Source organism: Vidua macroura, chromosome Z (assembly GCF_024509145.1).
Source record: "Vidua macroura isolate BioBank_ID:100142 chromosome Z, ASM2450914v1, whole genome shotgun sequence".
In the NCBI taxonomy this organism is placed as follows: Eukaryota; Metazoa; Chordata; class Aves; order Passeriformes; family Viduidae; genus Vidua; species Vidua macroura.
This window is the reverse complement of record NC_071611.1, coordinates 50230149-50374327: the sequence shown is the minus strand read 5'-3', so window position 1 is coordinate 50374327 and position 144179 is coordinate 50230149. Positions and strand designations below refer to the sequence as shown.

Sequence of the window (144179 nt, the reverse complement as noted above, 5' to 3'; positions counted from 1 at the left end):
TGCGGGGTGTTCTGGCTGATGTAATTGCCATCTGGGTGGTCGGTAATCTAATAACTCAGACATACAAAAAGAAAATAAGACCAAGGTCCCTTCAAATCCCCATCCTCCCCCGTTTAAATTAACATTGAAACAGAAAAATGTGGGGTCAGGTGTGAGGGTAAGGGGGGTGAGGAAAGTGGTAGGACGGGAAAGGGTAAGGAATGGTTGGGGATGGGGTCAGGGGGTAAACTGTCCAAGCCGGTGGGAAGTATTGATTAGTTATCAGAGTCCTTGTGGCGGCATCGATGGGTCTGCTTCCCTTCCTTTTCCTCCGACTCCAGGCGACGGTGGTATCGGCCGGAGCTGACGTCTCGGGGGAGTGGTCCGGGGGGTGGCTTTCCTTCACGATGTCTTCCCGGTATGGTTTAATGAATTTGCCGGGGATCCACCTGGGGCCCTGTTCTGTGGAGACACAGCCATACCCTCTCCCCCGCGTTATCAGCGGGTATGGACCTTTGATGTTCCTGGACTCAGGGTCTTTAATGACTCAGTGGTCTTTCTTTCAACTGCGCCCTGGTGTTATTATGAAAGTGGCGTAGTATCAGGGGGTTTGGCTCGCAGTCCGAACAGTTCATGAAATTGAGAACATATAGGGCTTTACACAACCTCTCTACAGGGCTCGTGGTGAAGGCTGAATCGTTTTGCTGCTCTAGCAGTTTTTTAATTTCTTGATGTTTTCTTTCCACAATTGATTGTCCTGTAGGGTTGTGTGGGATACCTGTGATGTGATCAATGCCCCATTGTTGCACGAATTCCATGAATTGTTTGGACACAAACCCTGGTCCATTGTCTGTTTTAATCGTTTTAGGGACACCCAAAGTGGAGAAAGCCATGTATAAGTGTTTGATGATATCCTTTGTTTTTTCCCCCGTGTGGGTGGAGGCAAACACTGCCCCCGAGAACGTGTCTACAGACACATGGATGTACTTCCACCGCCCAAAGGAGGGAAAGTGTGTTATGTCTGTTTGCCAGGTTTCCAATGCCCCCAATTCCCGGGGGTTAACCCCCGTTGCTAAGGATGGTAAGGCGTGGGATTGGCAATTGGGGCATGTGGCTAAGATGGCCCGCGCCTGCTCCTTGGAGATTTTAAACTGACGGCAAAGCACCGGAGCATTCTGGTGGAAAAAGGCGTGGCTCATCTTAGCCTGCATGTGGACATCTGGCAAGGTGGGTCTTAGAACTGTAGGGTTTACAGAGGTGGAGGTGGCCAACATCGCCAGGGCATCTGCTCTCCGGTTGCCCTCAGTGATGTCACCTGGCAGGTCTGTGTGTGACCTAACATGCAACCTAACCGGTTGCTCCCGGTGGGAGATAAGCCAAATGAGTTTTGAGAGCAAGCTGTACAATGCTTTGTTGTGAATTTCTTTGAGCAGGGCGTGTTCAACCCTTTCTGCTATCCCGGCCACATAAGCTGAATCAGTGACGAGATTAAAAGGTTGTTGAAATATTTTGAAGGCTCTCACGACCGCTGCAAGGTCAGCGATCTGGGGGGAACCATGAACTATTTGGACGTCAGACTCCCACTTCTGACTGTCCGGGTCCTTCCAGGTGATCACCGACTTGTGGGATCTACCTGACCCATTGGTGAACACCGTGAGAGCACCTTTCAATGGAATCTTACTTTTGAAAGATTTTGGGGCCAAATACAAGGTGTCTTTAAAAAGTTTGTGTTTGGGATAATGTATTAAAAATTGACCAGGATAGCTGTCTACCGAAATCTGTAAATTTTCATTTGTTTGTAAGAGGAAATCCAATTGGTCCAAATTTAATGGTAAGTAAATGCATGCTGGGTCACACCCTGCGAGGGTCCGGAGGCGCTGGCGGGCCTTAATAATAAGTTTTGCCATCAATTCAGGAAAAGGTGTCACTGTTTTTGCGGGCTGGTGTGGGAGGAACAACCACTCTATTTTTAAGAGTGAGTCCCTCTGGCTGTCGTCCCACTGGAATAAGAGGGCATGTAAGTTCGGGGACTTACCTAAGATGGCACAGTTGATGGGGAGGGACCGCGCAACCCAATGTGCCTGGCGGGACTTGATGGCAGCTGTGACTCTCTCCAGGGCCTCACGGGCATCCGGGGTGAGATGGCATGGGGATGCCAGGTCGCCGTCGCCTTTCAGCAGTTGGAACAGCGGTGACAGCTCCTCTGTGGTGAGTCTTAGGAGAGGTCGGATCCAAGTGATGGTGCCGCAGAGCTGCTGCAAGTCCCGCAGGGTTTGAGGGTTGTCCTTGATGGTGAGGGACTGGGGCGCGACAGTCCTTCCTGTGATTAGGAAGCCCAAATATTTCCAGGGGGATGACAGCTGGATCTTTTCTTCCGCAATTTGGAATCCTGAGTCCCTGATGGTCTTTATTGTCTTTTCCAATGCTGCTCACAGGTATTTCGCATCAGCAGCGCAAATTAAAATGTCGTCCATGTAGTGCAAAAAGATTGCCTCGGGAAAGAGGCGACGGACTGGGGAAAGGACCTGAGCCACAAAAGTTTGACAGAGAACAGGGGAATTTTTCATCCCCTGGGGCAGAGTGGTCCACTGATAGCGTTTATATGGCTCTCCTCGGTTGATGGAGGGAACCGAGAAGGCAAATCTGGGAGCATCTCCGGGATACAAAGGGATGTTAAAGAAGCAATCCTTGATGTCAAGGATTGCCAGCTGCCAATCCCGGGGCAGCATGGAGGGAGAGGGAAGGCCTGGTTGCAAGGGGCCCATATTCAATGACATCATTAACCCTGCGCAGGTCTTGGAGCAGGCGCCACCTGTCTTTGCCGGGTTTCTTAATCACAAAGACAGGTGTGTTCCAGGGGCTGGTGGAAGGTATTAAATGCCCCAGGCGCACCTGCTCCTCCACAAGTTCATTGAGCGCCTTTAATTTTTCAGATGGTAAGGGCCACTGGTCCACCCACACCGGTGTGTCTGTTTTCCAATTGAGCGGTGGGGAGGTGCACTCTGCAGTGGCCCAGACTAAAAATCCCACGCAGAACTAGGGATGTCAAGTCGGGCACCCCATTGGGACAAAACGTCCCTACCTAACAATTTGATATTGGAAGCTACCACAGAAGGCCTAATCGTGGCAACCTGACCCTCCGGCCCCTCCACACATACCAGATGTTTGCTCCGGCGGGAATTGACAGCACCTCCCACGCCAGAGATTGTGCCACAAGGGGACACCAGCTCCCAGTCGCGAGGTCACTCTGCCTGGGGAATGATGGTAACATCCGCGCCAGTGTCTGCCATCAGGTCGAATGAGATGGACTTTCTCTGTAAAACAAAAGAAGTCTTAATAATAGGTCTCTGTCTGTTTTGCACGAAAAAGGCTGAAGAGTCCAAATCTGAAGAAAGATCTGTTGAAAGGTCCATGCCAGTGTCTTCTGTGTGGACATGCAAGATGTAGCAAAGGGCTAAAGGAGACCCCTTAGGCAATGAGAACGGAGGCTGGTAACATACCACGGAGACGGTGAGCTCTGTCCCTGGCTCGAAGTAGACGACCTCTGGGATGATGGTGAGGTCGTCCAACGTGCTGGCGGTGTCTCCTAACAGCAAAACAGTGGTGGGATAGTCACAGTAGGGCGGTGGCAGGAATCCCGCCGGGACGCGAATCAAGTCCTCATCTGGAAACATGACATGAAGGCTGGTCCGGAGGACTTGGCGACGGGCGCAGGTCAGTTGCCTGGTTCTTCTGAGGAGCCGGAGCCCATCCTCCTGGCTGCAGACGTCCAGAGAAACGTACCGCTGGGGCCGTGGTTCTCCGGGAGAGATGGCAGCCCCGGGTGCTGGGACGGGCCATTTGGTGTCATGGCACGGCCCTTCCTCGCGCTCTGCCTGCCGTTTCCCGGCTAATGGAAGCGGGGATTCCTGTATGTTGGTCTCGGGGAGGGGTTGTAAGGGTGGTAAGACCTACCTGGCGGCCAGCGTGGGCAGTTTGCTTGGATGTGGCCCAACTGGCCACAGCCGAAACAGCGAGTGTTCATCAGGTCTACCATCACCTCCCCCACCCCTTTGCTCACCACAAATGCCACTGTTTGCTCCATCGAAGTCGCCTTGGTGCACGCCTCTACCATCTTAGCGATGGTAGGCTCCAGATCCTGGGGAAGAGCTCTCAGGATCTTCTTGGTCTCCGGGTTGGCATTGGTCAGGGCCATCTTTCTCAGAAGTTCTTCTTGGGCCTCGACGTTCTCAATTTGCCTGTAGATGGCCTCCTTTAACCTGTCCACAAACTTGATAAAAGTTTCATCAGGGCCCTGAAAAACTGATGAAAAGTTTTGGAGGGGGGTGGTACCATCGGGGATTTTCAGCAGTGCCTCCTTCTCAGCGTCCCTTATGTCACTTAACATATTCTCAGGAAGGAGGATTTGGTCCTCAGGTCTGCTGAATTCCCCTTCCCCTGCCAGAGCTTCAAGTCCCTCTGCAGCGTCTCCTAACACCTCCCTGAGATCATACTTTGTTAGGAGAGACTTAATCAATTTTTTCCAATGTATCTCCCACAGAAGGAATTCTGTGGGAGACAGCAGGGCCTTCGCTATATAGCGAAGGTCGTGTTGTACGAGAGAATGTCCCGAAAAGGTAAGGTCTAAAACATTTTTAAAGAAGGGAGAATTTCTCCCATAATCTTTTGCGGCTCTCCTCAACTCCTTTACTTCAGCGTATGGTAACTGTTCCCACCTCGGCTCTTTTCCCCTCTTATGCACAATTGGTGCCGCAAATGGACCTAGATCCCTTGCGAGATCTAGGTCCCCATCCTTGATGGCCTCAGCCCGGATCCAGGCCCAGCCCTCCCCTGGCTTGGTTGTTTGCCGGGGGTTGTGTCGCCTTCTGATGAGAAGGCGGGCGACCTGGTTTCAAGACACAGCATGGCGACCCGGCCTCGCCCAGGTCACTCGGGCCACAGACATGCACAGACACCAATGTGGTGGATGGTCAAATGGCGTTTATTATCTCATCTCGTGGGGTTAAATAGTCAAGGGGGCTTCACTACGTCAAAAGGGGATGGTGGGTCTGGCTAGGGTTAGTAAGGAGTGGAAAACTACTGAGGTTAGGAGGGGCTGCATGCTTTAGGGGTGATTGATTATCTATAGCAGGAAGAAGGGGGGAAGGGTCTAGCTTTCCGTCTCATCCCAAGATTTTCCGTTCGCCTGTCTCTATCTACCACATCTCCCCCCCACTTTTTTACTAATGAATGAGGTAGTTATAAATATAGGCACTAAGGTGAGGTACAAAGTTATAATTTGATAAGGGAAAAGGGGTTTTTGGTAAACCTGAGTAATCTTCGCAAGGGAAGTTTAGAGAACCTCTGCGACTGGCAGTGTCCTCTGTTTTTGGTTCACAGCATTTGTTGCTGGCCTATAAACAGGATGTTGGCCCGTTCTAGGCGAGCTTGAACAAATGAGACCAGCCTGTTTAGCAGGCATGGTCCGAATGTGAAGGTTAAAAGCAGTATCGCTAGCGGACCTACTAGGGTGGAAATTAGAGTGGTGAGCCATGGCGATTGATTGAATCAGGACTCGAACCAGCTCTGTTGGGTTTCCCTGTCTTTCTTTCTTTGAGCCAGTCTACCTCAGAGTTCTGCCATGGAGTCTTTAACGACTCCTGTGTGGTCCGCGTAGAAGCAGCATTCCTCCTTCAAGGCGGCATACAGACCTCCTTGCTGCATGAACAAGAGGTCCAGTCCTCGCCTGTTTTGTAAGACCACTTCCAAAAGCGAGGAGACTGATTTCTCTAGAAAGGAGATGGATTTCTCGATCCTCTGCAGGTCCTCATCAATGGTCATTTGCAGCTGAGCAAGCCCTCGGTGTTGGGTTGCGAGGGCCGAGACACCTGTGGCTGTGCCAGCTGCTCCCAGACCGAGCAGCATTGTGATAGTCACTCCCGTTATTATTTCTCTTTTGTGAAGTCGGCCGGGCTCCTCAAAGATGTGGTATACCTCCTCGTCTGAGTGGTACAGGACCCTAGGAACAATCAGAACTTGGACACAGAAATCGGTAGCGTCATTGAACTTGGCAAGGAACACGCAAGGACTCACCCCAGATCTCTGACAAACTCACATCCCAGATGCGGATGGGACCGCCCACTTGTTGACCTTTCTGTTGGGCTTGACGACTCCGGTGCAGAAGTTGCCTTTCTGCTTCGCCAAGGCTGCATTGCCAAAGCATTTGCCCCGGCCTGTGACTTGACTCAGGGTGATTCCTCTACGGGGAGTGTCCCATCTGCACTGGTGAGGGGCTTCGGCTGTGGAGTAACTGAAGGGGGTGTCTAGAGCGACTCCTTCGTAGAAAGGAGGTTTAACATCGTAGCAAAGCCAGCAGGAATTGGTTAGGTTCGGGTTGGATTCGTTCAAGGATAGAAAGGTAGCCTCTAGCATGCGGAAGATTGGGTCTGAGTCCAACTCGGCTAAGCGGCCTATTTGGAAGGCATCTACATGGCCGGTCGGGATATCAGTGGCCTTTGTGGGTAGTGGTTTGGGATGGGTTATGTTTCTCCCTTTCAGCACATCCTTAATGACCTTATTGGGTCCTACCGGTCGGGGTGCCGGTGGTTGGAGCCTGATAATTCGCACGTTCACCCACTCTTTTGGCTCCTTGAGGACTACCGTCCATGTTCTGCCTGTGGCCCAACTAGGGTGTTCTGGCTGCAGAACCGTCATGTTATAGTCTGTGCACTTCCGATGTTTGGGTTGTGTATGATAGTTGCTATAGACCCCTCCCTTGAAGGCGGGCTTTTTACAGCCGGTAGGTGCCCAGGTGAAATGCAAGAATCTATCGGGCTCTTGCGGTTCCCACCCTTCCCCTGATGGTCTGGCATCTGTGACAATGGTTTCACAGCCCCAGTGTCCGCAATATCCCCACCCCGGGTAGTTACAGTACTTCTTCCCAGGGTTGGAGGCTGGACACCAGTAGGACAGGTACATGTGCATGATGTGTGGGTGCTGGGGCCGTAGTTTTGGTCGTCCTGGAAACAGGTCGGCGATATGGAACACGAAGGATGGGGTGCCTGCTGTGGTGATTTCTTTGAACACCTTGTCACTTGAAAGATGCTGCATGACCCACCTGAATGGCTGATGGGGGTGATAGTCTGGGTTGGCTCGCCCCTCGGCGATGAGCCCTAATATTAAGATCACACAATGCCACCGTTGCTGTCTGGGTCTCACCGGTGTAGGACTCTTGGGTGCTGTCCGGCGTTTTGGTGGTTCGTCGCTTTCCTCCGGAACCGGGATGTACGCGTTACAGTGACGACCCACGAGCATGTCCTGTAAACAGAAACTCGCAATTCTCGTTAGTCTCATTCTGAAGGTCTGGCTTGATTGACTTAAGTGGGCACCACTTGATCTTGCCCTCTTTTTTAACCACCGCATACCCCCATCCTGTGAGCACCAGTCTCCAGCCCCGTTCCCACTCGCCCAGCTCGTTTTTGATTACGACCTGTGGGCCCTCCTCTAGGGCTCGAGTGGCCCAGTGCTTTCGAACAGGACTGTCTGCCTCATCTCCTCTAGGGAACTGATTCAGTGCCAGCAAAGCTGTTGCCAGTATACGCGCTTGGTCCCCTGGGGGAACGGAATTGGCAAAGCCCTCCGCCTTTGCTAATACTTCTAGCTTAGCTTTCAGGGTTTGGTTCGCTCGCTCAACTATGGCCTGCCCAGTGCTGTTGTACGGGATACCTTGTACTAAGGTGATGCCCCATTTCGAGGCGAATTCTTGCACTGGTTTGGAAATGAAATTGGAACCGTTGTCAGTTTTGATTTGCTTGGGGATACCAAGCCATGCCATAGCTGTCAGCCAGTGCTGCATCGTGGCCTTAGAGTTAGCTTTGGGGTGCTGTGTGGCTACGATCGCTCCGCTGTAAGTGTCTACCGTCACTGCAAGCCATGCTCGGGGCTTTAGCAGTTGACATAAGGTGAAGTCCGACTGCCAGATTTCCGAGGCCTTGAGACCTCTTGGGTTGACCCCGCTGGTCCACAGGGGCACTTCGCCAGTGCTTTGGCTCTGATGTGGAGCGACTCGTGCAGCTGCTGAGCTTCCTGCAGTGTCCACACTCCCTTTGCTGCAGCATCCGCCTTGTCATTGCCGGTCTGGAAGAAGCCTTTGACTGGGTTGTGGCTGTTGACGTAAATGACAGACACGGTGCCCTGTCGTGAGGAGAGCACCTCCTCCAGCATTGAGGTCACTGCTGACGTCGACATGCCTGGTCCTGACATGGCCAGGCAAAGCCTTGCCACGAATATAGAGTCCGTTACGATGTTGAGGTGTTCGTCTTGGAAGAGTCCGCACGCCAAGACCACTGCTGCTGCTTCCAGTTATTGCACTGACAGTGTGGGATCACTTGTTTTGACGCAATGCCATCGCTCTCCTTCCTGCCACACTGCCGCTGCAGTAGAAGTCGTGGAGGAAGCGTCTGTGAAGACCGTCGGTCCCGGCTGCGGTCGGTCCATGACCTTTGGTGGCATGTCTATATCGACGATGGTCAGCAGCTGAGTCCAAGGTGGCCTGGTGGCGTAGGAGATTTCTCCTCCGAAGCCGGTGAAAGCAAGGGCTAGGTGCTCCGATATCGCGGTCGACTCCGTGGTTGGCCGCTTGCAAAAGGGGAGGTGGATTCTTGTCGGCTCGGTTCCCAGGTGTCTCAGAGCGAGTCTCCTGCCTTTCATGATGAGGTTGGCGATGCATTCAACTCCCGGGGAAAACGCTCGAGTTGGTCTTCCGAGGACCACCCATTGGATCGGCCGGGACTTTTCGGAAGGTCCTTGGGCTAGTGCTCCCACTCCTCCCTTCTGTGTGAAGTGGACGTATAGATCGAGTGGCGCATCTGGGTCCCACCTGGCAAGCGCGCCAGTAGACATCTGATGCTCGATGAAGTCGAGGGAACTCGCTGCTTGCGGCGTCAGCTCCTTGGGGTCCCAGGGGTGCTTTCCTTTCAGGAGGTCATATAGGGGCTCCGTGACCTCGGGTGGAATCAGGATGATGTTGCGGAGCCACTGCAGAGAACCCACAAGGCGCTGCATGTCATGGAGTGTCTTGATGTCTCGGCGGACCTTCACCTTGGGAGGTGTCACGTAGGAGTCCGTGATCCCCACTCCCAGGAAGGTCACGCAGGGTCCTCTCTTGATCTTTGTGTTCGTGATCTCAAAGCCATTGGCCTGAAGAGTTTCCGCGATCGCGGTCACCAGGTGATCCACCTGGCTCGTCGATGGTGCCGTGACGAGGATGTCGTCCATGTATTGAATGATGGTCGCAGCGGGGTAGGATTGTCGGACTGGCGCCAGTGCTCTGTCCACGGTGATCTGGCATATGGTCGGGCTGTCCACGAGACCTTGCGGCAGCACCTTCCATTGGAAGCGGAGGTTAGGTCGCTCGCCGTTTGGGAACACGATAGAAAAGGCGAACCGTTCCTTGTCCTCAGCATGCAGGGGTATTGAAAAGAAGCAGTCCTTGATGTCCAGCACTGCGCATGGCTGCCCTTTGGGAATGGCTGAGTTCGTGGGCAGCAGTGTCCAACCCATGGGTTGGATTGCCCTGTTCACCTCCCTCAGGTCGTGGATGAGGCGATGACCCTCTCTGGACCTTTTGGGGATTACAAATACAGGGGTGTTCCACGGGCTGGTGGAGGGTTCTATGTGACCCTTCTGCAGCTCGCGGCTGACTAGTTCCAGCAAGGCTGCCATTCGAGGCTTTGACAGGGGCCACTGCTCGGCCCATATGGGGTCTGACGACTTCCAGGTCAGTCTGATTGGCAGCGGTGGGTGTACGGCAGTGGCCCTCAGGATAAATTTGTAATTCTGGCTCCTAACATAGCGAGGACATCCCTTCCTATCAAGGGTGGAGAATGTAAGGGTAGATTGCCACCGTCCGTTCCGGTCCCTTTTTCGTGTGGAGTGTTATGGCCACCAGCTGGGTGCTTTTCCACGCCCAGGATGGCCCTCCCACTCCGTTCACTGGGGGGACCTCTTTGCATTGCCAATGCTGAGGCCAAAGTGCTTGGGGAAAAACTGAGCAGTCTGATCCCGTGTCCGCCCAGAACTGAAGCCCTATGACGTGGGGATCCTGACTGCCGTAAAGGCGGCATGTCCCCCACATCTTCAGGGGTTCCTTCCCTATTTTCATGGCCAAGGCCACCCAGGGGTCCCGCTCTGGGGCGTCCCCTGCTGGCCCTGTGGCACAGGCGCGGCTTGTGGCAGTGGTGGACATGACGGTGCCACTGGCGGCGCTGCAAAGCTCTGCGATTGCGTCGCTGGTGGGGGTGCGAAGCTGGCTGCCTTCTGTGGGGGCATGGGGTATGAGGGCCCCCCTCCCCACTGGGGGTTGACATAAATGGGCCACTTCGCATTCGCAGCGGGAGGAGGCTGAGTGCGGCCGGTGCGCCCCCTCCCTTTCCCATTTCCCTGAGGCCGGGACCTGCAGTCCTTAGCGAAATGCCCCTTTTTCCCACAGCTCCAGCAGGGCCCTCTCGGGCATGCTTGAGATGGGGGCACCGCCGCGGACTGCTGTGCCGGCTGAGGACAGCTCACTGCAATGCGGCCTGCCTGACCGCACTTGAAGCACGCCATGGCACTGGTTAGGGTGCGAACGGCTGCCTGGACGGGCGTTAGGTGTTCTTCTCTTACGACGTGCCTGATCATATCGGCTAGGCTGGCTCCGGTTGGCAGGGAGCGCAGGATGTCTTTGGTGACGGAGTTACATTGCTGGCGCAAGCAGTCTGCTACCACAGGACCCTTTGCCTCCGCAGGCAGGGTAGAGGAGTCTACTGCTACCTGCAGGCGGTCTACGAACTGCGTGAAGCTTTCGCTCTCTGCCTGTCTTATAGTGGACCACAGTGACGGCTTGGCCACAACCAGAGAGGCAGCCCGAATAGCCTCCCTAGCAGCTCGAGTGGTGGCCCTGACTTCCTCAGCCCGCATCTGTGCGGCTTGCTGCTGAGGTGTAACCATCTCGTCATGTTTCCCCAGCAGCCTAGATAAGCTCGAACCATGCAGTGGCTGCCCCGCCCCGGAAGCCTGGGCTAGAGCCCTTGTACAATTATCTTCCCATTCCTGCTTAAACACGATCATTCCCGCACCACCGAGTATCATGCGACTTATTTGTTTGATATCAAAGGGGAGCAAGTCGTCATTGCCAAAGAGGCCGTCCACGAGGGTGGAGACCATAGCCGAGTTGATCCCTTTCTCTGAGATCGCTTTGACAATTGCCTGTACGTCTTTGGGGTTTACCTGATTATATATCCGTTGTTGGTTCCCCTCTGGCCCGGTGATTCTAACCGGGAAAGCTTTGACTGCCCCTGAAGGAGCCCACTCTGCACAGGCTATCTTTATCCTAGCCCAGTCGGTAAACTGGGCTGGTTCGCATTGTGATTGCCTTTCGATATGGCTTAAGGCTTTATTTGTTTTTGTTTCAAACCGCGTCAGCTCCGCTTTTTCCGTTTCTGAGTCCCCGTCAGCATCCGTCAGCTCTCCCGGGCTGTCGGAGCTGGTGGAGCTGGACTCAGAGCCGGAAGTCGAATGCCAGCGCATTTCCGGGTCGCGGTGCCTTTTCGTGCAGCTCCGGCCCCGTCCCTCCCCCTCCCTTCGGGGGTGGTGCCTTTCCCGCCCCCTGGGCTTGCCCTGCCACCCACAGGGGGAGGTCTCTCCCTTAAATGGTAGCAGTGCTGAGCACGGCTCCCGATTGGGCATGCGCTCTCTGCCGCCCCCCTCCTCCTCCTTTCCTCGTGGATCCACACTAGCAAGAATCCGGGTCTTTGGGCTCTTCCCGCTGGGAGCCTGCGTGCCCCGCCCATCCCCTTGGTCGTCGGCACCATGTTCGGCTGGGTATGGCGGCGGCGCCGCCAGTGCCTCCGCGTCTCTGGCTTCCCTAGCCAATTCCTCCCAAATGGACTGCGCGCGCTGCCGCGCCCCCGGCGCTGAGTCGCCGATACGCGGTGAAGGGACGGACGGGGGGTTCGCGAGTTTTTCGGGAGGTTTTGTGGGTTTTTCGGGAAGTCCCGCGGGGGGGGTTGGGCTCGGGCTCGGGCTCGGGCTCAGGGACGGGGGGGACGCGCCTGATCCCTTCGGGTCCCCTCTCCTGGGTACCTCGCTATCGGGGGCGGTTTGCGTTGCCGCTCCTACCCCCAGTTTGGGTGCTGCTAATAAACATGCGCTTGCCGCACTCCATATTTCTTGCTCCTCTAGCGCCTCGCGCAGGGCCCGCTCGACCTTTCCCCAAGCCTTAAGGCTTTTTGCGCTGCCTGAGGTCTTTGTTTCCTTGGCTAACGCGGCCGTGCATCTCCCCCACACCTCCGGGTGTAATATTTCCACGAGATGTTCAATCGTCCCGAGCTCTAGGAGTCTCGCAATAGCGAGGTAAAAATCCTTGAACTTACATTTAATTCCCCACTGCTTATAAATTGAACTCACGACCTTCGCGATGGCCTCCATGTCGATCGCTGGTCCGGGGACATCTCCCCCGCCTAGAATCGGCCCAGACGTTCTGGCCGCTGTCTCTCGTCCAAGAGATACCTGCTACCTTAGGGTTTCGGCACCATATGTCGCCTTCTGATGAGAAGGCGGGCGACCTGGTTTCAAGACACAGCATGGTGACCCGGCCTCGCCCAGGTCACTCGGGCCACAGACATGCACAGACACCAATGTGGTGGATGGTCAAATGGCGTTTATTATCTCATCTCGTGGGGTTAAATAGTCAAGGGGGCTTCACTACGTCAAAAGGGGATGGTGGGTCTGGCTAGGGTTAGTAAGGAGTGGAAAACTATTGAGGTTAGGAGGGGCTGCATGCTTTAGGGGTGATTGATTATCTATAGCAGGAAGAAGGGGGGAAGGGTCTAGCTTTCCGTCACATCCCGAGATTTTCCGTTCACCTGTCCCTATCTAACACAGGGTTGTCACTGTCCTCATCCTCTTCCAATGATGAGGCAGGACGGGCTAGGGCGCGGAGCCTCTCCCTTGCCAGTGGGTCCTGGTGCCGGGAGACCCTGCAGGCCAAGATGGCCTGCTTCCGGCTGGGCGTCCTTTCGGTTCCGGCAGCATGGGAACCGGGAGTGGCAGGAGGGGGGGCGTACCCTGACCCACCCACCAGGGGCCCACCCAGGGGCGTGGTCAAGGAGGCAGGATGGGAGGGTCCTGACGTCACAGAGATCGACGCGTGTTGGGGGGTGGGACCCGACGCGGGGGCGGCAACCAATGGAGGGGGCGGGGCTGTTAAAATGGCGGGAACCCGAGGGGGTGAGGAGGAGGCGCCATTTTGTGAAAGGTGGCAATCGGCCACGAGGCCGTCGCCATTTTGTGAACAACTGGTAGAACTGGGGTCAGGGACTCGCGGAACGAGGGAGTGGGTAGGGCTCGTGCTGGGGTGGCCAGTCCCAGCACAAGGAGAGGACAGGATGGGACGGGAGGCAGCAGGGAGACAGCAGCAACCCTGTGCCTCATTCTGGCAGGATCTGTCTCCCAATCCACCCTTAGGGGAAGTGGGGTTAGGAGCAGGGGGGGCGGAATGAGGGGTAGGAGAACTGGGACCCAAACTTTCCCCTTTCGATTTAACTAAATTAAAAATGGAATCATAAATTGGAAAAAATCTCCCCACTTTAAAATTCCCCGTAACTTGAACATCATAAATGTAACATCCAACTTTCCCCCAAAACGAAACAGAAAAGACATCGTCCATGGAGATGTCAGGAAAGTGCTCAAAAATAAATTTAACAAAAGATTTTAAAACCCCTTTTTTAAAGGAAACATTCCCCAACACAAGGGCGGACTTAACTTGGATATAAAACTCCCGTCGTGCAGGGGAAAGGCGGTTGCCCATTTTTCCCGCTGCAACAGAGATCCCCAGCCAAAGCAAAAAAGGAGAAAAGAAAAGAAAAAGCCTGCGTCGGCTGCTTGCGTCGAGCAGCAAAACTCACCAACACCGGGACGCGGCAAAATGAAGAAAGCTTTGGCGGGGCGGTGCTGCTGATCTCATGAAATCCGGCGCTTCCCCCGAAGCTGCAGGGTCGGATCTCCACGAATTATCAGCAGCGCCAGGAGGCAGAAGCCTTCTAACAATCGAAGTAGAGCTGCCCCTGGAAGCAGCGGCGAACGGCGCTTGAAATCCCGGAGCGCGGGGTCACGGATCCGGACGCTCGAAGGAGACGCTCCTCGGTGACCAGGGCAGTGGTCGCCACGTTCGTGCGCCACTTGTATTAAAATACAAGTCCTCCGGGCTTCACCCGGGTGCCCAGCCAGTCCGGGGAAAAACCCTCGGGCGGCTGGTCCGCGGGGAGGAGGTGGCGGGACCCGGATAGCTCCACTGTAAGGACAAGAGGGCTCCAAAGTGGCTTTATTCCTAGAGGCTTTATTTCAGGAGCGTCGCAGGAACAGAAGGGTGGAACGAGGGACACGAACTCTCCAGAAGGGAGCAAACTCCGGGAGCCCCGAGGGAAGGCGGGGCTGGGTATTAAGGGCAAAGGAGTAGGAGTGGTTAGGGTACAAAACAGCCAACAGGCAACGGGTAAAGGGGGGGGAGACAGAGTGGGGTGACATACAGAGAACTAATCGGGGTACAGAGGAGGAGTGGTATTCTAACAGGAGCCAATGGGGGTAACAGAATAACTGAACTTTCTGGAACTGGGGAGAGTACTGAGCATTGACGGTCAGCTCTTCTGGGGTGGAGGGCAGCAGGTGATTGGCAACCTTTTCTAAACTGTTGCTGCCTCCCAAGGGAGAGCAGGAACCCCTCCCACAATTCTATTTTGTTGTTTTGACCTCTTGTTGGTATTTCTCTTGTAAGTCTAACTCAGAGTACATGAACAAACATAAGCTATTTTAAAAGTCTCATCAAGCACGTTTTTGGGGCCTTAGAACCATAAGCTCTCAGTCCATCCCCAAGTGCAGTTGCATGTACTCCAGATGGTTACTGACACAGAAGGCAACACTGCCTCCTCATGTCCCTTGTCAGTCCTTCCGAAGGATCCTCTATCATTCCACTTCAACACTCCAGTCATAAGAGCCATCATACCACATCTCTATGATGCCAGTAAGATCATATCCCTGCAGGCATCAACACTTTTCTAACTGCTCTTGTTTATTCCCTATATTGTGGGTTTGCATAGAGACTTTTAAGTTGGGCCCCTGATGAAACTGACTTACTGTGGAGTGGGTGGAAATCCTTCTTGTTCCCCTTCCTGGTCAGAAACCAATGTACATATAGTTTCTTCCTAGTATGAGAAAGAACTTCTTTCTACCTTTTTTATTTTATTGTTTTTAACTTTCTGCAGAGAAAAATAAAAGGCTTTAATTCTTCTCTGGTCTTTAAAGGAAATGTTCAGACATCTCTGGAAACGATAAGTCATAAAGGAGGCGCAGTAATTCAAACAGTAATCTATGAGCATATATATCATCCTGCAATGGTACATTAATCATTACCCTTAAAGACAGCCCAAGAGTATGAAGTTTTTCCAATTGATCTACTGCAACACAGCTATATTCAAGTGCTTTTAATCTGTGCTATTACATAAAAAAGTAGTAACTGTATTTTAATCTAGAAATCTTTTATATGCCCTTTGTAATATGATTGGAAAAGAATCATAAGCAAAGGAGAAGTGACTTGAATTCAGCATGCATGTGCATACACAAACACTGGCATGCACACAGAAGAGTAATCTACAGAAAATAAAATTAACATTGCTTCTGAAGGAGAAATTCAATCAGGTCCCTGAAGATAGACCTTCCTATGAAAAAGAGAGAATGCAGGAGAGAAGGATGTGCATTTAGGCCAGGTGCAATCCTGAAATTTATAGTATCTTGTGTCACTAGCCTGCAACTAGTTAAATAGATTTCAGTTAGAAAAGGTCAGTGAAAGAAGTGAGAATTTAACTCTGGTTAGACAGACAGATTTAAAAAAAACCAGTATAGCAGTGGGGATGATAAAACACCTTTCATATTCAAACAAGACAATTTCAAAAATTAGACTATTTTATTTACATAAACCAAAATAAAACATATCAGACATTCCATATTCATGGAAAATTCTGTAGTTCTTTGAAACCTGGATTCATCTTAAGAAAAAAGTATCAATCCTGACAAAAAGATTGTCCCAGAATTCTTTCAAGGAGTTTAGTGCCAAAAAGAGAACCTGTATTAAGGTTTCAATAGAAGGACACCATCTCTAAATGGACATTTGATATTATTTTTAAAGTGTCCTATTAGTTGTGGTCATGAGCCAGTTGAAATCTACAAGATACACCAATACACAGTTTTCTAGTCCAAAAAAAGACAAAAATATTATCTCTCATGATTATGATGAAGAAATCAGAGATGTTGGGTGAGGTCTGTTTGTTTAGTGCAACCCTTTCAATTCAGACACAGAGGTGTTTCTCACATTACACAGCACAGCAGAGCACAGACATCTTCTGCTGAGAAGAATCAGCTGAGAATCTCATGACAGACCTTGCAGGGAAATCTCCAAAATTTGGCCCTGATAAAAAGCAAACATAAGTAACTGGGGGCCAGATGCAGTCTGAGTGGTGGGAAATGGATAGCTGCTACAGGCAGTGCATTCCAATAAAATACTTGTAAGTTGGGTGTACAAAGACAGTGAGAAGGTCATTAAACCCATACCTGAGTGACAAGGGCACCTGTAATACATGCGCTTAGAAGATGTTATCATTATCAGGCACTTCACATTTTTTGGATCACAAACTGGGTGTTATAGTCCCCAAAGGAAAATCATAGTTTGAAGTACAGTCAGAAAGCAGCATGCTCTGCTAAATGTTTATATTTCACTTTCCACAAGTATTAGATGTCCTGGAAACTGGCCTATTCTTTTGTACCTAACAAACATCAAGTTTATAGAAATTATACCGCTACACCAAACTTCCTTTTCTTCTAACATCTTGAGATCTTATCAAGCCCTACAATTACCTGAAAGAAGGCTTCAGGGAGGTGGAAGTCAGACTGTTCTCCGAGGTAACAAATGATAGAAGAGGAAATGGACTCAAGTTTCATTGTGGCAGGCTTAGGTTAGATATTGGAACAAAAATATCACTGAAAATGTGTTCAGACATGGAATAAATTTCCCAGGAAAGAATTTGAGTCACCACCCCTGAAGGTATTTAAAAAATGTATAGATGCAGCACTAAGGGATGTGGTTTAGTGGTGGACTGAGGAATGCTGCATTTACAGGTGGACTAAATTACTTTAATGTCTTCTCCAACTTAAATGATTCTATGATTCTATGATTCTCTGATTCTATGATTCTATTCTATCTAATTTGTGACTCAGCCCAATATTATTTGACAGCCAAATATAGCCTTCTTTACAAGCATTTACACCCAGAAATAATAATAAAAAAAAATCTAAAAAGTGTTCCATGCAATATAATCTGATACTAACCTTAGTTTATTTCTCTTCTAAAATATTTTGAAATATCACAACTATGCTACTCTAGATTTTGATATTTTTCCTTTTTTTAAATTTTACTCCTCTTTCTTGGCTATTGGTATTATTGATCCTTTTACTAAAACTTAAAATCTATTCTCTTTTTTTTTTTATAGCAATGTGGTCAAGAGAATTGTCCATTTAAAATAAAATTAGAAATACCGCTTACTAGAACACAGCATGAAATTATAGGCAGTGCTTATTATAGACACAAGAACCACCGATCTTTAAACATACTCTTTCAGACATACAGCTCCACAAGAATTAGGAGTTAAAGTTTATTACCTGCACATCAGCTCAATTTAAACACCTGACAAAGGGATAAGTAACATGAAGAATAGTATTTTATGGGTCAAGAAGTCCTTTCTGAAATCAAGCCTATTCAATCCCTTTTACTTTCTCTAACAATGACAGCAAACTACCAGCATAAGTCAGTCTGAAAATAAACATATTTTTCAATATCTTAAATTACTTAAAGAGAAAGATAATCAAGACATTACATAGATTGAAGAAGCAAAAGGAAAGAAGGATTATTAGCAGTGGAAAGTAGACCTCAGGCAAGGGAAGCTAGCATCTCTCAGTTTAGTATAGGATAGACCTATCCTTTACTCCATCAGAGAACTCTTGAAGCTCCCATGAGGCAGTTCTCCATCTATCTTTAAATTTTGTGCATCCTAAAATTAAAATTGCCATTGCTTTTCCATCCTGACTAACCAGAACAGTTTCTTCAGACTGAGAACCCTGACTTTTTAAAGAGTGAAAAGAGAATACAGAAAATTAATTCCTTCTACACGGTCGTGAAGCCTTGCCCCCGTTCCCTCCTCCCTCTTTCTCCAGCAAGAGATTCCCTGACCTTTTCTCTCAGCTGAGCCTGAGCTCAGGTGAACAGGAGGGAACAGGAGGATAGTGCTTTAACGCCATTCTGAATGATTGTTACTCCACCAAACAAAAAATCTGGTGAGAAATCTTATCCATAAGGCCTTGTCCACCTGCACAGACCCCCTTTCCCAATCCCGTGAACAGGCAGCTTCCCACACAGATGGCAACCATGGCCAAGTACCTTGGGAAAAAGGCGTTCTCTGAAGTATGGAGGACCCAGGTCTTTTGCAGATCACAGATTTATGGTTCTCAGGAAAGAAACACAGTTTTATTTATCAAGTGGTCAATATATTCTGTACAAGTTGCAGCTTCTGAACAGATTTAAGATCATAGTAGGTTGACCCTGGCTGGGCACCAACTGTCCACTAAACCAGCTTTATGACCACCCTGCTCAGCTGGTCAGAGGAGAGAAATTATGAAAAACTGTGGGTCAAAATAAGGACAGGAAGGTCATTCACTAAAACAGACTTGGCTCAGAAAAATATTTCTTTTTAAAACTTGTCCTCAGAGCAAGAGCTCTTACAACCTAGAAGCACAACTATAAGCTTCCTTCCCACTTTCTTCAACCTAAATCCATCTTTCCTCTGATGTGATAGCCTCTCATGCATATGGCTCACTAGATTACATGTACCTATTCTGGTGGCATAGGGACAGAACAACAACAAGTCTGAAAGTGTTTGCAATCTGGAGTCATTTAAAGGAGTCATTTGCATAAAAATTAATAACTATGTAAAATGTGTGGGGCTCTGGATTTTGTCACAAACGCTGAATTATTCCACAGCCCTGATTCTTCAAAAGGTAAAAACATCTGAGGTACCACTGTCTTTGTCTTGATAAATGATACGTCTTCTTGTTCAAACTGGCAGATATTCATTTAGAAGAGGGAAACTGTAGGTTTCACTACTTTTATGTTTGGAGTACAACATTTTAGGATTAATTTGGGTAGATGGAGCTACAGAGGATGCTCATAGCCTCTACTCAAACACAAAGAATTTAACCAGGCATTGTCCCAGTGAAAAAGCCTTAGAGCCATACAGCCACTGGAACTGGACAAAATACATTAGAGACTGGGTTTTACTTCCACAGGCATGGATCTGCTTTTTGTGAACCAGGAACCTAGAAAAGTTCAATTTAAGAAAAACATTTTATGTTTTAGCAAAAAAACCAAAGGAAACTACAAAACACACAATGAAAATGAGCCTTTTTAGGCGGATGGAAGCAGAAGGAGAAAAAAAAACAAGAAACAAAAACAAGCATGCAAACAAACAAAACATACCCAGGATATATTTTTCCCACTGAAACCAATAAAAAATTTGCCAAAATATGCAAAATATGTCACTTTCATGACATTTCTCCTTCTTTTTAATTTACTGGACAATTTAAGTGGGTAATTTCTGAGTCATTTTCTATGTTCAAGTCACATAAAGCTTTATTCATTATCATCTTCTCAGTTGAATAATTACTCAAATATTCACTCCTGATAGCACAAAGAAAATGCAAAAATGTATCAAAAAGCAAGATACCATAGTAGAATTCTGAAATTGCACTAGAGTATATTGCTATAGTTGACATTGTAAGACAGGCAAAAAGCAAGCTTTATTTATAGACCTTAGTGACACATGTAATCGCTCAACACTTCCTCATTTTTTCATGCATGGCAAGGTTGTAATTCCCAGTTGGTAACAAAAGTATTCTATCTTTCAAGTAATTTCTCTATTCTTTTTATATATATATTCAAAAGTATATCCAAAATTTCCTCTTAGCTTTCCTCACTTGTTACTTGAATTTCGGTAATTCCTCTTCCACTCACATATGCTAACTAGACTATACATATTTGCTAAAAGTTTGTATATTGGATCTGGTTCACTGAAGCCCATGACAGTAACCAAAATTTTGGCAATAGCTATCACACTTGCAAGAGCAATGAACTTCTTTGTTGTCACACACACACAAATTATTTTGACGTGTTATCCCTGAGTGGGAAAATAGCTCAAGAGTGCAAAACAGCCCGAGAGCACAAAGCTGAAAAGTGGAAAAGCACCAACAAAACTGCAGTCATGTCATTTATCTTCCCTTTTGACTTCTGCATATGTTTCCATATAAAAGAAATAGGATTTGATGAAATAGTATTATGATGTCCTGCTTGGAGTCATTCCATCAGCAATGGCCACAAACTGCCCATCCCTGCTCTTCTGCATCATCATTTATATTCCCACTGTAAAACCCTGAATGGAAGAACAGTGTTGTAATCAATCATCTCCCACAATTACATCCTTTCTCCTTTACTGTTATTATTTTTTATCTCCTCTAAATCATTTGCAGACAAGAGTGTAATATAGAAATTTGTGAGTTTTAGAGGAAATTATTTACACAGGAATATAAAAAGTATATTAAGAATGCTCTTGTCTCTTGAAAATGTAGTCATACAGCCATGTTGAAATTCTTCATAAAATTTGTCTAATACAATTCTCCAATAACAAACAGGTGCTCAAGAAATACATTTAAACTCTACAACAAGCTTTCAAGCACATAAAGCTCCTTTGCAGCACAGTTTTCTACTTCATGTCTCCTCCCAAATACAGATAGATGACAGGGAATCTGAGCCCATATTCTTTAACTGCTTTGTTCTTAGCAGTTCTTACTTTACTGAATAAAAATATTTTTCCACTGTCTCTGACACTTTATTCAAATTAGTCTTTTTGCCCTGTCCAGAAGAAAAGGAGAGCCATGATGCACTGGGGTTAGATCAAGAGTCAGACTGTCAATTACAAAAAAGCAAAAAACCTTTCCCCCAAAAATGAGAAAAAGTCATATAGTGCTGAAAGTGGCAACTTTCACAACACTATGTTAAAAATTTCATTTAAAAAAATATAATGGAAATAAGGAATCCCTTAAGCAAGTTACCCAAAATTCAAACCTCTAAAAACTCCTAAAAATGTGTTTTCAGAAAGCACAAAAATATCTCAAATAACAAAATTATTTTAGTAAAACTCATTCCTGACTAAAGAATATCCATGCATGGCAATTTTATCCTGTTTGAACTTCAGTATGCCCCAAAAAATACATGGCTCCTCCATGTGTTAGCCACAATTAAAGCTAAAGTCAGAACTAAAATTTATTTCAGCTGTTTTGTTTTGATTTTTGGACATAACTATTGCTGCTATAAAGTCATGTATCAGAAATTCACCATTCAAATAGGATAAAATTTTTTCCTGGTTTTCCTGAAATATTTTTTAGATGGGGTTAAAAAAACTTCAATAAAGATTATTCAATGAAGAAAACACATAGCTAAAAAAAAATTAGAATAAGGGTTTTTTTTACATTGATGAATTGAAAATCTTAGTTAATTTTTTAAGCCATTTTTAATGATTATTTCATACTCAGGATATGATGCATAAATGAAGAATGTGTTCAGTCAACAGATATGGAAGCATTTAATTGATTGAAACTAGTGAAATCACCACCACAAAACAAATGCCTAGCAGCTTCAGTGGTGTGAAATGTCTACATGTGATCACTCTGGTCTGATCCAGAAGACTGTTTTCCAAAGATTGTGTTTTGCACAGCAGACATATAGCACAGTCTTATTCCATAGCAGATCATGCCAGCTTGGAATAGTATTTCTGCTGTGACTTTGATCAGCAGCCAAAGACAAGGTATGATGCTTATAGCAGGACAAACAGAGAAGGGATGACCTCCTAGTATACCCTCCCAGCACTACTGATCTATGATTAGGGAGAGGACTGGAAGAGGATCAGAGCTTTTCAAGATGAAGTTTCCCTAAACACACTAGTTTTCTACAGCTAGATGTGAGAAAAGAGGTTTCCATAACAAGGGTTAGATACATGGATAAACATCATGTGTTTTGAATCACTGATCTTCATTTTGCATACAAAGCAGCACAAAAAAAGTCAAAAGACACTGGTTCTGCTTATTTTAGTAATGGTCTCTGAAGGTCATGCAGCATATTTCTTAGATAACTTGCAGCCACAATTAGTGAATATTTTGCACATTTCACCATTCTCCCTCTGGAAAGACTTTTTTTTTTTTTGTAAACCTTCCTAAATAGTAAGCCAGAATTAAGCTGATAAATTGCCAGATGTAGCCCAAATACTTACAGATTTCGAAGAAGCAACCACAAGATTGGAAGGAATAAGATTTATTAAGTTTCATTATCCACAGCACACAGTTTCATTATTAACAGTACTTCTAAATCCAGCATAGGGAAAGAAAACAGGCTTCAGTTCTTACAGCCTGTAGGAAATGGAAATAATAGTTGGGGAGAGCACATTTTGAGCAGTAGAAAAATTCTCTGCTTACACTATTGATGCTTGTGTTGCATTGGCAGGCTCCTTTAGCAGCATCTAATTAGGTCTCTTCTTACAAAGCAGGTTTTGTTGTACACCCTGGCTGCTTCCAAATTTGAGGAAACAGTTATTTCTATTGTAGGAGATCTGTTCCAGGCAGTACATACTGGATTTTATCCTTCACTATATTAAATCCAGAGTTTTCATATAGTTTAATGTAAACTGAGAAAATTTTAAACCATAATTACAGGTGAGGACCAGAACAGACCATGCAAATTTAGCAAAATGTCACTTTATGTGTCTCTTGTCTCTAAAAAGAGATTGACCTAAAAATAAAGACTAAAGCATAAAATAGGTATTGTTTGAGTTAAGAAAGTCATTGGAGGTCCATGCTCCTTATCTCAAAAGTAACATTACTAGGATGAAAAAGATGGATGCTGGTTAAATTTCACAGAATACAATGGATTCAGGGATATGAGGAAGTGTTTGGCATGACAAATATATTAAGCGTTTCCTAGAGGCATGGTGCTGGCATCAGAGACTGATACGCTCCTATTCATAGTGCATTCCATCAGAACTTGAAGGAAAGTGTGTTTTCCAATATAACACATCAGAGGAATAAAACTGGAAATTTGCCTCTAAAGGTAGCTCAAAATATACTGAAGTACTCTACCATTTCAAAAAAAAAAAGTCTGAGCAGAAGGCTGTAATATGCCAGCAGTTCTTTCTGGAGGACTTGGAAGAAGTAAACCCTCACCTGGACACATTATTATTGTTTTGCTCAATTTGAACCAGTCAGTTCTACTTAAAATACAGATTTTTCCTTGTCTTGGGTCAGCCACAGTCAAAGAGCCCACAGGCCATGGCCATTGCTCTCTGCTGGAGCTACAGATTGTTTCACTCAGTCCCTGGCAATGAGGTTGCAACAGGACAAGATCTTGTGCTGTCGTCCCATTTTACCCAAAGAGCGATCTGAGTGACCTGTTAAAGCAGAAGGTAGGTACCACTGTCATTGTCATTGGCAGACTTATTATTCTTCAGTTCTAGGAAGGGAAGTCAGAAAATGGAAAAAAATACTTGGTTCCATACTTTATTCTTATGCTGAAAGTACCAAATGCATTGGTGACTTCTGGCATTTAGACATAAAGAGTTCACTGGGAAGTAGGATGGGAACCATTCCCTTCAGCCAAAGAATCACATAGCAGTCAGAGAAATATTCTTGGCAACAATGACACAGCAGGGACAGAATCATACCTGTGATCCAAACAGTGCAATCCCAGTCTCACAGCAATTGTCAGGGGTTTGGTGTTAACTTTAATATTGTCCAGATTTCATCCAGGGGACGTTCCCTCCTGCCAAGTCAGTTGTACTGCCTGTGCATATCAGCTACCATTTGTTTCTGTTAACAGTCCAGTGAAAAGCTGTTGTCTTTTGAATATTTTAAACACCATGGAGAGAAAAAAGGTTCTCTGCCACAAACCCAGTGCTCAAAGAATACAGCTGTTCTATTTGAAGGGAAAAGATACTATCTCACATTTCAGTTTTTAGCAAGCACTAATGCAAGAGCAGCAAGGCACGAAGTACTGAGAGGAAGAAAGCTCAGAGATTAATAGAATGGAGATGATAATAGCCTCACATTTGAACAGTTTACTTTTCAAAGGCAACACAAGGACAAATTGCTTTGTGCAAAGAGAAAATTAGTTTCCAAAATGTGTGCTTTCTACAAAGAGTCAAGTTAATTATTCAAAGCAGAGGCCCATAAATTCTCACAATTTAGTCATTATGTTCAGGCACATTCAGGCCCAGTGAGCTGCTTCTTATCAACAAGACTTTGATAATTAGCTTAGACATATCAGATAAACTTTCTGGAGAAGTCAGTAGTAAGCAGGTATGATATCCTAACAGGGGTTGTATTAGGCATTTCTCTGCACAATTAGCAGTCACTGTGACATTTTCTGCCCTGAGGGATTTCGGCCTTGCTCATTTTTACAACTTGCTGGGAAATAAATTAAATCATGACAAAGGTCTAATCCAACACGTGACTCTGTTTTTCCTGATTTGTACAGTAACAGGTGTCAGAATTAATGAGAAGTGACATAAACACCAGAGAAGAAAATGCAGTCTTCATCCTGACTGAATAGCCATGATCTCTCCTGGTCCCACAGACTGTGGGAAGGTGTTCTTAGCTGCTCTGATCCTCACATCACAGATATGATCATGACAGAGTGAAAATATTTCTGTTTCCTCTTTCTCAGCAAAGCCAAAATAAATTTTTAAAATACAGCTTCCAATTTCAAATATATCTCCAGAAAAGAAAGGGCTTGACACTAATAATATTATGTGAATTTTCTTGCTTATATGTGAACTATCATGTGGTTATCTTGTACTGGTTACAGGGAGACTTATGCTACAGAACCTAAAGACTTATTTATAGATGATCTACAACATGGAAGTGGTTTCATGCATGATTTTGTTTAACATTTCATAAACCAGAAACAAGAGAATCTGTAAACACATTCAGCTTTTGGAGAGTCCAGATAAAGGCAGAAGTATCCCTGGAACAGAAAAATAAATAAATAAATAAATAAATAAATAAATAAATAAATAAATAAATAAATAAAATTTAAAAGTTAGAAGGAGAAACAGAAAATGAGAGAATTTAAAAAATCCAAGAAAGTTCTTGACTGGACAATTACAGTTCAAAGAAAATTGCCCTGACTTATTTATAGCACAGCCAGATTGTGATATTATAAACCACTTGACTGTAATCATGGGCCAACAGGATTAGCAGATGTTTGTAATGATTTTATTTTACACTACACAGTAGCTATGACAAGTCTAGATCTTTTTTATTCTAGGTATAAAATCAAATCTTGTTGCATTCTGCTGCATAATAATAACACAGAAGAACACACTATGGATGTTAAGAACTACTAATATAAATGTTCTTTGTACTACACTCTGCTAAAAAAAAACAAATCAGAAACTCCGAACTAGGGAGTCTACGCCGCTGATAAAATTGAGTGGAGCTTGGTCTTAATTCACAGAATCATAGAATTCTAGGTTGGAAGGAACTTCAAGTATCATCTGATCCAACCTTTCCTGGCAAAAGCAAGATCTATACAAGATGGGCCAACACACTATGCAGCTGGATCATAAAAGTGTGCAGCTGGACCATAAAAGTGTGCAACATGGAATCTACCATTTCCTGGGCATGAGATTGTTACCATACTTGAATGTTCTCATTGTGAAAAATTTTCCACTTGTGTCCAATTGGAATGTCCCCAGGAGTAATTTGTACCTATTGTCCCATTCTGTCTTTTCCATGTAACTCCTGGCAAAAAGGGACTTTCTATCTTCTTTTTAGTCACGGGAATATGATTGTAAGATTTCCACTCAGCCTTCTTTTCTCAAGGCTGAACAAACCCCAATGGCTCAGCCTTTCCTCACTCAGCAGGCTTCCCAGCCCCTGGACCATCTTTATACCCCTTCTCTGGACCCTCTCCAGCCTCCTCGTGTAGGGACTAAAGCTGAGCACAGTATTCCAGGAGGGTCTGACAAGCACTCCACAGAGTAATGCCTTTGTCTCTGTAGGTGATGCACTTTTTGATGCAGCCCAGCATTGGCTCTCTTTTCCACAGCACACTCTCTATACCCAGTGTGAGTTTGATGTCTACTAGGACCCCTGGATCCCTTTCCACAGGGCTGTTCCCCTTCTGCGTAGATCCCAGCCTGTGCTGCACTCCTGGATTATGTTTTCCCTGGTGAACTTCAGAAGGATCTTGCCAGCCACTCTTCCAGCCTATCCAGGCCTTTCTGCAGGGTGGCTTTCCCTTCCCAAGAACCCATTTCCCACTCTCGTTGGTACCACCACAGGCATCAGCACGCTACATTTGATCCCATTTTCCAGATCACCTAGGAAGATAATCAACAGCTTTGGGCCCAACACTGATCCCTGGGACCCACCCCTTGTGAGAGGTTGCCAGCCTGGAAAGGAGCTGTTGACCAGCTCCATCTGGGGCCACATGAGCCAGGGCCCCACCCACCCCACAGACCATCACACATCAGTTTCTCTGGAAGGAAGCTGTGGGAAACTGCATGGCAAGCATTGGAAAATTCCAGATAGAAAATATCCACCACTTCACCAACTGAGCAGGATTTAAAGCTGTAGTTTGGATATTTCAAGCAGCTGAGAAGATCTATTGATAGAGAAATATTCCCCTTTCTCCTAGAAGAGACTGAGATAGTTATTTTTACGTGATGACAAAACATCTGCTAAATGCCTTATGTGCACTATTAACTGTCAACAGGTAAAATGACAGTTGGAATTTCCAAGCCCCTCCCTGAATGCTTGCTTGTCACTACATTTTTAGGAAATATTTCATCTCCCTCCTGGTTTAAATTACAGCTTCAAACAGTTCAAGAAATTGTTCAAGAAAGTTCAAAAGAAGTCATGACAAATCAGCTTGTCAAAACTAGCACCTCATAATAATAATTCTTCTGATTCCAGCAGAGACACCTCTGTCTCCATCTTTGGGATCCATGCCTTCAATGAGGTTTTGGAATAAGCCATTTGTCTTATTCACAAGTTGAAATTAGCCTCACTAGAAGTCAAATAAATAATGGTGCCAGTATGAAGGTATACTTGCTGCTCTCTCCAATATACTTCTCATAAATATTTTCTCATTCAGAATAACACACAACATTTATGGAAAATTAGTGGAAAATGTGAATTACATTTGTGTTTTTCTTATCTTCTTCTAATGTTCTTTACAGGGTTGAGGAGATATGAAAAAGACTGATTATGTTGCAGGAAAATATGGAGAATTAATTCCTTCCAACAGCATACAAGTAGTATTTTCACAATTGTTCTATTGCTGCTGTAGTGAAAATAGTGATCTCAAACACAGAGTTATCCTTTAGCAGGTAAAATACATAAAAGGACACTTAAATTTGTCTAAAGGTTGTAATCAAAGCTGTAAAGAATATAGCCCCCCTGAAGTTTTCACAGTACCAGAGGATATGTGGGTGGGAGAAGTGAGTAGATATCAAGGAACTTTTCCCACTAAAATAAATGGTTCTCTTTAGTTACAAACAACTAAAATTACAATATGCAGCAAATATACTGTAGTTCACTGTATCACCAACATTTTTCAGTGTTCAGATAAGGGATAAAGATTAAATTACTTTTATTTTCAATTGCAGTTTTGTTGCCAAATATAAAATACTTAACCATGAAGGCAGTCATTATTCTCCTCCTGTTGTCATCCAATTAGTTCTTATAATATTAAACAGAAATTCATTATATCCCTCCATATCACAAGTCCAGCTAGGCGAGATAAGTGGCTGATAAAATATCTCTGAGAACAGTTATAAATTACTCACTTTAAAATAATAATAATGCAGTTATGCAAAGCTGACAAAATCCTCAATATATTTCATATAACTTACTTTGAAATATGCAGCAATTTCCAGTTAATAATCTTCACTATTAAGGTAGAAACTTACCTCTGAAATGCAAATGTTTAATTAGTTTTTAATGGTGATGATGTTTTTCACTAGATCTGTCTCCATTATTTTCTCCATTTTTTATAGCTAAAAAGTAATTCTCTTTTCAAGAGCTTTCTTTGTCCTTCCTCCTGTATTTTATTTCCCTCTTTGAAAACACAAGCTTCAGCAAGACCCACTACAGGAGCAGACCACAGCCATTTCCTCTTGGCACAGATGTTCCAAAATTTGAGGGCTCAAGTACAAGGGAAGAAGCTGGTACTAAGCTGACCCTCTGGGGCATTGTATAAATGTATGAATAAGTAAAAAGCAGTGTATCTTACTTTGGTTTTCAGTAAATAGTTGATGTCAGGGGGTGGGAAGTATTGCATAGTAGGAATTGAGGCATTTTATAACTCTGTGATTCAGATGCTGTTGTGGGAATAAAAACCAAATAAACACAAGACAAAATAAAACAAAACCAAAACAAAACCAAACAATCCTCTTCGGATAACTTTGAACAGCAGTGGTCTCTGTATTTGTTTCTTACACCGTGCTGAAAATATCCTTCAAATTAAATAATAATACTACACTGATTTTTTATTATACATGTTTGCCTCCATTGAGTATGTAATGACCGTGATATCTGTAAAAACTTCATAAAAATGATTTTTTTTTTTTCTTCTCTAGGCCACCAACTAATTGAAAATATCTGAAGAAATGTATTTTTTTTCTCCCATTAAATTTTGTCTAAAAAGTAAAAATATTGCATTATTACTGTTAAATTTTTCTCTGACGTGCAATTGTTCATTATCAGGCAGATACAATGTCATGGCCTTGTGAAGGAACAGGCATAAGCAGGATTTGTCTTGAACATACTGACTTTTGGGACAGGAAAGGTGTGACTAGAAGAAAGGGTCCCACTGAAGTGGGGCAGCACTGATCTCAGCCAACTTCCTTTAATACTTTGAGAGTAGTGCTCAATGCACCTGCATCAACTCTTCCCATGCAGATTCACTTCCTGGAGGACTCAGATGGGCTGGCTGCACATGCACAAACAATACGGCACAAAAGTTCCAGTTTACATAAGAGGTGTGCACCAGGTTATCTATGAAAAGAAGTGAATTGTCCCCCTTGCTCTCATTTTCCTCCCTCTCTCTCTCTGTCTCATTCTCTTTGTAGTCCCCAGATCTGGACCATCCATGCATCAAGACCAACACAGTATCTGGCAATCTTTTTTCTTCTCTTTCTCTCTTTTATGCCTTATTTTTCTCTCCTCTCTTGCCTAATTTTCACAAAGTGTGGCTATCATATTCTACTCCTTACTCTGTACTGAAGTTTCTTGTGAGGTTTGAGGGCTTGTTGGTGATGTGAAGAATTCAACATCAGGTTGTGATATTGGGCCTAATCTTTATATAATGCACAGGCACAAAAGAAAGTTTCTTGGCAACATCCCATAGATAAAGAAAGTTAATGGGCAATAATTATATCAAATTTGCACTACTGAACAGGCACTACTCTGACCTTCCCCAGTTTCCCTCCACCAGACTAATATTTCTTCCCTAGCATTAGCAGTAGGGGAAAGCTTATGTGGTGTTTGCTGCACATACAGAGGTACTGTAAGAGGAGAGACTAGATAGGAGTCATATAAAGCAGTACAAATAAGCAAGCAAGATATTCTGGTTAGAGCTGAGATCTCAGGGATTGGACTTGAGTTGTGAAGCCCCTTTATAGAGTTAATGTATGCAAACTTGTAGCTAAACTCTTTGAAGTTCAGCAGGGACAGGCTATGAAAATTTTAGAGGAAAATTAGCTTTGCTTTGATATTTAAACCTGAACCTTAACAACACAGCTGCAACCAGATCCAGTTGCATGGAACTAATTCAAATTACCAGATGGAAACAAGTTTCAGTGACCATGGGGAATTTGTATATTCGCTGTTCACATCCATATTTGGTGACTATGTTTGCCTTTTCATGACCTGGCAACCTGGTGAAGTTTTGGAAGAGCCATGTGCTGGATTTGGCATTTTATGATAAGAACTTCTACTGATAAACATCATAATTCTCTTTGATTCCTTCCAAAAGCAGTGAAGAGGTTCAAAGCCTTGCATTATTGAGCTTTAGGAGATTAGTTTGCATACATTTTAAATTTTTGTTGCTTATCCATAAACTGATGAACTTTGGTGGGTCATAACCTGCTCACCATTGGAATAGAATGTGGTTCTCATAATCTGTTGGCATTGATGCCTGGAGCCAAACAGGGTAGGATGTGTTTGTACAGCAAAGCACCCTCTTCAGAAATATAAGCTCATCACAGAGCTAAAGCTATTAAGCAAAGAATTTGAACTGATTGAAAACTTTTTTCTTTCTGGATTGTGTCTTGGTGTCTATTTCTCCAGGCAATATTTACTGGTTAGAATTTTATATACTAGTTTTAAAAAGGTAAGTTGTAGCAGATTAACAACACAGAATTATATTTATTATGCTATGCTTGGAATCAGTAGAAAGTTGTTAAACAGATGTTCCAGCTGTATGGAATAAAAACTAAAGAAACTCTATCAGAATAATAGCAATTCATTTGCAGCTTCAGTTGTTCTCACCTGTTTTTATATTAAAGAAATAAAGTAGCATTTCAAAAGTCATTTTTCTATATTTCAATTCAGCCAGGCATATGAGGAAGGACAAAAATGAAGTTGCACAAGGTGCTTGAAAATAGAAATTGTTTCCTTAAAGTGTTTAATCATGCTTTTCAAAACCACTTCCTCTGGTGACCTAATCACATTAATCACAGTAAAAGGTTAAAGACAAAGTTCAGTTGCACCAAATTATATGTGATAGTTTCCCTGACATGGATTACTTTCCATTAAAGAGTGAAGTCATTCCACTATCATACTCTTTGCACGGCCTCTGGAATGAAAGCTGATACTTTGTCACACACTTGTATGGATGGACTTCTTGGCTGCTTAAAACTCCACTACATGGGAAAATAACAACAAATCACATAGCTGCAGTGTTCTGGAAAATAATCACTTAACTCATTACTCACTCCATGCAATGAAAATGTTACACGTGATTATGATTTCTGCAGAATCTCCTTGAAACTTGCTTGATTTACAACAGGGGAAACAGAAGCACAGAATTACAATGTAGAGTATGGAGCTGGGACATGTCCCACTCACAGACCTATGCACAGCCCTGAAGTAGGTAGAAAGAGATTTGAACAATGTCTTCAAGTTAGTGTCTTAGCATGTAACTGACAATTTGGAGTGCTGACAAGCAGACACTTTGGTAAAACTTCATATACTTGAAAGATTTTAACGTATTAGGTTTAGACTAGTTCAAGTGCAGGGGACAGGAGAGGAGAGGTAAAAATGCCTGGGATATATTTGGTTGATTAACTTGGATCATTTTTTAAATTTACATCTCTCGCATCCTGTCATTAGAATTAATAGATTAACCAGTCCTTTATGCTAGTAAAAGGATTTAATTCACTAGCTGTGCCAAAGAAGTGTCAATACCAGCATGCCTCTTGGTAAGGTGGCAAATTAAGTCTTTCCCTTCTCTGTTCAACATTTTCCATTATAACTACAACAAGGAGACTTAATGAATCACAAATCTTGTTTTTCTTGAATGCAGATGTGCTCTTCAAGAGCTTGAGCTTCAAGTTCTCTCTGTTTCTTTTCTCCTTTGTTCTGCTTGGCATTTTCAACATCCTTCTCAGGCATTTTTACTGAATTCATGTATATATTTTAAAGTAAAGAGTAGTCAACACTCTCTGGAAGTAGTTGTGCTGTTGTGTCTGGCTGGGGAGATAACTTTGCACATACTGTTAGCTGCCTACGGGCAGACCAACCTTTTAACATACCCCTTAGTACTGCCAGAGGTCCACATAATTTTCCAAGTGGGATTCTCCACTTGGAAATTATAGCAAGACCCTTTGGCATAACTTCTGTAAGAACTTATTTTGGCCACAGAGGTATTACTTCAAGAGTCAAGAGACAAACTCTAGAACTCTAGTATAAGAGAACATGTTGGAGCTGGTGGCAGCACCCCCACAAAGCTTCTTTCCACAGATGGGTTTCCAGCAGCATTTTCCAAACTGCACGCATAAGCCACATTTCCTTGGTGATTGTGCTAAAGCACACTTGGCACGACCTTGGCCTATTTGAAAAAGGGAAACTTACGATTCAAGCACATGCCTGCAAGTTTAGCCAAGAAGTCATGAGTAAGTATTTACTCCGTAAGTAAATTAAAGGCTCCCTAATTAATTAGGCTCCCTAATTAAAAGGGGGGCCTCCCCACAAGTATTTAACCTGGGGTGCAATCTTAAAACAAGAAAACTACTTTCTTCATGCTTATTTGTGGAAAAAATTATCAAGCTGCAGTCAGGAGTAACAAGTTGAATACAGGCTCTTTTCCCAACATTTCTCTACATATTAATTTTCTGGCCCAGAATAGAGAAAAAAATTGTCAAGATTTGTTTAGAGAACAGTTTTGGCTGATTGCTGTTAAAATTAAACTTAGGGCCAACATCAATTAAGACAGAGCAAAGGACTTTTCCAGTCCTGATAGCCAAGAATCTTGGATATCCCAAACTAAACAGCTGCAAGTCTCTACAAAAAAATACCATGGACCTGTGAACATTTCAGTGAGACCTGAATTTCTTTGTTGAGGTCAGGTATTTTAAGATTATATTTAATTCTGGAATTTCCCATATTCACAGCCATTCAGCTGCAGCTAAGCAGAGTAGACATCACTTTTAAGAGAGTGACTTTTTCCTCCCTGGTTAATGAGACAGGTTTTCTCAGTGTCAGGCTTCAACAGAAGTTCACTCTGATCAGGTTGACAACTGGTACTGTAAAAAAAGTAATAACTCAGAAAGCCATAAATATTGCATTTGGTCCAGCTAAAGTTGCCTTCACATAAGGGTTGCAACCCTGATTTTTCTACCCACTACTTGCCACAAAAATGTTGAAAGTATCAGATCATATTAAGCAGTCAGGCTTCCATGCAAACGTTGTACCTTTGCAGACGAACCTGCACTTACATTTGCACTCATTTTGCTCTAATATTGTTAGATTCTGAAAATATCATGTTTAAGGTAATAAAGAGAACCCTGCCAATAACACCATGTCAGGATAATGAAGTAGCATGGTTTTCAAACTGGTGTTTTCTCACATTACTCGGCTTTGAAAGTAACTACAGGGAGAGCACAAAGAAGATTATGACTTCCAGGCCCTCTTACAGGAAGCACACCTTCACCTTCAGGTTTGAAACTGACTTTAGACAAGCCAACTGGGCAGACATCAATCTTCCATACCATGTGCATTCCCATGGTTATCAGGGAGAATCTTCTCATTGCATTCAGATCCCTCTTTTGCAACCAAAAGCTTTTATGTTTCTGGAACATTAGAGGAGAAAACCTGGAAATTTGACGGAACACCATATTTTACAAAAAGCCTCTACCTCTAATTCCTCTACCCCTAATTCAAAGTGAATCAAGGAGATAGTGACAAGTACAATATGCACTCTGCACACTTCTCTTAAAACAATTACAAGGTCAAGAAGAGAAAAAAAAAAATCTAAAAATTTCAGAAAAGATGATTCAGAAGGACATTAATGGTAGGTAGCAAGCTACCTACACTCTGTACTATTTTATGTTGCCTGGTCTTATTTTGTTATTGGTTCCCATATAATAAAAGTGTGGCTCAGGCAGTACCTTAAAGATAAGGGAAGTTAAAATTTCTGGCCCTGACACTGGAACACTTTTGACTGCAATTCCCTCTACTCTATTTACATGTGAGTAAATTACTTGGAGTATTTAGAAATACTTCACAGCCTCAGAAGAACTGTATGTAGGGCTCCAAGATTCAAAATTCTCATGCACTCATGCTACACACGTGAGCACTCAAATATTTCAATCATGTAAGAGGAGAATGTGCGTCCTCCATCTGCACACCTCTACTCCCATATCACCAGGTCCTGCATTCTAATCTTCCAATGTACACTGAATTTCAGCCATTTCAGTGGCATCACATCCCTGTGGAGTAGGAGATTTTGCTTTAAATGGGTCATGTTACATACCTCTCTGTTAAATTCTTGTTTATCAGTTTTTCCTGAGGAGGTAATTCTTCAAACTTTAACAGCATTGGCAGCAGAATATAATTTTTGACTCTTGGTTCATTTCTATGTTGCTACTGTGGTGTGGAGAATGAACACTTCCAGGTTTCTGTATGTTAGGCAGAGTGCCCGGCAGTGATCACTCCAGATGTAAGATCTCTTCTGTACATGTGATATTCTGCCCTAGTTTATGCATTATGATATATCCCATAAAGACCCAGGGTTCTTTGGGTTCATCTGAGCAGATTGCAGTGTCAAGGGAATTCACACATGTGCACTGATACCAATCAGTCATATCTTTGCACATTTAGTAGGTGCAGAGGTGGGACTATAAGGAGCCTATTGCTTTAAAACCATAGCTGGATTGGTTTTTACATTGTGTGTCAAAAACTGTGATGTACTCAGAATTTAATAACACAAGACGTACCAAAAGTAGTTTACAAAGTCTGGCACAACAGGAAAAAGGACTTCTTGGGAGGACTGCTTGTGGGTATAGCTGCTTGAGAGTATAATACTTTTAAGTTCTGCTAAACCCCATTTTATAATGCAGTGAGAATTTGTGTACTATGTCCTTTCTGATGCTGTCTTTGCTTGGCTTGCAAGCCCTTCACCAAAGAATTTTCACTTTTTCTTCTAAGTCATCGTAACACCTAATACAATGAATAGGTGTTCACTAAGCTGGCAAGGTATTATTTGTTTTAACACTAAGTGACAATTGGCTGCTAGCTTTAATACAGGCTGAGCCTCAAAACAAAGTGCATCTCTATGTGTTACTTCAGTTCTTCACTGATTTATAGCAACATAGAGTCAGCTTGCAAACACTGGCCCATTTATACCACCTCAGGAAGTAAGGCTTAAGACAATGTTTTATACTTCTCCCAGTGCTGTCTGACTCAGCAGTTCAGCATGTTGTGTAAAATTTTTACTCCTGTATCTCTGTTGTCGTTACATCTGAAACTTTTTTTTTTTTTCTGTTACACACATCTGTCAGCTCTAGCTCTCATGTTACAATACAGCTGAGAGGATATTCTCTGTGATGCAGGGGAGCAGTAAAAGATCTATGTATCTTGTAAATCATCACAACAGTTCTTCATACATCACTATTACATTGAGAAAACACTCATCTTTAACTCTGTTTGACCACATTGAAGAGAAAGGCCACTTAACACTAGTTTGAGGCACCTGATAGATGAAAGGATTGGTCCCTATAGTTTTCACCTTTCTGCAGGACTCAAGGACAGTGTATGTCAGTAAGTGCAGTGGGAGATGAATCAAACTTCAATCAACCTCATGTCATCTAGAACAGGAAATAATTTCTTTCACATCTCCACTCAAAATGTAACCAACTTTAAAAAAAAATATATCTGCAATCCAGTGAAAAGAACACTACACAAAATGAATTTAAAGTATAACACTGTAACACCTGAAGCACATGGGGATAAAATAGGTCAAAACATAAACCAAATAACACAGCTTGTTTCCACACTATCCAGAAGATTTCAACAAAATGTTTTCAGTTTACAGATAAACTGTTGCTAGTATTTGAGTGGGTGTAACAATAAGTATGAACATAATTTTTTAATCATTATGTGCTGCTTCAGAAACTAATACTTTCTACACAATTGAGTGTAATAATTTTGTTAGTATCTGTTTTTCTTTTTCCCAAAAGTTACATTCTGTTACCTTTTAAACAGAATGAAAGAAAAGGTATGATAACTCAATAATAAATTAAATTAAATTAAATTAAATTAAATTAAATTAAATTAAATTAAATTAAATTAAATTAAATTAAATTAAATTAAATCAATAATAAAATAAATTTTAGGTATATAGGTACACACTAGACTGCAAAGAAGAATGTCATGCCAACTTATTCTTCCTGGTGCTATTAGTTTAGGAGATGAAAGCTTCCAGGTGAATGAGACTCACATATAATAAACACATTTAGGCAGAACTCATTAATTAAATATGAGGTGTGGTTTCATTCACTTCTGGTGTGAGTTGAACAATCCATGGCATTTCTTTAACAAGAAAAAGGTATTCCTTTCCTCTTCAAGTACAAGAAAAAGTACATGCCATATTCTTACATAAGCATAAATCAGAACAGCTTCACTATTATCCAATACAGTGTAACTATTTATAACTAAGAACACTATACACCAAAATATAGAACAACCTTGCATGATCACAGAGTTTCTGCTTGCTGTATTAAAAATGTCAAGTAGTATTTTTCCTATGGAAAACATAATTAATTTTCAACTTGTAGTATTGGAGAAGATCTCCTCCAGACTATTTCTTGTAAAGAAAGGGACCAATTTGCAAATTTGCACATTTATGGAATCAATGTGTAGCTCAAAGAGGTTTACTGATACTTTTCAAGCAAAAGTACAAAAATAAAACCAGAACAAAAATATTATTGACTGTATCTTCTAAGCCAATTAAATTAGCTCTGTGGCTTAATTGAAAAAAGTTCACCTCCACAAATTCTGCATCCTGAATTCTGAATTCTCCCAAAAGAGAAGCTTTCTACTTTTGGTATGATCTCTGTGGCTTAAACCTATCTATACTTCTAAACACAACTTCTTTAAAGTCTATTTTTTCCATGGAAAAATTAATTCAGTATTAAACCTGCTTACCATCTACTTTCTTTATTTATAACAGCACATTGCTCCCTATCTGCCTTCTCTAGTAATATTCAGTTTAAGTATAAACAGATACACCAGATTAGGTATATCTGTTGCAATGAGGTACCTACATTAAATGAAGCATTATGTTTTTCTGGCTTTGTTAAAATATATTTCATAAATAAATGTAAAAGACTTTTCTGACTGCCTTCCCATTCCTGCAATGGGATTACTCTAGAGCAGGACTGGAGTTCCTAATACTTCAGTCATTCTATCACTCTTCAATTGAGAAAAATCTACCAACATTTGCAGACTGTTGCAAAAAATCCAGTGGCAGGGCCCATTAACATAATTCCACTACTTGATATACCAATATCATCTATGTTAGGAGGAATATTTTGTATATATATACATATGTAGGAAAGTAGATAGGCAGAAGTATAGATACATTGAAACTTGGATAAATAAATATATATATGTTGTGGGTTGGTTTTATTTAGTCAGGTGTTTTATTAATGTTAGTTAGGTTTGTTCCTTGTACTTCCCTATTTTTCCCCTCACAGTGGTTTGTTTCAAGTTGTTTGCCCCGAAAGTTCCTGCCACCCAGATCCACAGTTACCTGTCAATCTTCTCACCTCCCCCTGTTTTCTCCTTGTTTGGTTCTGTCAGTCAAGGTTTGTTCACTCCCTGTTGGGGTGTCAATCTTGTAACCACCCCCAGCTTTTTCAAGAAAGTTCTATATCAATCACCCCACCTTAGCCTTTCTATTTGTCTCCGGACTCTGTACCCACCTCTGTTATGTTACCATTGGTTGTTATAGTTGATGTCACTTCTCTATCGTTTGTCCCCATTGGGCGAGCCAGGTTTCCACCCCTGTCCGCCCACCCCCTATTTAACCTATTGCAAGTTCTTTGTTCTCCGGTATTTTGCATTGTATCACTCTGAGAGCACTTTGTTCCAACCACACCTGGGGGAATAAAAGCTCTTTGCGCTCGCAAACGAAGTGTCCTTCTCTTGTCTCTTCGTCTCCTCTCAGTGTGTGAAGCTACCAAAGCTGCGTAACCCATGCCGCAGCACTCAGCACTACCAGCTTGGCAGATGCCATTACCCTGGAGTGCCCTCTCATGTGGCAGCCACCCGGCCTTACACAGACAGCACTAGCCGGCTCATTTCGTCGGCGTGGCAGGTGGCTGCCACGTATATATTCTTCCAGCACTTCTATTTTTCAACAAATCAGCTATGACTCTTCTGCATTTAACATTTTAATACACCTTGTAGATGCATTACTTATGTAGAGAAAATATAAATGAAAATTAATAGTTTATTATGCCCAGTAGAAAAAGCACCTCAGATTATATATCTCATCTAAGTCACTCTTCCGGAGTATAACTTTAATGTTCAAATCTGACCAACACTTTGGTGAGGGGATGTGAGCTTTTCAGTTTGCTCCCTCACAACGTGTGTCCTCCGAATACTCTTTCAGTAAAACACCATTACCTTAGAGGGTTTCAGAAGCAAATGTTTTAAGAAATTGCTTCTTAATTTGTAATATTCAAGACATCATTTTCTGTTATCATTCAGTCAGGCCAACCACATCTTTCCTTCCTCATCTCTTTTAGTTTGCTAGAAAAGCTGCCACTACTGATGGGAAGGTTAAATATAGACATTCACTAGACAAGAAAATGAAGATTTCTTGAAATTGATCTGATTTTTGCATTCTTTGACATTTCCCTTCCCTTCCCTTCCCTTCCCTTCCCTTCCCTTCCCTTCCCTTCCCTTCCCTTCCCTTCCCTTCCCTTCCCTTCCCTTCCCTTCCCTTCCCTTCCCTTCCCTTCCCTTCCCTTCCCTTCCCTTCCCTTCCCTTCCCTTCCCTCTCTCCTTCCCTCTCTCCTTCCATTTCCCCTTCCCTTTCTCCTTCCCTTTCCTTTCCTTTCCCCAGTGGTGCTCCCCCATCTAAAAGCACAAGTTCAACTTACCTCAACTCAGTACTGTTAGCATGACCCTGAGCAGAAATAATAAATCCACCTATAATTTACTAAAGTCTTTCACAATTGTCCTCTCAGCCAGTTCCCATGGCCTATACTTTTAAAAAATGTTTCTGTCACCTGGAAAGTGAGGTTACAAATAGTGGACAGAGCAGGATGAGAGTGACTGTGTTTCATGATTGAACTCCCAAGAAGCTTTATGGCAGGCATCACCAGAACCATCCTGTTTCACCACAGCTGAAATAAAGCACTGACATATGGGACTTCAGACCCTCACCCTAATAAGAAACAACTTTAAATCAGAAAAATTGTGCAAAATAAGGAGACTGCACCTTGCTGAATTACAGGGCATGTCTCTTGAGGGAAATCACAATGAGCCCGAGTCTCTCAAATGGGTGAAAAAAGGAGGAGAAGCACAAACAGTTTATGCTACTTCCTAAGACTATATCACAATTCTATTATGGAGTTTATTCTTAGGGCACATAGTCTTCCATGGTACTTTGTTTAGACCAGCAACAGTCTCCTTGGAATTAGTCACTTGGCAAATGCAGCCTCCAGCTTATTTGGCTGTTACATTGACAAAGGGAAAAAAAAAGTAAATCAAAAGTTAAAATAAATATGTGGTTGAATTCATAGGATGTTCATTCAGCACCACATGCTTTTCCCATGGCAAGACATGATCGGAAGTACTGAAAGAAACTAAAGAAGGGAGAAGGCTTTTACAAAGTTACTCACACCAAAAACAAGCAGAACTACCTTGTAATCCAGCTAACTCACAATGATGGCAAGGTTTTTGCTTATTCAGTGTTGTATTTCACATTTTGCATAGTGGTCCTGGTGACCTTTGTGAGGCATGTTGTAAAAAACTACAAACAACAACAACAAAACCAGGCCTTACAGCAGAGAAAAAGGTGTTGCACTACTTGTTTGAACAGGGGCAATATCCCTAAGGATGAAGCACAGTGATGTGTTTTGTGCCTGCTAGAAGTGTCTTCTGACAGACTGAGAAAAAAGAAGATAAATCTAAAAAAATATTTTCAAATACATCTTCTGTTTATCATACGTTATTTTAAATTCAATAGTATTGAAAATTGAAATTAAAAACAAAAGAAAATTACAGAGGTGTCCGTTGTGTCCCTTCAACCAAAATGTGTTGAAAACAAATCATAGGGTTGAAGTGTTTCTCAAAAGAATGAAATATCTACACCATTGCTACAATAAAAACCAGAACAGAAGTGCTAAAAAGTTAGCACTTAAGCTTCCTTCTTAAATAACTGAATGATTTGACAGATGCATCACGTCATTCATGTTTGCTTAAACCACTCAGAGTGAAAGCTAAAATTAGCTTTAACTTCAGATTCTCCCTGAAATCTCCAGACGAAATAAATATAAGCTTCTTGCATCTAGTTAAAAACAGATGCTGCTTTGAACATGTTCATTAAAGCTAATTATTTGCATACGTGTTTAATCTCTATTTATCATGGAAATTTTGGGGATATATATATCTATATCTATATCTATATCTATATCTATATCTATATATATATATATATATATATATATATCCTTTTTTGTAATTATTTTTCCATTCAGAAATTATGAAACTTTAAACTTCTTTTCTTCAACTGTTATGCAGATCTCCAAGATTAACTAAAGTATCTACACCCCTCTGAGCATTTTTGCTAAGTGTTGAGAGGAACAGCCTGAAGAAGGCAGATACACACAGGCAATATGAAAGTCAAAATAAATATCTTCATAATTTCTATAAATTATGTGAATGGGTTTTTTTCCCCCACTTGCACATACTTTCCTACTGTGACATCACAATACACATCTTGAATTAGGGATACGAGTATACTCAGGAACTTCTAAATTTGAACATTTCCTGATACTTAATTCACAACAGAAAATTTTTTATATTTAGATTTATAGTTCTGAAACATGGGGTTTGGACCTGGCTCAGCAGTCTTTTTTCAAGAAAAACAAAGGAATCATTTTAGAATTTGATTACTAGAAGAAGGAGAACAGAAATTTGGGATAGAAGGCTTTGACTCCAACCTATGTGTTTCCTCTCTCCACATCTCACTCTATGTTACATCACCCCCAGGGTTTGCAGGTTTATAAACCCAAGGGCTAATTTATATTATTCTTTGCTCCATGTTTGGCTGTGTCTATCAGCCTATTAAGAAATTAATAGGTTCTCAGTATCTGTCACTGCTAATTTTAAGCAGGAAGAAGGACATGACAAGCCATATTATTGATGCTTTTGAAAATATGTTAATTATTGTTTATTGTTTTTGTTTATTGTTTATTATATGTTAATTGTGTCTTTCTCATTATTTACTTGCCAATACTACTCTACTAAATACAAGTCATGAGCGATTACATAAATATTTTAAAAATTTTATCTGAATTCCTATGAAATACAGATGTTTTCTACCAATTGAAAAATAGTTTTTGTGAGGATTCCTGCAGAGAGATCACCAATCAGAGATAAAAGTTAATGTACAATTGGTACACACTACTGACTGCTTTTCAACCTCAAATACTAACGAAAGTTAGGTATCTGAAGTCTGCAGAGTGGTAACTAGCTTTCAGTAACAGCAGTGCTCAGCCTGAATGTAGAACAGCTGCCAACAGTTCAATTACACTTTTGTGGCAAAATATCTATGATAGTTGTAAAATGGCATGGAAGTAATGGAGTATATTTTTCTCCCCAGCACATCTGGGTAACACTTACTAAAGCTAACATTGACATGCCTGTGCAATGATGACTCTACATTCCCCTCAGACTATGAAAGGACGGGTTTACTGCGTGTCAGAGTGTATAAGAAGCATAACAAATATTAGTGGTGATTTAATGCATTATGTTCCATTTTCTATATGGAAACTTACATGCAATCCTGGAGGGTCCTACTCCATTTTAGCTTTTGGGAGGACACTGGATGTGGGTTTTTTGGATGTGTAGGGAGCAATAGCTCTTTTAACATTTAGATGTCAAGTTTCCCGTTTGATATTTCATTAATGGGCTGCAATATCTTATGGGCTGACTGAGATCTCATCTAACACAATTTTTTAAAAATCCTCTTCCCTTTCAAGAGATGAAGCAAGATGACAGCCTTTCAAGCAAAAAATCAGGAAATGTCTCCCTGACAGTGAATGTCAGCAAAAGAAAGGCAAAGAAGAGTGTGGAGGAAAAGAAGTGGGGAGAATGCATGCATGAGCAAAAGCTGGTAATTCTCACCACTACTATGCTCTTTAAAATAAGTGACAACCATCTTATGGGATACATCTATTTTGTCTCTATTCCTTGCCATGTTACTGTACCTCACTCTTCTCTGAGACTGGAAGAAATTACTTATCCAAGGGGTGCAGAAAAATTTCACTCCTTAGCACACCAAACCGCACTCATTTTGCATGTATTCATGTACATAAGACTCTAGATCACAACCTGAAGAAGAAGAAAAAAGATGGAAAAAGGAAGAATTAACCAAGATATAGATGGAAAAGGAGGATATGGGTTGAAAATGTCAAGAGGGGAGGAATTGTGTTTGTTCAAGTTGTTCTCAAAGGAAATCAATGTCCCAGACCTAGAAATTCTTTGACTTAAGCATTTAGTCTCAGATATTCAAAGAAAGCTTTGCATGATCTGGCATTCAAATCCTCCCAAGCTGCATATAAGATACTAGATTCTTTGCACATCTGCTAAAATAAGCCTAGAGTTCAACATTATATTTAGCAGAAAACAGAGGGAAGAAATGCATCTGTATAAATACTACATTCCATGCAAAGGTATACATCTTCACAGCAGTGCTATGAAGGAAGAAAATAATTCTTAAAAAAGCAGAATTGACCATTTTGTGATCTTAGATTAGCAGCCATCCGAGGAGACAGTTTGATTTGAGGCCATGACAGAGCTGATGAATTTACAGCTGCTGGACAGAAGAGTATTCAGGAGCATAGCCAAGCCCAACCAGACAGTGCAGGTAACTTATATTTCAAAAGTTTACAGCATCTTTTTGATGATTGCTATTTTTTATGCCTTAGCATGGAAAAGAAAGCATGATAGAGTTTCTTATACAGATTAATTGAATGTAATTGAGTGTAAGTTGTGTGTTGACTCCTGCTGACAAGAGTTTGACTATTCATATTCTATGTGGAATTCAAACAGGATTATGTCTGACTTTGTCAGTGAACATCCAACACTGAGTGAAGGATGAGGCTTGTATCAGATGGTGCAAGAAGGTCTCTCATGTTCCATGTCTTTGGAAACCTGTACCTATATTCCTTCACCACTGGGGATTTCTTCCATGAGTGGTCCTGCTGGACCCCTAAATCAAGCTTAAATCCAGACCTAAATCTAGCCCCAGGCTGTGTGTCAAACCAAACACATGCTTAATGTTTTCAGATGTTTTCAATGTTTGCTTATCCTATAAAGGATAAGCAAAAGAGAAAGTCAGAGAACCACAGAAGCACAGAATTCACTAGGTTGGAAAAGATCTTGGAGATCATCAAATCCAACCTATGTTAAACACCACCTTGTCAGACAGATCATGGCACAGAGTGCCACATCTAGTCTTTTCTTAAATACCTCCAGGGACAGTGACTCCAACACTACCCTGGGCAGCCTATTCCTATGCCCAATGACTCTTTCTGTAAAGATTTTTTCCTAATGCTTATCTCCTGGTGAGAGGACCGTGTCCTCTCATCTTGTCACTGGTTGCCTGAGAGAAGAGGCCAGCCCCCACCTAGCTACAACCTCCAACCTCCTTTCAGGCAGCTGTAGAGAATGATAAGGTCTCCACTGAGCCTTCTCTTTTCCAGGCTAAACAACCTCAAATCCCTCAGCTGTTTTTCATAGGGCTTTTGTTCCAGACCCTTCACCAGCCTTGTCACCCTCCTCTGGATACGTTCGAGCATCTCAATATCCTTCCTAAATTGAGGGACCCAGAACTGGACACAGTAATTAAGGTGTGGCCTCAGCAGTGCTGAGTACAGGACAAAAAAGTCTTGTGAAAGGGGAGAAATTACCTATATATGCCTTAGAAATAGAAAAAATGTTGCTAGAGTTCAACTCTATTTGACTCCCTTTCCATCCCTTAAACCAAAAATTAGAGTGAAGGTCCTGAATTCAGAATGCCCCACTAGTTACAACTTTTTTCCAGTGAAAAAGTGAAAGATTTGTTTCTTTTTCATTGCAGACTGGGCCTCACACTCTTGATTTTCATAGGCCCAGGCTAAAAATACCTAGTGTTCTGGTTGTTATTAGTCAATTTTTAAGCAGTAACATATTTGTGTACCAAAGAACAAGCTGTGGCCAGTAGCAGCAGTAACTTTATATTGGGTATCCCAAAACTGATTCACCTGCAGTCTAGGCCAGGTGTAATGCAGTCAACAGCACTGACCTGTGGAGGACAAAGTCCTTATTACAGAATACTACAAACCAAAGGAACATGATAAAGATATGAGTACAATGAAACTTGAATCAGAAGCATTAAGGGATGGAAGGCAGAAAAGAAGACAGACTATATCTCATCTCTGTGCCACATATTTTATTAATACAAAGAAAGAACTTACGACAAATCATCCCTCATCTATTTTCCTTGTACACAATAGATGCCTAATATATTTGGTCATTGATCCACTGCAGTAAGGAAGCAGTACAAGAATTTACAGTCCTGACAGCGAATTCACTGGCAGGACTACATTGAGTGTCCTTTTCCAAACTTAAGAAATCTGTGTTATTTAAAAAATAATTTTAAAAAATATCTATATTTATATTTCACAAAGTTTAAACATATGACAGAAAGCAATACATACATTTTAACTTTTTTTTTTTTTTGCTCTGCAACTGGTTTGCAGTGGCACTTTGGTCACACCTTCCATGCATTTTTATCTTTTTTTGCCCATAGTTGAAATGAGTTTGTATAAGATAAACTGAGTTTTATGAGTACAAGTTTTTAAACTTTCTGATCACTGGTTCAGTTCTGTTACCCATTCCTCTCTATCTGTTGTAAGTATGCACCATCCAAGGAAGAGGAGGAAGAGCCTCATTCCCACTCCCCATCTGTTCACTCTTCAGGAGGCAGCAGGTAACAAAATGCTGCATCGAAAAAGGTGAGGGAAAAATTTTACAGGAAGAGTTATGTTGGGTCTAAGCTGGAAGTGACATTCTAAAATCTTCTTTTTTCCACCCTTAATCCAGAAAGCAGGAAAGGACAAGAATCAGTCCTTATCTAGTTCTGCAGTTACTGGTGAGGATCACGTGCTCTTATTTCACATGTGCCAGTTCATGGGAGACAAAATGGTGTTCAGACTGCTTCTCATGAAAAGAAGGCTCAATGCTATTGGAGAACAGTGAGTAACAATGACCACTTAAACTGTGCTAATATAAAAAGTGCCTTGTCATTAATAGTTTAACACCTTCTATATGTCACTCTCCAAGGTGCACATCTCTATCTTTTATTCTAGAGTTGGCGGAGCTTACTATTAACCATGTACATGGGGAATGGCACCATGTGTTTTCACGTTTTACATTTATAAAGAAAGCTGATCTCTGATTGTAGAATCTCTCTCATAGTTACAGGCAAAACATCTGAAACATTACGTAGCCTCAGGTGTGGTCAAATGGGGAAAAGCCATAGCTGTGGAATATTCCCTTTCTTCCTCAGATGCTCTATTGTTGCATGGTTTTAGCCATAGTAAAATGTTTTCTGCTTTCACAGTAAGCACAGAGTCCTGTGATGTGAAAGAAAAAGGGAGGGCAGGGGGAAGATTTATATGGCATTTTGTTCAGGGGCAAGCACATGGCTCCAAATATACTCTGAGGACACAGCCATTCAATTAGTACCATGCAAAGTCCAATCACAAGCTCATTAATCACAAGTGAATGAGCTCCCTATATGCAAGAGGTGAGGCAAGTGATGTGATTCCTGGAAGTAGCATCACCTGGAATGCAAAATCAGAAAGAAGAAATTCAAGCAGCTCCTCATCACTGATGAGAGGAAAGAGGAAAGAGAGGAAGAGAGTGAGGAATAGGGATAGGGGATGGGTGAGGGAGAGGGAGAGGGAGAGAACATGCTCTTAACATGGCTTTTGGGTGTGGCTCCAGCACCTGCATTAACAGCTAAGACTTGCAATTGACAAATGTATAGAAATAATTAGAGGACAGGCCCAGTTCTATAAAGCAGCACCTTTACTCTGATGTTGCTTGATCTGTATTGTTTGTGTTAGTGTGTATGCAGCATGTCTTAAAGGGCATCAGGGTGTCACTGAGTGCAGTGGAATCTGCAAATAAAGTCTTCCATAAACCACTCATCCAGAGATCACCAGACACAAAAAAAAAAAAAAAAAAAAAAAAAACAAAAAAAAAACTCCTTTCTATTTTCTAGTAGTTCTCCACTATATATAATGGATCCCAAAGCCCTGGCAGCAGCTGCAGAGGCAGAGGGACAGAGGACACAGACTGATGTGTGACTGCATGCACATTGCAGAAGGGTTTGGCTCTATTTACTGCAACCAGCTGGGGCAGTAGGTCTCCTTTCTCCATTCCTTTATTATGTTGTTTCTCTCTCACTCTGGAAAAAAGAGGTAAAACCTAGTGGTTTTCCAGTAAAACCTGGTGGTTTTCCAGCATAGGAAGAGTTAAAATAAGAAAGTTGGAATGTTTAATCTGGCAGAAACATATGAGAAGAGCAATCAAATCTGGGATAAGTAGCTCTGAATGAGGTATGCCTGATTGCTTTAGACCATGCTGTTTGTCAGCCTTTTAAAATTCAAGTCATTACCAGATGCTGATCTGCTCTAATATTGTGATCTTTTATCTGATTACTTATGTGATTGTACTGTATCTGCTATTTGCCTTCCCATTTTTCCATGTATATTAAATGCAGGTGGTTTTATTATTCAGAGAGCTAGAAAGTGTTGACTGCTCTGAATATAAATAGGGTTATTATATCATTACCTTGCTCTGAAAGCAGAGTCATTCAGTGTGTAAATCATATTCAAGGTACCTAGTGGAGACAAAATAAATCATAATGTCTTGAGAGAGAAAGCAATGAGAAAGGGATAAGGAGATAAAAATTTAGGGTATTGTTAAAGAAGGATAATCTTCATAATCTTATTTAGTTCTTTCAAACCACCATTTGATAATATAACCTTTATATTTTTATATTCAAAACTTTTTTTAAGTTCATTGAGTATCTCTTGGTGAAGTTATTGTCACATGGAACATTATCAATAATGAGACTGAATAAAAACAAGATCACTAACCAAGCAGGCATCTTAGCTGCTTTCAAAAAATGCAGAAGAGGCCCACATATTTCTGCAAGTGCTTGGTGGACCCTTCTTCTAAAAACATGTCTTACTGTGGGTACAGTGTTTTGGGGTACCTTGGAAAAATAGTCAGGAATCACTTACAGCATATCTGAAAAGCAGATCAGAATAACAAGGCAATCCAGGAAGCCCTTTTTCTTGCAAGCAAGAAAATTCCCTTGAAAATTTCACTAAATTGAAACCATGATAAATCCCACTGTGAGGATGCTTAGAAAAGTTACTGGATCATAGAAATGCTGAGACTAGAGACCCTCTGAAGAACTAGCCTAGCTCCCTTGCTGAGCTAGAGTAGGTTGCTGAAGACAGTGTGCAGCTGCATTTTGGATATCTTTAGGGATGGAGACTCCACAGCCACTCTGAGAAATCTGTCCCATTTCTCAAAATCCCACACAGGAAAAAAAAAAGGTTTTCTTATGTGTAAATTAATATTCCTGTCTTTCAGTTTGTGCCCATTACATCTTGTCCTATCACTAGGCACCTCCCCATGAAGTGTCCATACATCTTGATAAGGTCAGCCCCAGCCTTCTCTTCTTCAGGCTGAACAGTCCCAGCTCTCTCAGCCTGTCCTCTTAGAAGAGGTGCTCCAGCCCTCTGATAATCTTTGTGATGCTTCTCTGGACTTGTTCCAGTGTGTCCATGCTGCTTGGGGCGGGGGAGCCCAGGACCAGGCATTCCAGGTGTGGTCATGTCTAGATGTTCTCTCCTTTGGCTATTGTAGCATAATCTCTTGTAATCCTGCTCAGCCTCCAACAGCTGTGACAGACAGATGAAGTAAAAAAAAAAAAGTAAAATAGCAGTAAACAGTAAAAAAGTAAAATAGCTAATGTCTCCCCATCCCTGCCCCCATCAGTTCTGGTTGCAACCTTCAGGATGACACTTGGGCTGTCAAGTCCCCCAAAACGGTTGCTGCACAAAACAACCCCACCACCCCTGTGTTTACAGAAATTATTTCAGAGAGTGTGACTAGGAGTCCAGAGAGACATGGAGTTGGCCAAGTGAATGGTGACTCTAAGTAAAGCAGGATAACGTTATGTAGATGCTGGTGGGGCAGAGTGTACAGAAGGCAGACAGGGAAAGGCTCTACAATTTACACATACCAGCCATCAACTTTTCTGAAAAATAAAAATGCAAAAAAAAAATATATATAAGGAGGAGAAGGGGCAGCTAAAGCAAAAGCCATGGAAGAACAGTTCAGAGACACAGAAGCTCAAGAAAAAAAACTAGCAAATAAAGAAAAACAAACATAGGAGAGAGAGCCATAACTATTAAAGGTTGATTTTAAAAAATCAAAAAGCTTGCAGGGTAAAGCATACCTGCAACAAAAGAAAAGCAAGAGCTAGTTTGAGTAAAGGCTTGAAATCCAAACTGAGGAAAGCAGAAATGCTCTCCACTCTGTAAAATGCACTTTCAGAAAGCAGAATCCAAGAAAACTTCGAAAAGAAAAATAAAATAGGCAGACATATCCAAATAGTGGCAAGAGTCAGATGGGCAAATCACTGGCTTAAATACCTCTCTCATGAAACTTCACTGATTTTTTTTCTGCCTGGAAAATTTTCAGTAACAGCCTATTGACATCGATATACAAGTCTGGGCTCTACTAAAGGAGCTAACTGCCAAGGTTGAAGAAAAGTATGTGATTTTATCACAAATATCACAGAATGTTATGTTGATAAAGCCTCTGCTACTGCAACCATGTGGGACAGTATCCTTGTTTTGAGTTTGTATTTCTAAAGTAAGCTTTTATTCCTATCTCTGAAGAAGAGATTAAAGACACCAGCCCAAGGTTAAAAGTGCAGAAAACAAATAAAAAGTACTTAATATTTAAGCAGCTACATTTTTAAACGTTACAGAATGTAATTTTCAAGATTTTTGAAATCTTGATATTCATCATGCTTGAGCTCAGTTTCACTCCTTTCTCAAATTTCCTGCACAGAAAAGCTAACAAATGCCATACTGTGTTTCCCTGATAAAAAGGTGTCCTGCTAATCACCATCTCATACATACAAATCTGACAAATGGCGGGGGGGGGGGGGGGGGGGGGGGTGGGGAAATGGAGGAAAAAATATGAAGGAGGTTCAAAAGCTTCGAGAACTAATGGTTGAAATGCAGTGTCAGTTCACAATATAGAGGTTTCTGTAGGCAAAATACTCGCTGAACTGAATTAGGGTATTTTTAGAATGTTTTATTTCCTGCTGATAGCAGTTCTTCAGAAGAGGAGCATGGGTTTTACTCAGCCTTCAGAAAAGAACTGTTTGAGCTGGCACAGAGGTTCATTCCCATACCTGCTTGGCTGTAGCACCAGACTGAGGATTTAAAGATAAAATATGACCAAATGGAGCAGCTTTTTCCTGTTATTTGACTTCTAAGATTGGGAAATAAAGGGAACATGGGACTAGATGAGCTGTATTTGGATGTTGATACAGCACTTTCATGTTTTCAGGTTTCAGCATTTTTAAGGAAACTTACCTCAAAACTCACACTCAAATTTGTTTGGACAAAGTCAATCTTTTACAGAATCTGAATGGCAGAGTTAGGAGTGAAAGACAGTAGTATAAATTTCCCAGATACTCATGGAAAAGGAACTCAGTTCATTTTGGTTCTATTTAAAGTCTTTCTTATATAGCATTTTAGAGTGAATAAATATTACATTTGTGAAAGATGCAAATTATACTAAATGTAGAGGATCTGTAAACACCAGTTAAATCAGAATGAGGTCAAATCTCTTTTAGGAGATTAGAAAGACAGATTGATAAAATTTACGACAATGCTCATTATATGTATTTCTGCCAAGTGGTACACTCAAGGTTGGAGGCTTTTCCCGAAGTGCAACTGTGCCATCACAAAGACCTAAGAAACCATAACAGTTAATGTAATCTTGGGTAGAGTGACATCAGACTTATTGGTCAGAGGGAGACATTTGAAATCTCTGGGTTTCAGATCCCACTCTCAACAATTTTTCCTCTTGGTATAAAAAATGGGAAGAGGAAGCTGGACATTTCTCAGATGACTGTGACAGGCACAGAAAAGTTTGTCAATTCTTATTCATATTCATATGCAATAATTTGCCTTCCCCTAGAGAAAAGTCAGCTCATTTGAGAAAATTATATCAGAAGCAAAACAGCTTGAACAGTTTCTTGTCTTTCTCCTGCATTTGTTTATATGCTAATTCCTGTAATAGCTCTGTTAAAAATACGGCTTTGTTTTGATTGTTAAAGTGAAAAGAATATCACTACAAACAGAGCCTGCAAAGTTTTTCCATTTATCCTTCCACCTTACAGAAAAGCCCCTCAGGCTCAATGTTGCAAGGCCTGAATGAGCTCTCCATCAAATTATGCACACGTTTTCCAGCTACACATTGTGAATTCTCTAAGTACTGCATTCCACTCCTGTGGCCAGGAGTGACTCTAGGCTGTATAGTATCCATTTTTGTTTGATGAGAAAACTCAGTAAGCTCCTTCAAGAGACCTATTCAGACAGCTGTGTGAATTTTACAAAGACTTAACCTGGTTAATGCATGTCAAGGAGTGTAATTTTCCAAAGGCCTCAATGACTTCTGAGTAGTGACAAAAGTGACTTTGTGGCTTTTATCACTCAGGTTAACCTAGCAAGAAATTACTTCTGGAACTTTATCCATAATTTAGCAACTTGATATGATACATGTTTTAAAATGCAGGCAAACCCAATGGGAAGAATGATGATGTCTGAGTCCATTTCAAAAGGCTGAATGATTTCTTTATTATAACTATGCTATAATACATTAATATACTATATAAAGGAGAATACTAAAACTACTAAATGCTACTTTCTCTAACTACCATATCTAACTACTAACAACTTGTGACCCTGTTCGCCAGAGTCCAGACACAGGTGGATCTGATTGGCCACCAGACTCAAACAATCCTCACCAGAATCCAATCAAGCAATCACCCCAGCTAAACAATTCTCCAAGCACATTCCACATGAGAAAAACAATCAGAAGAAATAGATATTGTTTTCTCTTTCTTTCTCTCTGTGCACCTTAATGAAAAACCCTGGGAGAGAGAGAAATGTGCTTGCCACAGATACAGAAATGGTACATGCAGAAAATGGATTAACAATTAATCTGCTAAAAACTCTCATTGGGAAAAACAGATGAATGTACGGTTCCGTGATGCACATGTGTATTAGAATCACAGAATCATAGAATATGCTGAGTTGAATGGGACCCATCAGGATCATCGAGTCCAGTTCCTGTTCCTGCATAGGACATCCCCAAGAGTCACAGAATGTGTCTGAGAGCATTGTCTAAAATGCTTCTCAATCTCTGTCAGGCTTGGTGCTGTCACCATTTCCCTGGGGACCTTGCTCCAGTGCCCAACCACCCTCTGGGGAAGAACTTTTTCCTAATATCCAACCTAAGCCTCCCCTGACACAACTTCAGGCCATTCCCTTCGGCCCTGTCACTGTCACCACAGAGAAGAAATCAGCATCTTCCCGTCCTCTTCCCCTTCATGAAGAAGCTGTAACTGCAATGAGGTCTCCCCTCAGTCTCTTCTTCCCCAGGCTGAACAGACAAGTCACCTCAGCCACTCCTCATATGGCTTCCCCTCCAAACCCTTTAACCAACTTTGTGGCCGCTCTTTGCACACTCTCTAATAGCTCAATGTCTTTCTTATATTGTGGCACCCAAAACTGCCCCAGCACTCGAGGTGAGGCTGCCCCAGTGCAGAGCAGATCAGGACAATCCCCTTCCTTGCTGTGATGCTGTGCCTGATGCGCCCTAGGACATGAGTGACCCTCCTGGCTGCCAGGGCACTGCAGACTCATGTTCAGCTTACAATTGACCACGTCCCTTTCCATGGAGCTGCTCTTCAGTGTCTTGTCCCCAGTCCACACACACAACCAGAGTTGCCCCATCCCAGATGTGGAATATGGCACTTGCCCTTGTTAAATTTCAGAGCTTTGCAGATGTTAAGAAACCATGTCACCATCTTTTGTTTCAGAGGAAATAATTGATCTTATGTGGAAGAAGAGGACAGAAGGGGTCATATGACAAAGACTCTAATGAGGAGCAGACAGTTCTTAAAAAAAAAGGATGACAGGCTACTGTAAACACTGTCCCTCAGTTTTTAATTTTTGACTAGTAGAAATACAGACTTTTTAATACTTTTTAATGTTATTCACTACTTAGGCACTTCATTAACAGCTTTTTTTTCTTCTTGAAACTTTGTACCATCTGGGTAGCAAAACATGTTTGAACACTGTTAAGTAAAATATGTACAGCAGAAAAACTTTCTATACTATAAATTTTGAGAAAAATTCTACTATACTCTACCAGTTCTAAGAATTTATAATAACGTATATTTTTCTAAAGGCAAATGCATATTGGAATTTTTCAGTTCTGTATTAAGGACAGTATTATATTAAAAATACCAAGAAATCTTATTACCAGCTTCTTTGGAATTCATAACTTACATCACAAATCAAACCAATTCTCTGTAAAAAACAATATATCCTCCTTCTTTCTTTCATCTATATAAAACCTCTGTTCAATACCTGTTTCCCCATAGATCATATAGTATGTTAACAACCTCTAGTTGCTGCCAATAAATGAACAGCAAAAATCCTTTATTTTCTCAGTAGCTGAGAGAGAGATAGGGCTCATTAAAACTAGACTGTTCTTCTCAAACAGAGAAGGAAGAGAAAAAATACATATGAAAGAGACAGGGTCAGGAAGAATGTCTGGCAGGTAAGGATGCTATTTCTAATTGTTTCCTCCATATAAGCCTCAGGATTATCTCAACTGGCTGTATTTAATTTTAAGGATATAAGAAAAATTTCTAGTTATCGGAGAAGGCATATAGGGTGGTCCAAGAGATGAAAACATTGCTAGCAAAAACCTTCACAGGGAGATTGAGCCATAACCTAAAACCAGAGACACAGGAGCAAAGAGGCATGAGAAACAGGCGCAGGGAAAGTAAAAAGATAACTAGTTTGAACACAATTGCAGAGGCAACTGCTCTGTGGAGTATGAGTTCTTTTACTATGAAAACCCCATTTGTATTTACTGTAACTGCACAACACATCTAGTCTCAGAGGCAAGTCTGCAAGACCAAAATTAATATGCCAAAACAAGAAGTTTTATAGATTATCAGTTTACCCATAAGAGAGTGTCAGTTTTTTCTTATAGATATGAAAGGGGTAGTTCTATCACCACCAACAGTAGACTAAGAGCAGAGCAAGACACCATGAAGATACAGTGAAAAGGATGCCTGATGCCCATTTTATTGAGAAAATAAAGAATAAGGTGGGAACCTCAAGCCTAACATAGAACAGCAGCTAAAAAAGGATATTCACCTCAGTAGTCAGCATGATGTTTGAGTAGCTTTGTGGATTTGGCTTCAAATTTCTATGCCTTAGCTGACCAGCTCAGTAAAGGAGATCTTAGGATTGCCCTGCTCCACAGTGCAGTTCTTTCAAATTCTCATTCATTCTAAATATAGAGCTTGAAATCAGGAAGAGTGAGGAGTTTTCACCATGAGCATTCAAAAATAAAACCAAAGATTTGTCAAAAAATTCTGTGGATCCCACATCCAGGACAGTTGCAATTCATAAGGTAGGACACTACTGCAGGAGGACATACCTGAGTGGAGAAAATTAACAAGAATTATCAAGGAGTGGAGAACAGAGTTGTACTTTCTAGCTGGCATGTGTGCTAATGCTAATTAAATAATGTTTCTAGTTCTCATGTCCATCACAGAAACCAGGATATGCAGAAGAAAGGGTCCACCAGGCTCCCCATGCACTTGAGGCAGAAGCACTGTTCAGCTGTGTTCCAGTCAGGCAGAGCCCCAGCAGCAATGCCAATGGGGCTCGGGACAGGCCTGAGGATCAGGCCCTGTGTCCTGCTGGGCACAAAGCTGAGCAAGGACAGAGCCACAGCTGGACTGTGTGGTTTGGGAGGTGGTGCTGTCTCCCTCCTTGGAGTGTTTCCAGCCCCGATGGGATAATGCCCTGAGACCTGGTCTGACTCTGTGGCTGAGCCAGGTGGAGGGGGTTGGAGGAGGTTGGAGAAGAGACCCCCTGAGGTCCCTGCTGGCCTTAAGTATCTTATTCTGATTCAATGTTCTCAAGTCAAGGAGGGTATCAGAATGCTGGAGAGGATTCCTGGAAGAACTGATTAAGGATGAATTAAGTAACTGGAAACAGTGCAGTGCAGAGGAAGATTTTAAAGATCTCAATCTTTTTACTGTATTAGAAGCACATTAGTGGATGCACTGATCACTGTTCATACGCATGACTTAGGAAGCACAAACCTGGTAACAGAGGGCTCTTCAGTCTGCCAGAAGTTAAAACAGGATCCAATGACTGAGACAGAAGACAGAAGAAAAGCTACAGAAAGAAAAAAACAGGATTTGTGAAAATCCCCTGTTCTCAAAAGAATGCAAGTAAGCTCAGTTACAGCTAGTATTTGAGCCTTTTATTCTGAGAACCTTGAGCACTGAATAACTTTTTTTTTAAATAATCAACATGGGTCAGAGGTTTTATTCTAAACAAAAAAATTAGAAAATACATATATCAGCCACTGGGTAAGAAGAAGCACAAATAAAGTTTAGGAAGAGAACTTATGGAGGGAAAGAAACCTAATTCCAAAGGAAACAAAAGTATTAAATTGCATAGGTGACAACTATAAGCTGGCATGATATGGAAGACTGAAAAAAGAGATACTTGCATTAAGTTCATTCTGGCTTTGTTGTGACAGCTCTGTAGAGTTATCAAAAACTCACATGACCAGCAAATCAGGCATTATGTTCATAACTTTGCAGCACACATGGAGAAGGAAGATTATGTGGAACAGGAACCATTTTTCTGTGTTGAGAAGGTGGTGTGCCCTATTACGGCTTGGTTGTCCCTGGGGGTCCGTCTGGCCCCCGGGGCAGCAGCCGCCGTAGGTGTCCCGGATAGCACTGTGCTGATGAGGTGCAGCCTGTCAGGGCTCCTCGGCTAGCTCCGAGCCGCTGGCTACTTTGCGTGCACTTGTGGAGTGATTTCAGCTCTCGTGAGTTCAGCTCTCAGTGATTTCAGCTCTGTGCTCGCAAGGTGCCTCAGCAGACGCAGGGAAGGAGAGAGGTGAAGTCTGTGTGGAGTTCTACAGAGATGTCTTTATTGGCAGCTTCTGCAAAGCGTTCCAGTGACAGCTCTTCCGTCTGAACTGGGCAATACTATGGGTTTATATAGGCTATTGAGGGATCAGGATTTGTCCTACGGCTGGGGTCAAGGAGAATACGACCTATAGTCTTACAGAGAGATAACAGGGGTCTGAGTGCAGAAGAGGGGCAGTTCTGTTCCACTCATCATGACTCTGCATTTCTTATCTCAAGCTAGTGACCACCATGGAGGCCTTGCAGGGCCTCTGACTGCTACAGTGCCCCTTGTTTTGTTACTGGGCAGTACCATTAGGAGTTGTTGTTAAGGCATAACAACAGCATGACCAATGTTGATGCACAGGCAGAGCACTCCTTTATTGTGTTCTGGACTTGAACCAATGCTGCGTAGGGCCTTACAGTTTTATAACAACTGGATGGAAAGACAAATCAGGTTAGATAAATGTCAGAGACAAATAACAGCCTGTACATGGTTAAGATTTATTTCCAAGTACAAACACAACAGAAAAGAGCAATAATTAGCTGAAAATGCAGCAAGAATACTTGTAGGCTTAAAACACAGGTTTTTGAGAGAAATGTCATAAGTAATGAGTAATTTCAATATTGTTTGCAGGTCCAGTGCTGAGCTAAAAGCAGAAGCCACAGTCAGAACCTGTTCTAACACCATAATGACATTAAGAACTTATAAGAAAGAGTTTTCAGTGTTATCAGACTCACTCTTCTTTAAAGGACATAGAAAATAGCTAGCAAACCTTTTTCTTTGTATTACAATCAATGTTGGCTGTTGCTTTAATTAGGGGTGTTGGTCTGGCAAGTGAAGAGCTTTGACAAAGGAAAATTTAGAACTGATTAAAAAAATTAGAGTAGGTACAGTTTCTTGTGCAAAAAAATTTGAAGATGCCTTCTGGGATTGGAAACTGCCTTTTGTAAGGAGCCAAGTGACAAGATTATTTTATCTAAAAACTCTACTACATTTAAAGTCATGCGCCTTGCCATGCAGATGGTCACAGTAAGGTTTCTAAGAAAGAGCCATGCAACAAGTTCCCTGGCATAAGAACAAGTTCTGAACTGCCAACTGCCATCTCCTCTATAAATATATGCTTCCATCCACCCCAATTATCTTTGATGAAATGGGTTTGGGATCAGCTGGGTTCTTCAACATCAAAAACCTGAAAGGAATCAAATTTTTAAAATTGCAGAGTATAAACATTTGTCAATGACTGACAAATAAAGTCTGAATCATAAGTGCAAGTTAAAATAGCCCATAATTTCCCTTTGGCAGCATCCCTCCAAGGCTACTCTATCACACTGCTGTTGGACTATGTGATGGAAAGGTCAGAAAAGCTTTTGCTTGGAAATGATCTCTGAGATCATGTAGTCCAACTTTTGACTGATCACCATCTTGTCACCCACACACCATGGCCCAATCATTTTGTGATCACTTCCAGGGATTGTGACTCCACCATCTCCCTGGGCTGCCCATTCCAATGTTTAATAACCCCTTCTGTGAAGAAATTCCTCCTGGTGTCCAGAATTCCTTCTGATGTCCTGACGTCCAGATTCAATACCAACAATGTTTTTTCTGCAAAAGTACAAGAAGCTTGCCTATCATCAGCAATGTTTCTTCCAGAAAAATGCACTGAATCACCACAATATGCTTTCTTCATAACTGATTCTGCAGATTTTATTTGTAAGTCAATGAGGAGCCCAAGTTTTGTTTAATTGCTCCATTTTTATTAATATTAATTCAATGCATTTTAAAGGCTGTTGTGGCTGGAATTAAAAGGAAGTTATTACACTATTGAACATTTCTCCTTTAGGCTGACAAAAAGAAACCATCTCTTAACCTGACAGCAATGAAAGACAGTGAATGAATCACTGCTTGAGGAAACCAGCTTCTTTAGTCACTGTGTCACGGTTATTTATTACTTATCAGCACATGCTGTTAGTTCAATTAAATACAAAAACCTGAAGTTCTCTTCCAGCCTTCTCCCCTTCTCAATTTTTAAGAACACACAACAAACCAGAAAAGAATGACTAGAATCTGCAATGCTAAGGCTGAACACTTTAAGTTTATTGTGCTTCACTTGTTTTAATTAAACTTTGTTTATTAAACTTCTGCAGCTAAAGTAAGGGGATTATTAATCTTATTCAGTAGCTAAAGATATTAGTAGGGAGAGGACAAAAAAGAAGAAATTAATAGTAAGACAAAGTGTTGATTGCAATATTTAACCAAGGAAAATACAGGGAGCTGCAAAGAGCAAATATTTTCTCCCATCTGCTTACAAAGGAGTAAGAAATGGAAATTACTAATTTTTGTACATGTGCACGTATGTAATTTAGAACATTAATAGTAAATGTATCTGCCATTTCACAGTATCATCACAGATAAATAAAACCATTTTTGCTTAATATTACAATTAACAGGGGAAGCCTTTCTTATTAATAATATAAATATAAAAGGCAAAATAAATAATATAAATATGAAACCTTCTGGTCTGAGGACAAATTGGCACCTGCTTAGTAAGTACCATTGCTGAAGTAACAATAAATTAAAGTTACTGTACCCAAAACGGTTTTAGAAGATTAAAGGGATAGTCTGAATTGCAATTCCAACTACAGTTACACATCAGCTGTGTCAAACACTGCCTACTGATTCCTGACTCTCATTCCAGTTTGCAATGATAAGCATGTATTATATCCCAAAAATTTCAGGGGTTGCCATTCATCACTGGCCCTCACTTTGGGTAAATTCATTCCTTTTGGACAGTTGAAATTTAGTGAAAAATACTGGGAACACTACTCTTCTTCTGCAGCAAGTAGAGGTATAATTAGGGGCCCAAAGGCTCCCTGTTCTCACCTTTTTTTTTTTTTTTTTTTTTTTTGTTTGGCTTCCCAATACAAATGTTAATGTTAATTTAGGTGGCAGTGAAGTAATATATTTTTTTAAAAAAACAGTCCACTGAAAAGTGTTTCAGACATTCACATTTTTGATGTGCAATTCTTTTCATACAACAATAAAAATCTTAGTAAACTTCATTCTCAGTTCTTAGACAGTTTTTTTATTAAAACAACCCAAATCAGAAAAATTAGAAGGAACGGGATTCATCAGGCTGGACTGTACCCAGCAAAACAGGCAGAGACGCCTGCAGAGCCTCATTATTCATGCAAAGGACACAAGATTCACCAACCAGAAATTTAGTAAAACCATCATCTACTGATCCCTGTACCAGTTTATTTCACCAAAGGAGAGTATTAATTTACTTATGACAAATATTACTATGATAAAACATGTATGGAGGCACTCTCCATGAACAATGAAAGCACTGAAATTTTCTTAATGTGCTCGCCTGCACATATTCTTTTTTGAAATATGCAGATTAGTTAGTGAAAAAAGTGAGGAAACTCCACTATTATGTGATCTAATGCTAATATTTGGTAAGAAGAGACATATTTGAATGGTATAAATTCTACCTAATCTTGATACCTACCTCTTTCTAATAGGGGTTGTAGCTCTTCAGAGGTATACAAACAATGTAAAAAAATAAGGCTCAGTAATTTAAAGGAAATTTATATTGCTTAAATAATGTCCTACTATAGTAAATGTTACCTATTTTAACTTCCTTGCAACAGTATCAGCAGCTCTTCAACATTTCAGTACAACTATATATTCCATAAGAAACCTGATTCTTTAAAATACCCTTTTTTCACACATTTTAAAGAAGGGAATATATTAGTAAAGTTGTTTAGATACACTAAGTATTTAAAAGGTTTAGTAGATCTTGAGGACAGAAAAGACATTACCTGCCTTTACAGTGGCAGGAGCTGACTTCAGTTAATTTTTCCAATACTGCATCCACTTGAGCTCCAATATAGTCTACATCAATGCCCTGATGAGGCCTGGAAAGCAAGTTGGAGAAGATATTAAACAATGCATCTCAGTTTTGTTTGGGATATAGAGCAAACGGCTTCCTAAAATGATAGCTTAAGGAGCGCCTTGTTTGTAGCAAAGCAATCTGACAACCTGTAGTGATACATGAACAGTGCTACATGTTGCTAAATCTTGATGAAGGCAACCTACACGTCCCCAGTTCCAGCAAACTGGCTTATTGCATCCTGGGTCTGAGAAGCCATGCTATGACTGAAGTAACCAGGTCTCAGCCTTTCTACTGATCTCATGACAATGAGAGTATCACTTTATCCTTCAACTTTTCAACTTTTTATCAAAGTACAAGAAAAATAAAGTTTCTTTGCTCCTGCACTATATTTGTCTAAATTGCAAGTCATTCCACTTTACTATTCTTTTCTTGTTCACTTTATTAGTAGGGAAAAATACTGCTTACAAATTGTTTATACAGTTTGGACTCTGCTCTTAGTACATTACTCTTAGAAACAGACATTGTTAAAGCAACACAGCCCCCTAGTGTGGATGTAATCCAAAAGTTTAATTCAAATACAATTATGAGGCACTAACTTTCACCAGACTATTTGTAGTAACCATTACACAGACTTCAACAAAAAACCTCTAATGAAACAACGACACAAATGAAAAACCCAAAACCATACACATAGAAAATCCCCACTAGCCAATAATCAAGAATGTAGATCTAATAAAAATTTAATAGCTTAGATAGTTTATATTTGGATCAGTTCAGCTAATATTTTTGAGTGAAGATCTACACGCTTTCAAAACGATAGAATTAAGTCATAGACCTTATTTCTGATGCCTCATATCTTAAGAACGGGAAGAACGTGGGTTATCACTTACATGATATAATCCAGCAGTTGGATTTTCACTACTCATTCTGTTGTGCCAACACAGCAAATTCAATCAGAATAGTGCCCCAGGTGAGAAGCAGATGGGCAGGATTCCCTGTGTGAATAAGTTTCCTGATGTGGTTCTGTACATATCCACATTAACAATAGCTGCACAACAGCAGGGAGGGGACCAGGAGACAGCCTGAGAATAAGCAATCACAGCAAAATGTATCCATAGTTCCTCACCAGCATTCATATTCAGCTTAAATGTCTTTCCCAGTACTCTGTTTCTGCCTGCCTTTAAGGCTAGTGTCAACATGCTTAGACTAAATACACTTTTCTAGTTGTGTCTCTTGTCCTGTGCTCTTCTGGCAACCTTAGAAGACTTTATATTGCATCTGATCCACTCCCAGTAGATAGGCCTTCAATACAGTCATGCAGAACTGTACAGAGTATTCCAGTGAAGTAAAACTGACACTTCTTAAGTAAAGTAGGATTGACTGTAGTCTGGAAACACAAGATGGAGTGCAAGGCTTGAGATTAGACAATTCACAGCTTAGCAAAACCATTAGATAAAAAAAAAAAAAAAAAAAAAAAAAAAAAAGGCACCAAAAAAACCCCACAATTTTGAGATTGACAATAATCAAGAATCCCAGGGACAAAAAGTTACCTTTACTCACTGCTTAAAAAAATGATGATGCAATGAATGAACAAATGAACATGTTCCATTCTCTGTTTATATTTGGTTTGAGGTTTCCTTTCATATTACTATTGGGCTGTATAATGCAATAAATATGTAATATTAATTTAAATTTTTGTGATCTTTCCTTACCTGACTACAGAGTTAGGTTAATTAAGTGGTATGTGGCTAGCCCTTCCTACAAGCAGTAATTTTTTCCCTCCTTTTATGTATTCTGTTTACACATTTCAATATTAATGCTAAAAGAATTAGGCCAAGAAATAAGGGATTTCAGCCTCTCCCCCACAAAATCAAGTATTTTAACATTTGTATTTGGCCACAAATAAGGTGAACAAACTTTTTTCTTCTCTACATATGCTGCAGATTTACTTAGCAATAAACATGAAGGTTTATACTACTGAGACTAAATTGCAGGACCTTAAAATCAGTCTTTAATTTGGTGTCTATGCTCCTAAAGTTATGTTGTTCTTATGTTTCTGGATCAATTAACCACCTAATCCCCCTTCCTGACTAAAGGGCTTATTTCACAATTAATCTTCTATTATCTTCTGTGAAATGGGCATATTTACCAACATCAGTGATCTCATAAAGCTCAGTGTTTATACTTTTAAGACAGGCACATAAAATGCCATATAATAACTTACTATGCACTCACATGCATAAAGCCTTTCTTCAGTTGATGTTTTTAGAGAATGCTTTAGCCACAAAGGAAAGCAACTTTAGTTACAGTAACTGCTTTTGTAAACATGATTTAAAAAATAATAGTGATAACCAAGCAACCATTTACAAACTTTAAAGCTCTCACACTGTACTGGATCAACTGGTAAAAAGACATTTTGTCCCACTGCAAGGTTTCCCCGAGGTGGCTGCTGTTTTTGACACTGTGCTCCCTTAAATACAGACAAGGCTGCAGTAAAGTGCTACCCAGCTGACTCCTTCAGCAAGACTCACAATCCAGTGCTGAACTGCTCGTGTTTCATCCAGCATCTCAACAATGTCTGATCAGAACAGCAGCGTCTTTCATCACCTACACAGATTATCTGACTCCCTGTTTTTCAAATACATTTAAAAACAACCTGTAGTTATCAGTGATCAAAATTTCATTTACTACAATTAACAATTACAGTAATTTCAAACAGCAAAGAACACATTTTATAACATAGCTTAAAATAGTCTCTTAGGCAAAATACTTTTGAGAGCAAATACTATATTGAAAAGTGTGTTACAAAGGGAACTAATTCTGTTCTGTAGAAATATTAGTGATTCACCTCTCAAAACTGGCATCTTGAAATCTATTTATTATTCTCTATGAAATCACCATAACAGCAAAGCCTCCAGAGATAAATCCTTTTGACTCTCTTTGGAGTCATACCTTTTTATTCATCTAGTACACATACAATCAACCCTCCTACTCCTCAAAAGATCTTTTTCATGCTGACCAACACCCCAGTGTTTAATATGTTTCCTGACAAAATGGTTGATCAAAACCCAGTAACACTATTTTAATGTTTCATAAATAATTCAGTATATTTTGCATACAAATTGCCTCTTCTTCCAAATGAAATTAATTTATTTTTCAAGGAATGATCACAGACATATTTAAAAGTGAAAAATAAAACAGCTGTATAATAAATATTTTAAATACACTGGATTTATCTCTTCAGTGATACAAATCAATGCAAGAACACATGTAATTTAGCTGATCTGTTTTTAACCTAAGCAGCAACAGTACAATATCCTAAAAATGAATTAGCACTTGTGTAACCAATCACATTAAGTATCTCACATGAATTTTTTTATTTTTTGTAAACAGCTTAATTGAATTTTCTTGGAATACTTGTCATCTTTTAATTTTGAATTTAATTAGGCTGCAATTACAAATCTTCTCTGTCATATGCATAGTAAACCTGTTTCATCTCTGTCACACTACATGCTAAAGTTAGCATTTTCAACTTCTTGCTACAGAGCTTTAAATAATAACCTTTAACAGTTCAACATGCTATAAAACAAACTTTTAAGGGTGACCTGGGAAACCAGCAGAAAAATAACAAATACCATACACCTCCACAAAGTAGTCAGTAGAAAGCAATTACATTCTAGTTTATCATTACTTCCACCAGTATTTTTGTGTTGCCAAAGAACTGAAATGTGTTGTTTTGCAACATCACTGAAAAAACTTCATACATGTGGCTTCTTCTGGTGATGCAGGAAATGCCCTTGCAAGCAAGTTTTTGCACTTCCACAGCAGGCAAGGTGAGGTACTCAGTGCCTTAATTACCTAAGTACAGCAGCACTAACGTGTATCTTTGAAATCCAACACAGCTCCACCAGCCTATGACTTTGCAAAAGGGAAGAGAGCACATTGAAGTTTTGCCAGCTGTCCTTCTCTGATTACTTCTTTATTTTCTCTGGATTCAAATAAAACACAAGTTCACCAAACAGCTAAATTAAATTGACCAAAGACAACACCCACAGATTTTGAGACAGTACTTACATTTTAAATTGTGTGTCTATATTTTCACTTACAACCTCAATTTGCTACAAAAAAAAATAGAAAAAACTTTGATGATGTGGATACCACTAGAGTCAGGTACACTTTATCCAGGTCACTGACATCACTTAGTAGAAGCACTCTGTAATTTTATCAGTTGTATTTAATGAAGGTTTTAGTTTATTATCAAATTTACACTGCACTAACATTTTACAATAATATTGGTTGTAGAGGAAATCAATCATACTTAAGAAATATACAAGAACCTTGCTACAGAAAAGGGTTTAAAAGGAAACTGGAAAAAAAAGAAAGGGAATAAAGAGAAGGAAGAAAAGGGATAAAATGGAAGAATAAAAAGAAAATTATAGAATCAAAGAATTATAATTAATTAATTAATTAATTATAAAATTGAAATTATAAAATTAAAGAATTCAAGACATAATATCTGAATAGACTAAGGTTTGCAGTAATATTACACAATAGTAGGGGAAATTATGTCTGCTATTGTTGCAAGCATCTGGCTTTCTAAGTAACAACCAAGGAAAATTCATGAATAAAAATACATAATACATTATTTTACTTAACAAAGAGTACAATTGTAAACTTCATACCTTTAAAGAAAAAAATTGATGTCTGCATGTGTAAACAAACACACAAATATTTTAATATGCTTTGATTAGCAGCCAGATAGAAAACCAGCACTAGTTCTAAAAAAATTAAAATTTTAATTTTTGTAAGATATTGTAGCATGAAAATTAATTCTAGAATTCAATTTATTTATAAAGGAATATCTAGAAATGGATAAAAATAGAATTTATATTTTAAAACCTCATAAATAAATTAAATGCCTTTTCTAAAGGAGCATACTGAAATTTGGTGGATTTTCCTACTTCCAGGGGACATGAAATGACTATATCAATTGAATGCTGAAAGCTCAGGGTCTTCTGAACTGTCTGATTTACTAAATATTATGCCAAATATTCAAAAGAAAAGCTTTCCAGTTAGGAAGAAACTCTGCTTTCTTCAGTTATATTACAAAAGATAAGAGTGGAGAAAAGTGACAAAACTACATGGCAGTGAAATAAACTCTGCTCTCTTTCAGGCACTTTCATAACTCTGAAAATAACATGTTCAACTGTTTATTTGAAAGGTGAAAATCCTTCCCTTTAGGAATTCAAGTTTTAAAAAACTGAGTATGCTTTTACACAAAGGATCACATTTTAATGAGAATACTTATGTTATGATGAGATGGGCCCCAAGAAGAATTAAGCAGTCTCAAATCTGTTCCTCCCTAACCATTCAATGATTCTAAGTTTCTACAACAACCTTTATGGAAGGCACCAGGTACCTGGCATAGCTCCATATGTGGTGTGACTCCTTGAGGTGGTGACCCAACACAAGGACACCTCATCTCAAGGAAGCATCAACCACTGTTTGTGCATGTCATGGAAGCATCACACTAAAGGCAACAAAACAACTGAACCACAGGTCAGGATACACAACACAGTCTGAATGAGGAATGTCACACCCAACCCAAACATACTGTAGCAGTGAAGAGAACAGATATCACCTTCTTCGGAACAAATAGTGAAAACAAAATCTGAACAGTCTCAGGGATGTTTCTTTACATCACCAGCTTTCATCAGAGCCTTAATAGCTCTGGCCCTCATCTCAAGTTCCAGAAGCTCCAGCTGTTGTGCTGATGGCTGAACATCTTCTGATGGAGGAACAGCTAAGTTTGCTGCTTTGGTCTCCTTTGGGCTGGACTCTGCCAACCCCAGAATCTCATTCACACTCTTCTCAATGTCCTTCTGAAGGTCATCTATCTGGCCAGCTCCACTTCTGACAGTGCTCTCTTGCACATCTGGACCATCTTCTTCATTGCATGGGCCTTCTATGTCACTATCATATGCATCTGCATTTATGCTGAGGACATCACTATCTTCTCCCTTACCTATAACACAAACATAACTATCACACAGTTGCCTAACAGAATTGTTTTTACCTCAACTTACAAAATCACTTCTGCTTAAACTGTTACTCTCCAAGTTAAGAGAGTGAAAAGAAATCTAGAAAAAAAATCTGTATGATAACCAACTCCTCTTCTTTGTCTCCACCAACATTTAGAGCTAATTTATACAAGTGTTAATGCATCTTTATGCCATTCTAAAAGAACATGCAGTATAGCAAAGCAGCAGTACCAGAAAAATTTATTCCCTCCTGTGAAGTTACACTACCTAGTTTCCTAATTAAAGGGTCATAATATTTTATATTAAAGAAAGCTTTTGCAGTGCAAAACTGATTTTCGTTTATCTCTTAAGTAAACCAAATTTTCAGAATGCAGCTTCAAAAATTCAGCTATGTTATGTATTTTAAGAGGAGTGGGACTTTAGTGAGACAAAAGACTAAGAATTAATAGAAACTCTACTTATTGTGCAACTACTCAGAATTTATAATTAGTTTTCTAGATGTATTTAACTCCATGTAAAAACATGGAGGAATTTAAGATTTTCACTTTTAATTGTGGTTGAAAGTTGGAGTGTATTTTTAAAAACATAATTAGAAGAGGCAGCTCAATAAAATAAAAGCAAAGCTCTTATGGAACCTAACTAACTGTTTTCTCAATTTGGCTACAGCAAGACTTGCTTTTGTCACTGGCCTCAGAAGTTCATACTCTTTCAACAGCTTTTGTAAATGTGGAAATTTAGACAGGATTGTTTCCAGCTTAAAATGAATAATGTATATTCAGGTGATGGTAGAGTTACTGATTACACAGACTTTATAATTATATTACTTATTATTACTTTTGGTAATACCATTTTTACCACCTGCACAGGAAAAAGAAGACTTTAGAAAAATGTTATTCTTTTTTTTAAACATCATAAATGCTTTATGGTACCTGTATGCACTTGGTATTAATACATGAAAAGTGCCCAAAAAACTTAGAAATATCTATTTTTCTTGGGATTTACAACATTCCTCCTATTCCTGAGGGTGTGAAAAAAAATATCAATACTCACTACTTCAAAAGCTATAAATGCAATTTCTCTACTTAAAAAAAAAAGGACAGAGGAAAGGAAGATCAAAACAGCTCAAAATGTTTTTATGAACAATAGTAGTATTTTAAAATATTAGTTTCGTTGATTCAGCATTGAAAATGTTTTGTACTACAGACACAATTCAGTTACTCACTCATGATCACTCTGTATCAGGCTAATTTAAGTTCAGATTTAAGAATTCTGCACACTCTCCCTGAGAATGCACTCACATACACAGCTAAGGTATGTGGCACCTCAAAAATTCCAAACAAAACTAACAGGAAAGCAAATTTAGCTCATGAAAATATATGTTAAGACATATAAAAGAAGTTTACAGATCACTTTTCTTTTTCCCACAGCTTCTCAGGCTGCAGTGAAGGAGCATGACTGCAGTTATACTTTCTAATATATACAATATTCTCAAAAGTTCTTAAAAGCTAACATCTTGAATGGAGCCACTGTTATAGCCCAAATCCATCATGATGCTCTGGTTGATTAAGTCATAAAAAACAACAATGATATCACTTGCAGTAACCATCAACTCCCTTTGATAACACAGAAGCAGAAGAAATCTGAAGGAAATCTGTCAGTTCTAAGGTTCCTCCAATGTACAACAAGCAACATTTAAAGGATTATTCACAGTCATAGCAACTCACACCCGAGAGTTTTGGTGCTCTTGTTATGTATGACTCTCATTTAACTCTTCTCACTAATTCAGAAAAGAAACATGTTTCAAAAGTCATTCCAAGAGACATCTTTAAGACAACATTCTGAATTGTGAAATAGCAGTTGCAAGAAGTAAATAAAGTTAGATCTTTGCAGAAGAGAAATGTAGCTTAGAAGAATTTGCAACATTCTTTGACTGGAAAAGCTATTTCTCATCTTTCTGCTTAGAGCCAGTCGAAATTAAAATAAACAGACTGAGACCTGTAGTTCTAGTGCTTCATGCACAAACTAATATTGGCAATTGCTGTATGTGCTGATTTAATGACTGGAATAAAACAAATACTACTGCAGGCTAAAAATACTATTTTCTTGTGTAGAAAGTACAAATGTGCACCAATAACTTACAAGCCTTTGCATTTTCTATCCTGCCAATCACTGTAGTGCTTGAACATCTTACAAGCTGCGTTTTTTGCATTTAAGAAGAGAAAGTACACAAGACAAAATACTCTTTCTCAATGTATGTTCATTCTCTGTTCACAAGAGAGCTGTCAGCTACCTGGGATTAGTCACTGGCCAATATCAAGAACACAAAATTTCAGCTTTCTCTATTACATACCTTGTTTTGATTCCTGGCCTTCCACCTTGCTGTCTTCTCTCAGAGAAGAAGTTGAGTCTATACTGTTGTCCTGTCTGGAAAAAAATAAGAACACATTTTAATCACCATAATTTAAAATTTAACAGAACACTTTTTAGAAACTAAAAAAATTATCAGGTGGTAGGCCAATAAGCCAGCTACAGAAGGAATAAGGAATACAGTAGGAATAAGGGCAGAAGGAATACAGAGAGCTAATCTGAGCACTCGAAAATAAACTTTTTTTGTTTTGCCTTGTGATACACAAGGATAAAGCAGTAATTTCCACTGCATCCTTGCCTTTTAGAGTAACAATCCTCAATGGCTATAACTGAGGAACCACAGCTGAGCAGTTACAAAGGAAACGCTCCTCATATTAGGAGCTTTTCTGTAAAACTCAAAAAAAATTGTCACATAATTAAATTGTTTGGGAAAACGGTAATTTCTGCTGCACTCAAGTACTATTTACTGTCTTATTTTGAAAGTAAAAAATTGTTTTCATGAAATTATCATCAGACCATCACCAACCTCTCCTAAACCAGAATCTTCTTCCTTCACAAAGGGATACCTTTTATACTGTTTACAACTCAGCTACTACAGTGTATTCAGTACCCACATTTCTCTATTTCTCCTACTTAAAGACTTCTACCCTTGATGTATAGGATTTCAACTCTTTACGCAAGTATAAGGAAAAGACACTTCAAAGGTTAATGTCCTTCATGTACTTCACACGGATTAGTTACACAAATTTTGAAAATAAGGTAAAACATCCAGGAAAGGCACAGGTGGAACAATTCAGAATCACAGGAAGAGTTCAGATGCCACATCCAGTGAGCATTTTGACAACAGAATTGCCAAATTTCTAAACTGAATGTCAGTGTGTCATTGCCTTCATCTGGATTAATATGGAATCAATGCAGTTCTCCTGGCCATGGCAGTTTAACAACACTATAAAAAGGAAGCAATATTTTGGTGTCACAGATGTTATATAATGACTAACAACTTGTTTCTCAGTAATGGCCTTTAGGGCTTTCCTTAAAGTGAACACATACCTATCTTCCTCATGCTCTACAAGTTGTTTTTCCATGTGCCCGATGGTTTTATCAGGAGGAGGAACACTATAATATTTCTAGAAATTGTCGTCTGAGAGATAGTTATTTTCATTTCTATTTCCTTTTCTGAAGTGGCACAGGCTACATCAACAGACTCTCATTTTTTCTCCCACTTTTTTTTAGCCATTGGAACATAAATGTATAAAGTATCACGCAATAACTCATTAAGGACAATAAACAGGTCAATACACTTGCCTAGCAAAGCCCTGGACGCGGACACCAGTCTGTTCTGCCTATTTATTGAGCCACATGGCTACACTAACTCGTTTTCCAAATGAGATGAGAATAATCTAAATACGCCCACACATGTATGCCAGCAACTGCAAAGGGGACCACAGCTCAGAAGGGCCTACAGGACTCTGCTGCCAGAAATCAGACAGAATGAAAAATGTACACCTTCTCCAGGATTTTCAGTGTCATGCAGCTGTAAGCAGACGCTTGTAATTCACCAGCAAACCTCAAGCTAGTCTAGACAAAAAGCAGGATGCAAGGTCTGGGACTAAGGTATCAAATAGCCTGTAAAACCAGAGGTGAAATTCCAAAAATAGACTAGGTTCTGCAAGTAGGCAAATTGAGGGACAATAATAGAGCACTAGATACCCCAGAGATGAACATTATCAGCTACTGGGGATAATCACAGGCCTACACCTGCCATCAGAGAGGCCTGCATTCACAAGGAGGTCTGAGCAGCAACAGCAACAAGGATACAAACCTTGTGGGCTTCTATGCCAGCAGCCCAGGAGAGATGTGGATTTCAGACCAGCTACTGGTCAGCAGATGTGGATGGAACCACTTGGGTTTTTGGCTTTTTTTTTTTTTTTTTTTTTTTTTTCAAAGCAACTCCTAACAATTTGTTATCTTTAGCTACTTAACTCTTGACCAAAATTAGGTTGTGATGTACCCTAATCATCACTAAGAGCAGAAGCAGCTTAGGCTGCGCCTGCCCCATCCTCTTTCACACACATACTTCACCATTTTGAACTCAGTAGTAATGTCTGCACTGGACAGCAAAGTGTCATTTGAAAAATCCGGATCTTGCACCAGCAGTATCCAGATAGTAGATTTCACAACCTTGGTATCACCTTGATGTCTGATGAGGAATTGTAATCATCTCCTTGAGAGAAGACAAAGTGACTGCTATAGTTCATTGGCTGTGAAATTATCCACAACCATTTTAACAATCGTGTAAAAAGAAATTACCCACTTTAAAAAAAAAAAATCACACATTGAAACTTGTAAAGTTTCCTCCTGATGCCTTGACTTCAACAATAATTACAGCAAACCCACATTCCTTTAGAGACTACCTACTGTCAGCAAAAGAATTTTTAGGACACAGAAGTACTTTTACAGCATGTTTTACCCTTTCAGAATGGATTGGATTGGACTGCATTGCTGGTGAACCTTCATGACTTTGTTTCATAGGCAAGCATTTTGCACCATCTACTGGCCCAATAGATGCATTTTAAGTTCACGGTTCAGTTTGGCTTTTAACTTGTTTTATCTGTTTGCTAGTGAAAAACATTTTTTCCCTAATTATCTGTACTGTGGTATACATTTAAGAAAGGACAGTCGTCAAACAATGGGAGCAGAAGACAGGTTATTCTAGATTAAGGGGACCTTATACACATTTAATACTCTCTTTTTTCATGCTATGCTGGTAAGTGACAATAGTACTTTGGAGTTTCTCCCTTTTGTCAGCTTTCATATTTCTCCCTCAAGATGGCAATTAAGTTCAAAGTCAATCTTCCAAGCAATAAACTCAGCATTTTTAATTTATTGTTTTGAACAGAACATTTTCACAGTATGATCTTTTCAGCAGAAAGAAGCTAACTATAGCTACTATTTGCTAATAAACATTGTAAATTTAAATTTACCTTATTTTATATAGAGCATGCATTTCATGTTGGCATGTGCCACACTAGTGTAATCCCTAACTGGGCTCACACAAATCGTTTCTGTACACAATTAGCTACAGGAATTTGTACAGTTCTCAAAGCATCTGGGTTTGAAGGTGATTTGGTACCCAACTCCAGTAGATTATGCAAAGTAGGGTAAAAACACAGCAAAGGTTAGGAAAAGGAGTACTGGCAGAGGAGCAAATGGCTAAGGATTAAGATAGTAGCTCTCCAATACTGGTGGCAGGGATACCAGGTTTCAGTGGTCATCGGGGTTGGAAACCAGAAGGAAAAGTATCATTCACCTAAATCTCCAGTGAGACTTGAGATCGAGACCTCTGTTATTTTTGACATGATGTACCTTCCTGAATTAAAATTTGCCTTTGCACTTAATTCCAGGCCTAAAAACCATTTCCAGAAGTCCCCAGTCCTTGAAAGATTCCTGCAAATTTTTGTTCCAAAGATAGTTTTCAATGACAAATGAGAACTAAAATAAATAATAAGCATTAAGTAGCAATTTAAAAAAACAAAAGGGAACAAAGTACTTACAACGTAGTGCTTCTCAAGAAAGGTATCTCAAAAGACAGGTATTAATCAAATAGTTTAATGAGCTATGCAAAGTCCATCAGTCCTGTTACAGGCGATGTTTGAGGACACCACAAGAACAGAAGGCAGTGAAGCAAATTAGCCAGATGCTGATGTATCTGTTCAGTGACTCATGTAGCTGGTTGTTACAGTGACTCCAAATGCTGAAAATAACCAAATTGTCTTACAGGGGTAAACATCAGATGGCAATTGCATGCTTGTGAACAGCCCAGTAGCCAGGAGCATAACACATTATAACAAGGCAAAACTTTAAACTGCTAACCTTTCCAAAAGAAAATAAGCAAAAATGGTACATTTGACTGCAAAGCAGGAAAATGCCTATAAATTCTTAAAAGAGCAAATATTAAACTGCAAATTTTCACTTAGTGAAAAAAAATAAGCCCAATGATTTTGAAGGCAAAAGATCATTTACTCAGACCCATATGAACATTGATCGTTATAATGACATTAGAATGCTTGTTCTTTTAATAATGTTTTACTACTACAGCATATAACTTACTTTCACTTGTTTTGCTGGAGGATATTTAAAGAATCAATTCAGGTAAAAGAAAAGAAATAGCTCAAAAACATGCTAACGCTTCTTGAACAAGATGAAGAATACCTACTTGGTTTTTGCAAGACATTGTCTGGCTCCTGTCAATTAAATATCTGATGTTTAGCTGGAAGGTTTGTATACAGTAATTCTGTCAGTTTAACAGTATTCCACTGCAGACAGTAATACAGAAACAGCAACAAAAATCTGAGAACTGCATATTCAAAAACCTGTACAGAGCTCACAAAAACCAAAATTTATCTATTGCAACAGCATTTTCCACTCACTGGCAAATATAGGCCCTGCTTTTTCAGTTTTTCTGCATGGTTACTGCAGGATTTCTAATGCTTCACACAGAACAAGCTGGTGATAAAATAAAAGAGCAAATGTTTTACATGCTAATGTAAGCATGTGAAGCTTTTACATGGTTGAAATTTAAGAAAAGCCTCATGACTTCCACTTCCGGTAACAGAATGAGGATATGTGCAAAAACCAAAAAAGGAAGCTCCAATTTACAATTAGATGTAATACCATCTAAAAGCTTTACATAAAGATCCGAATTTTGCAAATTTCCCGTATCTGGAGAAATTTAGCTAAATCCCTGCTACTTTTAGCTGGTACAGACAGGAGACAGCTCTTTAGAGACTGACAGTCATTCACTTTTTTATTTGAAATTTCTCTAGATGTATTGATTCAAGCTTTCTGGATTTCAGTTGATATATGCAGATTGCTAAAGGTATGTTTGTTGAATTTATTTTTTTCAAAGGACAATAATGAAAGAAACAAAGGGATGTTTCCAATCCGTTAAAACACCTTGATTAGAGTACAACTTGCTACTCACCTTTTCCCTTTCCACACTTACATTTCCATGAAAACAACTAAATTTAAGTTTAGTTGATTTAGTTGATTAGTAAAATTTAGTTAAGTCAGATTTAAAACAAATAAGTTATAATAGAATGCAGGAAAAAGAAGTAATTTATACGAAAGCCACAAGCAATGAAGATAACCTAGGAAGAACTAACAGTTATATAAATAGAGAAACTGCCTTTTTATTATGAAAAATCTTTTCTATTCCCAGGGCAAACAAATTTACCAACTTAAATCCATATTAAATTATAATGATTACAAACAATGCTTGCTTGTCTTAGCAATGCAGTTTTCACTATTTTTTCACATTTGCACCTTAAGCCTCTCTAGTAACTGATTTGTTGCTGAAATACAGTTTTCTGAAGTTTTGAAAACTTGCATTTATAATTATTTACAAACAGGTTATAAAGAATCTGACCCAAGGCCCAAACATTAGACTACTTAGTAAAAAGGGCTTGTAACTGTTTACAGTTGTAAAAGTATCACACTGGTCTACTTACTGAGCACTGGACTTCCAAGATTAACATAAAACCGTAATTCTTATTTTCTCCTATCCCTTTATTTTTCTATCATCCAAACAGCTTTACTGTTTTGTTTTCTTTTTGTTAATGCTAGCACACAGCTGAATTGTGGAGCCAAGGCTCTCAGATAGCACCCACCGATGCAGAATGCTATTTTTGAAAGGGAGAAGAAAATCCCCAATTCCTAAAACATCTTATTTTGCCTGCCCAGTTAGGAGGGGTCTGAAACCCCAAACTATCATGTTACAGATACAAAACTAGGGGCACCTCAACCACTGTTTGTCAAAGGAAGCAATTTGCTATACAACTGTGAACAACATCCCTCAGTTTCTTTTACCTTTCATGAACACAATTTCTTCTTGATTTACTCTCAGTTACTGAAAACTTCCTAACTGGCATGGGAAAATAGGTTAAGTGTCTTCAGACATCCACTAGCTAAAAACTGATAAATTCTGATTTTTCTTATTTTGTCGTTTTATTCATTAATTTTCTCTTTTTAGATTTTTACCAGCTCAAATAATTTCTATATAAGAAAGAATTTACACAATCTACTGTATCAAAGGTTCATAAGTACATGTATCAACAGTAGCTTTGAAACATCTTGCAGACACAGAACAACCTTACTGAAATCCAGCAGCACTACTTCTGCCATACATCTTGGAGATAAAGTATATTTCACATATTTTGCAATAGTAAATAGCTTGTGAATTAGGCCTTAAACAAAAACCCAAAACTACACATAATTTCTCAGGGAATCAAAAAACTTGGGTATTTATATTATTATTTAACCAGCAAGTCTGTCTTCTCATTCTATTTAGAAGTTCACTGGCAAATTATCAATCACTTAACAGAGACTACTCCACATAAAGAGACCACTACACTACATAAAGAGACCCAGTATTTAGCATATTTTGTAGTTTTAAATTTTTTCTATCTGCTTTTCTAAACAGCCAGCAGAGGGCAATGTCCAAAATTAGAAAACTAGTTTTTAAAGCTGACTAATGATGACCCCATTCACAGATCCCATAGGCAACAAATAGCACAGTGGGATACATTAACAATGGGCTCCAAATGGAACCTTAGAAGAAACTGTGTCAAAGGGTATTAAAACTGTATCACAAGGAAAAGAATGAAACATAACTTTATATTCACTCCAATTTCTAGTATATTTGTATGATGAGAAGTCATCAAAGAAAATTATGTGATAACTTCAGAGCTTGTTTTGAATCAAAGATGGGATCAGAAACCAGGTCTCTGCTAAAGAAAAATACTGACCAGAATGTGAAAGTTGAATTAGTGTTACTACCTTTCCCACCTGTTTGTTCTTATTTAGGAGGTTTAGATAAACTAACCAAACCAGTAGCTAGGAGGTTACTTTAATCTGCTCATCTCTGGTGCATTGTCTCGTACTGTCTCAGAGGTTTATTAAGTGCGTCCTGAATCTGTGGACCAGCTGTAATCAGGTCAGTATTGAAAACATAAAAGCTTATTAGTCTTCTAGAAACAAGTTAGCCTCACTAACTTTGATGCATTGTGCATGATAACTAGTAACTTTGTTTTTCCCTTCACTACTTCCATCGAAACTATCAAACAGGTGAACTCCTGACAAAGAAATGGTCCTTAAAAAACAGATAAGCATTTTAAGAAAAGGTTAAGAAGTGCTGTCTTTTACAAAACTGCTAGATGCCAAGATAAGAGTAAGAAACCAGAAGCCTCTGTTCTTGAAACTCTACATTCTGTAGCACTCCTTATACAGAGTGCATTAAACAGGTGAGTGTCAGTGCTGCTTCAGCTGGGGAAGGAATGAAGGACTAGAATGAAAAGTTGAAAGAGAAGAGAGAAATCTCAGCTGAAAGGAAAAAACACTTAAACAATTCACTGACCTAAGTGGGAGGGGCTTACTGCCTTAGCTCACACAAAGACAGTTAACCTAAATCACACCACTTCTGTTGCAGGACAGAAGTATGAAAGTTTAATTACCACAACTCAGCTGATGGGTGGTATGCCACTATGAACCCAGTTATGTGCTCAAGACACACTTAATGTCACAAAGTGACAAAGTCATGTCTGTAATTTTAGGGCTCGCTAGTAGTCACAGTTCACTGTCATTCAACTAGAGTAATTAATTAAGGATATAGCAAATAGGTCTTTCAATTATATATTTGATAATTTCTCATGAGAAATCTCTGAATTGTTCAGTCTCCTTAAATTAAGTTTAAGTGTTTTGTCTTTTACTCACTGACTGACTGAATCACCTCCAGTCTTGTCTCCTCCATCTGCCTCCTCGTCAGTATCAGAATCAGCTCCAATTTCGCCTAGATATACACAGTTTCAAACATGAAAATTTAGGAAAGTGATATAATTAATACTACATAATTAGGTTTACTATTAATTATCAAGTCTATTGCAATCAGCAGAAGAGGATTTTTCCCAGTTAAATCAGAACTTCTAAAATTAGACTTAGTCAAAACCAAAACCCTTATTTGTGAGTCTTCTGTTAGCTACAGATACATTTATAATGGACTACAAAAAATCTGATTAGCTATTCTTAGTACAATACTATATGTGCTAAAAATAAAGTACAGAATTAACAGCAAGATACTCTGGAGCACTCCGACTCAAAGAGTTTTTCTTTGTTGACAAGACAGCAATATGCTTACAAAAAAGTTCTATATTCCTTAAATATCAATTGCAAGTTCAATAAAGCAGCGAAAAGCTGGAATGTCATATCCTTAATCGAAGTACATGAACTGTGTGTCTTGGTGGAACTAAGGGATTATGTACACACTAATATATACTTACTAGTGTGTGTCTGTATATATACATATATATTTAAGTAGCTAGAAAGAGTGCAAATGGGGTTGAAGCAGAGTATTCTCTGGTGTACAGTGGAGTCTTGAAGTTTCATTCATACCTTCAAGTATCTTCAACAGTTTTTTTTCAGATAACAGCTCCAACTGCTCCATGCAAAGTCTTTTGATTTCATCCATGGAACAGTTCTAAGAAGACAGATAAAACAAACCACAAGCTACTAAAAATTTCTGAGAAGAGAGTAATTTAAAATGTAATGTCTAACTGTAATGAAGAGTTAACTTGGATTAAAGCCTCTCCCATATTCTGATCTGCATTGATGAAACTGCTGTAGAAAACTAGATGTTTCAGTTATGACAAGAAATAGGATATGCATGGATTTTGTCTGAAAAATTAAGCAATGCACACTATCAGTTACCTGACCTATGGCTTGGAGTTTTTACTGCAGCTGCAACACTGAGCACCAGAAACACCAGACCATATGTCTGAAGAATGGAACAGCAAACAACTGCAGACCTAATTGTTCCTAGTTTTCCATCACTAGGGGGAAGCTGAGTTATGTAATTAAGCTTGTGAAGATCAGAGGCGACTGTTGAATCCAAGTCCACAAACTGGAGAAAATAATGCCGTTGACAACACACCAACAGATGTGTATCACAACACAAAATAAATAAAGTATGCAAACTGCAATCCATTTCTCATGCTTGGTACATACCATACATTTTATTGGTATTCCAGTTATTTTCACATCTCATACATCTTGGTGACATTTGGTAATTTCACATTTTCAAATGAACTATGATACCGTGTACAAGGACCAAAATTAGGAGCTGCTAAACAGGTTGTAACACTCACAGTCATATTGTAAGTTTGGTTCTGTGAGGCAATTTCCCTACAAACTCAGTAATGTCTTTCCTTCCAGCTTTTCAACCTCTTTTTCTTCTGCCAGAGATGAGAAATGGATGAGCCTGTATGCAATTTACCATGTGTTTAAAATGAATAAATCCTGTCTCGCTTACATTAATAATACAACTCATTAAGATAAAAATTTGAGATAATAAATTTACAACTACTAACAAGCATTATACAGATGACATTTCACTTGCAGCCTCTTCTTCTGTACAGGCTGCTAGCCTAATTTATTTCTACTAAGTCCTATTGTTCACAAGACTCAAAAAGCATATGATCTAAGCTAGTAAAACTCCAGCTTTAGTCCATAGGAGTTACAACTTCAGAAGCTGTTTATGAAGAATGGGCTTTATTTTCTTATCTCAGACATTGCTTTAATACCATACAAAGAAAATCAGTTGCCACAAGCAGAAATTAGTATTTTTTTTACAAATCAGCATATTAATTAGTGAACAACACAACTGTATTTACTCCTCATAACCATGAAAATTGTTTTGCATTTAACTAACCAGTACTGAGGGACAGTCTAAAGCTAAACATGAAGTTTAGAAATGGCTGAGCAGCAGCAAAAGGAGTAACGTGGAATAATTACAGCAAGTCTTTAAGAAGTCTCACTTCCAGACACATGACTGGGAGACTACTTAAGAAAGGTACTTGACTTCATATAAACTTCTTTAGTTGAGAAATATACAGGCAGCTGTTAAAATGTAAATGCATTAGGCTTGAGAGATAAGTATTCTTTGTTAAGCAAGCATTCAAGATTATGGTAAGTATATAAATGGTAAGTGTATTTCAGTACCTTTAAAGTATCAGGCAGCATCTTCTGTAGTTTCTTCTCCCCTATGACACAGAAACACTGTTGAAGCATTTCCTTTTTGTCCCCAATGTAGAAACTGACAGGTTTGAGTGACACAGTGAGATCTAATCCTCCTTCCTCTATATCACTGGGTTGTTCAGCCTCTTCCAGTTTTTCTCCAGAGAATACATTGCATTTTGTTTCCTAAAATCAAGGAAAGCACATTTTCTAGTGAATTAGAGAAGACAGAAAATTACAGCTTCACCAGTGCTTGCAGTAATTTTCCCTTCATAAATGCAAGGTATATCTTAATGTGGACTTGTCAAGTTCCAGTGTTTCATATTGCAAAGTAACTGTATTACTGAACTTACATATTTTATTACTGAAAACATTCTTGTGCTAGAAAAATTTTTTAAAGCTTCAGGAAGTGAGAAGTACTCATAAATATTAACTGGGAAATATTATCTGCAAATACTTAACTGGTGCTTACACAAGAAAGCCTGCTTTAATGCAGAAGAAATCCATCTGATTAGCTGAGCAATTAAATCATAAAGCTCATCATTTACAGCTACCCTGCTAAAAGAAGAAATTGGCATACAATCCCCTGTGTGGCAGAGTCTTCACGGAATTAAAATGGCTTCGTATTAGAAAATTCATCCTCTATACATCAGCGGAGGACATCTAGAATAGAAAAACTAATAAAAAAAAAAAACCCAAACAAAAACAAACACCAAACAAACAAACAAAAAAAAAACCAAAAACAAACTACTAGCCAGAAATATATTTTGTCAGCCTCAGAATTCACTTAGGCGTGCATGTCACAACCATTTTTTGCACACCAACACATCCTTGACAAGACTCATAATGCCACAAGTACGAGAACCACGACTGGGGCTACCCGAGCTTGTACGCCACAGCTCTTACACCTAGAAAACACAGACCGATGTTCTCGAGCGCCAGGGCTCGGCCGGCCCCCGCCGGTGCCTGTGCCTTTGCTGTCTATCTTCGCGCCGCCCGCCCGGCCGCTCCCTGCGGCCGCACACCGACCAGCGCGACTGAACCCGGCCCTTCCTGCAGCCAGCAGGCCTCTGCGACCAGGACGCGGGATCGGGACGCGCCCGGGAAGGCAGAGGCGGCACGGCACCGGCAAGACCCCGCGACTCCGCCCGCGCTACCTCCAGGGCACCGTAGCTGGACTCGGTGCTCCGCCGCTTCCTGTCGCTGCCGTCTGGCCCCGGAGCTCCCTCCGGGCAGCAGGAACGCGAGCGGCGCCGCTTCTTCTCCTTGGAAGACTTCCTGCCCGGCATGGCTGCACCGCGCGCACAGCGCGCGCCGCCACACGGGCGTCGCTTCCGGCGGGACTCGTGGGCAGCTCCCCCTGCCGACCCCGCGCTGCGGCCGCAGGCGGGGCCGCGCCCTGGGCTCGAGATGGATGCCCAGGGATGTAGAGCGGGATGGCTTAGGGATAGCCAGGCCAGAGTAAAACTGCAGCCACACGTGGACACGCCACCAGTTTACACAAATATCGGTGATCTAGGGCCTAGAAAACACATCTTACGAGGAGCAGCTGAGGGAGCTGGGGTTGTTTAATCTCCAGAAAAGGCGGCTCAGGGCTGACCCCATTGCTCTCTAAAACTCCCTGAAGGGAGGGTGTAGTGAGGTGAGAGTCAGTCTCTCCTGCCGTGCTTGCAGTGAGAGGACAAGAGGAAATGGCATTAATCTGAGACATGGGAGTTTCAGATTAGATATTAGGGAAAAAAAATTATCACTGTCAGAGTGGTCAGGCATTAGAATAGGTGTCCCTGATGTTGGAGTCCCTGGAGGTGTTCAAGACATGTCTGGATCTGGTGCTGGTGGCCTGGTTTAATGGTTCAATGGTTACAGTGATAATGCTGGGTGGATGGTGGACTTGATGATTACTTAAAATTCTCTTCCAATACTGATGATTCTACGATGATTCCACAGTTCTATCCTCTGTAACTACTGTTTAAATCTGATCTTTTCCCTGACTTTCAACCTATTTCAATCCTGCAAGGACCTGCATACTCCTCCCCTGGCAGCTGTTTGGTATTGCCAATAACTTTGGAACAACAATAACTTTTTCCATATTTAACGAGTACAGGAAAAGTTTTTTTCATGGGATGCAAACAATTAGGAATTGCAGCAAAGAACCTGTTTAAGGCAGGTGACTGCATTGTGCAATTTACTAAGACATTGATCAGCTTTCTGCCACCAACAAGATTAGTTACAGAGGGAACTCAGTCTATTATCCTAAAGAGGTTAGTCAGAATTAAAGACTAGGGTAGACAAATGTCCATAATTATGCAGAGAGAATTTGTATTAAAAATCTTTACTGTGCAAAGATATGCAATAATTTTCTTCTTTATTTAACACAATAGAATGTGTGTTCTTTTTTGTCTGCTTTCTTTCCCAGATTCAAACATGTTGCCATCCAGTTTGTCCATATTAGTTTGGATCTTCAAATGGGACTTACTGGCCCATGTAGGTAGAGGTCTGCTGAATGTAAATTGTACAAAACTAGTGGTATCAAAACTGCTGTGGGCAGATGATACATATTTGCATGGGTTGACACTGTTTTCAAAAGGGTTAGAATTTACTAAGTACTGTAAGTTCTTTTTTCAGCAAGCGTGAGTCCCTGCAGAGGCAGATAGTATCAGAGTTAATCCCGTTTTGTCTATTTTGTTAAGCTTACCTGGATTGCTGGGAATAGATGCTCGTATTCATCATCAGCCAATAACAGCCTCAGCATACACTGAAGGTGGCAGAGATAATGTAATTAGGAAACAATGAGGAGGGGTCTAAATTTGGGATGAAAGTGGGATGCCTTGAACAACTCTAAGGAATATAAAAAGTTTAGCAGTGTATGCTTAGGCATGTAATCTGTTTTAAACAAATGCAGAATACAGAAGCTAACTGGGCTGTTGATAAAGTGATTTGTAATATTCAAATTTATGTGCTCACAGGCTTCAAGTTCTGCTGTCAAAAAGGGGTAATTCATACTTTAAACTATTTTTAATGCCTTTTGTACAGACCAACAGTAGTGTCATGAACATTGCAAATTTATCTTTGCAACTGGAAAGTCTAGAAACAAAATTTCCCACCAAATTTGAAACCTCAATCTCTACAGGGAATGGGCATCAAAAATCCACTGGAAGAGTAAGACATCTGAAAACACCCAGATACTCTTCAGGCTGTCAACAGCTGCATAGAGAATCTTGTTGCCAAACATTTAATTTCAGTCTATTTAATACACATTTTGAAAAGATGGGAAACATCTACTGTTCCTAGACTTTGGATTTGTTGATAGTTTAAGGAGAAAGAGACAAAAAGAGGCAAGTGATCACAGTATACAGTAATGGATCACATTCAGCTAAGAAGCTTAACTAAGTATTTTTAAGCAAAATACTTCACACAATTGAAACCAGCAGGTTATAGCATTTCCTAAAACATCTGGAGTTGCCTCTGTAGTACTGATATATGGTAAGACTCCTCCTGTAGATTATTGTAGCATATTACATTATAAAAAAGTCACTGCATCCAATTATTCATGAATGTATAGCTCATTGTAGAGTGCTTTTAATGAAATAGGTTTGCAGACTGAAGTTAAATCTATTTCTGGCTGTAGCCTGAACACAACTGAGTAATTAACACTGCTTAATTAGGTCCTGATATGAGCAAGGTGCATCATAATAACAGACATTAAAGAAACCTTTAGACTAGACAGATTTATGTTACTGTAGTCTTCTTCTATCTTGGAAAGTACAGCAGTTGGTGCTGACGTAAGTCCATTTTGACTCCTTATTTAATTCCTTAGGAAGGCATTTTATATTTGTCCTGAGTTTTGTCCTAAGTAGATCCCAAGTTTTTCCACTTCATAAAACCTGAGCCATGCCTAACAGCAATGCTTTAAAGTGAGATGCTACTGTCTGCTGTTGGCTATTCTTTCTAAAAGCTTCCTTTCTATCTCAGAAAAAATGCCAAAAGAATTGTATCATCTACTGAGAGATTTTGAATTCTTAGCAGAAGACACAGCTTCTCTTCAAGGGGCTCTTGAAATCTCTCAAACATACTTCAACTCTTTTCCTGATAAATGAAATCAGAAGCCCTTAGCAGACAGATCAACTTATTCAAAATGTACTACTGTAGATAGTAAGCCAGCTCCCAGTTATGAGCCAGGCACATATTTATTTTCAATGGCCTCTGGTCTCAAAAGATTGTACCCTGTGGACCTCATGTCTGGCACATTTCCCACTATAGATGTAACATTCTTTCACTGCAACAGGAGTTTCATCCTGCTGACATTCCCAAGGCATTCTTCTTATTGGTGATTCCAGCAGCAGATTGCACAGTACCCTTACATGCATTTGTGTGTCTATGCATGTGGATGCTGACATGAACCACAATGGAATTCTAAACAGTGCTATTTAAAAGCAAAAGCAACTCCCCAATCCCCGTTTCCTCAGATGATGCTAGATCATGGAAGGGTTGGTATCACAGTACCCTGTGGCAGCAGGTATCTTTCTCTCCAAACAATCCTGGCCTTCTCTGTTTATCTCACCTAACACTTAGTGCTGCAGTCCCCAAAAGGATTTTTTGCTGTGCCTCATCATTTCTCTGCAAGTTTAAGTGAATTTTGTAATATCTTTTAATATACCATTTCTTGGGAGTTGCCAGAGTATGTTTATTAATAGAAACATTTTTGGTCTGGGAAATTCATAACAATTTTCACGTAAAGAGAATCTGTAACAGAGCAATCCCACAATAATAAAACAAAAATATTAAGACAAGTATAATTTCTTAAAATAACACAGGTACAAACACAGTTGAAGAGCACAACATTAGAAAGCTGAAGCTTCATGAACAATTGTATAGTAGGCAACCAAAATTCAGCAGATAGGCACATTATTTCACAGACATGTTTCCTAAAGGTAGCTTCTTAGATGCTTTCCCAGGAAGGGGTTCATCTATCAAGTACTGTAAATTACAAATAATTTGTTGGACTGCCTCACATATGAACCTCCAGTAGATCAAATCAGAAAGTATGTGACTCAGACCATGATCAGGACTGTGAGGGTTATTTATCTGGAAATCCATCCAAAGAGTAACTGTACAAGTGTGCAACTAAAGATCTGACAGACAAAGTTTGCTGGAAGCAGTGTAGTAACTCAATTCAGGTATCTGGAGCAAAACAAAAGTTAAGAGCTCTTGGTCACAAAATTCTTCACATCCGGCATAGACAACATAGGCAGGTATCATGGGGTGTGGAGCTCATGTGCCAGAAGTTTGCCCTGTTTTCCATTCTATTAGTCTAATGGAAAATGCAACTTAAACATTGACCCTCTTTAGTTCATCTTAATTGTAAATCCAATTTTAACATTTGCAGTAGTAGAAAATAACATTTCCCTTTTCAGCTGAACATCTTAGTTCTGCTGGAATTAGCAGGAAAGTATTATTTTCCCTTTCAACAATCACCACACTTAGGAAGTTAAAGCTGCTTCATAAAACTTGACTTTAAATTTGTGCAGTTTACAACAGAGTATTTCAGTTGTAAAGGGCCCTGACTACTTCCGGACAAAAGTTAGAGCCTCTTGTCAAGGACATTGCCAAATGCCTCAAACATCGACAGGCAGGGTACACCAACCACCTTTAGGAAGCTTCTTCAAGCTTCTGCTACTCAATCTCTTCTCTGGATGTAGAGTGCTCTCTCACTCCTCAAGATTACCTTTTTTTAATCACCTATATTTTACAACATGGAGTAAGACACCTGCTATCAACTAGTGGGGTATTCCTGTCCTTAAAAATTAAAAAGTCAAGTTAAAGGCTTCTCTAGAACTTCATGCCATTTTACAAGCTGCAAGATACAAATTTATGAGTGAAGCACAACATCCATATAGCAGGTAGAGGTTCTAGCCCTCAAAAAGTCATCTAGCCCTAGGGTTAAAAGACATAAAGAGCCATAACAATTAAGTTTCAAAAGGAAGTGGAAAAAGCTGATGAAAAATTTCCTTACCAGGCTATTTGACAAGGGTTAATATTAACTAATGTTAACTAATAAGCTTGTGAAATGCACTGTTGAACTTAAGGAGATCTCAGGACCCCTCATCTGCTGAAAAAAACCCCACAGTCAAGAAACAGACTAATCATGCTGGAACACAGAATGTGATTGGGGTGGGTGTCAGAGTTGACAGTCACTAAATAACAGCCTTTTCCTACCTTTTTGTCTGGATGACCTGTAAGTACTGATATGGTTTAACTTCTTGGTGATCTATTTTTGTATGAGCAATGTCCTTGGAAAGTTTCTGTGCACTGTTCACTTCAGAAAAGCAGTCCAATGACAAACAGTGAAAAAAGTTTTATTTGCTCTGTATCTTGCAACAAGTCAAGTGTAATAATCCACAATATCTTCCCAAGTATAGTCTGTCATAAAATATGAACAAAAGCATCTTTTTAATGCATACACTGTCTTCCAAGAAAAAAATTATTATAGCAGATTAAGAACAAACCTACAGCATTCTTTTACTTTAGCTGGTTCTGATACAGAGGCATACTTTTTTATTTGAGAATCAACTCCCAGAGACTTAGCTAATTGCACAGCATTTGTATCATCACTGATTAGTGTCCCAAGAGCCACAAGCAGTCTAAAAATGGCTTCAAGATCTTGAACAACTTCCATAACTGTGCTGATTACTGATAAACATTGAGCTTTGCCCTCAACGTTATTGACTTTATGTAAACATACAGCATAGTTCAATGTCAGTGTGGCCAGTGCAATGTGGATGTTCTTATTATTGCCTGATTTTGTTTCTATTGCTTGTGTCATTATTTCATCCCTCTGTTCCATCATGAGCTTCTGGCCTGCACGGCTGACAAAACAATTGCAAAGAGCTCTAAGTGCCAACAGCTGGTTTGCTTGTTTGCCTTTAGGATTCAGAAATTTAAGGAGAAGGATGATAAATTGTACTTGCTCCTTTTCACTGCAGAAGTTTTCATTCACAGTGGGATGCCTGACAGACAATCTAAGAATGTCTAGCGCTGGAAAGACAATATCTAAGAAACAAAACAGAACAAAATTTTAGTATTAATACTGCATTATGTGTAAATTTATCAGTGAGTTTCTTTCAGATGCAGACCTTCTTAGCCCTGCAGGTTTGGGTACAGACAGTAACAGTTTCATGCATAAGTAAAGCATAAATTGTTTCATATTCATAAAGACAAATATTGACAAATCCATTCTAGTAACGCTTCAATTATCATTTAAAAAAATCCATAATCCTTAATTTAGGATTAATATAGTACTTTGCAGAACATCTTAAAATCTTTTCTAAAATCTCTAATTGATAACACTGAAGGCAAGCACGATATGGTGACTAATCCAAAAAAGTCTCTGAAAACTGGAAGTTCAGTGACTGAACATCCCTACATAGACAGCATCTCCCTTTGTCCTCATTCCATAACTTACAGTACAGTATAGTTACAATACTGCCTACAGGAAAAGAAAATAAAAAATTTGTTCTCAACTGAAGAGTTGTAAATTATTGTAAGGAAACTGAACTGAAAGCTTGTAATGTCCTTCCTTTCCCAAATTCTGAATACATGTCTCTTTGCATCTACTACTGTTATCCAATGCTTACAACCAAATCAAAGCTGAGCCTGCCCCACTACTTATAGAGGTTTTTCCTGCAGATATGCAGAATCTTCAGAATTAATGCTTTGTACAATACAAAGAGTCTGGAAGGCATGACATGAGCCATCACCAGCTCTTCTTTATTAAGCTCCACTTAATCCAATACAGTTGGATTACGTGATATTATAAAATGAGCATGAATTTTTAATACTGAAATGTTCTTCCTGTTAGTAAATCTTTAACTGCAATTTTAAAAAAGCAGTTCATTTTAACCATTCTTAGATATTTGTGTATGCAAACAATAATTTTTTCCAGAATGTGCTGTAACAACCAAAATAGCTTTTCAAATCCATTAGTGCTGACAATATTATCAAATGTAATTATATTACCTCTACTTACATTCTTCCAACATGTCATTTCACGAATGCAGTTTTGATCATATAACATAGCATCAGTAACTTCTTCTCAACCATATTAAACAGGAGCTACTTTTGATTTTTTTCCCCATAATTTATCTCCATGATTTCATCTCTCATTTGGTAACAGCTTAGGATGCCAAGTTCACACTTCCTTACTCTATTTCCTGACAAGTCTCACATCTTTTTGAGGATGGCCCTGCTAATGAAATAATCATAACTGATTTTTATATCAAGTTTCCCCTTTATTTTTATTATTGTGCCAACAAAACTTGACAACCAATTACCAAGTTGCCCCGGAAGCTGATCACTGCTCTCAGCACCTTTTATTCATCTTCTCTTTTCTGCTAGGGCTATCAAGTCTTTGGGACAGACTCAGTGTAACACACAGCATGACGAGACTTTTCATTCATGGTGAAGTACTGATGAGATGACACATAAAACAATTTTAAGAGTTTACCTTCTGGCCAGTTAACTGCTCTCCATAAGGTCTGAAGTTGCTGTGCCGTAGGTGTTTCCGTAGAGGTGTTGCATGTTGCAGACAGTAACTTTTCTAGGATTATCAAGTCATCTTCGGTAAGCTTATGTTCTTCAGCTGCACTGCCATTAAGTTCCTTTAATTTGCCTGTAATACCAAAAGAAGAGGCACAACTTTACCAAAATAGAACTTCAGAAATCGAGATCTCAGCTGAAATGCTACAAAAGCACTTTATGAGCAAGTAACAACTATTGCAATTGAGTGGTTTTTGGAGGGTCAGATTTTTAAACATGTTTTCCAATTTCATAATTTTCCATTTAAGTTTTTAATTATCACAATGATTGCTACTATTATTTCCACTTTAACAGCACAACACAAAGATTCAGAATTTGTAGAAAAATTTTAGAAAATGCCTACATAAAGATAAAAATGCAGAAAAGAGTCATAAGAACAGCAGAATGTTCATAACTGAAATATAATTTCTTTTTGCTCTTTTATTAAGTAGTAAAAACAATAAGGTACTATGTTCTTAGTGTGAGCACAATTTTTTTTATTTTTACTTCAATCATGTGATCATGTTTTGCTTATGACATGTGCTATATTCAATCTTCAGTGTGATCTAAAAATCTAAGTATTAGATTAATGTAATGGATCTAGCATTAAGGAAAGGTTTTTTTAAAAAAGCTCAGTTAGTCAAGTTACTTCAAAAACATTTTTTAAAAAATCCTTGATATTAAAACACTGACCCAGTATCTGCGTAGGATTGGCCTGGTCAAAGGTGACAGCATCCTTCTTTGGAAAATAAATATTTTCAACTTTAGCTGCAGCTGACTGGTAGGCATCCATTCCTAAAGAAGGGCAATACAGAGCATTCAACAGTGTACCAAGGTGTCAGATATAGAATGATGACCTAGCAGTAACTCTCTACTGCTGGACATTACTCAGAATGCAAAAAACCCTGAATGTCAATGCAAATAGCCGTCATTCCTTATATTATTTTTACATTCAGGGGTTAAAACAGAAAGCAATACCTTCACAAACTGTTCCCCCCTCATGTAAAAGTTTACAAGTTGAAATTATTAACAGTCATTTCTTAATTATGTGAACCAAATACACAGTCACTTATAGCAATGGCTATTGTAATTAACAAATGAAAATGGCAAGGGTCTTTTTAGGAAAAATACCCCTCTTGCCCCTGAAATCTTATAATTTTATTATTTTCATAATGAAAGTGTTTACATATTAGAAGATTTGCAGATATGACCAAGTTATGGCACATGCAACAGTAGCCTGAAATGTCTTTTTTTAAGGAGCAATATAAAGCTTTTATCATCACCTATAATGATTTCTTAAACTCACAGGTCATTTAGTCACTGATATTGTATAATGCTCATTAACTATATTTCTGGTCAACAACATAACTACTAGGAGATCAATAATCCTCTCAGATTATTATTATACATTTTAAAGCTCGTGTGCATGATTCCTACATGCAAAGGAAGGCTCTGTTATCCTTATTTTATGATTAATTTCAGAGTATAAGCAGCTTCAATCTGCTATTTTTAATATAGTATGAATTTGCATAAATGCAGAATTCATGTCAGAGAAAAAAACCAAACCTAACAATCAGGAATGTTTTTCACTGGCAGACATAGTCTCTTACCCGTAAATGGATCAACCCCACCTGCTGGAGGTACTGTGTTTGATGCTGAACCAGGAACATAGCGACCAGCACCTAACAAAGATGTCAAATTTTTAAACACCACTACCAATAAAGAGGTAATGTATACCTGTATTTAGTTACTATTTTTCAAACAAGAGTATTAAAAGGGATTTTTCTGCCCTAAAGGAATTACAAAGTAGTGTTCAATACTTCTTTAAGGATTAAATCCATGCCTGTGCGAAGATGGTGGTGGTGACAGCATTCACAAGCTAAGTGAGTCCACAGTGGGAGACACTGTGTCATCACTGTGGGACACTGTGGGATCTCTGGCACTCACAGGTGAAGAGAGCTTCAGCACAGCAGATACCTTATCCATGACAAGTTCCAGCAGGAGAGCACACTCCTCTGGCCTTGACTCTCTTTGTGGCTGAGCTATGAGTGGTTCTTCTGTGGGAGTTGGACTCTCTTGCACTGAGGCCTCCATGTGCAGAGATCACAAAGCCACAAAAGCCATGGAGAAGAAACAGCTAGACACAGAAAGACTGTCAAGATTGCTAAGACTGAAGGCTGTGAGTTTTTCTAACAGCATAAAGGCTTCTGCTCTACCTGCAGATCTGCAACTGCAGAGCAGGCAGTGAGCACCCTGGCACTGGTGTGGACAAACACCCAGCAGTGATGTGTTAAGACCCAGCGGAGACTGCACCTCATATCTGCAAAAACAGGAAAGGCAAGCAGCAGTGATGGGAAGCAGAGTAACCTCCTGCAGGCGAGGGGGGCACCTGCCTATGCATATGGCCTGGTAGATTGGGAGGTATGTGTCTGCTGGGGCAAGGATTAAGGATGCCACAGAGACACTGCCAAGCCTTGCCCAGCCTTCAAGCAGGTCTTGGAGGATATCAAGAGTGATTAGAGAGCTCTGAGAACAAGGATGAAGAGTGAAGGGCATTTCTTTGTTACTCTGAACAAAGCAAAAATGCTTGAATAGAAATCGACTCATCAAGTGGGTCAGCAACTCACTGCATGGCTGGTTTTGCAGACAAGATTTTGGCATCAAGTGATTACAGGAACCTCTCTGAGGAGCAGAAGCTACTAATCAGGGATGGGAGAAGTCTGCCAATGAAGGGCTGGAACTGAGAATGTTTTTGCAAACAAGATTGCTAAACTAGTGAGGAGGACTTTACAATAGCTATACCAGTGAGGATCAGAATCTAAAATACAGGGGGGATGATACCAGTAAAGATTATGTTAAAAAACACGTAAAAATGAAAATAGAAAACTACCTCTATGAATATACCCAATCTTGTATATGAAGTCTGGCATATGAAGTCTGGCAAAACAAAAGATTTAGGTCCTTACTCTTCTGCTGCAGTGGACAGAGTGACATGAGGCAGACCCAACAGCAGAGGGTTTAGCTCTGCTGAACAGATCTCAGTATGCTTTGCAATGGCAGAGCCCACCTTACCAGGCTGTTCCACACTTCTGCCCCAGAGAACTGCAAGAAACAGCTGTCTGGGGTTAAACACGGGATGCAACAGAACACTATCTGACTCATGTGTTTCTTAAGTGCTAGCCAGACAGATAGGAATTTTACATTACCTGTAAATGGGTCTGCCCCAGGTATTGTACTTGATCCAGATGAAGAGCCTGGAACATAACGTCCAGCACCTAGTCAAACAGCGAGAAAAGCAATGACTATTAAACATACCTTGATGCTATTCAAATCCAGAGAGGGGTAACAAAGCTGGTGAAAGGTCTGGAGTGCCTATCCTATGCAAGTGGCTGAGGGAGCTGGGGTTGTTTAGCCTGGAGAAGGCTCGGGGGACACCTCATCTCACTCTACAACTCCCTGAAAGGAGGTTGTAGACAGCTGGGGATTAGCCTCTTCTCCCAAGCAACCAGTGACAGGAGGAGAGGGCACAGCCCTAAATTGCACCAGGGGAGGTTTAAGTCGGACATGAAGAAGAATTTCTTCACAGAAAGAGTGATTAGATATTGGAAAGAGCTGACCAGGGAGGTGGTGGAGGTGTTTAAGGGAAGACTGAATGTCTTAGTACCATGGTCTAGTTGACATGGTGGTGTTCAGTCATAAGTTAGACTTAATCTCAGAGGTCTTTTCCAACTTAATTACTTCTGTGACAACTGCAGCTCTCAGAGTTACATATAAACTGACAAACCTGTATTCCCATTTCCAGTCTGTTGCAAGAAAAAGATTTAGCTCAATTATTTTAATACTATTTTCTTCTTAAATTCATCTTTGTGAAATTAATTGAATTAGTTTGTTTTGTAAATGTGATAAGCAGGATGTAATTGATTAACATGGTTTAGCTTATCAGTAATCAACTTGTTCTGTTCTACTGCCTGCCTGAAATAGGCCATTTATGTAATTCACTAAGTTTTGATTAATTCTCTGGCTAAATTTTTGTATTTTATTAATTGCCTTAACAACATCTGGCACTTAATGTATGGAAACTGGACCTTTCCTAATCTGGAAAAAAAGACTAGACTGAAAAATACAACTGGCTTGATTAGAATTTTGATGAAGATTTTTCTTTTTCTTTTTTTTTTTTTTTTTTTTTTAGAACTATCTGTGCCTTTGCCCTCAATATTTTAAGGATATGAAAATATCTGCAGAAGTTCAAGAGCTAAAACACTGAAGTCTGCCTGGGCAGACAATTTTATGAGTTTCAACAAGGCCAAGTGCTGGGTCCTGCCTCTGGGTCACAACAACCCTGTGCAGAGATACAGGCTGGGGGCAGTGACTGCAAAGCTGCCCAGCAGAAAAGGACTTGGCACTGCTGATCATCATCTGCCTGACCATGACTCAGGAGTGTGCCTATGTGGCCAAGAAGGACAATAGTATCTTGGCTTTTATCCCAGCAGGACCAGGGCAGTGACTGCCCCTCTGCACTTGGCTCCGGTGAGGCCACACCTCAAATCCTGTGATCAGTTCTGGGCCCCTCATGACACTGAACACATTGAGATGCTGGAGCAAGTCCAGAGAAGGGCAATGGAGCTGGTGAAGTGTCTGAAGCACAGGTTTTATGAGAAGCAGCTGAAGGAACCAGGGTTGTTTAAGTGGTGCAGGTGGATCTTACTGCTCTCTACAACTATTTGAAAGGTATTGAGGTGGGGGTCAGTCTCTTCTCCCAGTAACAAGTGACAGGATGCGAAGAAATGGTTTCAAGCTGCACCAGGAGAGGTTTAGATTAATATGTACTGGATTAGATATACTGGAAGGGTGGTCAGGCATTGGAATAGGCTGCTCAGGAAAGTGTCTGAGTCATCATCCCTGAAGCATCTAAAGAACTATGTGCATACAGGGATATGATTTAGGGGTGAACATGGAAGTGGTCAGTTAATGGCTGAACTGAATATTCTTAGAGGTCTTTTCCAATCTTAATGATTCTATGATTCTGTGAAAGTGGAATGGATTGAAAACTGATGCAACAACCATGGCCAGAGGATGGTGATCAGTGCAACATCTACTGGAAGCCAGCCACTGGTGGTATACCCCAGGAATCAGTACCACATCCAGTCCTGCTCCACATCTTCGCTAATGATGGTGTGGAAGATCAGTCAGAGTGCATCCTCAACAAGTGTGCTGAAGACACAAAACTTGGAGGAGTATCTAACATCATCACTTAAGTTTAAAATATTTACCTGTAAATGGATCTGAAAATTGGTTACTTGTACTCAACAGTGTTTGCCCCTTAGTGTTGTCCATAATAAACTTGGCCACCTGATCCAGAAACATAGGATTTAGATCATTCTTTTGCAGGAAGTTGTATGCAGTCAGCCAAGGATCATCAGTGATGTTATATGGCAGTTTGTAGGAAGGCCCATTTTCGTTTACATCAATCGTGAAAACATAGTCATATTCCTTTAAGTGGAATAAAAATAAAAACACATTAGCAGTCTCTCAGCACTTTTTACATAACAATGTATTAAATGCAGTCTATCGCTGGCCCAGACCTAAGCCTAAAAACTTTAAACACTGCTACTTACAGAACATATCAGCAATATTCCGAGAGACTGCAAGTAAACATTTGCTAATTTAGGGTAAACACTAAACATTACTTAGCAACAGCCAAAACATCAATGTGTTGTAACACTGTTGCTATACTATATCCAAAACACACAGCATTGTACCAACTGCTAAGAAGAGTATGAACTCTCAGCCAAAACCATGACAGACTTAAACCTGTATTTTCCAGAATTCTCGCTCAAGAAGAGCAGAGTAAAACAACGTATCATTATAATGTGTGTACAGATATATTACAAAATAAAGATGCATCAGGTCACTCTCATGGACACCTCTGGCTCCCTCCAAAGCTATAGAGCAATCAGATACCTCAAGACATTTCAGTCTTAAAAGCACACTTCTAATGCTAGCAACAATTTCCTAATGTTTCTTTAAAATCTGTGAGAATGAAAATCAGTATCTTGGAGGCATTTCTTCTGTGGTGGAGCCTGACAAGCTTTTCTGTGTATATTTCAGTAAAGGAAATATTTTTCAGCTTTTATGTCTTTAGGTCAGTTTACCTGTCTTTAGGTTCAGTAGTTACTATAGAGAAGCTGTACAAAAGGTCTGGCACCTAACATTTTAGGCAAGCCTGGCATTGTAAATTATAAAGTTCATTTCCTTTGGGAAGGATATTAAAACTAACTTCTCAACTCCTTATTAACAATAAATACAATAGAACTCGATAATTTCTCTATTAATGGTTTACCTTTCTCCAAAATAATTTGTGTCCATTGGCTTGCTCATTTTACAAAATGCGTTTCATAAGTAATAAAGTAAACTGTACTTACTTACACTTCTACCTCTGAGATCACAGGTAACAAAAAAGTTCCTGTTTTCTAATATAGGTATTTTTCAAATACCTCTTTTCTAAATGAAATTTTATCTGAACAAAGACCAGTTACTTAGGAAAGAATAAAACAAATTAAAGTTTGCATATACCTTTCCTTCAAATAAAACTTTTCCAGATGTTTGTTGTGTGGCTCCAGAAGAACCAACAACATCACCGATCTTTATCCATCTTCCTTCACTAACACTCCATTGATATGCTTCTACTTTCCCATTATCTTTAATAAGCCGTGTCTGTCCATCTCTTGTTCCTGTAGGCAGGAGTTAAAACAATTTCAAGGATATGATTTACTTTAGGAGAGAAAAATATTCAAATGGTGCTCAGCTTTAAAAAATTTTAAATAGTTCAACACTTGAAGCAACAGCACAGAAATTAAGTATATCCATGGTTTAACCCCAGATGGCAACTAAGCACCACACAGACACACACACTGGCCTCGTGGTTGGGGTGCAGAAAGAAACAGATGAATAGAAGTGAAAAATTTGGCAATTGAGATACAATTAAAAAGGTAAATCAAAAACCACAGGCACAAGCAAAACAAAATAAGGAATTCAGACACCCTTCCCATGGGCAGGCAGGTGTTTGGCTGTCTCCAGAGGAGCAAGACTCCATCAGGCTCAACAGTTACTTGGAAAGACAAACACCAACATTCCAAACATCCCCCCCTCGCTTCCTTCTTCTTCCCCGTAGTCTATATGCTGAATGGTATGGGATATCCCTTGGGTCAGCTGGGGTCAGCTGTCACAGCTGTGTCCCCTCCCAGCTCCTGCACACCCCCCACCTCCTCGCTGGTGGGATATGTGAGGAGCAGCAAAAGCATTGGCTTTGTGTTATCCCTGCTCAGCAATAACAAAACAGCCCTTTGTTATCAGCTCTGTTTTCAAGCACAAATCCAAAACACAGCCCCATATTAGCTACTATGGAGAAAATCAACCGTATCCCAGCAAAAACCAGACAAAATACTACATCTCACAACAAGAACAGCAGCAATCTTAATGAGCATTTTACAATTATGATAATGGTATCTGCCAGCAGACTAAGTGGCCAAACCAATACTTAGGTCAAATACTTCAGAAGTTTATCAGCTTCTCAGTGAGATGACAATTAAGAAAAGTGATATTCTCCCATAGTCTAACAAGATGCAAAGTTTCATATGGATGTAAGACCTATGCCACTTCCTGATCATAGCCAAGGGCTGAAGTCACCAGTTACTTCACCATGGGTTAAAAGTATTTGTCTCTTTAAGAATAATGTTTACTACTGCTTCTACTGCATTCTCAAGAACCTCAAGTACCTACAAAGTGTGAACCGAGCCCATCAATACTATCTTTCAAGCCAAAACCTAAAGCAGAAAATTTACATTTCTACTTTTATTAAGAAAAAAACCTGCACATTCAGTACTCCTTTTACAAATTACCTGTTTCACATACTCTTGGTACAGCTGGCAGAACAGATAGAAAACATCTCAAACATACTGTAGCATCAATTCCACCTTTTTCTAAATTATCTCCTAGGAAAATAAAAAACCCCCAAAAGCCAAGAAAACCTTGAGTCCTGTTTCCAAAAGAATCTGTGAAGGGATACCAGAGCAAAATTAAGCCATTTTCTTCCCTATTGAAAGGGATTAAAGCTTTAAGTTTGGAAACCGTCAGAAGCTTCAATACCTCAAACCAAGATTTGGAGGCACCTCTAATACGACAGAAATGCAATAACTTACCAGGATCCTTAAGGTGTTCTCTTCCAGGAAGGTCATCAGCATTGATATCTCCTAAATCACCAGTTTTAGGATCAATGGATGCTTGGGCAAGCTCATTTTCAAAAGCCTGTATCTCCTGAGCACTTGCTGTACGTTCCAAGGACTCTGTAAACACCCTTATAATTCCATCACTGAACGGAGAAAAAACATTCAAATAGAAATACTATTTCAAATATCACAATGAATGCATAAATTCTGATGGTGACTTCTGTGTCACAAGAAACCATCACTATTTCCAACTATCCCTCCAAATATTATGTTATGAAAGGAATTCACTCTCATACTAAAACCACACAGAGAAAGAATCAAGCAGGTAACCCCGTCTTCAGAATAATTTTAAAATCAAGACACAATATCCCTGTCAATACCATACTTACTAAATTTATTCTCATGTCTATTCATGACTTACCACATTTCCAAAGAACTCACTCTACCTCTGTGAATGACATAAAAAATTACTTCTTGGATGAAGTGTAGTGCATGTTTAAATTTAACACACACACACTCCGATGGCTTTATTTTTAAATATAAATGAAACTGACATCTAAAGTGGTGCTGGCAATTTCTTCAAGGATTATCAGATTTGGATCTACAAATATATTGAAAGTAAAACTTGGGATACCTTGCACCAACTACGATGTCACCATTGTCTAAGACACAGCAGCACCATACAGACTGAGCTGGGAGTCTGATTGTTTGAGCACATTCCCCTTGTTTCCAGATTCTAAGAGATCTATCCTCTCCAGTTGTTACAAAATCTGAAAATAAAAAGATATAAAAAACTTTTGAAGTATATTTTTAGCATACTGTGATAGTGGATGCCATTCTGAAACTGGGTATCTGAAAATCACAACAGTAAAAGAACCTTTCTGCAATTTAGTACTTCTCTCAATTACAAGTAGAGAGCAAAAAGAAATCCACTGTTCACTTGCCTTCTCAAAAAATCCAAAATGCATAAATTGCAGATTAAGCAAACAGACAGTAAATAAAACTGTGCCCAAGACAAAAAAGAACCCTTCATCCTTTAAAGGGCTTGAACAATTTTACAATCATCATAGTTTCATCTTGCTCTATACTTGCATAGGTTCACATTTGTTTCAAAGTGAGTTTTGGAAGCCTACTTTCAGGAAACAGACATAAAGCATCTTCAAAAGTCTACAAACTCCTCAATGAGGACTTTTAAGGCATAGGAGGTCTACAATATATGCATCAACCCATATATATGCACTTTACCTGTTGAACAAATGTGCAAGTGTCCCATATACCACACAAATGTCACTGACTTGGAATTTCTTCTGCAACTGGCTCAACAGTTAGTTCTGAACCTCTAAATCTCTAACTCTGAAAACAAATGTAATTAAGCCTCATAACATAAAATTCTTAACCTAAACATTATTGTGCATTGTGGAAGTATCTAAATTTACATTATCTCAAACTGGCATGCCACACATTACTATTTTACTGCTCTGCAACAGCACTGAAATAGAGGTGGCAGCTAAGACAATAGTTTCGCTTAAGCCTTCAATTAGCCCTAACCCAGAACCTTTTATACCACATACTGCCAGAGCAATTTTGACAGCAGTGCAACTTGGAGTTAATATCAATGTACTTTTTCATCTATTTACACTAGGTGTAAGAAAAAAAATTAAATGCTACTGGTGTTCTTTAGTTGTGGCAGTGGCACAGAACATCTGAATACACATCCTGCCATTTCATTTTGAAGGATGTTGTGTAACAGTCAGGAAGGAATCCTACCTTTACATCGAGGGAAGACAGAGATGCTGTATATATAATTTGTATGTCCATAATACACCTGCAGACACTCGCCAGAGATATGCCATCTTCGAACGCTAGCATCATTAGCACAGGAAAGGAACTCCATTTCACTGAGAATAGCTAAACCCCTCACACAATCTTCATGTCCTTTACAAAAGGAAGAGAAAATTTTAATGCAGTTATTGTCTCCATTAGCAGCAGTATACCACTTTTGTATAGCTCACATCTAAATCCAAGCAACAAATCTTTGTGGGAACAGTCAGAAAAAAAATTAATTGTTTACAATTCTCTGAAAAATATCTTAATTTTTTAGAAGTCATGTGGCTTCTGGGCATACAACTAGACTTTAAAATTCAAGACTTTAAAAGTCATGCCAAGACTGGGCATTCAAGACTTTAAAAATCCTGCCTAAATATTGTTCAGTTTATCCATGCTTTTGTAAGATTTTAATGTTTGTTCTCTTTGTTTGTCCTGATGGATGGACCATACCAATGAAATTATCAACTGCAGCAACATTTACCAGTGAATGTTCTTTCACATCTGCCTGCCTTCCACAGTTTTATAGTTTTGTCAGCTGAACCAGTCAACATTAATCCCTGTTCAGGAAGTATCTTCACTGCCCATATTGCAGCTGTGTGACCCTGCAAAAAACCCAACATTGTTAAGACCTGACAGAATCAAATTCAGAGTACTTATTTCATATTCATGTAGAGGAACTTCATACCTGTAATGTCATCATACATTTGTCATTCAACCAGACTTTTGCTGTTGTATCCCATGATCCACTTAATAATGTGCCAAATTTCCCAGATGAAAGGCTGCAAACTGGAATGAACATTTAAGTCAGAACTTAAATTACAAGTACCCTGCACTGCCACAAATCTTATGGCAGCAATTTCAAGAGATTAATTTAAGAGGATTTATTTGGTATTAGTAGCATATTTAGTGTTGAGGAGTCTAGAGAGGAATTAAGTGAACTGTAGTTGCATTGCAACCTAGAAAGAAGCTGCTTAAAATTCTCTTAATTTTAGGTTTAAAAAATCAAAATATTTTTGCCACTCATATTTTTAAATTTCTCTTAGTTACAGATCTCTTCTCTTAGACTAGAATATGATGACAAACAGGTGAGATAACTAGTCAAGACACACAATTAATGCAAATGTGTAGTTTTTAAGAGAAAGAAAAGTTTTGTCTATAGGTATTCATTTATGTCTTCAAGGAGTTATTTCATACAGAAAATACTTAGCTCACCTTCTTGGAGGGCAAAATACTACCACCAAGAAACTGTGGTGACATTCAAAGATTTAGTAGAAAGGTAATCTGCAAATGCTCCAGTAACACAGTGTAAAGCTCTGTATTTAAAACACTAATTAATATTAAATACCCATCTAAGTAATAAAATGGGCAGAGAAAGTTTATTTAGGAAGCTCATTTTTTTTTACTTGTATTACCTTTGACAAAAAAATACATGAAGAATGAACTGCTTCTTAAAAGTGCAATTCTTGACAAAAGGGTAATCATTCTGTGAATGCCAGGAATTCAGAGAGACAGTTAAAGTTCAAACATTCATCAGGATAAATTTGGAAGTCCTTGCAATGAATGGTCACTGCATGAATTAAGCTTACAAAATCCTATTTGCTGAGGACATAACTAAACAGTTTGCTACACCATATACCAAATAAATCAAAACTGAGTTGTATAAATTCATTTTAATTTCCTCTCTAATAAGTCACGTTAACTTTTATGTAAAAAACTCCAAAGTACAATTACTACATACCTGTGTTTTTATGACCCTTAAGGACATAAAGAGGAGCTGGGTTGTCAACTGTGAAAATGCAAATATTATGATCATTGCCACCAGTTGCGATCAGCCCACGAGGATAGAGGTCACTTGGAGGTATGATGCACACACAAGATACAAAATTTGAGTGGCCACTCATACAGTGCATCTCAGTAAAACCCCTGTTAAGACTTAAACACAGATGATAATCAGTTTAGAATCATGATAGAAACAGTACTTTATCTGAGTAAATTACAGTTCTTTAATCAATAACTATGCTTGCCTTGTGCTGCATAAGTTCTATGGATGACCTAGAAATAATAAAATTTAAGACAAAAATTACATCCCAGAATTCCTCCCCATACACAATTCTAAAGCTTTCCACTTATTTTTCAATGCAGTGGTACGCCTGAAGGACTTTTGTTTTTTCTTGCTCATTGGCAAGCACTATGCCAAATTTGATCAGAAATAGCCACAGTTTGTCTTTATGGCATCTTTTTCTTGTCTGAAAACTCAAATGTATATCTAAGTACACACTAAAGTAGGAGCACACAAATGAAGTTTAATGCCTGTCAACTGTATTCACTGGCTCTTCATTAGGAGTACTACAGAGGAATAAAAGTTAAACAGATCATAACTGACTCAGTCAGTACCCTCATTTCTTCACCCTGAGCCAATCTCACTAGTTACAGCACTAACTGAAAAAAGCTACTTATTCCCATAGACTAAATATGCAGGTTGTGGTGCTGTGTGCTTGTTTTGTTTTCTTGTGTTTGTTCCCCGCCCTCAAAAACACAAGCTATCATACTGTTATCCTTCAAACCCTAATGCTTGGCAAGCTTGAAATATGTAAGAAAATCATGATACTCTTCTAAATTCTAAAACATTTCACCTTAAGGCACATAGAACAAATCACAGAAGACAACATCTCTTCTTGGAAAAGCTGAACCAAAATAGCACACAGCACTGTGCTCACCCACTGAACCCTGACTACTGTAGTTCCTAAGCCTTCAAAGGAGAGAGGGATAATCAATATCAACATTATAAGTTGATACAATTAAGTTATCTCTTCTTCCTTACAAAGGTCTCAAAAATATGGTTCAGAACTAGAATTCCTTTCCTGCAATTTAGCAAGTTCTTTCTCTTGTAATGAGACTTAGTAAGACCCACTTAATAAGATTAGTTTTTCTTCACCTCAGTCACAGAGCTCCAGAGAACAATACAAAGATGTATGTAAGCACTTGGCAAATTTGCCAATTATTTCTATTTCACATGAAGGCAATGGGAAGAATATTCATGCCTAGTAAGTTCAGAATACAGATCACAATACAAAACTATAGTATGGGGGAGGAGGTACATCCTGTAGCTTCCAGCAATATCCCACATCCACTATACATATTGCTTAGCAGTGTATCTGGTCTGCTTCTGGTCAAAGTAATATGCTGAAAAATTCACTTTGTGAATTCAACTACACAAATTCAGAAGGAGAACCCTGTACAACATGAGTATCAGAAAAATTAATCTCGGGGTATTTTTTTATTTTTCTATGCCTTTGTGTATTTAATTTTCTGTACAGTTTTTTGTTCATATTCCATTTTGTTCATATTCCATTTAAAAAAGCTGGCTTAGCAAGGGTGAGAAAGGATAGGATTTTTTTAAACATTCAAAGCACACTGCCTTATTGTCAAAATAGCAGCACTGTTACTTAGCAGGATTACTTGGGCACTGAACACCACGAGGTAGAAGCAACACTATTAATACCACCTAGAAAAAAAGATGCTTAGAACTATTGACATTTTTACCATTTCTAAAGCACACTACAACATCGATGTACAGCAAACTGCTTAAAAACAAACTACTTTCCCCAAAGGCATACAGAAGTTGGGCTTGCTCAGCCTGGAAAAAAAGAAAATAGCATGGAGACCTCATAGCAACCTTCCAGTATCTAAAGGGCCTACAGGGCCCCTACAGAGAAGCTGTGGATACCCCATTCTCGGAAGTACTCAAGGCCAGGATGGATAGGGCTCTGAGCCGTAGAGCTCTAACTCTTCTTGTGAAAGGTGTCCCTGCCCGTGATTGAGGGACTAGGACTACATGATCTTGAAGGTCCTTTCTAAACTCTTAACATGATTCTATGCAAGTGACAATGCCAGCCACGAACGCCTCCTGTGAATAGCCTACCAGTGCCCTCCACCTCCCTCGATCCCACCGAATCTGCTGGCAGCCCCTGAGGAGAACTCAGCTGCATAGAGAATTCGGCGGGGCACGGGCGGAGCCCCTGCAGCGCCACCTCCATGCTCTCCGCCGCGGCCCAGCACTCACCCATCAGGGACCCAGAGACGCGCCGTTCTGTCCCGCGAGACGGACACGAAGCAGCCTTCCGGAAAGAGGCCACGGGTGAGGCCCCGCACGTCCTGCCCGTGCCCCAGCAGGGTGCAGCGCAGCCGGAACGTGCTGCCCTCACCCGCCATGGCGGCAGCGCCGGCCAGACACACCACGGCGCTCGCCGCCGCCGGAAGTCGTGCCGGAAGTGTCGTAACAGGTCCCGCCGCCGGGCCAACGCGAGGCTTCTTATTCCAGCATGCACCGCGCTCACGTAGGTGGTTGTGCCGCCGCTCTTCTCTCGCCAGGCCCTCTGGGAGCCGTAGGCTTCGGGAGGCACGGTAGGCTGGAGCGAGATTTGTGGGCATCGCGATATCCGCGCGTGTGGTTGCTGAGATACGGCGGTGCCCGGGGGCTGATGGCGGCTGTGGGGCGCGGTGAGGGGACGAGGCGCGGTGAGGGGACAGGGCCAGCTCAGGTGGTCGCGGCGCTGGCTCTGCGCTGCTGTGCGGCTGGGATGGGCTCCTTTGGGGGTGGCGAAAGTTGCCGGGGTTTGTCAGGAATAGCGCAGTTTGGGATTGCTGTAGTGACGGGCGATGGCTTACGGACCCTCTGTAGATATCCGGAATGAGTATTTACACGAGTTGCTTGCTTCCAGTTTGTTTCATTAAAGATTTTCATTCACATACTGAAACAAAAAGTGCTACAAAAATAAGCTAAGAGCTCACTAAACACTAAAAAGAGACTGCTGCCTCAGCTTACTCATGGACGTTAAGGGGTCCTTTCTGAGCCCTGCCGCTGTCTCGTACCCCCATAACATTCTAATAAGAGTTATGCTTTAAAGAATCGGTTTCTCATAGTTTTAAGAACCTTGTGCAAATCAAAGGACGATTTCTTTTCTTACCAGAGAGAAGTTAAAAAGGAAACGAATATGGCCAGCGGTAGCAGACCTCCCACAGCTCGTTCTGCTTCAAGAGCAGGAATAGGGCTGAACTCTTCATCAAGGCCTGCCTCTTCATCAAGGACTCCATCAGCAGGCAGAATAGGAACAGCGGTATGTTAGCAAATATTAAAAATATATAATTAATTTTTATGTGTTTCGATTTTTTTTTTGCTAATCTAATTTTTTTAGTACCAAGACCAGAGTGAGGAGAAGTTCTTTTTTTAGAAGAATTTAATATTTCCGTTTTGTATAAAGTTTTGCTAACCTTGTCTGGAGGGGATCAGGCATATCCAGCATCCAGAGTTCACCTGGAGACCTAAATAGCATTAATGTTGCAGATGGAACAATGAACAGCTGCTCAAAAATAATCCTTTACCTTCTACAGCAGGTGTTCATCTGAAGTTTTGCTTCCCTGAAGAGATGTAAATGCTAAAAGATTCATACAGAAAGTGTAGAGACTAACTGAAGTTTTTAACTGCTTTGGCAATTGCTTAAGGACAATAAAGTAATAATTCAGACTTGGTACATTTTTCATTTGTGTTTTTTTATAGATGCCTCCTAGTACAGCAAGACCTGGTTCTCGTAGTGGTTCTTTGACTCCTGGAGGAGTCTTATCATCTCAGATTAAAGTTGCAGACCGTCCAGTGACTCAACAGGGATTAAGTGGAATAAAAACTGCAATGAAAGGTATTTTATACTGCAAATAGCTCTCAAGATGTCTGCAAACATTTTGAAAGAATAATTAGGTTTTTAAAGGAAAGCTTTTCATCATTGTATAAATTGCAGAGTGAAGAGCTGTGATTAAAATGAGGAGCAAAAAGAAAGAGAAATTTAAAGCATCCCTCTTTCTGTCATTACTCTTGGTAGCCAAAGATAAGCATTTTTTCTGTAACTGAGCTGTCTTTTAAAATAATTCAAAAATAATAGAACAAGGTTATTTTGTCTTCTTCCATCACTACTGAATACTTAAAATACTCTATTACATAGTAACTATTTGTATTAGTAATGTTTATCTTCACAGCAGTCTAAAAATGTCTTCTTTTCTAAAATTACATAATAACTATATAGGGACACTAAAAGATATTAGTTGTACATTTTTTAATGTAAGTTTTGTAGATTGTTTTCCTAATTGACAGTTCATCTAAATTAGGGGTTTTTAAACAAAATATCATATTGCTTTCTTTTATCAGGTCCTCAGAGACAGATAATGGATAAAACATACTACCTCGGTGTGCTGAGGTATGTCTTAACAACATACATTTAATGATCTGTTCCCTTTCAGACGCAGGGTTGAAGCTTGACAATAGCATGCAATAAGTGGTGTTCGCTTGTAACAAACTTTTATAGGAGTGCTGCTGTAACAGTGAAAGTTATTTTGCGTATAGATCTTCTGTAGGAAGAAAGGAAGTAGATTCCCTTTAGCTTTTGTTGTTAGGCTTGCTAAGTTAAATGCTCTCTCACAGCATTAGTAAGGGGAGGATCAGTGATTCTGAGCTTCCACCTCCAATGTTTATTATGTCTGATAGCTCCATTTGAAACAAGTAACATTACAAAACAAAAATTTTTTATTGTACATTTCAGATGGCTTGCTTGGATTATACATTCAGCTAGCAATGACAAAGGCAAGACCTTGTGCAATCTATTGCATGCAGGATTTTATCAGTTGCTCATATTACTCTTTTGAATAATTAGTCCTAAAATATGTCATTTTAAATATGGATAGTACCCCCATTCTGTGAAATTACACTGGTTTGGTTTTTTTTTTCCAGTTCTGTTTTACCAGCAGAGACAAAAAGCTAATTAAAACATTTTATTTCATACCAAGGTTTTCCAGCAACTACTTAGGACTTGATCTGATACAACCATTTTGCTTTTTTCTACACTTACCGCTTCTTAGAAATGCTGAGTTGAAACAAAGTGCAGTGTGAGAGATACTAATTGCAAATCTCTTTTGTAAAATATATTTACTGTTTTAGCTGTGCTTTAGTTGGACATCCAAATGTTAATGATTCTTTTTTCTTTATTTTTTCAGAAGTAAAACAAATGAACTTGCAATAGAAATTAACAAGCTGCAGGAAGAATTAGAAATGTACAAGCAAGAGAAATCTGTCTATTTATCCTATGAAAAACGGTGAGATATATTGCAGCTAATGCAGTGCTAACTTTCTATGTCACAAGACTATTTTCAAGTATTGGGCAGGCTTTGAGGAATTAGTGAATAGGTTGTTGGTTTTTTTTATTATTATTTTATTTTTACATGTACAAATCTTACCATTTGAAGTTTGACTTTTTGTTTCATATTTAGGGCAGAGGCTTTAGCTGGTGAAATCAAAGATTTTCAAGGTCAACTAGCTGACTACAACATGGTATGCTGCTGTCAAATTTTGATACTGAATACTCCCATTTATTCTCTTGCTGATTTTGTACTGCTTTTGCTTTATTCTGAATAATTTTTTGACATTTCTATGTGAAAGATTTACTGGTTAATACTGCCTTTATTCAGTTATTGGAAAGGAAAGAGATGGAAACAGAGGAAAACAAAAAGTCTACTATACATTAGGAGAAGCATCTGCATATGGATTTAAGAAACTGGTGCTGTGTAGTATTTCAGTGCTTAGAACAGCTTCATATAATGATGTTTATTTCTAAGAATTACATGTAATCTATTCAGATTGCCAAATCATATTTTTTCCAATTGCAATAGCCAAAATATGCTGTTTCCATGAACCTTTTGTCTGATTTTTTTTTTTTCTTAAGAAAAGGAGAGCAGTAACAGGTTGGAATTCTGTCTTGTTTAAGGTTGTGGATATACTTAACACCAGTACAGATATGGCAGAAGTGATCCGTGATTACAATATGGTAAGAATTAGGATATTTGCTATGCTTTGACAGTGAAATGATGGGTTACTTTCTTGGTGCTTTGAATGTGTGACATATCTAAAAAAGCATAACACTGACTTAAAACTTAGCCATTTTTTTCAGTTAAATTATTCATAATGTTGACAACATGTTAGGAGTAAGACAATTGCCTGAAGTCTTGTATTAACAGCCCCATCATAGTTTTCTGTGATTTATATTTGGGAAGGATGTTATCCCAACCCAAATTATGAGTGTTAAAATATCTCTTTTACTTTTTGGGAGCACACAACACTAGTCTTAGGGAGGCAAATTTAAGCAGACTGTGCTGCCTTGTAAAGCTGCCTGGTCTTCTGGACATTAAGTTCTCTTTTGTCTTCAGCCTTTTAAATGTCTGCAGTGTAAAAAATATTAAATAGGTCTCTGACATAGCCAGCACAAAATCAAATAGTTTTGTTCTTTCTTTGCTTTCCTCATTTATTTTCTAATACAACCTCTAAGTGTTAAGATATGAATGGCATTATGTGTATTTTATTTCTTATGATCAATTTGTCCATAAACAAAAGAAACCAGTTTCAGTAAAGGTTGTTTTGGTAACTTGAAAGATAACCTGAATATTTCTTGGTCAAAACAACTTTTTTTTTTGCTTGCATTTGATTGAATAGTAAAGATACAATGTCTGTGTCATAAAAAGAAGAATGCTTTAAATCCCATATGTGTAGTTTTAAACAGTGTATTAGTAAGTGTTTCAGGAATAGATACCACAGAAATAGCAGGCGAATCAACTTCTCTGGAAGAATTTAAAAGATGTGTACATGTTGTTGTGGTTTAATGGTGGACTTGTCAGTGCTAAGAGTTAGACTTGATCTTAAGAGGCGTTTTGCAACCTATGTGATTCCATGGTTTATTACAAATTAGATTTTATTTAATTTTTTTTTTTTAAGTTAAAGGTTCAGAATGACCGAGACACTCAGAATATAGATAAAATTTTCACAGAAAGACAAGCGTAAGTACATTAAATGTATGTTTTTCATTTTTTAATAACTCAGCTTCTCATAACTTAGCTTGGGAAAATTGAGGTATTACCTGTTACCCTAACAGGTAACAATGCAGGTGCCTGTTACCCTAACAGGTAACAACCCTAACAGTGCAATGCATGTCACAAGTGATTCCTGAACAATTTCAAGATGATACATCAGTGCCAGGTTGCAGCTGGAGCTTCTGGCACTAAACTCTACTTACTCTTCTGAAGATAATTACCATGCCATCCAGGAAGAGATAGGTGGCAGTAGAGACTCCTGTCTTTTTGCAGTCTGGTGTCAAGTTTTGAGAGTTTTGGAGTAGCAGAGGGAAGAAAGCAAGCAGGAGTGGGAACTAGAGAACTAGACCTTTGCCTGGTTAGTAACATAGGTTTGTGTAGAGGGAAAAAGATGAGGATGGTGAGATGCTTGCAATAAGAATTTGTAAGCCATGAGAATGGTGGTGAGAGGGTGAGTTTTTGAGGTAGGTAATTTTGGCACAAGAGAGGTGCAGGAGAAAGCTGTATGATCCGTTTTGTTGCCCATGAAAGCAATCTCAGCAATGAGATTTTATGTATCAATAAGCACTTCAAAGCAACAAATTTACCAGTTAATAATGTCACATTGTATTAATACTGTAGTTTTCAGCAGCTCACAAATGTGTCTGTTCCACCCTGAATGCATTTTTAAGTGTTAAGAAAATACGAAGAGAAAATACTTGGTTCAGTAGCAATGCAGTCAGGGTAATTTGTCATTTCACTCTACATACACATTTTTGGGAATAAAACAGTTGGTCTTTCTTGCTCTATTAATTTGGGTAAAAAAATACCTAAAGGCTTCATTCTCTGATTGTGTACTTTTGCCTAATAGACTTCAAAGATGTTACAGCATTGATTTGGAGCCAGCCCCCATTCTGGCAGTGGTCTGCTTCAGCATTTTAGAGAAATTATTTTTCTCTTCTAGACCTCTTCACAATGAAAGCATTAATGATTATGCCAACTTCACCTGCTACTTTGTTCATGTTAAAGAATGTACAGTAAGCCCCCCAATATAAGTAGCCAAATACATTTTTATAAAAAGTGGATTATGAGTATTTTTGTAAGTTTTGAAGTATTTGTTGTGCCAATAATGCATGCATGTGACCCCATTTTTTAACTTCATGATTGATGCAGCAAAATTTGATAAGGATTTGGCAAAATAAAAGGAGATAGACTGCATAACATCATTCTGTATTGTATGTAATAAAGCATAGAATTGAATTAGAAGTGTGCTATGTTTTTGAAATGTCAGTTCAACATCCATTGTTTAAGACATTAAGCTCCTTGTTTACATAAATATCAATGTATTTATCCTCAATAAATCCATCTTCTTCATCTCCATATGCATGAACTTTCTCAAATACTACAATGGGTTCTTCACTGCTTGTACCCACTATTGAAGGATAAGGACTCATGTCAGCTGAGAACTCCTGTTCAAACATCTCTGAGTCATTTTCTTCCAGACGACAGTGACGGTAGCTGATCAAGTAGTGATACCATGCTGGGCATTTTACAGCAGTAAAAATCAGTAGTGTAGTGCCTAGGACAAACCCTAGGACACCTGCTAGGAAGGTCCAACTTTTGCCAACAAATGGTAACTCTTTAAAAAAAACAAGAAAAAAGCGTAATCTTCATGAGGAATACTAGCAAGAACTCAAGTATGATTTTTTTCATAGTTAAATTGAAAACTCGCAAAGTAAACATTGATTGGGGGATGGCTGAGTGTCTCCAGAGCTTTGTTGTTGCTGTGTTGTTAGGGAGTTCATAACATCACAGAGACTAATAATATATGTGCATCTCATATTTCCTAGCAGTATAAATCTACCTTGCATATTTATAAAAAATAATTGTTTCAAAGTCTATTTCAAAGACAAAGCTCTGGGGGCATATAAAATATAAAAATAATAAATACATCTAATTTTTTCCCAAAAGTTAAATTCCAAGATTAGCCTTTGGAAAAAAATACTTAGTAATTGGCTTCAAATTCTATTTCCCAGGCTTTACTTTTTATATGGTGATAATATCTGAACCCTAAAATACCATGTCTTTTGTTTGGCATATCCTTTCAGTTGTGCTTCTTTAATAATAAAAATTTCAGTAAACTGTAGTTACAAGTAGTCTTTATCTAGAAGCTGGTTTTGTGTGCTGGCCACTACCCTAAAATAAATTATAAGTGGTACAGCTAAAGAAATGTGTCACAGTTGTAGCTTATAATTTGTGTATGTATCTGTAGATAGTTTTCCTGCTTTAGTCTGAAGGAAGAAGTAAAGCATTTCAGGATGAAAGAGTTAACTGACATGTAGGATTAACATTGAAAGGTGAGGACACTATCACTGACATTTCAAGAGAATGTGCAAAGGGCACATTCACATCCTTTATACTGGACACAATTAGGACAGGAATAAAATCTATAAGTTCATGCTATCACGTTTTAGGAAGACAACTACATCTAGAAAGCAGTTTGTTTGGAAAAAGCAAATTTTTTTGAAAGTTGCTTCCCTAGTTCTGTTATGCAGAGATCTGGACAATTATCTGAATTTTAGGGCTTTGAAATTTCATCATCATTTTTTAGTATCGTTTGAGAGTTGTGTTTTGTACACTTACTCAGTAGACCTTAACATTCACTGCAATGTATGTGACTGTCTATCAGGACATGGAAATATGCCTGCTCTTTAGCCCTGGCATTTATGGAAGAGTAAGAGTGTGCTAGGAATGCAAAGCAGTATAAAGTCAGTGAATGGCAAATCAAACAGCTCATAAGCAGTAAAGTGAAATATCTGTGTATTACCTGCATGAGTTCCATTGTTTCCAGTGATGTGGTTTGGAGTCGGAGCTGTTAAGGCACTACTTCTAAGATTAACAGCAGGAGTGGAAGTTACAGTGTTTTCTAAAGGAGTCTTTTCAATTTTGCAGTCAGCTGGTTGGATAGCTGCCATCTTGATGGAGATTTTTTCCATGTTTGGGAATGTACATGTAGTGTTGCTGTCATTTTCTGTGAATGCGAGCAGTGAAAAAGCTATGAGATGCTGGTAATTTTTTGGCACTCTAAAAAAAAAAATCTCATGGATAGCTATTGTATTACTGCATAATACGGGTAAATTGATGTGGATTTTATCCACATCAGAAAAAAAATGCACAGTAAAGTTATTTGATGTCAAAAGTATATTAAATGCTGCTCTTACCAAAACTTACCCAATGTCACATTGGAGGCAGTTAGCCATATCTGTAAGTCAAGGAGATCACAGGAGCAGATCCATGGGTTTCCAGCTAAAACAATTTTAATCAGTTTAAAAGATGATTTTATATGAAAATATTTCAGAAAATTATACTGTAGATTTAAAACTGTCAGACTTTCTAGAGAAGTAAATATATCTGAATCCAGTTGAGCAATCATGTTATAGGATAGATTCAACACTGAGAGTTGATTCAATCCTGCAAATGCTGCTTTATGAACTGTACTAATAGAATTGTTGCTAATATCCAGAGTTATGAGATTTTTCAGATTGTAGAAGCTGTTATTGTTCAGTACAGTAATGTTGTTTTCATTCAGATGAAGTTCACTGAGGTTAATGAAATGTCCAAGAATCTCTTTGTCATGATCTTCTAAAGTGATTTTATTGTTTTTGAGGCTTAATTTAGTAACATTTTGAAAAAGGTTGAGGGAGATAGTAAAGAGGTTCTTTGCAGACTCCTCACAAGCAACCTGTTGAAAAAAGAGAATGACAGCAATTAAATACCATAGAAAAGTCTACTAAAGAAGGTGTCTCAGTGAGGACTCCCTAAGGCAAGAGAAAACTATCTTCTATTTTTTAATGCTGTCACTTTAAAAGAAAAGTTATATTGCTCTTCATTAAGTTTTATTTACATCTTTCTTAATAAACTCATGGTCTGGTGATAGAGTGAAATGAATCCTCCTAGTGTCTAGAGACCAGATGTTCCAGAGGACTTAGTGCTGAGTTCTGTGCTTAGATGCATGGGTCTTTTTGATACATCCAAAATGTAACCAGTTTGTCATACCATTTTGAAATTAATATTTGGAATGTATTATTTGTTGGGTAAAAAAAGAATTCCTTTCTACATAAACTGGAAAGAAGGTGTCATAGAGGAAATTTATTCAAGACTGCAAATTAATTCAAATATACTTTCTAAAATGCATTTTTAAAAAAATCTATGTTTACTCTTAATTGAAAATCACACCTTTAGAGCAGACCTTCAACTAAACATTTGTTATATATATATGTGCTATAGCACTTCATTTTGGTTTTCTGTGTTAAAGTTTAGCATAGCTAGAATCTTTTCTGATTTGAGACTTTTCTCTCAATACCTTGATTTGTTTTTTTCCCTGAAAAGAGTGTATTTATTTAGATATGTTAAAGAGGCATTCCTGTTGTTTGGAAGAATTTGAGACACAAAATCATCTCAAATATGTTTTGGTGTTATTCACCCATTTGCAATGACTATCATCAGCTAATTGTCCATTACACAGAAAACCACTTCTTACTTGCATTTTTGTATTTCTTTCTTCAGGACGTTTATTTTTAAAATGCCTTCTGCTTTGAGTGTATCTTTCAAAATTAAGGGTAGTTCAGATCAATGTAAAACTTACAGTTTGGGATGTAATGTTGCAGTCAGCAGTGACTGGATTCAAAAACAGTGTTCCAGCCCAGATCACAAGCCAATAGAGTTTCATGTTTGGAGCCTAGTAAAAAACAACACTTTTGCATATCAAAACCAGAATTACTGGTGTCTTCTGTAGTGGTAGTTTAACAAATTAATAGATATAGTTATTTCAATGATAGCTTAATAAATTTTGTTCTACAAAAATACTTTGTAATGTAAAATTAATTGAAAAAACAGGGGTTATCAGAATTAATAAATTCAGCTTTTACTTAATTGAACCAAACCTAAAATCCAGTGTACAGACTGTATCAGCAAATAGGAAAGGGATTGATTAGACAAGTTAATAGAGAAAAGTATTATAAATGTATAAAACAAATAGGCAGGGCTTTACTCATTATTATCCCTGTTAAAGCAATTATGGGTACTTGAAGACTATGATTGGAGTAAACTGCAGAAAGTATTGTTGCTCTCCCCATGCAATTTCTCTTGTTGCTCTGACAGAGGCAGAGTGATCTACTAGACAATTATTGGTTTGTCCAGTCAGATATCTTTTATGTTCTTATGTAAGTTACTAAGCATTTTTGTGAATATTTACTTAGAAGATAAATCTTTTAATCTTTTTCTTGTCCATAATATAACCTATAACATGACACTTGTCTGTTATGTCTGCACATGTCTGTTATGAAGGTATAGTTGTTGCTCTGATCTTTGGAACTAAACATGGTTCAATCTCTAGTGATGAAATTCTTGTACAGATTCAAGCCTTATTTTGTGAAAGAAAGGAAAGGTCCAACAAATGGTATTTACTGTGACATTAACATCTCAGATAAATGGTCTCTCAGTCACTGCCTTTCAATCAGATGATATTTGTAGTATCTATTAATTTTGAGCAGAAATGTTACACCATATCTATGAGATGTTAAGTTAGTCCCTGTTTATGCCATTCATTATACTGGAATGAAAATGTTATGGAAAAGGTAATGAACCTTTAATTTTTCCAGTTTTCCTTAAGCATCTGAAAAGATAGGGTGTCTGTCAAGTTAATCTTGCCAGACAAGATCTCCTTGCCAGAATTCTATCTTGCAAAGTAATAGAAACACAAAAGGTAAAGTGTGAGATATTTGTTTAAAGTGAGCTGTACACGGCATTCACTGAATTTAACAGAAAAGAGTGGGGGAAATTACATGAGGAAGTTTAATTGCACAAACAATGCTAAATATAGGCAGCCTGTCAGATTTACAAAACCTCCACCAGTCCTTAAAATGAGTGCTGGGAGGCCTTTGCTGATCATAATGAAATAAATGAGGTCGTAGAACAAACTGATTAAGTCTATTTGATAACTTCTATATATTTGCATATCAGAGGATTGACCTCATTCACCTAAACTGAATCAGTTTGGAAATTTCATAACTTCTTGGAAGAAGAGGAAGATAAATGCCGCTTATAGTGCTCTGATCCATTGTGTATTTCAACTTCTGTCAGAAACCTATACTGAATACAGAGGGAGTTCATAAACCTTTTGCCATTTAGCCATTATCCATGGCAGGGACAAGGGGTGCTAGCAGCAGCAGCCCCTGTGGAATTAAGTTCTGTATTAAGTTTTGCACTTGTCAGTGGTGGTACTGGAGGCCTGCATGTTTTTTAGCCAGTTTGTGTATTGTTTGTGGAAGACATGATGCACTTTGAGAACTCCCAAAATGACCATTTTAACATCTGAATCTTGCAACGTGTTTGTATTTTAAAGATACTTCTTCCTAGAAGTTCAGAAACTGAGCAGGTCTTAACCTGGCAATTTATAAATATAGATTAGTAGGATTATTGTAGTTTTTAGATTACAAGACAAGAGCTGCCTTAAATAGAATGGGAAAATATATTAAGTATTGGTTTTAATGTTAATCTGTAAGTTAATAACAGCCAAGTTGAAAATTTAAGTTGTACATGTGTCAAAGTCCAAAACATAACTCCTAGATCTTACTTAAGTTTCTGCTGAAAACTTAGGGATTTCTTACAAATGTGACTGCCTGCATTTTGTGTATGTGAACCTCTATAATCCATAAAAGAACAGGAAAGAATCTGTACTTTTGGTTGCAGTTTAGCATTTTACTAGAACTAGATTTTACAAACTGCTACTTTAACTGCTTTGAAGAGAGACTTAGCCTGGCAATACATTGGCAATACATTGGTAGTACTTTGATATTTCCTTGTAATTAGAAGAGCTTTCTTAAAAATTTCCACCTGAGAACTTTGAAAATTATATAATTTAAAAATAATATCATTCTTTTTCTGGGGAGGTAATTGTGTTTATAGAATTGGTCTGGTTTTCAGAGTCTGTTCCCCAGCTTCTTAATGGAGTAGAATTTACTAAACAACTCAGCATGTCCAAGGTTCATACTAATTCCTGAAATTTTAATGTACCTTGAGATGTGTTTGCTTCCAGTCTACCAACAAAGTTACAGTAATAAATCTTTACCTACATTTTGAATTAGACTTGCCAAGTGTCTTACCTTTCAGTTGCTTCTGAGAGGTATCATGTGTATACATGTGTAGATTTTTCAGTGTGCTGACAAGAAATAATATGGTGAAACAGCACTTTGTTTTTCTTCAACCTTTGTACCTGATGAATAACCAGGCAGTGTAAAAAAATAATAAACCTAGAAAATCCTTAGCAAAAGATTGACTAGGTTGAGCAACTTCTTATAATCATCTTTGATTTAATTGGATCAGCAGCCAATAAGAAAGTCTAATTGTAGTATGCTGAAGTGTCAAGTTCCAGATCATAGAGGAAGCTGTGAGTTTAAATGCCACAGGTGATTTACAAGCAAGTTGAGTTATAATCAATTAAAGAAATGCTAGAGACAAAAAAAGACTTGCATTTTTAATTTGATCATTCATCAAATGAAAAAAAATGTCAGGATATTTGCATACCAAAGTAAAGCTTCCTAGTAGCTAGTTAACTCTGTCTTAATGCTTGTGTTTTGGAAATGTCATGGTCAGAGGAGCTGCAGGGTCACACATAAAGCTCATTATTTACAGAGAATTATGTGCACTGTAAGGGATGTCTGTAATTAGGGCTGTATTTCAGGAAGAAATTATAAAAACAAATCATACTTGCTCTGGAATGAATATCTACAGGCTGAAAAAAATGGATTAGATTGATATACAAGCTCTGTGTCCTGTAAGATTTTACTTGCATTAGTGCTTATTCTGTCTAATACATACCATCAAACTACAGAACAGTTCATTTCCTTTCCATCTCCATTCCTCTCCAATATGTGGCTTTATAAATTGTTTTACTTCACTATGTCTTTGTTGCTATTGGCACTTTTGTTTTGCATAATATCTCAAAACATTCTACAATTTTTCCAACCTCATCCCTGATTCAGCTTCATTCATAGTGTTCAAATTACTTCTGGTAATGAATTGTGTTTCTGTGACAGCCATTGCTGATTTTTTATTGCCTCTTGAAAAATCACTAAGTTGCAGCCTCCCCTCACAAGGTTTTTGCCAGATGAGATCCATCACTGTAAGTCAGACATTTCTAGTCTCAAGGACATGCTGGATCATCTTGAACTATTTAGCCAGGAGTCTATATCATGTAAGAAAAGGAGAATTGCCTCATGTAAAGAGGCTACTCTGTAATGTGTCCACACACTTAAAATAGAGGGGGCTGGAAAAGTAGGTTTCTTTCCTTGTCCTGCCTTGCATACTTTAAATCTCAGGCAAAGATGAGATAAATCCCATAGAGCTTGGAGACACCACTGCCCTCAAGAGTGGTATTGTTATACATGTAGCAAACTGTATTCTCACTCTTTTGAAGGTTCTAATGATCTCCAGGAAAGACAGTGTGTTTGTATTTAAGTACAAGCTCCCTCTAAGCCATACTAGAGTGTCTCTAGGAGACTTATATATGGAGTGTAGATTTCTCCTGAAAATCAGCACCTTTAGCATTTTGTTGAATTTTTTGCTGCACTTTCTCAATTTTCTTTGTTGGGCTTGTAGTAGTTGGGCTTGTCTGTAGTTGGGCTTGATTTGAGAGACACTGTCACTGCTGAGACCTTGCAACAGCTTTCCTAGGTCCACACTGCGGCATGAGGAGCACTCAACAAACAAGTAACATGAAAGCTCCCTGACATCTCCTAGCTCCATGCCTTCCAAAAGGTCTTGGATCAAACTACTCTTGTAGCTTAAAAAATAGCTCCTTTCCACTACCACATGTAACATAATTAACCATTTATAAACCGGTACCCATGTAGTGAGTGCCTCATATCTGGACTGGGTCTGAATAAATTAGTTTTAGTCTCAAGTGGGTATTAAATTTAATGTCACTTTACAACCATCCAGTATTTCTTATGCAGTCCCAGTGCACTCCAAATTTGCCATACTAAGGGGAGATGCTGATTTTGGTTTGTTTCATCATCATCAGGTCCAAAGCATTTTTGCAGCATGGCCTGCTAACCTGACAGAATTGCTACATAATATCCTCAGTTTCCTGGAGATTATGGATCTTTCTTGGAAGTTAGTTGGAAGTGGTTAAACTTTTGAAACTCTTTTGAGAATTCCTTGTAAGTGATGAATACTGTGGGGAAAGGCTGAAAGAGCTGGCATTGTTTAATCTCCAGAAGATAAGGCTTAGTGGATATTTTATCAAAGTAAATACCTGATGGGCAGGGGTTGAGAAAATGGAGCTGCTCTCAGTGATTCCTAAGGGCAGGACAATGATCACATACTGGAGAACAGGAAAGTGCCTTTAAATATCAGGAAAAAACTCTTCTGTTTATAAGAGTGAACAGACATCAAAGCATTGCCTAAACACATGGTGTATCCATCCTTCAAGATATTGAAAACCTGAAAAAAACACTGACATCCTGCTCTAGGTGACAGTGCTTCAAGTAGTGCATAGGTTGGACCAGACAACCTTCAGAAGTCCATTCTAATGTCAACTCTACTCTGCTTCTACAATATTTTCATTATTTCCTTACCCTGAAATGATCATTGTGCAGTTCCACTATTTTGCATCATCTCTTAAACTTGAGGGCATTCTTGTCTGCAGTCTTTAATCCAGTAGTGTCAGTTACACATTTACAACTTGTCATCTTGCAACTCAGGAAAAGTTAATAAAAAACAGAAGAAAAAAATCCTGAAGGAAGGTATTTAGCTGATTTTGTCATTTTTAACAGGAGAAATCACTCTGGAAATAAGCAAACCATCTAAGTAATCTTTCATGAACAATGAAGGGAATTAAGGTATATTCTTCAGGGTCTCAGTTTTAATTTCTTTTAAGTATGTTCTCAAGTTGACTCTCTAGCTTTCAGGAATTTCATAGAGATTACTAGAGTTATCATAAAACAGTGAAAACAGTTTTTTATGTATTCTTTAAATCTACTAAGACAGTTGCTTGTAGCTCACTATAGCTGGAATGGTAAAGTTTTTATATTTGCAAACTATCGATTTCCTAACAAGAATAAAGTCCTGAATCAAGAATGTAAAAAATACCTAATTTCTTAGTTATTGCATAGTTAAAAAACTATATTTCTCAGACCTCTGAAATCACTCTCCATTCTAAAGTATTCAACAATTCTTTGCAAAGAGTAATCTGTTCATCATTGTCATCTGGTGCTGTCAAGTCTTGATATCTATATTATATTTTCTTAATGTGCATTGACAAATTGCATATCAGCTTCCTTATTTCAAACTGCTTGCTGTTACTCCAGAAATTCACTGATTTGAGAGATAGTACCATACTTCTGCCAGTGTTGAGATCAATGCAGATAGACAGTGTGAGAGTGCTGGAAAATACCATGTGGGTATTATAAAGGCAGAGAATTCTTCATCTTCTCTACATTCTGTGAATGTTTGTATAGCTAATTCAGCTCCAAGAAGATTAGATAAAAGTTGGTAATGCCCTTTCACAGCATCTAGGCTTTTTGTGTTACATTGCGCACTTCAGTGAGGTTGAAGGAATACTGGAGTTTGAAATGAGTGCTTACAATATATATTTTCCAGTAAAAGTTACAAAAACATTGTATGTTTACAGCACAGAAAAGTTAATTCAAGCTGTAGAAGAAGATATCGAGCATGAAAAGGTTGTGGCAGATGACATAATGAAAGACATGTCACAGGAAAATCAAGCTAAATATCTGGAGATAAAAGCTGCTAATGAGAAACTCTCCCAGGTTGGCTTGTTCCATTATGCTTACCTAAGATATTTCTTAAACTGGCTTCTTGGGGTTTAGATAAAATTTAAATACAAAAGAACTTGAAAACAGACTAATGCAATAATAAAGCTTGCTGGTATCTTAATCAATTGTAGAAGTATCTGAAAATAGAGCAATTGAATAAGACCAAATACTATGCCTTCTATAATTTAAGAAGAAATAATGTTCACAATTTTCTGTTTGAATTTAGGGTTTGGCATACAGTTTTTAAAAGCCACTGCAATATTTAGATATTTCATCATGTGTAAAAAGCAAGCAAAAAGGAAAAATAACCCCAGCAATTTTTGTAGGTCACTTGAGTAGACAGTTTTCTTCTTGTGTACAAAAGTGAATGACTTGCTTTTTCTGTTATTACTACTACTACTATTTTTTTATTATTATTATTATATGTCTGAATGTATCAGAAAAAATTAACTGGGCTGTATAAAATGTTTGTTACTTCAGTAATCCATATGTTAACAACAGGAGTAACACTTCTAGGCTCTCTGGGATGATCTAATTCAAGCCATACTGTCTTGAAAGTTCCTCTGTATAGTCTGTACAGAGATGAGTTCTGTGTTTCCCATCTGTCTTAAAATAAGCTGAATCAGTAGTCAGGGCTTACCTATCTCTTTCTGGACAATGAAGAAACTATCATGGCTGGTTCAGATTTTAAAATTTGACTCTAAACTCCTGAAGTACAGGTAGGTTCTACCAGTGGTACTGATCTAAAAACAAAATAGTAGATAAAGGGCAAACAATGTTTTGGTAGTAGCCCAACTGCAAATAACAATGATTAGAGTAGTGGAAAAGTTGGATGCTGAAAGCAAGTGTTTACTATGTCTGAGTTATGTGAAGGAGCTGGACAGAGTCTTGTCTTTCAAATTTTTAAGAGCAGCAATGGGACAGTTTACAGCATTTGATACATACTAAGGTTTGGAGCAAAAAAGTAGTGAAGTAGTAACTTTTATCTGAATTTTGCATTTTGCTTCCTCTTTAGGAATTGGTTGTTCAACAGCAGGAACTGGATGCACTAAATGTAAAGGAAGAGAGTCTAAGGGCTGTATGTATGAGAACAAGCAGTCTCTATACTAACCTTCCCTGAACACTAGTGTAAAGAATAATACAGTTGAAAAAATACCTATAATTTCTTTTCCTTAAATTTTCAGATACTGTAGGATCATGCTCTTGTATGGGAAGGCATATCTGCCTCTCTAGTTTCCACCAATAACTTCTAATCAGTTTTGGGTAAAAATGTCTTATTGAGGGGAATTTTTTCAAATTGGGTCTTTCATGAATAAAAGGATCTATGAGCTGAAACAGTCAGAAAGTATAATTTTCAAATACTGCTAGATATTTTTCAGTCCTTTTGAATGTTGTACATAGTTTGAAATCCCCTAGAAACTGTGAAGTAATAAATCTCCTCAGAATATTGGCCCAAGGAAGAACTTGTAAATCAAGAAGTAACTGATTGGGATATTCTATTCCAGAAAATGCAATATTGACACTAGAGATTATAAATTTCACTTTTTATAAAGTACTTTATAAAGTGTTTTTTACTGTCTCTGTGCTTTTTGTAAGAAATAAGCTTCACTTGCAATGTATAGGTAAGTGTTGCTTAACTAAATTATGATTGCCACAATGCTCTCTTCCCATCTGAAAATACCTAGTAAGTGTTGGCTTTTCCCAACAGGAAATAGGACATTCTGGGGTGAAACAGGAAGCTGTGCAGTTGTATGAAAAGCTTCATGAGCTCAAGGAACGTCGAGATCGAATGATTGCTGAGGATAAGAACATGGAATCTCCACAGGAGGAAAGAGGGAGATTACTAAAGCAGGCAAGAATAGAAAATGTTGTTATGTAAAAGATTCTCCAAATCAGTATTTTTATGGTTGATAATACTTGAAAATACATAGGTTTGAACTTTGCCTTTATTTGTGCTCTAGGCAGTGTAATAATCTGACATTAAAAATAGTTAACGAATTGAAAAGTTGGGATATTTCAGGTTCAGCCAACACCTGGAGACCTATTGTAGTGGGTTCAGAGGAGGGCTGTGAAGATAATCCCAGGTCTGGAGCACCTCTTCTATGAAGACAAGATGAGAGAGTTGGAGCTGTTCATCCCGGAGAAGCAAAAGCTCTGGAAAGACCTTACAGCAAAGTCCAGTACCTAAAGAGGGCTTATAAAAAAGTGGGGGAGTGACTTTTACACAGCCAGAAAATCATAGGATGAGGGAAACTGTTTTAAACTAAAAGACAGAAGATTTAGGCTAGATATTATGAAGAAATGCTTTACTGTGAGGATGGTGAGGCACTGGAACATGTGGATGCCCCATCCCTGGAAGTGTTCAAGGCCAGGTTGGATGGGGGCCCTAAGCAATGTGATCGAGTGGCTAGCATCCCTGCCCATGGCAGGGCTGGGGAGTAGGGGGAGGGGTGAGTTGGAAACAGATGATCTTTAAAGTCCCTTCTAACCCAAACCATTCTATTATTTTAAGAAAGCAAAATTGGTGCAGTGAGGTTTTCAGCTGGTTCACTTGCTCCTATTCATGAGACATGTTGGTTGGGAAAACTGATCCAGTTGAACAGCTCTTGTAACCTAAATCCAGAGAGTACCCTTGTGAGGTACTGAACAGGTATACTAGTCCAGGAGTAATTGGATCAGTATACAAAGGCCTATACTGTAACTAGCCTTTTATACTTTATAGATTATTGGTCTGAACGACCAATGGTAAGTGTATTTGATTTTTTAAAGTATGATTTTTAAACATTTGGAAGACACAATGCTTAAATCATCACTTTTTGTTGAACTATGTCACAAATTTGTGATTTCAAATGCTAAGTTTCTATTCCCTGTATTTTGAATTCAGATTTTTTTATCATTTTCCTTTTTTTCATTTGTAGATTTAATTTCATATGTTAAAGTTGTTGAACTTTTTTATAGGTTAAAGATGATAGTCAAAAAATTGCAAGCATGGAAAGACAGTGAGTAACTCCATTATACTGTTGCTATAAATTACATGTACACCCTAAAGACACATGGTTGTGTTCCTTCACAAAGTCTGTTTCTATAGACTTTTAGAACATCACTACATCTTCAAACCTATACTAGTCTTAACCTTCCGTAGAGAATAGAATATGTTCTTCTGTTTCAGGTAAACAAGTTTTGTAGTGATAAGACATTTAGATCTGCATAATAAGATACTTCCATCCCTTAGGAACACATCTTAAGAATATAAATTCGTAATAGCACTGACTTAAACTTGTTTAAGGTTGAAGAAGACATTGATTTGTAAGAGCCGCTTCTCTGAGACAGCTATGAAATTGAACTGTCATTACACTGCAGTCACAGTTTTAAGTTTGTTTATATGTTCTTAAAACTTAAGAGTTACAAAAGTTCCATTCTGAAGAGTAGAAGGGCATTGCTTCTTGATTCTTAGGTAGTGGGCCTTTCCAAAGACTGGCCAGAAAGTCAAGTAAATTTTATAATAAATAGTAATGTACTGAGGGGGAGATAAAACAGTACAGTATTTTCTGGTTTTGAGCCTTTTGATTTATCTTTCTTGAAAGAAAAACTGAGATAATTTATAAAATCTCTTAGAAACAATATTAAATTATTTTAAGATATATTCCCAACTATAATTATTGCTTTATTTTTAATGCATTTTAATTGGATAACAAGTTGCTTAACAGAATTTTTTAACAAATAACAATAACAAAGAATTATATTTGAGATTTTATGTAGAAATGTGTTACAGGTAGTTTCATTTCACACCTTGATTGATTATGTAGCAGAGTGATTTATTTGGAAATTTCTTAGTGGATTTTACTGAATACAGTTTAAGGAATACAGTTATTGCAGTTTAACAATTACATTGTACCTCTTCAAAACTGAATAGCAAGCAGCAGAGGGACTAGTTGAGTAAGTTAAGAATTACTGATTACTTAACAAAAATTGGTTTTTAATAAAAAGGAGCTACAGAACTTCTATTTAATAAAGAGAGGACTACGTAACAGATGATTTACATATGCCTTTTATAATAACAAGAATCATCCTGATATTATTTTGGTTTTGATATATTTATATTTTCTGTTTTAATTCGTGACTTTTCAGTTTTGTCTAAAATAAAGTAAGTATTTTACAACACAGTTTTAACCTTGGACTTTCATTATCTATTTGTTAGGTTGGCAGAAGTAAAAGAAAAAATAGATTATTTTAAAAAGGTCATTCAACAACTTGATACGGATCTGGAGAACCATCGAGGTAATATGATTAGAGTTGTAGCAGACTATGCAGAGCTGTGTCTTGTTTGTTCTATAACAAACTGTTATACCTAGGAGTTGCTTAAAACTTTGAGGCTTATGCAGTAAGTCAAGTACTCATCAGCATGAGAAGTTCTGTGCCTGCAGGTACAGCCTTTTCGGACATAACAAATGGGAAGTACCCACCTTTAGCGATATATTCAACAAGTTCATATTGAAAATTATCATATAAAATAATAGGACAGCTGTCTGGTTTTCTGTCCAATTTTATTTTTAATATTGTTTGGACAATAGAAGTTTATCTTACTGGAAGCACTGCAGACCAAACTCATATTTAGAAATGCTTTCATTAATTTTACCTTTTACGTGATCTGTTACACTTGTCAGCAAATGTGGAATTGAGGATATTTAATAGCAATATGTAAAGCATACTGAGTTCAGTATTATTTTTATCTGTCTTTGGAACTTCTTGGGTTGATCTTGGCAAGAAGAGTTTGTAAGCTGCCCAGTAATGGCCTTAGCTTATACTGACCTCCAGCAAACACGTGCTGTTAGTGCTTAGGCTAGGTTAGTTTGGAATTTGTCCTAGCACTGGAAGTTATGGTTCTGTGGTTACTTCCTCTTCTGGAGGAAGTAACCACAGAACCATAACTTCCAGTGCTAGGACAAATCCAGAACCATAACTTCCAGTGCTAGGACACATCCTCAAACTGAGGTTACTTCCTCCAGAAGAGGAAGTAACCTCAGTTTGAGGATGTGTCCTTAAAAGCTGTAAAAGGGTCTACATAAAATGAAGTTCCATGCAATGGAACACCTTCTTTTGATTATAAGAAATCTTGTTCAGATAGGAATTACATAAATATATGCCTTCATTCTGAAAGTTTTTATAACAAATTATTTAACTTCTGTAGGATTAAGGAGTTAATGTCCTTCTTACTTTATGCCTTTTCTTGTGCAATCAATGTAAAATCTAGCTGTAAGTTTCTTCCAGGTGAAAAAATACCTAAAAATCTGCCTGTAAACAAATGTTTCAGACATCTGTTTATCATCTTTTGCATGGCAAAATATTCAATATTTCTACAGATACTTCACTTTTTTTTTGCAAATAATTTATTAAGACTGCTTTATTAGCTTTGTGTTTCCAGACAACATCATTGCAAACTTTATTGTTCTTTAATTTTTCCTTTTTGTTTGGCTTGCAACCATTTTTTATTTTAACTTTTGAGAAATACAGAAGGTAAGAAGCGAGTTGCTTTTCACACTTCATAGTTCAGTGCACACAACAATCATTAATTGCTGGACTGTGTCTTTCACTGTATTAGAAAAAGAAATCTGCTGAAGAAGAGTTTGAAGCATATGTAGGAAAGCATATGCTGTTTTTCAGCATATCAGAGCCAATCAGAGTATTCAGAATCAAGTTACTTTGTGGTATAATGCAGAGGGAATTACACCTCTTTGAGTAACACAGAGGGACTTAAGATATTCATAAAGAGTAGCTTTAAGACACAGAAATGTAAATCCCAATGCTACCTTCCCTAGTGAATGGAGAGAAAATCACAGAGGGCCATTCATGCTTCTGCTCTAAATCAGCATCTTGGTGTGTCCTTGAAATTCCTGTGCTCTCTCCCTCCCCAGTTACTTCTGGATCAGTATTTAAACATTATTACATAGCATTCCCAAAATTCAACTCTAAAATTTTTTATGTAAGTATCGGGTGAAATAGCCAGTAAAAAAAAAAATAGACATTTTAACTAACAATTATTTAATATTTTAGGATAAATATTTCAGTGTTAGAAATATTTCTGAGCAAATATTTTAGCAAAAAGACTAAACATAAGATGTTGAAATAACAATTTTTAGGTTTTGCCTGAAAAAATCTAAATAAGTAAATAATTCACCCACTTATTACATTGCCTTTATTCTAGCAGTAAACTTTAATGATTAGTCAAAGTCAGCATTAACTCATAATGCAACAGACTTAACCCTTCATACACTGAGGGTGAGGTTAAGCTGGTGTGTATTAATGGTGTATTTAAAAGAAAACTTACTGGAAAGACATCTTAAAAGTTGTGATCTTCAAGTATTTTTTTCTATAAACACTTGACAGATCATGTAAGTCTGTTCCATGGCTCACCATTACTAGAATTTTTAAGAGTAGAACAGGCTAAGTCATTAACTATTGGAGCCTTGCTTTGCAAAATGAAAGAGAGAGTCCAGCAAGGAACAAAGCCACAGCTGCAAGGAAGCTGAAGCAGAATCGAAGTCCCTTACAGCCCCTCAGGTTTTCTTACTGTTTCTATATACCAGATAAAAAAGAAGGCATGGGGGTGCACAAATCGAAAGTCCTAGAGAAATTTGCTTGCTCAGTTTCATCTGTACCTATGTGACTCTTTTACTTTGTATCCTTTAAAATAAATAATTATGTTAAAAATAAAAGACTAAATTAAAATTTAGATGTTTGAAATTTAAAATTATTTCTAACAAATGAATTGTCTCATCTTCTTGTGACAGATATATCAGGTGTCCCACTTTACTAATACATATAAATTATGGGTTAATTATAATCAGTAGTTAAATTTAAAAATGGGCTGAATATGAATGTTATTCCTTACTTCAATACCAGTATATTGAAGGTGTATGGAAATGTTGTTTCCAACTTAATTGTAGAAAGTTTTCTGTGCATTTTATTTTCCTAGACCATTGCCTGTACAGTTCTCCTGTTATTTCCCTAAGATTATCACTTGCAAGCTGCATATCCTTATGAAAGTCCAATCTAATAGGTGAAAATGCAGTTGAAGTGGCTCATATATTAAACAGGGCTGCAGAAAGTTTAAACTAATCATAGTGCCCTGATACAAGAAGCATTTGTTCTCTATTATTGAAATTCACTTGACTTCAGAAAAACTCTGTGAACTTCCTTTGTCCAAACCAAGTATTTATCTCACTCCTGTCTATCAGAAGTTGTAACCCTGAAAGGTTGTCAAAATTGCATTGAGGCTGATTTATTACACAATCTTCTTTTTTTTTAATACAAAGATATATATGTTATAGTTAGTTGAACTGACAAATTAAATGAAACAGGATGAATCTTGTAGTTCCTAGGCATATAGAAATTTTATTTTTGAAACAGACATTTTGCCTTCCTGAAGGAATCCAGGCCTGAAACAATATAAAGTTAAATCAGTGTTACATCTCTTGTAGGGGAAGAAAATTGGAAATACAAGGAGTTGAAGAAGAGGGAAGAAAGCATGGACAGTAAGTTGTCTAATATTATTTAGCCTAATAACATATATATATATATATATATACATATACATATGTATATATACATGTATATATATATATACATATACATATATATATATTATTAAGCCTAATTTCACTAAATTACAGGTTTTGTTTTACTATTGAAAAAGATAATTTATAGCTGCAAAGAATTTATGTGCTGATCTTTGCAAAAGTTCTGCGGTCTTCTTCTGTGGACAAGATAATTGATATCTTACAGGACAGTCACAAATACTCAGAGCCTCTTTCAAGGCTTTTCATCAACCATTAAATGTCTTAGGAGCACAACTTTATTTTATGAAAACAAAGCTATAATTAATGGATTGAGTGATTAAAAGCAGAACTTCAGCATGGAAGACTGTAGATATAATGTAATTCTTTAAAAGTAGGGCTTCTCATATCTATTTATTCAAGATGAATGTTGCTAAAACTTTCTTACATGTCAAAATTTTTTATGTTGTAGAGACTTTTGTAGCAACTAACAGAGGATGACAACAACTGACTTTAAGTATACCTTATTCCTTGTATACTGTAGGAGACAGCTTACAAAAAAAGTTGGTTTGTTACTCAGCAAAAGGGAAAATGGTCAGTAAACATGCCATGGAGGTTCAAGGGATATAATACCTTTTTTTAAGTGTTGAATAAAGATGAATAAAAAACACAGTGAGTTTCTGTGTTTTCAAATTGCCGGGTTTCCTGAGAAGCAAAGAGACAAAAGCTCACTTGATCTGGATTTTCCATATTAATACAGATGGTGTCTGCAAGGCTTGACTTTCTGGGTCTTGGTTCTGCTTCTACCCTTCATTAAAGGTTATTGCTAAAATTCCAGACCAGTTAGTGATTTGAGGGACCTGAGACCTGAGAGATTTGGGGAAACATGCCAGGAGTCTTAAGGATGAGGAAAGAGCAAATGTGGTGCCTATGTAGAGGAAGAAGGGACAGGGAAATACAGGCCAACCAGACTAGTATCAGTTTCCAGAAATAATTTGGGAAAACTATGCAAGCTAACAATATTAACAATGTCACAGGAATGGGAATATGAATAACACTAAATATGTAAATGTTACAGGAATGGGAATATGAATAACATTAAATATATAAATGTTACAGGAATGGGAATATGAATAACAATAGTACTGATTTGTCAAGTACAAACAACTGTTTTTCCTTTTTTTGTGTCAGAAAAATACTGTAGAAAAAGAAGGTGTAGCAGATTATGTGTACTTTAAGTTCAATACCACTTCTGCTGCCTTGTGGTGTTTTTAGAAGCAAGCTAGGCAAATATTGTCCATTATTTACCTATATTGTGAATTAAGTTAAAAAATCATTAATTTTGAATGATTCAGTGCCAAAATGAAAGGATGTACTGCATGGGATTTTGCAGATAATTTGTTCAGGTTAAGTCAGTATTTTCTTAATCAGTTGGATGATGGGAGAGAACATCTGACAGAACAGTTACAAAAATGGTCCATCGGAAAAGCTGAAACCATGTTGGAGGATGTGGTTAGAATTTAGTATATATCTGTTACATCAGAAATTAATTACAAAAAAGTTTGGAAAGGACGAAGTGTAAGTTTCTACACTTGGATAGAGTAATCAACAGCGAAAATGCAGAGTAGGGAGGATTCATTAGGTACAGCTCTGTGTTATGGCTCAGAGAGTGAAAGACAAAGTGAACATGGCTGAGCAGTATCAAGCTAACAAGGAAAATACCACAACAGTAGGTGTACATTGGAGTGTAATTTTTTAGACATCTGAAGTAATCTTTTTCCTGTGCATAAAATTCTTTAGAGGGGAATTCTGTACATAAAGAAGGGGGCTGTCAGTCCTGAAGAAAACTGATGAGGGTATGCAGAAAGCATGACCTGCAAGGAGATAAAAAAAGAATTTGTCTTTTATTTTAGAAAATTTATGACAGTTATTAAATGTGTAAAAAGGCTGTTCCACATAATAATGGAACAATTTATTTCTACATATATGTGGAGGATGGAAAAGGAGTAACACACCACTAGGTGCAGAAAGATTTCAGGTTGGATATTAGTAAAAACTTCCTATCAATGAAACTTACCAAGCATTGAAACAGATTGTCCAGGAGAACTGTAGAGTATCTATCAGGAGTTCTGTGTGTGAAGAATATAGACAAACATCTGTATTACTGATGTAGAGCTGGTCCTGGAGCGAGTGAATTAATTTGATAAGCTCTTGCACTGTCTTGCATTCAAGAGCTTTTATGAATCTGTGAAATACACAGCATTCAAATGAAACAAGGTCAATAAGCTGACAAGTGTCAAGGTCTCTACCACCTGGCTTTTAAATAAACAATTAAAGTAACCTATCTGAAACTGTAGTGCTTCCAATTTAATACAAAGTTTTGACTGGAAACAACATTGCAACCATAAAAGTAAGAGCCTTCTTTTTCATGTTTGTTAATCTCTAGATTTTCTAGCGACTTTTGAAGATGTGAAGAATCAGGAATCAGAACAAAAGGCCCAAATAGAAGCCAGCATTGTTGCACTACTGGAGCACTTGAGCAGGGTAAGCATGTAGCATTTCCATCCTCCTTTGGCAAGTTAGGACTTTAGACACACAGAACAGGAGAGTGGCTGGATAAAGAAGGATGGTGGATTTTATATATTTGTATTTATCTACATAATAGTCTCTTAAAATGATTAAACATTAAACCAAGTTGTAGTTAAAAAAAGGATTCGTTTAATTTCTCACTTTGTCTGGGGGAAGAGTTTTGAACAGTATGTGATATTGTAACCAGAACAAAGGAATGTTTTCATAATTTCTTTAACTCTTCATCTCTGCTATAACTAACATTAATAATGATAAACATTTCCAAATACTGCAAATAAAACTACTGCAATATTTTGTTTATCCAAAGTTTACAAATCTCAGTTCATGGGTATTCTGTCACTAGTGTTACTGAACTAAAAATGTTTCCGTTGTCCCTCTGATCTACTAAAAGTATGTCTGAAATACCCTGATGTGTAATATTTAATGTAAATATTATAAATTAATAATGTAACAGTTCCGAAACTGTTCTCATTTCCAGTTTGGCATTTTTTTCAATTTCCGGACTTGTATTCTTTTTAATGTTTTTGGCGCCCATGGATTTTTTATACTATAGAAGACTTTCATCTGAGTAATATTTTGATTCTATGATTATTTTAATTGTCTCTTACCTCTTTCAATATAGTATACCATAAGGTATATTTTAGGCACTGTCACTTACTTTACGACAGGCCTATATGGCAGCAGAGTTTATATTTGCTGCATTTTTATTTCATCTGTGCTGGCCTGTCAATGCATCTTTTATCAGGAGTTGGCAGAATGCAAGTCATTCACATTTAGGACACTCAAATAACAGACAGTGTCATAGGACAGGAGAGTTTCTTACTTGTCCAGTTTCCAGTTGTTGTTTCAAAAATACAGCATGTTCTTATCATTGTTGTTGGTAACACACAGAATCTGAATCATATGAAACAAATTTCATCTGTTACCAATCAAGAGCTGAAGATTATGCAGGAAGACCTCACTTTCAAATCAAACGAAATGCAGAAATCACAGAGCACTGCTAAGAATCTGGTTACAGGTGAGATCAGCAGCGGATTTTCTAATTAATTCCTTAAAATAATAAAGACTACCTGCATTGTTACATTGGTATCATGTAGAAGATTTCCAAATATTAGCTATCAAGTGATCTCCAAATATTAAAATACGGTGGTAAGTTCACAAATTGAAATGCTTGTGGGTAACAAGTTATTTATTTTCATCAAATTATTTCTATTTGTTTTTTTAAATTTATTTATATATATTATCTATTAAATATTGTACACTATGTATTTATAATAGGTATGTATGCTTCTTTGTATTTACCTTGCTATTATCACTAAATTATCATCTTCCTTGCACAGGTATATGTTTAACAAGTGTATTTCAATACAGGGGTTGATTTGAGCAAGAATTTGATTGTACTAATACTTACTTCAACAATAAGATCTTTCATGATCTTCATAGAGTGTTTAATAAACTGAAACAGAGTCCTGCATAGTTATCTAACCATGCATTATTTGTAAATGTAGTTCTTAGCATCACTTTCTTATGGTTTATGCTTTTCCAAACGGATATGTACCGCAGGCAATTAAATGACAACAGTGAATAGCTCTCAAATCCCGAGGCTTTGGTTCTGCAGACTGAATACTTATTTTGACTTTATTTTCTAAATACTCAAATACTTATTAGCCTCTTGAGGATGTTCTCTGTAATTTCAAAAAGGAGGCAGTAGTTTTCTTTCATTCCCACAAGAAGTACATCTTTAGTTCCTTATTTGCACTGTTTATGGTAGAATTGTCCTCACAATTCTGTGTCTTTGCCAATATCATTATTGTTCAGCAAACCTTTCTTTGTTTGTTTGGCTGAAAGGAAGGGGCAGGAATTAAGAATTATAAATCATTTTCTTAGAAAGTTGTTCCGTGTTGTACTTCATAGTAATTTTCAAAATAGGAGCCAGTATTGTGACTTCAAAGTAGTTACAAGCAAATGAGATGTTGTTTGGCACAAAATGTTAGAGAAATTGATTTTCTGTTGTGTGATTTAATGTTAGTGTTTGCTCATCTGCAAATACTCATTTTGCTGTTATAGTGTAGTTTAAATTTCTGGGCCTAATATTAAAAGTTCAAATATGACTTTTTGTTCTTCCATATAATCGTTATTTCTGACTATTTTACAATATAAGGATGTTTTGGAAGCATGTTGTGCTATAGAGGCATTATTGAAAGAAAAATTTCTTCCTCTGTAAGGGAAGAAGAGGAAGCTATAATACGTAATTTTCAGCAGACAGTTTAAGTTATTCGTAAGTAAATGTCTGACAGCTGGGATTCACAGATAGTATAACAAACAAGATTCTTTCAGAAATACAGTGAATGCTCAGTTTGCACAGTTGAAGTTCCTTCTAATCTTTGAATTATAGCACAGTCATCTTCAGGATTCTTTTGTTATGATTAAAATCTGGATTTTGATATTTTCTTGTCGTAAAGATATAAAAAGTCCACCAGAAGAGCCCTTAAGAAATAAAAAAGAAAAGGAAATCATGAAGGGTAAACAAAAGTGCTGATGGCATAGTTTCCCAAAAACATTTCCCTGGGTCGCTGTAGTTTGTTCTGAGAATTTACCACTGTGTACACACTGCATGCTAGATGCTGCAACTTCATCGCCTATCAGAAGGAACTGGGCTACATCCTCTTCCTGTCTCTTCCCCTAGAGGAATTTTGAGGTTTTTTCAGTTTTGAGGTTTTTTCATTGAGTTACTGCTGAATAAAGATAAAATTTTCCTCTTCCAGTTTCTTTCCTTTTCTCTAGAAAGCATGAATGGATAGGAATATCCATTGCAGTCTCACCATAGTTGTATTAGACAGAACAGTCCAAGAAATTTTTTTGCCTTTTTGGCATTTATGTTGGTACTACTCTTTACATGTAAAATAAATTCCAACTGGTCAACTGTGTATAATTTTAAAATAACAAAATACAGATATTAGAACAACTATATAAAAAGTGAAAATGCTGTGATGAGACCTAGGTAAATCCTCATGAACATCTATAGTTGTTTCCTGTTATTTCTCTCCAGTCCGAATTTATTTTATAATTTTATTTTTTACTGTTTCTGATCTAAAACTCTCATTTATTGATGTCCTTAAGCATTTGTCTTTAAACCACAGTGCTGTAGGAGCAAGAGAAGTGAAGCAGTGATTGTTCAGCTGTGCTTTACAATCTGTCATTGACCAATGCCAGAAACTTCATTGTGAAAGACTGAGCAGTTATAAAATGTTCTAGACATAGTGAATGTGTTTTTGTAAGTCCTTTGCAGTGGAAGGCAGATTGTGAATTACTTACATGTGAAGCAATCAAAAATATTTTAAATTTAAAATCCTTCTTTTAATTTGCATGGGAATTTTTCATATTTATATAAATGCTCCTTGCACATAGAGGACACTTTTAATCTTACCTTATGGATGACCTTTCCTCAGGATAATTGCAAATGGTACAAAAATCTTGATTTGTCTCTTTTTTTTTATTTTGAGGTTCCTAAAGAAATCATGAAAGTGCTCTGTAATATGCCAAAATGTTGATAAAAGCGAGTGTTTCACTCTAAAATATAAGTATATGGCATAAATACACAAGCAGATAGATGAGTAGCAAAAACTTGTTCTGAGAGTGTTTTGAACGGGTGATTATATGGGAGATTTTCCCATATAAGTCCACTGACAGAACTATACCCACAGTTTTTTGAAAGGTAAACTCCTTCTGTCACATGGACACATCTATTTTCTTTAAAGATTTATACTGCCTTGGTTAACTTGGGAAGGAAATTTTCTGTCCTTTTTTCAGCAGATAAGGACAAATCTCAAGATGCAAACCTATACCAAGAAAAGGTTTTTGGTGCAGTCTCATCCCTCTCAATAGCCCATGTTGCCTGATACTTTGGAATGTAGGAAGAAAACTGCATTATCTGTATTGTTTTTCTGAGTTAGACACAGGTCTGAAACATAAGATGATGTAGCCATGTGTTTAATGTTCAGGAGCGTGAATGAAATACAATGATAGGTCAGATTGCAAAACCGTCCAAAATAAGTCTAGCCAACATCTAGTCCTTCCTGACTCTGGGTAGGTAACTTACCCCAAGACTGAGTCAAAGTATTTTTATTAGTTCATGTATCTGTATTGTTTCTTCCCTTCCATGTGTCTGAACAGTTTCAGTCTCTACAGTCCTCTTTATGTCAGAATCCACCCACAGTTCCATTTCCTTTAATTACATAACTCTGTTATGTTTTTAATGGCATCTCAAAAGTAAATGCTGTATACTGTAGCCTATGTTGATGTTGTAAGCTGTGACACTTCTTTTTTGAAGAATATATGAAGAATATATAAAGGATATATGAAAGTGTTTTCCTGTACAAAGCAAATGTTTACAGCAAGTTTCGCTATTTGTTGTCCTAAAACTAAGCCTTATCCATATTCAAGCAGTACAAATAAAAATAACACGATGAACTCCTAAAAATACTTCCTTGATTTGTGTGCATTTTGTCTGCACTTCTATTGCATTGGAATAAACTTCTTGTAAGTTATCACCGCTGCTTTAAGATTGTGGTGCTATAATTAATTGTGTGGTGCTATAAACATTACAAATAGATAATTGTGTGGTGCTATAAACATTACTGTGATACAGACCATCACATTTTCATTACTCTTCACTTATGGATTATAATACAGTAATTGTAGTGTATGAGTCTGACTTGTGGCATGGTTGTGAAGACTAAATTTTTTATTTCCTTCACATTAATAGCTCCCATAAATATAAGAAATCAGAAGTATATTTAGGGGCTGTTTATATTGGTTAAATATAACATAAATCTTTATGTAATTGGCTGTGTATTTTGAAACAAAAAGTACTGTTAATGAGAGATTGTGCTTCTGATGATCTAGAGAGTCAAAAACTGCAGCTGGACCTACAGAAGATGGAACTGTTGGAGGGCAAGATGGTTGGTGAACTAGCTTCTCTTAAAGACAAAATTGAACAGACAAAAGCAGAGTTGGAGATCTACAATAATTTGCCAGCTCTGAAAGCATCAGGAGAAGAAAAGAAAAAGGTAATGAAAGGGATGAAATAAAATGTGTGCTTTCGAACAGCTAGTGGAGGGGAATCCAGTTTTGTGACTGACAGTGCTTCTGACAGCTGAAAAACAGGATTGCACATCAGTGCAAATGAATCCAAATACTATTTTGCTTATATGTGTGACTTATTAACTGGGTACATGTAGTAGGTATTCAGCTGGGTATCTTTTAATAGCCTCCTTCCACAAAATCTCCCCATTCTATTTTAGCAATTCCACTAAACTCTTAAGCAATGTATGACTACCCATAGCTTTGAATTTAGCAATCTAACACAGAACACAAGCAAAAGAGAATTTCCTACAAATTCTTAATAACAGCATTCCCACTAGTGTTCATACAGTATTGTCTAAGCATACAACTTGGTCATAATCATTGATTATTTTTGGGATAGAGCATGCAGTAGAGAAAAGCATATGAGTTCTTTATGCATATGCATGTGGTCTTGTTCTAAAAGGAAAAAAAGTAGCATCTTGAGAGGTAAATTGAAGTTATGTGCCTGAAGCCTACAGCAAATGAACTCATCCATCAATCAGTTTGTGTTGGGTTTTTTCCTAACTAGAAACTCGAGGATGACAAAGAAAAATTTAAAAAACGCAGTCGTGCTTTTAAGAAAATAATGGAGCATTTGAATACAGAGTATGAGACACTAAAGAAGGAGCTGCAAGAAAATGAGACCCATTCTCAGGTATAGGTCAAGTTACATATTATCCCTTCAGTTGTGTGTTTCTTGGTTTTGTTTTTCTCATACACATGAAGTATTATACAAACAGAATCTGTTTGTTCCTTCTCAGTGAGTTTTCTAACTCATGTGTTGTGTGTAACTGCATTTGGTGTTTTCAAACAAAAGGTAATATTGTGCCAACAAATGGCTTGTAAGCTTTGGATTATTAGCAGAGATCTTTCTGAGCTAAAAGTTACTTGAATCCTTTGTTTAAGTGTTTGTATTAATCTTGCTCAGAACTCTCTACCTTCTGCTCTTCCTTTGCTTAAGTAGTTTGAGGACAAACTTAGAAAGAAACTGCAGGGGAAAAGAAAGTCACTACTAATTAGCTAAGATCCCTCTTGCTTTTAAAGTCATGGTTATATTGTTTTCCTTTAAATCTGTGCTATTAATTCCATTTTCCTTTTTCCAGTTCTGCTCCTTTCAGGCCACTGAAGTTTTAGGGTCTGTTCACATTTAAACACCTTTGGTATATATGTATGTTCACATTTCAAAAGTGAATCAGAAAAGAAGACGTTTATTACCTCTTGAGTGGCTTCTATTCTTTCATTATAAACACACATAAATTGCTGTCATTTTGGCAGCAGAACTTTACATATGTTTGAATGCACAGAAGAAAAATAGATAACCTTAAAATAAGGTGGAGGGGGAAACTGATTTTTTATGCATTTCACTGTTTTTTATTGATTGAGGTTGTTGAGATATTTGTCCTTTAGAACTGTTATTTATTCTAATACAGTTAAAAGCTGAAGGTCATATTGTACATGTTTAAGTTGACTTTCTTCTGAAATGAATGTTGTGGAGCAGATGAGAAGGCATAGTTCTGAGGCATATGTGTTCATTTGTAGCATAGGATTATTATAATCATTCTAGGGTGATGATATAAATCCTCAAAGCTACATGCCAAAGTATGGAAGACTTCAGATACTGTGAATCTTTTTTGCCAAGATCAAATTCTAGGGTTTAGGTAAATTAGAAATGTATACCCAAACAGTGTTAAGATACTTGCATAATGAGGCTTAACATTTTATATAAAATAGTAGTTGTACAGAATTTCTTCATTTCATTAAGCTGAGGTAGTTCTATTTTTATGTGCGTGAAAAAGATCTGTTTCTTTACTTTTTAAGGCCTCAGTGTAAAAAAATGAGGGTGAATTAAGGTATGTCTTATAATAACTGATTATTTGACATGCATCAAGCATTTTGAAATACAAATAGTGTTTATAAATATGGAGGATCTGGGCGATTTTGCAATAGTTCAACTGGTCTTCAAGCAGTTACTATAAAAATACACTGAATCTTTCCTTTTCTGTGTGCAAGATAGTAAGTATTTCAGTTCCAGGCTTCTTTACTGGCTGTGTACTTGCAGGAGTCTACCAAGCAGGACAATAATAATTCTAATTAGTCAGAAATACCTAGTCTTGGAAATAAATTATTGCCTTGTTTGCTGCAAACTAGTACACTAGATAATTGATTCTTTATTGTTAAGGTTTGAATTATACAGAAACTATTTTCATCTCTTCCAGCTTAAGGAAAGCTGTAAAGTAAAATACTGCAATATTTTCCATATTTAATACCTTAGTTTCCACTTAAAGTTTAGTCTCAGTATGGTTTTCAGTTTTACTCTTAAAAATAACATCTTCATATCTTGAAATGCAGAACCTTGAACAGTAGCATCAGAAAAACAAATATAAAATTGTATTGTAAGGAAACAGCCATCAATATAATGTCCACATTAGTTTCCTGTTGATGCTGAAAGTATTGAAGAAGTGCCAGCGCTGAATCCACGCTCCTACAATCTTCTCACTGCAGCTCTGTTCTTATCACAACTTCTGGCATCAGACAGGAAACTTAACTATGGAAGTAAGGAAGTTTCTTCTGTGTAGTGCAAAGACCAAGACAGTGTCAGGAAATATTGTATCTTTGGTGATTTTAGATCTTAACTGATTCCAAGAAGAGATCCATCTAAAGGATATGGAGCATAATGAGAATTAGTATCTCCCTGAATTGTTCACCTTTTTACTTCTGACTGGCCTGTTAACTTTCTTTTATGACAAGTCTTGAATTCTCATCTGATTTTTTCATCTGTCACTGCAGTTGCGTACAATGCTTTTATACAGATGGATTATGAAGTGCTAAATTATATATGCAGGTTAATCAGCAGCTTTTAAAGCATTTTGCCATTGTTTCTCATTTCTGTGGTTTTTTATGTGAGATAACTTTGATCTAATCAGTTGATAGAGTACAAGGTACTGATACCACATTATTTGTGTAAAATATGTGTGTAATTATTACTGTTTTCATTTTTGACTCTTTTTGTGGTTTTGTGTTTTCAGCTTAAAAATTTGGAGAGGAAGTGGCAGCACCATGAGCAAAATAACTTTATGATGAAGGAGTGTATCCTTTTCTTTAAGAAGTAAGAGTCAAATTCACACACTGAGGAAGAAGTCTGTTTCCTCCAGCAGAATAAGACAGGACGGAATGGGCTGCAAAAGACGGGGGAGGAGGGGAAAGGCAATTCTTTGGAAATATCTGGTGAGCTGATAGATATTATATGTAGCAAAACTTGCATGTGTTGTCTGAAAGAGTTTTACAGGGTCCTAAAACGTAAGCTTTGCCTTGCAGTCTGGAATTTTTCCTTCTTTCTCAGGTTTGCTGCTTGGTTTCATACAAAGTTCATCTTCACATCTCTCCATCTTATCTGATATTAATCTGCCAGAGTAGCATTGGATGAAAACATGCTGGGGTGGGGAAACTGTCTTGTAGTTCTCTCTTTATGGGATTCAAATTAACAAGTTATATTCCAGTAATCATATCAGCAAAATCATTACTTGATGATTTGCAAATGCCTTTCATAACATAACTTTTGAAATTAGGAAAAGCACCGAAGTTTGTTTTAATTAAAATTGATGATTCCTCTCATCGAGTACTATGTTTCTATTTTTCTCCTTAGTTATGATAGAGATCTGAATAAGACCAGGCTGTGCTTTTATTTTATATTCTAGGGACAGTGAATCCACTGCAATAAAATTTACTTCTTTAAAATTATTTAAGAAATAAATTGTTATTTAAAAAATCTGAAATCTCTAAGATGTACAAAATCATCATTAAGTGATTACAGAACAAATGTAATTGGTAAAAGTAACATCAAAACTTGACCCCACCATCTAGTGTAGTGTGTTGAACAATGAACATTCCTTCATGTCTCAGAAAATGGCATGGGGATATATTTCAGGCAATTCTGTGTTAGCCTAGCCATCACAGAAATAATACTGATAATGATGGTAATTATTTAGTAATTAATGCATATACATATACTATATGTGTATGTATACATATAATGTTGTTTTCTGCAAATACCAAATATCCTGTTTCTCAAATCTGCTAAGTGCTCTAATTTTTAGAAGAATATATGAAAAAGGTCTTGGACAGTGTAATATAGTTGGAGCCTCTTTGAAGGAGGGTGTACAGGAATATTTTATTAATGCAATACTCTTAAACACAATTTTTCTCAACAGAAAAGACTAAGACAAACCAAGAGAAAAAGTTGATCAGGATATTAAAGGATCTCCTAACTTGGTACGAAATATTGCCTATCCAAGTGTAGCCCCTTATACAGAGTACTTATATCTTCTTGGGCTACTGGAGAGGGGCTGCCTTCTTGGACTGGGACCTGGGACTTCGGTAACCAGACTGTACAGCTGTATATAACTGAATGCCTTGAAATGGTTTGTTTTGCAATGTAACAATAGGCAGAGTCCTTCACCAGGGACTTATTGCCTCTGTGTATATATATATATATATATATATATATGTATGTATGTATATGTATATGAACAAAAGTGACTTAGGCATGTAATCACTTCCTTTCTCTACAGTGCTAGTCGTGAGATGGCAGCTAGTAAATAAGTGTAAATCTTTTAGCCTGAGTTTTTTCCACTATTTTCATTCCTTGACAGTTTTCACAGAAGGAAATGTATGGTGTTGTGGTTCCCTTGTGATCTGTGATTATGCTCATATTTATACTGGCAGTTTGTTTCCTTAATTCTTTTAATCAGTCATAGCAACAAAAAGTCAGGAGAGTGACTACCAGCCAATAATGAAGAATTCGAGAAAGCTTGTCAAAGAATACAACAAAGCTCTCATAGAAGCTTTACAGAACACCAAGAACTGAACCCAGGCATTTCCTTCCTGCCCAAATGGACCAACAATGAAAGATGTGCAAAGGCCTTGTGGAAAGCTGGACTACTGAGCTGATTTATTCACCACTAGGGTGACAGATATTCTTAAAATTATTTTTCCAGGTTTTTAGAAGTTATAGGTTTTAATACTATCCCTCCTTTTGCACTGTTTAAAATTTTTAGAAATAAACATCTGAATTTTTAGAAAGAAAAAGGAAATACTGCCCAATGAATTACTGGGGCCCATTGCTGAATTGCATCTCAAATGTGAAATTTTAGTCTGCTTTACACACTGAATTTCTAATTTCCTTGTAGTCCTACCCCTGCCAAACAGAACAGGACTGCTTGACAGACTGTCATACTCATCTTAAATTAATTGCATTATAAGATAAATGGTAATATAAACATACCATACCTATATCTATATATAGCAATTTATACCAAGTAAGGAAAGCATCTAAGGATGACAAGCATCTTTTAAAGTCAAAATTGCTTCATAATGTAAAATCTTACAATAAAAGCAAATGCCAGCAAATTTTCATTTCCTAATGGAGAATTAACTTCGTTATTTTTTAAGATGTAATTTTAAAGAGCAAACTCTGATAAAAAGTAGTGAAACATAGCTAACACTGATTTTGTGTGGAGCATTTTACTGCTGTAGTATTTATCAGGAGTATTTAAAGGAAATAGCAGAGAAACTTATTTGTATTTTCTGCGATGTTTTTTTCCCTCCAGTTTCAAGTGGCAGTGTCATATGAAACCTGTGACAAAAATCCACAATGATGAGTTTCAACATAGAACAAAAACAGGGCTTATATAAAAAATAACAATGTGCTTTATGGTACAGAAATTTCAGAAAATGATTAGATTAAAAAATTTCCATTTATATATTTGTCTCACATTCTACATGTAATGTATTTATAAACGGCTTATTGATCATTTCTTTCACCTGGTATATTGTAAGCTAGTCCTGATTAAATAGAAAAAGCACAGTTGACTATAGAGAGAAAGCTGAACAGTAAACTAGTCTTATAGAAAGAAACTATGAAAAAGCAGTGGGATCTGGATTTATAGTTGTTCTGCTCTCTTAGAAAAGTTTTCCAGAAAAGAGGTAGACTATGCACCTCACTTCATGAAACTGGAGTAGAGAAATTATTGGCAAATGTTCTGATTTCATTAAAATAGTTCTACATTTTTGTCACTAAATTTCCTCAAATCTGTGATTGCCTTTTTGAGTATAAAAAAATCTATAAGCTAAAAATGTTGAAGATTTGTGCAGAAAGCACTGTGTTTGCTAATTCAGCACACTGAATGGTGTTGCTCTATATGTTTAGAATATTTAGAGATAATGGACTGGGATTTCTATAAGCTAAGGACTGTTATCTAGGGGAAATTCCCATTAAAGTCTCTCCTTCCTGTCAGAGTTTCAGCTATTCCAGAGAAAGCCCATTATTTGCAGAGATAAAGTTGAAGTCTAATATTCTCACAAATCAAAACCATCAGTCAGAGAGATCATCTCCTGAATTCCACTTGTGCTAGAATAACATATTGTAATGAACAATGGAAAAAAGCTGCAGACTGAAAAACCAGACTGTTTTGACTTTGCTTTCTCTCAGGGCAGGGGAGAGTTTTATTCCTTGATAGTGACTCTGTAAGATAGCATGGTAAAGCTTACAGGTTTTTGCTGTGTTCCCAGGAGATGCTGTCATGAAACCCTTTTCTCCAGCATGCTGTTCTGTTCCTTGTTCTGCCTAAGGATCTTCAGATAACCTGTTTCTGTGTAAGAATCTCATCACTCATTCTTTCTCTTAACAATTCATCCTTATGGTCCTTCATAGCAGTCATAGTACCCATGGCTGAAAAGAGCTGTATAGATTTGGATTGGTAAGCTGTGCAACAAGTGTTTCATCTCCCTCTGGAAGATTATTAACTCATTCCTAGTAGTGAGCTGAGTAAATTGTACCCTTATGTAGTTCCTCAAGTGTCAGTGAAAATCACCTTTTCTTTAACTCTTTATATATATATATTTTAATATGGTTTAAGTACCAGACAATGTTTTTTCACTGAAGCTCCTGTGTGTACATCAGGACATTAATTCAGTAACACAGGTCTCTCTCTACCCAGGCAATCTTTTATCCATTTTATGCTATGACTTCAGACTGAGAGCACATGTATTAACTTTCAGCATCTGCAGAGTTGAGATATTTAAAATCTCTTCTGCTCACCTCTCTCAGCAGGGCTGAGTATTACCTCCCTCAGCCTGCCTGGCAATGCTCTTCCTAACATGCCTAACATGCCCCAGAATACTGCTGGCCTGTTTTGCTGTGCATTGTTGGCTCTTGGTCAGCTTCGTGTACACCAGGAAGGGCCCCAATGTGCTTCTCAGTAAAGCAAGTTTCCAGCCACTCAGCCCTCAGTGTGCATGAGTGCCTGGATTGTTTCTCCATAGTGGCAGGACTGTGCATGTATCTGTGTGGAATTCCAGTGTGTGGAACTGCATGACATTCTTGGCTGCCCACTTCACCTGTTTAGATCCCTCTGAACAGCACTACATCCTTATGAAGTATCAGCCACTCCTCCCAGCTTTGTGTCATCTGCACCATGGCATCAATGAAAAGGTTAAACTATATTGCCCTCATGCTGTGGTATTCCACTATTGGCTGGCCTCCAGCTGGACTTCAGGCCACTGACCAGACAGTGAGCCCCAAGCCTCCTTATCTAACCATACTTTGTCAGCTTATCTATGAGGATTTAATGGAAAACTCTGGCAAACACCTTGCTTATGTTGAGATAAACAACATCCAATGTTGCATCCCGGACTTTGGGTTTAGATTGGGGTTCTGATGTGTGTTAGCAGATTCTGTGTACCCCCAAGTATCCCCTGGTTTTCCCCCCTGTGGTAGCCGGTTCTCGGGTTGCCTTACCATGTGGGCCCGGCGCCCATGCCCCCTCTCCCTTCCTGTGGGTCCTTTCCTGTTGTTACCCCTCCCCCGTGGCCAGTGTCACCCCGGCCCCAGTGCCAGCCCCGGCCAATTGCCCAGTGGCTCCCCCCAGGCCACGTCACACCCCCCATGCCCCTGCTGCGCCCCTATTGACTCCCCCGGGCCATGCCACGCCCCGGGATCGCCCCGGAACCACCCCAGACCCCGGTGCCAACCCCTACTGCGTCCCTATTGGCTTCCTGAGACTACGTGACACCCCGCGTTCCACCCCCCCTATAAAAGCCCCACATGGCCGGGGCTGCCTGGCTATATTCCGCAACACAGAAGCTGGGAAAACACCAATAAAATGCTCTCAGGTCCTGCTGCAGAGAATTCGGTCCTTCCTTCACCCCCTCCATCGAGGTCTCTCGAGCTGCCGACCCACCTTCCTGGAGCGCGCGGCGCCTGAGAACAGCGATGGGACCGGGATCGGAGGAGCCACCGTACCCTGCCGGGCATGGCAGCTGCTCCGGAACCGGGAGAGACAGCAGAACGCCGCAATCCACACCTCTCTCCTTGCATGTTATTAGTTGCCTTATTGTGGATGTCTATCTGATCGGTTAAGCATAATTTCTGCTTCATAAATCAGATCTCTCTGCTCATGATCAATTTCCCATCCTTCGTGTGTCTGGAAATTGTAATCCAGCCTTAGTTCCTTCACAACTTTCTCAGGGATTGAGATGAGGCTGACCAGTCTGTCATTGGACAGATCACTCTTCTTGCTCTCCTGAATGTAGGAGTGATACATTCTAGCTTTCAGTACTCAGAAGCCTCTCCCTTACCACCATAAAGTAAAAAAGGTACTCAGGAATGACCTTGCAATGCCTTAAATCAGCTATCTCTCTACACGTGAGGGTGCATCTCAACAAGCTCCATGTAATTACGCATATGCAGTTTGTTAAAAGTTCCCTTACCTAGTCCCCCTTCAGTAAGATGCCACTGAGGCATTAGGATACCAGGTTTGACAATTACTGTCACTTCCACATCTCACTTCAATGGCACGCTGTATGAAAAGAAGCATTTCAATTTCAAAGCCTACAATCAAAGCATCTGTTGCTGCCATGTTATTTGTGCTTGAGGACGAGCACAGGAATGACTGTTGTTGTTCCCAGCTCACGATGGCATGACAGTACACCAGCCTCGTTCCCATATATAGAGGGGATATCATCATATCTCCAAGCAAACTGTATTTTTGCTGCAAGTAACAATTAATCTTTTTGTTGGTCTTCCTGCTTCATCTTGCCTTCATTACTTTTCATGGTGATTTTAAAAAGCTTGTTTTTCTTTCAAAATAAGTTTATTTTTTAATTTCTCTTAGTGAGCTTAGAAGACAACAATGCAATATTCCTACGAGGAATTCCAGACAGCCAGAACACTGAGAGTTCTTTCTGCTTAACAACTTTAATGTTGTCTTAATGGCTTAATGGCTCTTAGTGCTAGTATGTGCTGTTTCACAATTGTAGGGACATGTTTCCAAAGTGAAGTGTTTGTAAATTCTTTCGGTACACTTCTGTTTTCCTGCTGCAAGCATAAAACAAAAATACAAGGCATAATGCAGGCCTTTATGAAGACGTGCAAGCCATTAGAATGTCTTTGAGGAGAAAGAGATTAAATGCTTACTTTGTAACTGTTCTTAAAGTATCTGCTTTGAGTGAGTTTGGAAATGTTTCCCGTGGTGATAATGGGTGTGGTGGATGTAGCAATTGGAGTGAAAACTTCAGATTCTGAAAGTGGTCCTAAAACTGGAGCAAAATTCACACCTGCATGGTGTAAATAGCAGCTGAGCACCAAATTACACATGTCTAATATGTGCATAGCAAGGCTCTGAAATGCAGATCAATCATTCAGAAGGGAACTGGATTCCTCCCAAACAAAATACTTGTCATCTTTTTATTTTTGAATAAAGAGGAAGGAAGCCTTTAAGCATTCACTGTTACAGAGATTATCTGAATTCAAATCCCAATCATTTGATCAATCATTTGTTTTGATTGACTGAATCTTGGAGCAGAGGAAGAAACGTTCTTGCCCTGACTTGTGCTCAATGCTTAGAGGTCCTCCTTTGAGGAAGGAGGACTAACTGGAGAATATGCTAAATGTGTAAAATGGGAGGAAATGTTCCACATGAAAAAAAAAAAAAAAAAAAAAAAAAAAAAAAAAAAAAAAAAAAAAAAAAAAAAAAGAGAGAGAAAGAAAAAGAGCCAGAAATGTAAAATTATCCACTCTTGTTTACTCTTGTACAACTAATTCTTTGAAAGCTACATTCATTTCAAGTGACTGAATTTGATTCACTGAACACTGGTGTCTTTGTATCAGCCCCAAGATTTCTGCTGTGCAGAGAAGGATGAGTAAGGTGCAATACCTCTGTCTCCAACATAGAACTCAAGTTTGCCCACAAATACTTGTGATGTAAGGGGTGCTCAGCACTGTTTACAATTAAGAAGAAAAAGAAAACAGTGACTATAGTAGAAATTATCAGTTGTATCGGTGACTTTAACAGTTATGCATGAGAGACAAAATTCTAAATGAAGCCTTCAGATTTCCAAGATTTCTGCAAGATTGCCAATCCCAAATTTGGAAGAAGAGGCAGGTGGACAGAAAATTTATCACTAAGTTGTACTTGTTTAAAATCACCATTAAAAAGCACCATTGAATCATACTAACAATGTGATAATAAGTCAGTGGAAGATAGTAGGTCCTGCAAACAGGATATTAACAATGAGTTTTTGTAACCCTAATGGCTGAGAACACTACTCCTGAGATCTAGTTGACATGACCCATTTCCTGTCCTTGGAAACAATAGTCTGATCTTCAAAGATCACATGCATTAAGAGGCTTAGGAAATAAATATTTCTCCAGATGGAAAAAAATATGAAATTTGCCTTGTGCATGCCCTTTTACTTTAAGCAGTAATAGTATTGCTGTGCATCATTTGGGGAGATTTAATATCAATATCTTAAAGATATTTGGATATGCAATTGTTGCCATTAAACACAGATACACAGACTCATTTGTACTTCAAAATATGCTGTAAAAAAATACAGCAAATTTTTTTTGTCCTGCTGACAACAGCCAGGCCATTCTAAAACAGACATGAAGCATTTTTCAGAGGAATGCACTTGACTTGCAAAGTTGGAGTTTTCAGAGCACAGATGTTGGACAAATGGCCTGATGTCCTTCACAATGACTTTACTGATACAGAAGTTCTAAAGTACTCCTGTGTTTTTACATCAGCTGACATTTCCCTTTGAAAGAAACCTGAAATTTCCATCAGGTCCTGTGTTTAATTCTGTTCAGTAGATTCCCTTTCATTTCAGCATCACAAAGTCAGGAAAGAAAAAAACAGCTCCCTTTGGCCAAGGCTATTCTGTGTACTGCTCAGTAGTCAGCCATTTTCCAGGCTATGTTGTCCAAGAGAAACTTTTTTTAGAAAAGAAAACAAAAATGCTGAGCACAAAAAGTGGATCATAACTATGTTTATAACCCTGAATTGCCTTCTAGGTATGCATATGCAGGAGAAGCAGTAGAAAAAGCATAAAGAAACTGCACCTCCTCAGAATGAGGTGCAGCAAAAAACAGGTACCTTTTCTACCTCACCTTAAAGTTTCTCAGAACCACCCATTTCAACAGCACCATTCCTCCATACTGTCCTATCCATGTATGCATGACATGTACTCCAGAAACCTTTACCTCCCTCCATTTACCTCTGCCACTGAAGTGGTAGGGGCAGTGCTCATCCTGAGTGCATGCACCAGCAGCTGCACATGTCCTCTCCCTGGCATCTTGGCTGCTACCTCTCACTTCTAGGTGTTCCCAGATAGATGGCTTAGGGGCTATAGATGGCCTCAGTGGCATAGGCCATGTTGCAGAGGAGAGCATGATCTTTTTGAGAAATGAAGCTTAAACCCCATAATTTGTGAACCTTTGTTTCACATTAGCTGACTGTGATGAGTAATAATTCCTGAAGTTCCTTTCCTGCCTTCTACTAAACATATTAACATCATGTCAAGGCCAAAGTAATGGCTTAGTTCCAAAAAATAGAATACAACCAGGCACTGCAAGAAGATATGTGATTTTTGCTAACACATCTACCTGACTAAAGAAGTGCAGTGGCATTGTTTCTCTTTCCTCTTCACATATTTCCATATGATACAGCATGTGTGAATCAGTTGTCCTTGAGACAGCTATGCTGCTTACCTAAGGAGGAAAGCCTGGTGTCAAAGAGTTCAGGGCACTTGACATATCATAAAATTAGCCTTCAGCAAAGAAAGTTATGAAAAGCCATGTTTAATGCTAGGGTTATATTTATATGTTGGAAGACAATTTGTTTCCCTGCTGCAACTAATTTGAATTCATGCATGCCATTGTGTCGGGGGTTAAGATGTGAATATGTTTGAATCAGCAGTTGACAACCAAAAAAACTGATGTTTTAGAGGGGAACTCTTGAAACTTTTGGAGTCTTTCCAAGTGCCTTTCAAAAAGATGAGAGTGTGGCTTAAGGGAACAAAATACAGCTACATACCTACCTGAGGATATAGCAAGGATGCTCATTGGACAACCTGGTAGTCAACAGCCCTACATGGAATAAAAGTTAGAGTAACTCAGTACCATATTTTATGCCTTGTGCCATCCTTACTTTTAGCCCAGTTTCTTTCACTGACCATCTGGTTTTGCCAAAAGCTATTTGGAATTCTTCAGGTCATTAATAGTGAATGCAGGCTGAGACTTAGTATCCCCATTAGCTAAAGACTATTTCTTTGGTGGTGGGGTAGACAATCAACAATCAGAGGGTGAGCAGATCATACAGTTTTTAGTTCATGGGACACAAAATTGGTATGACCTTCCTTAAAAAAATACTTACGTTCTAGTCTCATGAAGTATAAGGATGAAAATATGAAAGGTAGACCTAGCAGACACTTCATGTTGAGTGAAAGTAAGTCAGAATATTGAAATCCTTTAAATTGTTCAGTAGAAAAAGTTTATCATGTGATTCATTTTGACTTCAGAAGGAGGAGTATTTAAACTGTAGCACTTAAAAGCTTTTCAAATAGAAACAGACCTAAGTGGAGTAC

The 144179-nt window shown here is 38.7% G+C and overlaps 4 protein-coding genes across 10 annotated transcripts; 1 reads left to right on the top strand and 3 right to left on the bottom strand.

Annotated features, from left to right (window-relative positions):
* Positions 1 to 62304: 62304 nt before the first annotated feature.
* Positions 62305 to 78955, bottom strand: CAAP1 (caspase activity and apoptosis inhibitor 1). 3 transcript variants are annotated; one of them, XM_054003534.1, is made up of 7 exons: positions 78806 to 78873; positions 78229 to 78311; positions 77634 to 77834; positions 76029 to 76113; positions 75354 to 75429; positions 67567 to 67640; positions 63392 to 65200 (listed from the first exon to the last, which is right to left on the bottom strand). In XM_054003534.1, exons 3-7 carry the CDS (start codon positions 77700 to 77702, stop codon positions 64857 to 64859), a joined length of 648 nt encoding a protein of 215 aa, XP_053859509.1. In that variant the 5' UTR covers positions 77703 to 77834; positions 78229 to 78311; positions 78806 to 78873; the 3' UTR covers positions 63392 to 64856. The 3 variants fall into 3 exon arrangements, with proteins under 3 accessions (XP_053859507.1, XP_053859509.1, XP_053859508.1); XM_054003532.1 differs by lacking the exon at positions 78229 to 78311 and having other exon boundaries at positions 62305 to 65200; positions 78806 to 78955; XM_054003533.1 differs by lacking the exons at positions 78229 to 78311; positions 78806 to 78873 and adding an exon at positions 78121 to 78208.
* Positions 78956 to 82278: 3323 nt separating this feature from the next.
* PLAA (phospholipase A2 activating protein) lies at positions 82279 to 100517 on the bottom strand. Of its 2 annotated transcripts, XM_054003526.1 has the most exons (16): positions 100338 to 100517; positions 98013 to 98206; positions 96960 to 97060; positions 96756 to 96876; positions 96215 to 96382; positions 95082 to 95217; positions 94421 to 94590; positions 92796 to 92953; positions 91493 to 91712; positions 89429 to 89497; positions 87833 to 87904; positions 86916 to 87017; positions 86152 to 86316; positions 84617 to 84698; positions 83865 to 84068; positions 82279 to 82829 (listed from the first exon to the last, which is right to left on the bottom strand). In XM_054003526.1, exons 1-15 carry the CDS (start codon positions 100484 to 100486, stop codon positions 84005 to 84007), a joined length of 1971 nt encoding a protein of 656 aa, XP_053859501.1. In that variant the 5' UTR covers positions 100487 to 100517; the 3' UTR covers positions 82279 to 82829; positions 83865 to 84004. The 2 variants fall into 2 exon arrangements, with proteins under 2 accessions (XP_053859501.1, XP_053859500.1); XM_054003525.1 differs by having other exon boundaries at positions 83865 to 84698; positions 100338 to 100504.
* A 69-nt stretch (positions 100518 to 100586) lies between these two features.
* IFT74 (intraflagellar transport 74) lies at positions 100587 to 137718 on the top strand. Of its 4 annotated transcripts, none has more exons than XM_054003528.1 (20): positions 100587 to 100678; positions 101245 to 101391; positions 101832 to 101967; positions 102471 to 102519; positions 103313 to 103411; positions 103586 to 103646; positions 104080 to 104139; positions 105081 to 105142; positions 115848 to 115986; positions 117008 to 117070; positions 117701 to 117844; positions 118951 to 118991; positions 120191 to 120270; positions 123471 to 123524; positions 125992 to 126089; positions 127026 to 127152; positions 131040 to 131203; positions 131788 to 131913; positions 134285 to 134345; positions 136007 to 137718. In XM_054003528.1, the coding sequence occupies exons 2-20, from the start codon at positions 101269 to 101271 to the stop codon at positions 136120 to 136122; spliced, it is 1803 nt and encodes a 600-aa protein (XP_053859503.1). In that variant the 5' UTR covers positions 100587 to 100678; positions 101245 to 101268; the 3' UTR covers positions 136123 to 137718. The 4 variants fall into 4 exon arrangements, with proteins under 4 accessions (XP_053859503.1, XP_053859502.1, XP_053859505.1 ...); XM_054003527.1 differs by lacking the exon at positions 100587 to 100678 and adding an exon at positions 100688 to 100774; XM_054003529.1 differs by lacking the exon at positions 100587 to 100678 and adding an exon at positions 100691 to 100792.
* LRRC19 (leucine rich repeat containing 19) lies at positions 106429 to 112344 on the bottom strand. The gene is given in 5 exon segments (XM_054003531.1): positions 106429 to 106793; positions 107982 to 108185; positions 108386 to 108896; positions 109800 to 109892; positions 112318 to 112344. Coding segments are annotated over 5 exon segments (1182 nt in total). The 3' UTR covers positions 106429 to 106446.
* Positions 137719 to 144179: the final 6461 nt, after the last annotated feature.

Excerpts from the sequence above, each read along its gene's own strand:
- PLAA (XM_054003525.1), bottom strand. The coding sequence starts at position 100,486 with ATGGCGGGTGAGGGCAGCACGTTCCGGCTGCGCTGCACCCTGCTGGGG. Across the intron at positions 92,954-94,420 it reads AGAACACCTTAAGGATCCTG|GAACAAGAGATGGACAGACA; the intron begins GTAAGTTATTGC and ends TCCTGCCTACAG. Across the intron at positions 87,905-89,428 it reads TGGGGCAGACCCATTTACAG|GTGCTGGTCGCTATGTTCCT; the intron begins GTAATGTAAAAT and ends CATCTTTGTTAG.
- CAAP1 (XM_054003532.1), bottom strand. The coding sequence starts at position 78,937 with ATGCCGGGCAGGAAGTCTTCCAAGGAGAAGAAGCGGCGCCGCTCGCGT. Across the intron at positions 77,835-78,805 it reads CCAGCTACGGTGCCCTGGAG|GAAACAAAATGCAATGTATT; the intron begins GTAGCGCGGGCG and ends CCTTGATTTTAG. Across the intron at positions 75,430-76,028 it reads ACTGTTGAAGATACTTGAAG|GCGAAATTGGAGCTGATTCT; the intron begins GTATGAATGAAA and ends GTGTATATCTAG.
- IFT74 (XM_054003528.1), top strand. The coding sequence starts at position 101,269 with ATGGCCAGCGGTAGCAGACCTCCCACAGCTCGTTCTGCTTCAAGAGCA. Across the intron at positions 118,992-120,190 it reads ATTGCAAGCATGGAAAGACA|GTTGGCAGAAGTAAAAGAAA; the intron begins GTGAGTAACTCC and ends TCTATTTGTTAG. Across the intron at positions 127,153-131,039 it reads TGCTAAGAATCTGGTTACAG|AGAGTCAAAAACTGCAGCTG; the intron begins GTGAGATCAGCA and ends CTGATGATCTAG.